The 111178-nt window shown below is 37.8% G+C and overlaps 8 protein-coding genes across 13 annotated transcripts; 4 read left to right on the plus strand and 4 right to left on the minus strand.

Moving 5' to 3' along the window:
- Positions 1-261: 261 nt before the first annotated feature.
- LOC139961466 (uncharacterized) lies at positions 262-5358 on the minus strand. The gene has a single exon (XM_071960652.1). The coding sequence runs from the start codon at positions 3478-3480 to the stop codon at positions 2083-2085; it is 1398 nt and encodes a 465-aa protein (XP_071816753.1). The 5' UTR covers positions 3481-5358; the 3' UTR covers positions 262-2082.
- Positions 5359-7903: 2545 nt separating this feature from the next.
- Positions 7904-44789, plus strand: LOC139961115 (formylglycine-generating enzyme-like). 3 transcript variants are annotated; one of them, XM_071960018.1, is made up of 9 exons: positions 7904-7939; positions 23317-23490; positions 24253-24327; positions 28399-28484; positions 31248-31370; positions 33345-33459; positions 34814-34927; positions 36630-36689; positions 42395-44789. In XM_071960018.1, exons 1-9 carry the CDS (start codon positions 7919-7921, stop codon positions 42518-42520), a joined length of 894 nt encoding a protein of 297 aa, XP_071816119.1. In that variant the 5' UTR covers positions 7904-7918; the 3' UTR covers positions 42521-44789. The 3 variants fall into 3 exon arrangements, with proteins under 3 accessions (XP_071816119.1, XP_071816117.1, XP_071816118.1); XM_071960016.1 differs by lacking the exon at positions 7904-7939 and adding an exon at positions 9317-10121; XM_071960017.1 differs by lacking the exon at positions 7904-7939 and adding an exon at positions 9317-10121 and having other exon boundaries at positions 42327-42411.
- On the minus strand, positions 43913-49417 carry LOC139961117 (histone-lysine N-methyltransferase SETMAR-like). Its single transcript, XM_071960022.1, has 2 exons — positions 49215-49417; positions 43913-47363 (listed from the first exon to the last, which is right to left on the minus strand). Exons 1-2 carry the CDS (start codon positions 49236-49238, stop codon positions 46608-46610), a joined length of 780 nt encoding a protein of 259 aa, XP_071816123.1. The 5' UTR covers positions 49239-49417; the 3' UTR covers positions 43913-46607.
- Positions 49418-55940: 6523 nt separating this feature from the next.
- On the plus strand, positions 55941-64679 carry LOC139961116 (uncharacterized). 3 transcript variants are annotated; one of them, XM_071960021.1, is made up of 3 exons: positions 55941-56097; positions 62599-62776; positions 63278-64679. In XM_071960021.1, the coding sequence occupies exons 2-3, from the start codon at positions 62607-62609 to the stop codon at positions 64056-64058; spliced, it is 951 nt and encodes a 316-aa protein (XP_071816122.1). In that variant the 5' UTR covers positions 55941-56097; positions 62599-62606; the 3' UTR covers positions 64059-64679. The 3 variants fall into 3 exon arrangements, with proteins under 3 accessions (XP_071816122.1, XP_071816121.1, XP_071816120.1); XM_071960020.1 differs by lacking the exon at positions 55941-56097 and adding an exon at positions 58079-58185; XM_071960019.1 differs by lacking the exon at positions 55941-56097 and adding an exon at positions 59919-61232.
- Positions 64680-66938: 2259 nt separating this feature from the next.
- On the minus strand, positions 66939-71628 carry LOC139961114 (uncharacterized). 2 transcript variants are annotated; one of them, XM_071960013.1, is made up of 2 exons: positions 71473-71628; positions 66939-70363 (listed from the first exon to the last, which is right to left on the minus strand). In XM_071960013.1, exon 2 carries the CDS (start codon positions 70333-70335, stop codon positions 68803-68805), a length of 1533 nt encoding a protein of 510 aa, XP_071816114.1. In that variant the 5' UTR covers positions 70336-70363; positions 71473-71628; the 3' UTR covers positions 66939-68802. The 2 variants fall into 2 exon arrangements, with proteins under 2 accessions (XP_071816114.1, XP_071816115.1); XM_071960014.1 differs by having other exon boundaries at positions 66939-70366; positions 71473-71604.
- Positions 71629-75183: 3555 nt separating this feature from the next.
- Positions 75184-83283, plus strand: LOC139961674 (galanin receptor 2a-like). Its single transcript, XM_071961063.1, has 3 exons — positions 75184-76846; positions 78479-78677; positions 80524-83283. Exons 1-3 carry the CDS (start codon positions 75953-75955, stop codon positions 80877-80879), a joined length of 1449 nt encoding a protein of 482 aa, XP_071817164.1. The 5' UTR covers positions 75184-75952; the 3' UTR covers positions 80880-83283.
- LOC139961673 (hyalin-like) lies at positions 82913-95936 on the minus strand. Its single transcript, XM_071961062.1, has 7 exons — positions 95365-95936; positions 92950-93198; positions 92535-92792; positions 91371-91625; positions 87518-87772; positions 86749-87000; positions 82913-84408 (listed from the first exon to the last, which is right to left on the minus strand). The coding sequence occupies exons 1-7, from the start codon at positions 95432-95434 to the stop codon at positions 84047-84049; spliced, it is 1701 nt and encodes a 566-aa protein (XP_071817163.1). The 5' UTR covers positions 95435-95936; the 3' UTR covers positions 82913-84046.
- Positions 95937-97780: 1844 nt separating this feature from the next.
- Positions 97781-109271, plus strand: LOC139960793 (uncharacterized). Its single transcript, XM_071959343.1, has 7 exons — positions 97781-97993; positions 100809-101373; positions 101835-102024; positions 103163-103320; positions 103870-103949; positions 104756-104883; positions 105692-109271. Exons 2-7 carry the CDS (start codon positions 100813-100815, stop codon positions 106273-106275), a joined length of 1701 nt encoding a protein of 566 aa, XP_071815444.1. The 5' UTR covers positions 97781-97993; positions 100809-100812; the 3' UTR covers positions 106276-109271.
- The last annotated feature ends 1907 nt before the right edge of the window (positions 109272-111178 follow it).

A 111178-nucleotide genomic window follows, 5' to 3' on the forward strand; every position in this document is an offset into this window, starting at 1 on the left:
TAGTATAGTGCTCAAATTTGAGTCTATAAGACCCTTATGTTATTGTGACAACATGTTGTATACGTATATATGTGTACTGTTGTCTACTCAATGGATCGCATTATTGTCAGACCATTATGTGCGCTGAATTTGATCAATTATGATAAGTTATTCATATATTCATATTAATTTCCATAACAATTAACCCCAATCGAGGTATGAAATAGTCATGCAGGTGAGACCAAAGTAGAAATAAAATAAAAAGACATAATTCGACAGATATATATATATAATCAGTGTAATCAGTCAAAAAATAAATCCCTCCGCGGGTAGAAATAATTTCGATTTTACAAAATTAAAAAATAGAAAACATAATAATTGTTCCATTTTGTGCATATATCTGCTCACCATTCGAATCCGATAGTTGATTTCGCATCATGTGCGAGTCAATTGAGATATCGTTATACAAATTGATAAGAAATAGCAAGTATAGGCCTAACAAAGTTCTGTCCTCCCTTCACTGTGTATCTTTCATTCATACCCTATACACCCCACCAATGTCCCAACACAGGCCATTCACCGTTCCATCAAAATAATGGCCGTCAGTTAACCTTTGACATAAAAAACATAGACATAAGAGAGGTTCAAAAAGGAACAAAATAATAAGAATAATAAGAATACTACTGTAGGCTATTAATATTATTATTATTATTGGTTTCAATGCAACTTTCAGAGTTTGGCAGCGTTTCAAAGATGCGGTATACGAAGGATTTTACAAAAAAAAATTCTGAGGTAGTCCTTAGAATGATGACAGCGCCATCATTTCGTATTGTATCTCTGTGTACGTATTACTATATATATACACGCACGTACTGAGTAACTGAAATGAACCCAATCATGTTTAATTAAGCGTTAATATTATGCAATAATAATGTTAACAACAAACCGACATGCCCTGATAAGAGCCCAACCCAATCTTGGGTCATGCCGCGATTACTCAGATCCCGTTATCTTTCCCACATTCTTCCAACGCCCACCTCCCCCCACCCTCCCCCTCCCCCCGTAGAAATCTTTGTTATGTCAAAATGAATAAGATAAATGTTGCAGCATACAGATTTACATAGGTTATATCAACTTCGTTAATGAGTAAAATAAGAACTGACGAGGGGAGGGTGGGGGGGGGGGTTGAAGAGGAATGGAATTGGGGATGTCTTATACATTATATTGTCATTTTTACTGGCTTTCGATGTCTGAGTGTTCATTTAAGTAACCGTTAATATGCAAATTTAGCTATGCATCGATATCAAGTAGACCCTATACGACACACTCGGCATCCTTATTCCATAGGAATAAACTTCACATTTGATAAGAAAATATACTTATCCATAGGCCTACTTTCCCACTGTTCACTCACTCAAACACGTACACACTGCGTACTATAGCTCGTTTAAGTAACTATTACTATTAAAGTGAATCCAAAAGGGGAATCGCCTACTGATAAGATGGTATACCGAACTTCAATGACGATTTCCTTCTATACCATTTGTTACACCACGAAAAAAAAATTGTCAACACATATTATGTCGAAAACGTATGAATATCATACAAATAAGACCGTTGTCAATGACAAGATGGTACAGTGAATTGTAAATTTTTTGAAATGTTGTGACCATTTTAGCATATCTAACCATTTGAGTGTCACTTTGTAGGAGCTACTAGTCCCTTCAAAATCATTGACTCCAAGTGGTTATTGTATTACATAACACTAAATGACGAATGCTTCGAGGCGGTTCTGCTTTTCAGAGCTCAATATTCAACCCCCTTTTTTTGCCTTTTAAGAAAACTCACATGTACTGGGCCTACGATATGCCGTGGATACGAAAACCCTATTGTTTATGTTTAACCGAACCCCTTACACTATCAGCCGTTGTTCCTGTATACTGTGGAGCTGTGACCTTGCACGTGAACATGACAACCTGTCTAAATGTAGTAATATCACGATTTATAGGTTTGTCCAACTTACTAACACCATTACACTATAGAGTCAGTGGTTGGAGAAGTGGGATTTGAGGGGGGGGGGGGGGCTGGAGGTAACACTTTCGGTCAACGTACTGTCACTTGGTGTGAGGCTCCCCTACAGCTACGTGGTACACCGTTGGCGTGAACTTTGAGATGTTTAGAAAGATGATCCGAGCGAGAGAATCGCTTGTCACATATTGTACATTTATAAGGTTTGATACCAGAATGAGAACGTTTGTGACGTGCCAACTCGTCCGACCTCGAGAACCGCCATTTACACCCTGCCCAATCACAGACGAACGGTTTCTCCCCAGTGTGGCGGCGCAAGTGCGCCTTAAGGTGTGAACTCTTTGAATACATTTTGCCACAATTTGGATACGTACATTTGTGGATTTTCAGTTCATCCGCCACTTTATGCTGCGTCCTAGCACGTGGTACAGTGATGGTAGCCGGTTGTCCTGGCAACTCACCCGCGATCCGGTGTTTTACGTTACCGGCGTTGTACGAACCCGCCGCCTCCAAATTAGCGACGAATTGGAAGTGCCCGTTGACTGATTGTATTAACGCTTGGCCATTTCCGGTGGGAAAAGCTATCGATTTCGTCATAGGTATATGCGTGATGCGCACACCTGACGGAGGTAAAACATTGCCACGTTGCGTACTGTGAGAGGATGCAGGAGTAGCCCCCGGGGAAGCGTCCGTCGTATTTTTCGATGATGCCTTTACCAACAAATGGTGATCATGGGTTACTAATTTTGGCTTTTTAATGACGTTAGAGTTTTGTTGTATGAACGACGCGGACGACGACGATGTTCTTGACTTGATTACGCTGGTATCTATTGGTAACACACTCACGCCTTTGTCAATCTCGCTCAACACTGACATTTTGATCGGAAGTTGTCCTTTGATGTGCAGACCTATCGTGCGAGGTTTCTCAGTCGTCACAGATAGGTTGTCTGATATCTCTAACGTATCGTACAACATTGTCACATCCTCCGATTTCCATTCGTTAACATTTAGGAAACTGTCCGTTGATGTTTCTATCGTTGAATGGCTTTGTAATACTAAGTCCTCGTCAGCGGGCATCTTAGCTGAACTCGGAAACGTAGATCCCACCAGCTCGTCTGCCTTACCAAGGAAAGGATCTGACATTAAATGGAACTCTAATCGCTCTTCTTTCTCACCGGGCATAGATTCTACAAGTTCGACCTGCTCGTCCGATGATGGGTAGCTCATCCAATCTACAATACCATCATTACTCTTCCCGTCGGTCGTGTCAACAAGACCCTGGGAAAATAGATAATCTAGATAAATTTCATCTCGACTCGATGAAATGGATAAACTCGGACTGGAACTGACACTCGATGCTACATCACTACATCCGTCAGACCCCAGAGAATCACAACTTGAAATGTCGTCCTCACTAATTGAATTAAAACGCTCACGTTCCAATTCAAAACTGGTATAAAATATGTCCTCCATGTCAAGTTCAATTTACCGTATAAAAAAATCCCACAAATTAGAGAGAGAGAAAAGCTCCAAAGAAGATAACAATATATGAAATAATCCGCTAATAAATCATACACACTCGTTCGTGTTGGTAAATATGGATGCAAAAGTTGTGCTATGCACTATAATTGTTGTCATTCCAATATAGCAGATCTGAATTAAAGGTCCAAAGACATCCAACTATATAGTCTCATATTTGAGGAACCTGACATACACAAAAACAACAACAACATATGATCTCGCAAACAGAAATAAGAGTTCATGAAACGTTTGTAAAGGTCAATCACACGTATGGATCCCCAGTGCACATTTTCAGTATCTCGATTCAATTCACAGCAGTGAACATCTCGCCAACATCACAAATCCACGCGTTTAACTTTGACAACCTGTTGTAGCAATTTCGGTTCCACCGAATGGGGCATTCTTTGCTCCGAATGAATGGAAATTTTCAACGTCATCGCGTTCGGGTACAGGATATCCACTTCCCAACTGATATCGTACGAACAACTTCCAAGACTTGGCAAAACCACTCTATATTTGTCATTGAACAAAAGCCAATAAACAGATAAACATGCATGTGTGGAGGTACTTCTCCTAGCTTGTAATTCCCTGCTTGCAAACAGCTCATACGGTAGCACCGAGCTTATATACTATACTATAATTATACTGTCTATACGGCGATTGTTAGTAACTATTACACATTGTGACTCCTATTTCTTCCCTTTCTGTCCCAATAGAGGAAGTGATGCGTGCAACATAGGACAACTCTACACAGTTAGCATGCTTTATATGATGCAGTAACTTAATATAATGTAGTTGGGGTAGCGTTACAGATTTCTACAGAAAACTGAAGAGTGCAGTTCCTTCAAAAGATAACTCTCGAAAATGTATACATATACATATATATAGTATGCCATACGGTGTGTAAAGCTACAGTCTGAATGAAAAAGAGAGGGGTACAAAAAAAATCGCTTCTCTGACATATTTTTAATAATAACAATAATAATAATCCCTAGGAAATACGTCCATTCGAAATATGTAAATAATATCTTGCTCACAAAAGGTAAGAAAACACTGAACGAGTAGCAACACAATGTTGTGAATGGGATTTTTGTTGTTCTTACTGTCAGAGGTACCTGGGCTGACTGGTATACCGGCGACGCTTCAGGGGTCGGGTCAGTTATATATAAGCCGAAGTTGCAGGCAACAGGGTGACTGAAAGGCCGCGAGAGTATATATATATATGTGATCGTATATTATCGAGAGGTTAAAAACTTTCCAATCTCATAGTCAATCTCAAATTGCTGCGTACCCCTGATGGTGATATCACAGGATGGCAGAAAATCCTCTCGTTTCCTGGAAAGGTAAAATTCACGGTGTCAAGAATTATAGCGTATATTGAAATATATAGGGACACATATAAACACTTCAAAATCTAGGGGTCACGTTGTGTATAGCCTACCGGGTGTAACAATGGAAGTTTATTTTCAGCCACCCTATATGTGTCAATGTCAAGGAATATACCTCCCGGCAGGTATATACTACGGCTTATACTTTATAGAAGCACGTTTCAGCGGCAATCCACGTCCAATATTTCCAAATCCTACTTTTAATTTGGCCCCCTTCTTCTCCTTCAGTGATGATGATGATGATGGTGCAAAAATTGCACTGTTTAGTCAGCTTTTCAAATTAAGATAAACGGCTCTTTTTTTCCCCCCTCTTTCTCCTCGGTCCCTTACGAATTAGAGTATATGGACTGAATTAGACTGCTACACAAGTTGAGACTTTCACAGTCAGCGTCGTTTTGTTGAGTAAATTAAGATCTGTATCCACATCATCATTACGAGATAAACTGAACGGTAAAATAGTTGATATATAGCTGGACCGGGGGGGAAGATATGATACCCGGCGCGATCGAGGTACGGCTTAGTAAACAAACAGTAACAAACTTACCGGTATTTTACAGTGGCACTAACGATTATTAAACTGTTTGAATTAAGAAGGGTCTACATTTGGTGTGCATCTCTACAGAGTTTGTTTTAGCCTATTTTCTTTTTGGTTCGACCTTTGATGCCATCCAAATCAGCGAGATAGGTATAATCAAAGAACTTATCCTGTGGTAATTAGTATGCGGCTTCAACGTACTCAAGATTAGGTAATAGCCTACATCTGGTCGTTACACGTAATTGCTCCTTCTCAAGACAGGATGTTTCATTGTCAATCTCAATAACACGGAGGCATGATGACTAAACGATATGATTCCGATGATTATAATATAAGCTAAAACCGTTATAAAACATGATATTTTCTTTTATTTAAGAGCTCAGTTGTAGGAACGTTATGCCGAAAAATAAACAACCTCTTTTATAGGTCTAACATTAGAAAAGAAGAAGATGAAAAGATGAATTCACAAGTTTCAAAAATAAGAAAAAGAGACTTAAGAACTTAAGACTGGATTGTGATATCACAAATGCACTTATATATATATATATATATTAGTCGGTCCCCATGTATATATTTGTACAGTTTATATATAGTCTGTGATCAGCGAGCCGTGCACACGTGGCTCAATTTTCGGGAAGCATACACGACGGGCTCTGTCAGTGGGGTACTATGGAGAATTTCACTGAGTCATTCCACGCAAGGAAACAATTCTAACAGCTATAGACATTCCACTACTCAAAAACCTTGAGGTTCGGCAGGAAGCTATAACAAGAACGTTAACAGGTCAAGTTTACACATCAACGAATCTACATAGAGTCATTGTGACGGTAGCTGCATTTGATTAGTGCATGCCTTGTATGATAATTATTATGCCTTGAATGCATCTCTAAGTTAGGGCCTACATCTCGTAGGCTATTCAATAGGACCATTGGCCGTGTCGGCACTACGATTGTGTTCTGCATCATATTCAGAGGCAAGGGCGGAAGATTGACGCCTACTTCTTATGTTTGGCGACCCCCCCCCCACCCCACCCCTCCGCGAGAATATTGCAGTACGCTGTATATACCGGCCCTTTAAAACAATAAAACAATTCGTCTATACCACATAGTGCCCTCCCTACCTCACTGAATCTGAACATGATCCTCTGACATAAATGAAACCTCTATCTTCACCACACTGTGACTTATTCCAAATTCACTACCATCCTCCCATCCGGCATTTCCCCCTCCCTCCCTTCCATCGACCTCTCCCATTCGTCACTATAGCCGACTGCTCTCATGCGTTTGGTAAGATACGACAACTGTATAGTAAATGGTACCACTGCAGCACCTGACACCCACGATAGTGTCCTATCCAGGCCAACGATTCCTGTGTCGAGTACTTCATGAATATTCAGATGGTAAGTTTTGCATCCGTCTGACAAAAGGAGATTGGTGTTTTCCTTCCTCCTCGGTAAAGGTTAATCAAACAACGGTTACTTCCGTGCAAAGGTGTGCAATGTTATTGTTCGATAGGACTTTTTGACATTCGCATAATATGAAAAGAATGCCAGCATTCGTCATGTGACATTTAAGAGGTCAAGTTTTGAGGCAACATCTGTGAAACTGCCATTCTATACAAGATGGCTGCTTCACATGCTGGCTAATATCTGTTCTATCTTTATTCGTCAAGATATATATGCCACATACAGAGAAACCGGTTGTAACGGAAACGAAAAAAAGCAAACCAGAATAAATATATTGATAAATATATAAATAATTATAAACAAACAAATATATAAATCAGTGGCGGAGCTAGGGGTATTGGTCAGGGGCGAGTATGGTCTGTAGGGCGCTTTCGACGTACAGGATTTTTTTGAGTAAAGATACTCCCTAGATCACCGGAAATTACCCTTTCCGGGCCTTGCTAATTTTCAGATAAACGAAGAATAAATAGGTGTCATCGCCATTTTGTCAGAAAATTACACCAACAAAATGTGACAAATGTCAAAAAGGATTTGAGAGCGCAATAAAAAAGACAATAATCGCGAATAAGTAAAAAGTGGTAAAAAGCTGAAAAGGGCGCCAGCAGTCCATTTGAGTCCGTCAGGGGGGCATCCTTTAATTTCTTCAATGAACTATTTTAAAGTGATTGTTATTTGATATACTGTCCAGTTAAGGTTATAACACTGCAAGGGGATTACCTTTTTGCGAATATTTTTACTATATGATCACTACACAATTATTTAGTTCTTCTTTGTAGGTCCCTAGTCTGAGATTGTGCCAAGCTTTTGCAATGGATTATTATAGAGCTCACGTGAGCTGCGGATTTGGCTCACGTATTGTTCTACATGTGAGGGATTAAAGGCAATGTAGTAATGTCTCCTTATTTAAACGTGGACAAAAAAAGTTGAAAAAAGTCTCCGGGGAACTTCTTTACCTTGGAGTTCTAATCCAAACTGGAGTTGTCAGATCGAAGGCTCAATTAAATGACAATTTGTATCCAAAAGGTGAGTAACAGAGTGGCAACATATAGCTGGCTATATATATGCTGTCTTTCTAGCACATTGTAGGGGAGGGGTTCGGGGATGGGGTGGTGGTGGGGGGGTATACAGATGACAAACCGATATCCTGTCCAATACAAACCATACATACATAAGTTGGCATCTTTCTCGGGCTTGCCAATCTGTGCTACCATCAAATACACCCGCCAAAGAAGGTTATTTACCTGCAAACTGGGCACAAAAGTAAAAGAGAAGAAGAAATTCAAGAGAGTATAGTTTGAATTTTGGGGTTATTTGTTTCATACTGTTTTGGGTAACTTGTAAACACGTGAGGTTTGGCAATCGTTTAAGAGCTTAAGACTAGGCTCCGTGTACGTGATAGATTGTTGTATTAATTATAATGGTTTAGCAACACCGTCACTACTACGCGTGTGATGACACCCCAAAAACATAGAATAAACAAACAACAATACATTGCAGGGAATATTGTTTACACAAAACTGCAGGCTTAATAAGGTCAGAAACTTTCAAAAACTTATAAGAAGTTATTTTTCAGATATTTGTTTTGGAGTACACAGGTGCATGATGATCATCATGCATTTCTAGCAATCTTTGCTTCTACAAGTTTTTCAAGTTGGAATAAATTCTTGGATAAAGCAGTCTTTCTGAATTTTATTACCATAAAGTATAATCCTTTTACGGATAGTAATGCCAAATTTTTCAATGTGAAAAGACAACAATTCCATCATTAAAGTGCATATATTTTGAGGTGATGGCATTGATATTGGGGGGGGGGGGTACTACTAAGACTCACTGATGGGGTGGAGTTATTTAAATGTTAATTGGTGCATGAATTTTGTTATTTCGGTCATCATCACGCCTCATGTTGCGTTAAAACGTTGCTCTAACACTTGACTGCCTGGCGAGAGGAGTGATTAAAAGAAATATATTAGTAGGGTGGAGGGGATGCCAAAGTACTTTGTAGATTCACTATATTTTAAATCGAATACACTTCTTGCTATTCCATGCATGTGGCCCGTCGCAATAAATGTGTCATTTTCTCATTTCGTATTGAGGACCAACCAACGAAAGGGTTAGTTAAGACAGTGTGTTTATCCGTACAATAAGACAACTGATTCCTTAGGCTCTGATATTATTATTATATATTTTTTTCTTGGGTCAGATCAATCACTTTATTTTAAAGTTTATTCAAGTAATTTGAAATATTTCGTAGACTCATTTACTACATTATATGTAGAACCCGCCAGGTAAAACATATCGGGTTATGTAAATACTGAGAGGGGAGCTCCCTTGAACATCGTCAGCTGTTTTTATGTATCACGTGACCGATAGGGCCGTCGAAGTCGCGCAACTAGTACACGTGTATTAAAGTGCCCTGTATTGCAAAGGTCTAGCGAGGCTTGAATGTAACTATTGTACCTGCAACAAAATGCAATCGATTATTTAGATGGTGCAACATTTCCACAGCTCAGGCTACGTGTTCATAAGTACCATCAGTGCCTGATACTTGTGAGGGTAATTTCAAGTTGAAGTAGGGTTCGTAAAAAAGAGGAAAATGGCTAACAGTCGTAACTACACCTCTCGTTTCCTACTTATATTCGTACTAACGACTTATGTGGTAGATAGTGGTTCAGCGACTACCGCAGAATCGTCTGAAGTGCATGACCATGTGCATAACCATGATGCCCCTCACGGTCACAGTCACTCTCACGGCCACCATGAGCATGATCATCACGTTAACCCAGCAGATAAATATTCACGGGCAAAGAACACGGTAATTGAGACTACTGCAGAATCGTCTGAAGTGCATGACCATGTGCATGACCATGATGCCCCTCACGGTCACAGTCACTCTCACAGCCACCATGAGCATGATCATCACGTTAACCCAGCAGATAAATATTCACGGGCAAAGAACACGGTAGTTGAGACTACCGCAGAATCGTCTGATGCAGTTACTCAAGAACAAAGCGATGATAAAACATCAGCTTCTGAAGAAGATTGTGGATGTGGCTCAAATTTGAATCGAGTGCATGACCATGACCATGATGCCCCTCACAGTCACACTCACAGCCACCATGAGCATGATCATCACGTTAACCCAGCTGATAAATATTCACGGGCAAAGAACACAGTAGTTGAGACTACTTTACCAAGAACAAACCAGGTAGAATGTTTTTATATTGTTTATGAGCAGCTTTTTATACTTGATAGATGTATAACAAGGGGAGGGGGCTGCCAGTCCTTCAATTCACAAAGGTCCACATTTTCTAGGCTATAGAGAATGGTCTTTAGTTCATGCTGCAAGGGACATAAGCATGCTACTGAAACTGTCAAACTCAATTGATTAGTTGCAGTATCTAGTACTATTTTGCATCCAACCAAGGCTTTATTATACAAAAAGAGACCCCTCCCCCAATAAAGTGTTCAATGAAAAGGTCCACATCTTCAGGAAAGGTTCCACCCATTGAAAATTGTGCACACAGGCCTGCTCAAGTACATAAGTGCTCCCAATGTTTTGATTAAATTATTAGTAGGTGGCTCAATTTTTGCTGAGCTAATTCAGTTCTGTAACGTACTGAGTAGGATCTGGAGGGTAAGTGTGAAGTATTATTGCCCAAAACATTTCTGCTGGAATGACATTAAGTTTTTCCTTTTTGTTTCAAAAATGCCATTGAAAGATTTAAAAAAGAATCATTTGGTTTGCAGCTGTTGAACATATGCTTTGAAAATGGTATCGTGGCATCCTTAATCTATATTAGTTATACCAATTACATCATCAGTTAATAGTAATGAAGTATGAAATGCCCAGACCATTTGCATTAATTAACGTATAAATTACTGTTCTCTGTACATATTTGCTCTGGTTGATTATTTTTTAAAGGCTATCAATAAGTTGGTAAATCTGGTGCCTACCAGTCAAAATGTCCCTTTACCAAAACGTCCCCGCTTTTGGTCAAAATGTCCCCGTTGGTCAAAACGTCCCCGTAATATTATCAAAACGTCCCCATCTAACTTGTTGTACAGTACATAAACAAAAAAAAATCTTTTTTATTCCCTTCCCTCAAGGGACGTTTTGACTAGATACCAATCTGGTCACCAAACATTGCTGATGCCATATATACTGTAGATGTTATTAAGGTTACTGTAAGCTGTATAAATATACATCCTAAGCCCTGCTGGGTTTTCATGCAGGGTACAGTATCTCAGCTTTTGCAATCAAAAGTTCTCGTAATCTAATCTGCCAAACCGTTACAGTACTTTGCATGTTCACTTAGAAGCAAACTGCTGTCATTTAACACAAGTTAAAAGGGCAGGACTATTATCCTGGCAGTTTAAGTATTCGAAGTAATTGCACCAATGATGGAAATTTCATGACAATGTAAGCAAATTACATTGTCCAGATGAAAACTGTAAAACAAAATTGTCCTACAATGTATAGCAGACCTGTAGAACTATTAACAAATGATTGTACACAATATTGCTCATAATTGGTGAATGTGGTATCTATTAATAACTCCCTCATAGAAAATAATGAATTGAATTTGTTGCTTTCAAAGCTTACTTACCAACAATTTGTGTGGTGTGATATGATATTAAGACAGGTCAGTCTGCTGAACCTGTACAGTTTTGTGCTTCACCACCGAAAGTGATATTTTAGGTACTCCAGGCAAATGTTCTGTAAACTATGGAGTGTGCCCAACAATGGGACGTGAAAATTTTTCAGTGGGTCGCAGAATTTTCCAGACATTGGAAAATTTATCAACAATATTCTGAGTTTTCTGACAGAAGTCAAAATTGATTCCCCCCCCCCCCCTTTATTATCAAGTCCTTAACTTAAAGTTAGCTTTATGCAATGTGAGTCCTGAGGTGTGGGGTCAGGTGAGACATCTAGCTCAGTCCTCACTGAAGATCCACTTAGTTGTTGGCGTAAAATTTTTGCGGAACACAGCACTAGGCCTACTGTACCCTGTTCTCTGAATGGTTGAGTAATTGCTCAACGAATAGTTACAGAATTGATCCATTGCTACTGGCCCATTTGTCAAAGTGTAGCTCCATTATAAAAAAAAAAATTTATATGTAGATAAATTCCATCTGACTAAATGGAAACATTTTCCAACGATACTACAAGAGTACAAAAGAGACATAATGAAAGTCAAGGTCTTTTGTATAATAGTAAGGGCATGCTTGATAGCTTGTGTCCGTGTTCCCATGTGATCAGGTGAGACCATTTACAACGTACATGTAGCCTGAGCTGTAACCTGCCGTGAAACTTCTACACAGTTTAAATTTCCTTTTGTACTGCCAACACAGTTACAGACCTTCAGACTTGTAACACGGACGGGCACTTACAGTACGACCAACGTAACAACGTTGTCCTTATCACTAATAAGCATTAGAAATCATGAAAACAGCTGCAACTCCCATTGAAATCCATCAAAGATTGACCATTTTACAAGTCATTTCTTAATTCTAAATACTATTTGATTAATAAACATTAGCTACTGTAATTGTGCACATTGATGATGTAAAGAGAGGGACTGACTAATTTCTGTTATGTTATTCCTTTGTTTACTACAACCTACATGTACATTTCAAGGATACTGACCCCAAGATTTTAGCCTAAGGTAATGTTTTGAAATATTTTATCGTTGAAAAAAAGAGAGTCACATGATTCATATGATATATGGGGGCATGTATAATTTGTAGTTTACATATTTTAGGCCTGAAATAACAAAATTAGACATTTTTGATGAGCGCAACACTCCACATCATAGTTTTGCACATATTTAATGAGTTTTCCCAGATTTATCAAAACTGCAAATGTGTACAATATCTTGGGAACGAAAGAGCTTTTTGAAAAAATTTCAACAGATTTTGAATTAGAATATCACACAACAAATGTACTGAATTTGGGACAAATTGTCTAGGAGTTGGTAGTACTTTAAAGTCTGGTCTTGTATTTTGGTAATCTGGTTCCAAACCTATAGTACTGTAAATGGTGGTCTGACAAGCTCTGTATCACCGACAGTAATATTCCCTTCTTTTAACAGTGCGTAAGAAACAAAGATCAGTCTATAATTTTTTTCACTCTGTTTCGCTGTCATTCAGCAAGTTTTTAATATTAGTTTAATTAATCCAAAAAGAAGTGCACAATGGAGGTAAATTTAGTAGTAGTGTTTATGCATTGTTGTTTCATCATTTTTGGTTATTTCAGAGTTTTAAAGGCATGCTATTAGAGTGTTGCAATCCTTTGCAAGGGGTTCTGTTTAAAAATAACAGTAGGTGCTACTGTATTATATATTTACATCTATCCCTTCTTACAGTACATGACACAGATTTTACAGTACAGGTTAAGTACATAGTGACTATTACACACTTTTATGAATGGCACAGGAGGTATCAAACAGGAGTTTTGTTTATTTTGTACATAAGGCTGTCTAACTAAGGTCGATATTCGGGATTGACTGATCATGTCTGGAAGTATCAGTAATTTCTTAGTTTAAAGGGTGTGAAGACTCGCGCAAAAATAAAAGTCTATGCCAGTAATCTGACCTAGTTTCGAATGAGGTGTAACAGAAGTGTTAGACACCACCATCGATCCCAGAAAATACGCACACAGCTTGCTACCGTGGGTAATTAAATACTAGTGTACAGTCAGTAAACACAGCTGCGGTCAATACCCACAGCACAGTGTACAAACGATACAGCGATGGACACCTCAGGTCTAGCTAAAGATAACAAGGTATCACGTTTCATTACTGTCTGCATTTTGTAGCGACACAAACAAAACATCACTTGCAAGCAATGGAAAGTTAAGTTTTTCAGATGGCCGCACACTGTTTGGGGCAAGTCTTCAATGCCTTTAAACGAGTAATGAGAAGACTACATGATCACTAGTATCAGGTCTTTATGTCATTGATTCATGTCCTTCAGCTGTGTAGGCCCTGTGCGCCAAGGGCGTAGGAACCGGGGGGCTGGGGGGGTGCCAGCCCCCCAGTGAAAAATATGGGGGGGCGGAAGTATCATTCCGCCCCCCGCTCAGCAAGTCAGAAAACCCCTTTTTCATTTCCAAATCAGAAAAAAATCTCATTTGGAGCACCAAATTGCATCTAAGGCCAGGTGAAAATGCAAAATTATTTACAAAATGGAGTGGGTGTTGAAGTGTGCTATATTGCACCAAATTGCATCTGAGGCCACCTGGAAATGCAAAAAAATCCAAAGGGGAGGGGGTGTCCCCCTCCCCTTACACCCCTCCCCCTGGCCGGCCATCAGTCTTCAGCCCCCCCACTCAAAAGTACCTTCCTACGCCACTGTTGTGTGCTGAACAGAGTGTTCACAATTAATTTATACCTGTACATAGTTGTGCTGGTGTTAGAAACGGGGTGTTTTGTGTTTGCTTGCAAGTGTAGAAAGTGTGTCAATATTCCTTGTTGTTTGCCACACTATAAGCATCAACTGAAAAGGAAATTGAAATATATATGTTTACCTTTCGAGTCAGCCTTTCAAAGAGAGTGAAGGAAACCAAGCGAACATGCAACACAGTGAAATTGTATGGAAGTTTTGTGCAGCGTTATTTTGACTTGAACAGTACAGTACTGTACAGGTAGTTAGTTGCTCTGAATCCTTAAAGAAATAGACTTTATCTTCTGGGTGCACCATATGCCACCCTCCATTCCCCTACCTCCTCTCTCCTTCCTATCCTCTTTCCCACCTCCTCCCCTATCCCTCACCTCCCCCACTTCATGTCCCCCCATCCATCCCCTAATCTTTATTTAGAGCTTCATATGTATGATCACAGTGAAAATGAGGCAATAGGGCAAGATTCTTTCTGAATAGTAGCACATTTTTTAAATTGTGTAAGGCAATAATTGGGATGTTTTTGAGGGGGGAGAGGGGGGGGCAGATATAGTACAGCCCTATGGGACTTGCGGTACCATGGACACAACTCAAAGTTATCTCTCATTTGATGTAACATCTATATTCTTTCTCTTTAGTTAAATTTGTTATGTGATACATGTGTAGCTCAGTGTGGGTGTTGTGTACACTTCATTTTGGCATAAAATTGGGTCCATATTAAGCTCCTTGTGGGCATATTTGGCTCTGTTTCTTTTGTTTGGCATTGGTTCATTATGACTGTGCATGTCTTTGCTTTTGTTTTGGCTGGTGATTATGGAGTATTTATGCCCTTTGCTCCAATAGCCCCACATAATATTGGAGTGCAGTCTCAACTTTTCTGTAGAAAATCATGAACAGGTGTGTTATACTGCACCTGTTGCAAAATACTGCATGGGTTGATGACCAATCACATAGTAATGCTTGGCATCCTAATAAGTTGATATTTCTCAGAGGTTGATCAAAACAAAATATTGGGAAGGCAGCTAGATATATGTGAACTCAGTATTTGTAAATTGGCAACTGATTATAAGTTTTTAGGTCCAGCATCATATTACGATAGAAAGTTGAATAATGATCCTTCATGTTCAGACTAAGTTCATCCACATTTGCTGTACTCTCACCCATTAAGGTGATAATTTCCACTGTCTCTAGACATGTTAAATTGCCTCAAAGTCAACAGATTTGTATGTTTGAGAAGAACTGGAAGGTAAAGGAAAACCCAAGAAAGAACTCTTGCTGCATATCAGAAGCAGTGCGCTCCTCTGAGCATTACAGAAGTCCATCATAATTTACAATTGCCGACTTACCGTATGCTGACTGTACTGTACGTTCTGCAAAGATTCTTGAAATTGTCAGGCAGTATGATAATTGAATACAAACTCTACCTGCACAAATGTGGTTGGATTTCAGGTTTTATTGATTGCCAAAATATTTTGTTCCTGAAATAATACAGGAATCAGATGAAGTTTTGTTGGATCCCCAGAGTAGTCTGAAATTTCAGTTAGAAAATCTCTCATGAATAATAAAAATCTTGATCTTTACTTTCAAGTAACACTGTATAAGCATGATAATATTTCCAATGTTAAATTGTACTGTAAAATAAGTTCTTTTGAGGGTTATCAGTTTTGAGCCTAATTTTGACAAAAAACAAATTGTTCAGAAGCTTATTGTAGCAATTTTATCGGAGTGTGGATAGCGGTAAAATGGTTCTCTAAATTTTGAACACGATTGACCAAAATATGTATGTTTTTGGTACATATTACCACAGCTAGGGACATTTTGAAGCCCTTTAAAGGGATTTCCTTGGCTGACAATGTGTCTCTTTGTGTATACAGTACACGGAAACCAAACAGATTCAAAACTGTTGGTTGAAAACCCCATCGCAATATCTTGTCCCTAACTCAAGATGTAGTTGATTGAATGTAAGCTACGGTATTTTAACTGGCTCAACGCTTGAGGTGGATCAAAGATGGTGGTCTGTGATATCATAACAGTGAATGTTATTCATAGGCTTAATTTTTTTTTTTTTGTATCCTTAAAAACCTGATACATTTGAAATGTTTGCATAACTGTCAAGGTTCTCTGTAAAAATGCAACGTTTCTTTGTAGAAATAATTTTTTCCCTCTGTGAAGCTGGTGAGTTGAATATTAGACGGAAAAGCAAACAAACACAGTTTCCGCTGAATTGCTGTGGTGGCATGATTCATTCAGGTGTTGCCAGTTGCAATATCACAGAAATACCACCAGATCAAAAAAATTCATATCTTCGCCATACAAGATGCTACAAGGATGTGATAATTTGACCTAACGATGCAGAAATTTCCGTCGGTTTTGTATCGAGCAATCATATTCAGCCACTGGAATATATGCCTGCAATGAATATTCATAGTCTTTATGGCACTGTGAGCTAAGAATCAGATTACAGAAGTACAGTAACTACGTCATTGCTAGGTTTCCTATTGTTTTTTTGTTTTTTTGAACTTCATAGAATTATTTGGAATTGCATGTCACACTTTTGCTACCCAGTATTTATTTGTTTGAATCTTTCCTATTTTGTCAACCCCAGAAACTACTTCATAGATCTGTAATTAATTAATCACATGCAAATTTCAAACTTGGAAAAATTTTCTTCATTCTTTATTGTAGATGAAATTTTTACTTTTAAGTATCAAGATGCTGAAATGCTGCACTGGGCTTATATAGGTACCAAATAATATTGAAAACTTATCAGAGCTACCCATAGTTGTACATATCACTGTGAAAACAAATATCGAATAAAACTTACTACATCCTCATTGATTTTCCTGGTGTACGTGAAATAAATCTTGAATCTCATTTTCAGAAATGACACAACTCAAAATCATGTTGCTTTTCCTTTATATATTGGGCTGCTCAAACTGAAAAGACCCTTCTCTTTTTTTGACTGCATTGTATTATGGAAGTGGAAACTTTTAACCTTGTACTCTGCGCCAGTCCAGCCTATAATTAGATCTTTTATATAACACGTACAGTTGTAAAACCAATTTCATGAATGCTAAATGTTATTTTACTTTGTTGCCTCCTTTGTATCATGTATTATTAACATGTCAAGCAAATTGCAAAATCTTTATCTACATTTTTTCTTGTATTTCCTAGGGTGATTCTCAAGAGATGGTTGTTTTTTTTATTGAACAAAATTTGAACTAATTTGCAGCAGCTCTGTCCTCTTTCCACTGTAATTGTACCAGTTTTATCTCTTTCCTAAATTTACACTTTTGACTGTACTTAGCTGCACCACGTACAGTACTACTGTGTACTATATGTTGATATCGTTTGGGCGTTTGATTGCCGTGGCTGCAAAATCCTTGCCGTGATCTCTCTGATTAAATTTGGAACCAATCAGGTATTAATCCCCTCTGGGTTTTGTTTGAGAATCAGCATTCTAATTAGGGGCAGTGCAAACTCTCTTAGAGGATTAGTCACTCTCTTGTGAGATTAATTACTGGGAGCAATTTACTGTTATATTCGTTTGAGAATGCTTGGTGATAAATGACTGAATAGTATGGCGTTCTCCGAAAGAAAAGATAAACCCTTGAATCGATGATATTACAATACATAACTTTATCGTAAAATTTTCTTTTCAAGAATCCTTTTCGTGAAGAACAGAATTAAAATGAAGAAAATAAAGAGAAAAATATGGCTAGGCTATATACAGTAGTTTTGGTTCATATCATATACAAGTTCAAACTTTCCAATTTTTCCCTAGCTCTGGATATTGAGACTGCATTACAATGTGATTGACTGTGTAAATTTGGTTTTGACTGATAAAAAGTGTTCAACACTATCTATTCTGATGAAATATGAATTCAATTTCTGCTGAACGTGAAATATTTTTGAGAAGACCACATTTAAAGAACATAATTCGTAGATGTACATTAACGATTTTTTTTTACCTTTTTCTTTGTTTCTCTTAAAAATCAGGTCTTCTACTTCCAACATTAATAGTATCATAATATGAACACATCACGTTATTTATAGTGATAATGTCCTAAACCTTGGCGTCACTATGACAACGTTTCGAAAAGACGGTGCAGTTAAAACTTGAATGCGAATATATTTCACCAGTAATCGCTGTAGATAGTGTTCCTCATTTATCATTCAAATTGCATGAGTTTTACCTGCCTTTTTGTACACCTGGAGGTTTAGTGAATTCTCAACATAGACACATTTCCTACAGTATATACTGTACCTGTGCAGAAGCTCAGATACCACAATCTATACATACAATGATACAGAATATTACTGCAGTCACATATACTGTTACTGCTGCAGAAAAACAGTCAGAAGTATAAAATTGTCTAACCTGCTGTTAAATCGTACAGAGTTGTAACCAAATGTAAAAAAAAAAAAAAAAAATTGAATGAAATCATATTGCGTATATGTAAATTAAAGGCTAAGTGTTTTTGGGTGGGTGGAGGGGGTGTGGAGATGTAACTCTCCCTCTCCTCCCCCTCCTTTGTCAACCTCACACAGGCATTCACAAAGCATTTAGACATGTTTTGAATATGCCTTAAGATGCATAATTTGATTTTAAGTTAACTTTTTTCCTTGGGGGAGGACCAAAGAACCCTACATGCGAGGGGGACAGTTTCACCAACCCGGCCAAACCCCTTCCTTCATAAAATCCTAGATCTGCAGCTGGAAATATGTGGTTATTTTTCAATTTTTATTGACTGAGTGCACGCCAAGAAGCATCACCAGTACCTTGGTAAAGTGCCATCCTTACACTACAGCTATCTGGCTCTGGACCAAAAATACTAGGAGTTGGATGATGGACCATTAAACTTCTTTCAAGTTTCAACCAAAATTAACTTGCAGAAACTTGGAATGAACACACTGAATTTTCTCAACCCATTTCTCTCGAGTAATACATACAGTAGCTACAAAAAACATGTCAAAATTTGAGCCTCGATCGGTGCACTGCTTGCTATACATATCGGTCTATTGATTCAGACCCTTTTCACTGGATAATAATTTATGATGCACATACAGGCATTCTAAACTACAGTACTTTATAGCTACCTGTTGTGTACCCAACACATTGTAGGAAACCTTGCATGTTCAACTATGAAGCCATACATTATACAGTTTACCTGTTCATATTGACTCTTCTGTATGAAGCATGTTTTATGAGCACTTCACATTTGTATTAGTGAGTAAACTTCTTCTTCTTCTTTTTATATTTTTTTTATGATAGATTTTTATCATCCACTGTGTGAGTAAATTTTGATTGATCATATGACATCTATTGTTAGAAAAGACCTCTTCCCCTAGAAGGTCTAACCAAAATGGTAAACCGTGCATACCGGAATGATTGGGTGGTATCAAACCACACACATCTCCACCCGGTTACAACCAGAGTAGGTACAGTTAGTACAGTTAGTAGAATGCTTTAAGTTAATTTATGGGGGTCAAAGGTCAACATGGTAATAATCCCATTGTGATTTCACAAGTCAAACACTTTGTTTTGTAAAATAAGTTAATGCTTTTACATCAGGTCCTGTGCTGTGGATACCATGCTGTACAGTATAAAATAGAGCTCTAGTACCCATAAAACTAATTGTTACCTTACAGTAATATATATTTTTGATTTTCCATAAAAGGTCATACATAATATCTACTTTTGTTCTGATTTCAGCATGTTTATTTTGAGTTGCAACTGGAGAAGGACTGGGGGGGGGGGAGGAAGTAAAAGTAGATAATGGGTACAATTATTGCACCTGTTTTATGTCACAACCTTTACTGACGAGGGTTGTATTGATTTCAGTTTCTGCAAACACCTTTAATGCCTGGAGTTGTACCTCTTTGCTTTGGGGAGCGTGACAAAGCTTCTCTCTCACCCCAACCTTTCCCTCAACACTTAGCCCAGACCACTCCTATCAAAACACTTTAGAACATGATATGAAAAACTATAGTAGTCCATGAGCAATATCTGTCTCAGCTTTCTATTACCCCCCTCCCCCCCCCCTAGAGAGAAATGTGTACTTGTACGAAACTTGTAAACCAAGGTGTACCAGGGTCTCCTTCAAATTATCTGCGAGCCATGAGAAGAGTTGTATAACACTAAATTCATGCATAAATTTGTAATCTCTTGATATTTTCTTGATTAAATTCAGTCGCAGTGATTCCTAATATCTTCGTCATTAAAGCAGCCTGGTTGATTGTCCACTGCTGTATATAGCTAGTAATTATCCAAACTGGTTAAAACCTCAGAACCCTTATTCCTTTTGTGGGGTTTTTAAGTTTAATTTCTAGCCTACTGTATGCAGCGTTATCATGCATACCAATGATAAATCTTCTCTGAATGCACATGATAGGGTTAACTTGCAATAAATGTCGAAGTGAGAACATCTTTTATGAGTCCATAATTAGAGGGTAACTGGTCTTGTTATTTTAACATCTTGTTTGAAGAACATGAACAGGATTGAATATTCATTCAATTGGTTGTCTGGCTGGATTCAGGACGTACAACACTGATCCTTTTTCGGCCGTTTTTTTGTTTCGTTTACAATCTGTTTGGCTGAGAAGTTGGTATGTCCCCCCTGATTGGACAATGGCTCATTTTATTTTTAACCAGGTTTCTTTGAGCAGCTATTTTTTGCACCAAGTTTAATTCCTATTGAAGGAAAATAAAATAAAAAATGACAGTATATGGCTAGACCAAACTATGTACAGTAGTTGATCCAGTCCCCCCCCCCATTAAAACCCTCTCCACCACACTCCCTCCTCACATTTATCAACAATTAATTAAGTCTCAACTATGCAGCTTATCTACTGTACGGTAGTTTAGTTTGATCAAGCTGAGATTGTGAATTTCAGAGCCCTACTCTTATTGGGAGATAAATATACAAATTTGTCAAAAACAAATGTTGGGACCTGGTTGTCAATGTTGACAGTGTGGAAGCTTCTGTTTGAGGGTTCAGTACAGACTCCAGGGGGTTCATTTACTATATTTATACCCCATGACTGACTCCTTCAGCTTTATAGAGTACAGTAGCCTCCCTCCATTCCCAGTGCACCACTTTATCTGCATAAAAAAAGTAGTTCTTGGGAGAATTGACCTCCGACCTCATCTGTTCATGACATCATTCAAAAAAATTGAAGAAGTTTTTCAGACAGGTATTTTGAGAATCACCTAAAGTAGTAAGGGTTCACGATGCAGTTACCTAAGCTAGCTGATAAATTTATGTATGGCAGCTGATTGTGAAAAAGAACCCATACAGGGTCATATATATATAGATAGGACCTTGAACAAAATCATTTTTGTGATATATGAATGTAACAAAACCCAATTCACACCCCCCCTACATTGTTTGTACTGTATGTAGATGTGTTAGCTCTTATCAGATGCATTTTAGTGTTTATAAATAGTTGAACATTCATGGGAGGGTTCCAACTTAAAAGATTAAAGTTGTTTATATTTTAAAATTTGTCAATTTTTTTGAAGAAGTTCTTCAGACACAAACTTAATTTGAATACAATTTCTATGGACCGGCCATTATATATATTGACTACCACCAAGTGCAAAGTGTATAACCTTTAGCTGAGCTGGCTTCATTTATGATATAGTTTGATACCAAGATGAAACTAAAAATCAACCACCTGCCGGAACAGTATAGAGAAATAACTGTAAATTCTCTCAGAAATTTGTTTTGATTCTAAAACAGAATAAGTTTTTAACAAAGTTAAAGTTTGGAACAAAAACATGATGTTTTTGACCTGGTGTAAATATTTGTCTGTGTTTGACAGTGTAAGTGGTATCAACCTGCATAAATACAAAGTCATTTGTAATTTCCATCGCAAATTATCAAGATGAATCTTAAATAATGGAAAGGTGAATTTGGACACCGAAATTTGAGTTTCATGAAATTTGAAATATTGACATGATTGTTGAATGCAAGTTTATGAATCCCCGGTAGTTTGGGTTTTTGCTGTCAGCTGAAAGTTTGTGTTGTTTCGTTTATTTGTTTGTCTACGACATTAAATAGTGCAAGTGCACAAAAATAACAAATGAACTGTAATATGAACAGTAATGGAGTAGTGGGAAGTAAAATTAAAAAACTCTGAGGGGCTTCTTGAAGAGTTTACTCCCCAAAAACTGGGGAAAGATTCAAAAATGTACAGAAAAACCTTTGAACAGAGGAATTACAGAGAAAGAACACAAAGTAGAAACAAAACTTATTTATTTAATAAATATTTAATAAAATTAATAAAATGTATCTCAACTTCAATATCCCACTTACCCTCACAAACCCGACCCCGACCAAACCCCTCCCTCCACTACAACCCACCCCCCTCCACTACCACCCACAACTTCCCACAGTGAAATTGTGCTGTGACATTAACCCATTTAGTGTATGCACTCAGACAAAACGAAAAGGAGATGAAATGGTGGTAGTGTAAATGTGGACTGCGTAGTGAAGAGTCATCCCCTCATATACGGAAGGTGAAATCAGGTTCAAACCCTGCAGGTTAATAACGGTGCAGTGAAAAGGAATTGACTCTCAATTCTCAGTCTTCTTTGATTTTGGTTTACTTTGGGTTTTTTCTTTTTTTTATAATTAATAAAAAAGACAGGATTCCTTGTATTCATTCCTTTTTGGCTCTTTGACATTTTTGTACTTTTACAAGCTTTCCTCATTAGCTTAACTAAATTGTCAAATGTTGGGATTTACTTCACTCCTCTCTTACCTGTCTCCCACTCCACACAAGTGCATTTTCCTATCTACACATTTGGAAACGTTTTAGCACTGCGCCCTCGCTCCCTGGGCCACGCCCACTAATTCCTCTTTCCTCTGTCAGTCATGGAGATGGAGCAGATGTAGTCACCAGGGGCAAATTCCTGCCATGAGCAGACCTTATATACTGTACTTATATAATGTGTAAGAGAGTTAACATTGTGCACGTAAATCTCCCTCCAACAGATGGTCCATCTCGAGGGCGGTACCTTCACCATGGGAACCGATGATCCTGGTATAATGGCCGATGGTGAAGCACCGGCCAGAAGTATCACCTTGGATCCATTTTACATCGACGTGTACGAAGTCAGCAACAGTGAATTTGAACTGTTTGTGAAGGCCACCAGTTACACTACTGAGGTAGGTACATGCAAGCATAATTGATGAAAAAATCTTCATTTTAATTTCTTTAGTTTGATTTCAAGTATTTCGAATGAGAAGTTACTCCACATTCTGTTCTCCTAAGAGACACGTCAACTGGTTGAAGCAGCAAGGTGAGGAGGGCATGTACCCATTAAATTGCCCTTTCAGTAAGGGACATAGAGTGCATTTTTATCCTTCCCTTCCCCTGCACCGGCAACCATCCAACCTCCAGCGTCCCCATGCCCGGGTCCCCGGTGTTGTTATCAATAGCTTCATGCAGTGTCACAAGTGTTTCATAATAGAGTTCTTATTCAATATACAAATGTTTAAAGTGGCAATTCCATAGACCAGTCCATTTTGGTGTGGGGATGTGGTTCATGCATGGGCTTGTTTTCATAACAATTCTGTTGTTGTGGATGTCAAATATATGCATGTAGGATGTTAAGGCTGACTGTGCTCCTAGCTTACCTGCCTCAGCGCCACTTTTGCACTTTCCCAGATCTACCTAGCCTTATAACTGGTAATATTTTAACACACTTCATCCCCATTGACCCTCCTCTGGGTCAACATAAATCACTGGGGAGCGCAGTGCTAAAATGTATTACCAGTTAATAGGCGAGATAGATGGGAAAGTGCGTTCAGAGACAGGTGTGAATTTACCCAAACCAGTGAGTTCTGGGGATTTGTTCTTCAATCTTCTCCCGTGATCACGTAACAATTGTAACCTTAACCATTTATTATACCCTCTTTTTTTGGTAGGCGGAGACATTTGGTGACTCTTTCGTTCTTGAAGGGAGAATCAGTGAAGAAATTAAGAAAGATATAACACAGGCTGTAAGTTCAACATCAGAAACTTTGTAGAAGATGGTTGTCTTTCTTTTAACCACCTTCCACATATGTTAAATTCAGATTACTTTTAATAGCTTGTATGTACTTGTATCAGAATTCTTCTATCACATGGTACTTTATATGATCCAAAAAGGGCTAGACTTGAGTTAAACTTCACTCATGTCTTGTCTAGGTTTATTTCAATTTTACAAATTAAAAGAAAAATGACCTTTTTGATCAAGAGTCACTTTCATGACAAAAATATTTGCATTCCTGATGATGACAGCAGCTGTGTCTGTATTACTGAAAAATTTGTCAATGTCAAATACTAAACATCTTGTTCCTGACCTCTCGGTAAAAGTTTGTATAAAGCATAGGTGTAAATCTAGATCAAGGAACCTGGAAATTCTTTTTAACCATTCTGTAAGGCACCGTGTCAAAACGAAATGGGGGTACGGTATATTATATGAAACTGAATGAAATATTGAATATACATATATGATTGCGGCTAAAAAGTAAAGAATCAAAACTGAAGTATGAAATGTTTCCCGCAAGGGAATGAGGGCGGTATTGAAGAACTTAGTATGCATAGACTCCGGATGTGTGACGCGATTAATTCACTTTGGCTTCGGCTTTGAGTACAAGGTTTCTGCATGCTACCATGAGGAGGAATCTAACTGCAATAGTAATTACCGCCTTTGCGATCAGTGTTATAGTCATTGCCGACTTTGCAGTCCGTGGTCCCCCTCACGAATTTTGAAATGTCGTTAAGAGTGTCTCCATAGTTTTCCCTTTCGGGAACAAAAATGGTCACCCGTGCTCCAAATTCCAAAAACATTTTCATATTATAACCGTCTTTAAAGGCCAATTTTCATTCCAGACAGGTTTTGTTTTTTCTCCTTTTATAACTCTCCTGAATGTCTGGAATTAATATTGATAGATCAAATTGTCTAGCGAAAGTAGAAAATTTACAAGGTCACTTTTTATTGCCCAAATTTTTGCCCTATCTGCAGAGTTTGTGTGAATGACAAATTTCAGACAAAGACATTGGTGTTCTATTTTGGTATACTAAGTAACGGTCAGACCGATTACGAATCGGATGCATGTAGCCATTTCCCCAACAGGAAGTCAGTGGTTTGCAGTTCATGACTACAACTGTCCAGTTTAAAACAAGTCCAACCAATCACAGGGAAAGGATTTTGCATGTGACCTTAAATGAGCATTGTTCGTTTAAACCCTTAAGCAGACATCCAAGAAAACAATCTCACTGTACGTTCAGCAATTGTTCACTGAGAGGGGGGAAGGGGGGTGGGGAGTAGTCTTGACAACTATTAAAATCTAGGTCACGAGGTATGAGTTGAGTCAGATTGCCTATACTCATGCAGATATGTGACCAGCTTCACACTTCTCTGAACGTGGGATTAACTATGAAACGTTTCTTAGAGATTTTGAGATTTCAATTTTCAAAACCTGTTCCTTTTAAATAATAATATCGAGAAATGAAAACAGAGAATAAAATTACAAAATAAAAAGATTTATGACACTTTTTATCACCGTTGGAAGTTGTGAAGGGCTTAAATGGTGTGTCTCACAGTTACTACATGTGATCCTGTTTAATTAATCATTAGAATAAAACATATTTGTATTTACTCTTTTTCTTTTACCAAGGTGTTCACTACACGTTGTTCCCCGATCCGTATGTTAATTCAGTACCTGTATTAAATTACTGTTTTGAAATACGCGTTAAAAATATTACCAAAAAGATCTGGCCAAGTCAAATACCAGCTAATATAAGACGTTTTCCTGTTGTACTTTGGACTAGGTTGTAGTGTATAATATCTGAAACCGTCCATATGGTACAGTAGTCAACTTCTGAAGCTTTTCGCTACAAAAGTTACTGTTTGTTTGAGTTTCTGTTATAACTTCCTCATTTTTTTGTGGGTCTGTGCACATAAAAACGGTCTGCACATTGATTCCAGGAAGGGTCACGTCAGATTCTCACGGAATAAATTTACTGTAGAAATAAACGACTTTGTTTTTAATGACCCCACGGTAGACTTTTATTATATCTTGCAAATTGCTTTTGAGGATGTGGTAGCTAGCTTCAACCAAACTGAAATTGACTGTTTGAAAAAATGGGTTTTTTTGCTCATGATTCCACACTAGAGTTTTATTGTGTCTTTGCAAATTATATTTAGGGATGTGGTAGCCAGCTTCAATCAAACTAAGACAAAGGATTTGTCTTTATGAATCACATTCTTGAATAATTTTAAGTGAACCTATGGCCGCCCAATTTGAAACGAAGATCGCTATATTCTGTATATTCATTCATGTTAAGCTTCGAAGCACATTAACGGACAGTATGAGTGTATATTATTCGTTGATAAAGTCGTTACACATTTCATTCTACTATACATTCTCTAAATCCCCATTGTGAACCCAGTTGTGAACCCTGTGGGGACCAGGGAAAGCATAAGTCAAGAACTTCAAGCTCTAATCTATACGTAGAGATTAACACTCGGTTCCTCTCTTACCTGTTTCCGATCTACGTATATATGCACCTTTTCCATCTATGTAAACACATGACTGGTGACAAAAGTTGAAACTCGCTTGATAGTGCAACCTGTTCAACTAAGGCTCACCACAGGAGTTTACCATGTAAAGTAAAGGCACTAAAACACCCAAGTTATGGAATTGTCTATTTACAAAGGATCGTTAAAGTTGTGTATCAGTCGAGGTACTTCAAACCAATAAACATATTTAACTGACCAATTGTCAAACAGGACAGATTTGGTTCTTGGCATCGTAAATATCATGGTGTTTCTGCAATAAATCCATAAATGGATAGCTGTGGACCATCACAGTGGCATCAACCATTCATTTTAGCCGTGAGATCATCCATTTTCTGTTTATTAATTTTTTAATAGTGCATATAGTTTGAAAACGTAGTTGTGCGTATAATAAAACTTTAGAGTATAAAACTGATAAAGAACTACTTAAAGCTTGGAAGAACCTTTTAACTTTTATTAACTAATTGACATACGCTTGTAGCCTTAATACATGTCGCGAAACACAATTGCGATCATGACTAGTATATGACGCTGCTGGCATAAACCTGTCAACATTTCTCTATGAACATTGCCCTCAAGTTTGGTATTCATGTAACCTTTGACTTGTATTCACATAGACAGATCAGCTGATTATAAATATGTGCCTACGTACATGCTGTGGTTGTTCCTCCAAAATTTCTGAACGGTCACACCCCATCAAAACAAAGAATTGGTTGAGTATATTAAAAATGTTTCTAATACCCAGGGTCATAGGTCGTGGTGTATTACTGGGTCATACAGCAGGGCATGGTGTGTCACAGGGTCGAAAGTAACGCAAGCTTAAAAGTGTAAAAGATGATTTGCTTACTGATCGCATCTGAAGAAGTAAATTCACAATATTGTTCAGGTAACAGTCAAAATGTAACAGCCTGACGTTCTAGTCCGTCTAACAAATTCTTAACAATTGCTTAAAAGTTAGATGGCCTAATGTTTCAATCCTGTCAGGATCTTCTGAAGCCATCTGATAACAGTTTTGTCTTTCTTAAAAAAAATTTAAGAAGATTTGGACAAGTAGGCAGCACCTTTCCCATTTTCTATTTCTCGTTAAGGTTTTGGTAAAGTGCTACATCTTTCTCTTACAAACTTCTTTTCTGTCGGCTACTCTATGTGTGGACAGATCAATATGATGTAATTGTTACAAAACAATAAAAAAAAAAGGAGAGCTGGTTTTATTACCAAGTTATCGGGTAAACTTGGTCTGTTTGGAATTTACTTTGCTTGCATATCGTTGGAAATTTTTGAAAAGCTTTTATTTTATTCATTTTCTGATTTTTTTGTTTTAGTCAAGTGTGATCATTCAGTACTTTTTATGTTTCTCAAGTATCATCATAATAATTATTATTTTTTTTTTAACAATTTTAATTGTTTTTAAATTAAAATTAATTAAAATTAAAATATAAAAAATTAAAATTAATTAAAATTAAAACAATTTTAACAAATTTAACAATATTATTTTGTCTCTCTGTAGGTTCAGCAAGCTCCTTGGTGGCTGCCGGTGAAAGGTGCGGACTGGCTACACCCAGAGGGACCAGACTCTTCTGTCAGACCAGACAGGTAAACATACATACATGTTTTTTTTTGTCTTGTTTCACAAATACCTTGGAAGGACTTGGGAATGAATTACAGTACATCTAACAGGTCTTGAATGTTAAAAGTTTAATCAAGAAAATGCTTCAATTTTTGTTCAGCCTTTACATTCTCTCGGTATGTTCCTGGAAGGAATATAAAATACAAATTCTTCCATGGTACAAATGTTAAATAGGGACTTAAGTCCCTTAAACAGTACAGTGTGAATCCTAGAAAAGTCCTTGAAATGTACTTTGAAAGGGCTTTGTGAAGAGATTGAGAATTACAAAAGGAGAATGTCCTTATACTCGGTGACCGTCAGCAGAAATACAAGAATGTGTAAGTGCTTTGCTTTTAAACAGTGAAGATTTGTTAGTCTGTGAGGGTAGACCAAAGGTATGTCAACCAACAATGCAGACAAAAATTTTTTTTCTTTTTAACCCTTTTTCAGTTTCGTCAAGAGTAATCACACAATATTTCGGATGGCCTCTTTTTTTTTTTTTTGGTATCTTGCTTTGTCTCAAATATCTTTGATGGACCATGTTTGTTTCAATTTGTTACCATTTCTGAGAAAGTAAATGGTACTTTATATAACAAATCCAGTTCAATCGTGGTAAAAAATGCAGGTAAATACATACATACTACCCTTTTTAACAGTAAATTGAACTATATACTCATGCCCCTAAAGATTCCTAATATGTGCATTCCATTTTCCCATTGAGGTAGTGGGTCCTGTATTTATGATGAGTCCTCATAAATCTGTTGATGTTGTTGATGGGTAAGTACTATAAAGGTGCCCTCGTTTTGCCATCGCCACTAGGTCTATAATATGTCATTAAATGCGCATGTACCTATACTTCTCTAAGTCCTCTGTTTGTATCTGTTTACACTTTGCTCCTTTCTTAAAGGGTATCCTTGTTTTTTTCTTGTCTGGTTATCCAGCAGCAGTGAGTGGCCTTTGGTTAAGCTCATTGAATTGTGTTTGTTCAGTGGAGAGAATTTATGCAGGCCTTTATTTATCTGAGCTGATTTGGCATTGGAAGGACCTGGTATGGTGGCTGCTGGTCGTTACCAGTGCAGCAAGAGAAGGCTAGACGTATATATATATATATATATATCTATATATATATATATATATATATCTATATATATATATATATATATATATATTGAATAAATTGAATGCCTACTGTATCCATTTACGAGGCATTTACGAGTAGGAACAGGATCTTGATCTACACTTATGGAGTCGTGGTACAGAAGCATACATACGCAGAGATAAACAGTTCCAAAGAGTAACGTTTTCTGAAACCCTGCTGACTAGTAGACGGAAGAAATATCTGAAAAATTTATGGGAAGATTTTAACTAATATTACAATTTCTGAGTGCGCTGTATGTTAAAATGTACTGCACTGTTAAGGTTTGGATGGGCCCACTGCAAATTCAGTGTGCAGGGTTTATTTCCTTATAGGTCTTATCGAAAGTGAAATATTTCTGAAAAGTAAATCACAGTTGATCAAGTGTTGGTTTATATCATCATTACATCGTAAAAGTTGATTCTGATCACCAACATTGTGCAGTAGAAGGAGTGAAACAGTTTGATTCTAATAACTGTAGCTAAATACTGCAAATTTAAAATTGCTTATGTTAGATCTTTCAATGACCCCCCCCCTGCCCTACCACACCCCACCCCACTTTGATATGCCTGCGCACACAAATTTTCATGCAAAATTAAGGGAGGACTTTGTCTTGTTGGTATCAATTTGGAGCCCTGTTGATAAATCTTAGCTGTACTTGTCAGTAAGCAAAAGGTTTATCTTAGCTGCTTTTAGATATAAACCACCCTCTGGTTTTGTTTATCTGGGTTTTTTATTTGTGGATTTGTAAGCGAGAAGAGTGTGGTCGCTATGGTATCTGATGGTTGAAAGATTTGTAAAAAGGAGCGTTATCCAGTATGAAAGATCAATATAGTCAGTGCTAAAGGGCTGAACAACTTTGGAAATTCCTTTGGAATTGCTAATTTCGTAATAAATACATTTTTTATAAAATATCAGAATTCGAATTAAAGTCCCATCAAAATTTTACTAAAACAACACAGGTTCTGATAAATTGAATGAGGCTTTACATTCAGAAGAATACACATACCAAGAAGTTGTGACAAATTTGTAACTAGAACCAGAAACAGATAAGATCAATAGAACAGTTTTTATATCCTGAATAATAAAAAAGCCTAGTGGCAGTATGAAACAATTTTGTACCATCATAGGCATTAGAGATCTTTGATGTTGGGAGGAGGTTTGGAAAGAGTTGGCAAGAGTAATTTGGACGAGAACTTTGTCTCTTGTTTCTTGCTTCACCCATCCCCTTGTACCCCTTATCCCACTTGTTCCCCTTTCCTCCATTCCTGTACCCTCTGAAATTACTGAAAGGAGACCGGTGCAGATTACACTCCAGTAGAATAAAGTCAGCGTGGAGTAATTAATTATTCCTCCGAACTGTCATTGCTTCAGCGCCACTTTCAATGTGTTAGAATTTCTAGCAGTTTCTCTGACTACATTGAGAACTTTGGGTTGTCTTTTCTCGGACGAAAAATTATATCGAACTTTAAAAAAAAGTAAGAATAAAAGAAAAATCAGTATCGTGGCCAATCGTGACATTGTGAGTTGCACATCGATTCATGTTTGTAGCACCACAGGTTTGGCATTTTGTGAATGATTTAAGTTTACATTTAATATTTTTCTTTTTCTTCAGAATGGATCACCCTGTCGTCCATGTTTCTTGGAATGACGCCGTCGCGTTCTGCGAATGGGCCGGGAAGAGGTTGCCGACGGAAGCCGAGTGGGAATACGCGGCCAGGGGAGGACTCGAGAACCGGTAAGCAAAGAGGAGATACCTAAAGAACTCCTCGGGAGGTCACCGAGGACAAAGGACAACAAAAATCACGGGAGACGACGTCTTATGATTCCTATGTCAACCGCCAATTAAATGCAATTAAAAACAAAACAAATACACACAAAATAACTGTGACTAACCCGAGCATACCTAACCGAAGGTTTACTACCGATGAAAGCTTAGACCAACCCATGATGGTAGAAAGGAGTTCTTTAGCTTGTTCCAAGAACCAAACTAAAATTCATGGTTTGTCTAAGATGTTAAGCCTATTATGTGATTGGTTAGTGAGGACCAAACTCTACAGATTAAACCAGGCATGCTAAGAAAGGTCTTATTCCTTTCAATTAGCCAGGAATGGTGACTTTCATATTGTATATCTTTCAAATTTCATAACAAAAAAAATGTTTGCAAGGTTCCACCACCTGTGGTAACATCAGATAATTACACTGCCCCCCCCCCGACTTCACTAATATTCTCAAGGTATAACCAATGAATCATTGACGAAAGTTTATGTAATATAATATGCTAATATAGATATTTGATCACGCTATGAAGTCTGGAACAATTTGTTTTCTATTCCGGGAAGAGGTTGTTATATATCTTGTGAGAAGTACACAGTAGTTAGATGGTAATTCTCGCCATAAAACAGGTTGTCTTTTAATTTATAAAATAATGTGAAAAAGCTGTTATCAAATAGCATGACAAAACTGTTCCACATTCTCTTGTCCAATATTAACTATAAGGTTCTTAGCTAAACTACACAGGTTTTCATAATTCCATATCCTCAGAAAAAGAGAGAGGGGGGAAAAAAGGGGGGGGAAAAAACAACAAAAGCAGTTAAATTAGTCAAACTGTAGTTTGTAAAAAATAGCTCTATTTTATTGCTTGCTATCTCTTTGATCTTACTCAGTGCCAATTACGATTTTGGTCGGTGAGGTTATTAAGATCATTATGTAAAACAATTTATTTACATCTGCACAATTAACAGGTCAGTGCTTTTCAATTGACTTTTATCACCTCCCAACAAAGCGTCAGCCCCACGTGGTAGAAATATTTGATGGTATCGAGTAAGAACTCCAAGGACACTGGTGCGTGAAAGTAGTAATAATATTATCTCTTAACCAAAGGCAGTATGTCACAGCAGCTGTTTGCATTAGATTACGAGTTTCCAGAAAGTTAAGCAAAATATGATACTAAACTGTAACGTGCATTGTTATACAGTTTAAAAGGGTTTTGGGCTTCTTTTAGGGAATTTCTTGTATATATAGTAAAAGGAACACACACTGCGTGATGAAAGTTAAGCATATATGATACTAAACTTGCTGAAATTATTGTAAAATACTGTAAAGTGCATTGTTATGCAGTTTAAAAGGGTTCTGGGCTTCTTTTAGGGAATTTCTTGTATATATAGTAAAAGGAACATACACTGTGTGTTGCACGCTTGCATATATCCATTTCCGAGGTGTCTCACTTAAGACCCAGCACTCAAATGCCATCCAATACTAACAACAATTACAGCTGAGCACTACTAAAACTAATTAACATACAAATAACAGAAATAACATTGATATACGCAGCCGTCAAAATATCTTCAATATGCAAATAAGCTTCGCTTGACAATATAGACAATTAAAATAACATAACATGCACACTTATAATACCCACCCAGCACCTTAGTATGTGGTGGACCGTATAGCCATTACTTTGCAAGGGTGCCAGCCATAACACACAGTACCTTTCATATATGGTGATCCGGGGTTCACACTGTAATTTCAAGTTTTCAATGAATTAAATTATCTCTTACAACCTGGAATTTTCCTATGGCATCCTCCTCACCTCATCCAAGTGAGGTGAAGTGGGGGGGGGTGGGTGGGAGGGAGTTGTTGTTGAAAGGGTGGCTCAATTTGCATTTCAAAAATTATCAATTTTCTTCTTTTTTTTGGTCTTGCTTTAAAGGCGGTTTCCATGGGGGAATAAGCTTGAACCGAAGGGAGAACATTTGATGAATGTTTGGCAAGGCAAATTCCCTACAGAAAACTCTGAAGAAGATGGATATGTGGGCAGCTGCCCTGTGAGTGAAATTCAATTTATTTGCTTCTTTTCAGTTCCTTTGGACTCTTTTAAACTTGGTTTCGAATAATTAGCTGAAATTCATTACAAAGGCATATTTTTTTTTAAAAGAAAAAATGTATTAGACAGGCCAACCTTTGGGCCTCATTTATTGTTCATTAACTTCATCCTCAACTTTCCACGTTTCGTTTCATTTGAATTTGTACTACAAAAGCTTGTTGACGCTTGACATAACTTTCATATCACTTTGCACTGAAAATGGTCAAAACAAGCAGTTATTTGTCAGTAGAGATGATTTCATCATTGTATTCACTATAAAGGGGATCTTTGTAACTTTTAAAAAATGCTGAAATGCTACTTCTGCTATAAGAGCAATCCGTTAGGGAGCTATATCCTGTGAAGTAAATATTAACGATTAGTGCCGATGATTCTAATTTAGAAATTCAAAATGAATGATGGTTATATTTCAGAGACTGGTAAGCTATCCAAGTGGGCCATTTGCGTACAATACCACATGATAAACATTTGCTAGGAACTTGAGGCACTGTTATGCTTGCCCCCTTCCTTCCCTAAAGTTTAAATTTGCAGGTACACGTAACCTCTGAAAATGGAAGGATGGCACGTCTTGCCCGGAAGTTTTCACAGTAAGCACATTGACCTTGGGGTCGCTAGGGCAGTAACCTTGTGTACCCATTGGATAATCTAGCATTGATTGTGTACAAGGGGGGGGGGCGGGCACGAAAGTAATCTTGACTTTGGGGTACCCAGGGCAGTTGCCTTGTGTACCCATTGGATTATTTGGCACTGATTGTGTACAACGAGGGCGTGCACTATGATGATCATGTGAGGCGCAGTGAAATTCTGTATCTCAAAGAATGTGGTTACTCCTATGACTAAAATAACAGGAGTATTATATTATATGGGAACTATACACATTGTTTCCCTGTTATGTTGAAATATCCCAATCACAACCAGGTCCTGTATACAAAACTCCCCAATATGTTTTATTATTCTCCCCTTTTTGGTCATTCATTGGAATTCATTGTGTGAGATAAAACATTGCTGTGATAGTAAAGGGCTCGCTCCAGGGGCCACATTAGTATGGTTCTGAAAACCTCGCTGGTTGCCAAAAATTTGCAGGAAACTTTAAACACATTATATCGTCTGAATACTTGTCTATGCTAAAATGCGCCACGATCGTATTTTTTTGTGTGTAGATGTCATATCCCTTCACTCCACTCTCCCCCCCCACCCCATCCTTACCTCTTCCCTCTGCTCTGCCTACCCCTTTTTAATAATTGAAATAATTTCGAGAGTGTCTTTAATATATTCATTCTCTCTCTCTCTCTCTGAAGGTCACTGCCTTTCCTCCGAATAAGTTTGGTCTTTACAACACTGTTGGCAATGCCTGGGAATGGGTACAAGACTGGTTTACCACACGACACAGTCCAGAACCAGCTAAAAATCCAGTAAGTCACCCGAAATTTCTATATCTTTAAAGAATGGTAGTTTGTTACAGTAGAGAGGGTAAAAACAGGGGAATTCTGATACATGCCAGTGTTTTGCCTGGTGAGTAGTGGAAGTGGGTAGACTGGTGAGTTATGACAGTGCATGTCATTCCAATAACATTAAAATGTATTTCACCCATCCACATCAATACTTTTCCATCTACGTTTAGTAATTGTTTGCGTTGCTCTTCGATGCCGGGCAAATTTTCGACAGTTGTCTGATCGTCCGAGACCAATATCAGAGAACTTACATTGGCTTTGGTGATCGTCGGGCGGTCAACTGGTTGCTTACATTAATTTCAGATTGCATTGTAACTATAATAAACCCCAGATAGGTAGAGTGATAAAATTGATATCCCTCTTTGTTACTGAAATAAAACAAAACTAGTTGTAGGCTTATGAGTCAACTGAAGTGGAGTTTTGAAATGGCCAAAGCTGGTGTTTTATACACCAAAATCTGCACATCTCTCCTTCAGTGTAAATATTGTTCAAGCTTATGTCGGCTCGCTACATTTTCTTTTGGACAACCGAATTTGCTGTTCGGACAAACGAAAGGTAGGCCCTGGTTGTCGTCCGTGGGACGACTAGAATGAAAACTCCTGTGAGATTTGCCCCCCCCCCTCCCTTATGTCCATTTCATGTTATTCGTGACCTTCGCTGTCTACATAAATCACAAATCTGCAATTCTGCTGAAAACACTGAATCTTGTTGATACTGTCATCAAGTGCTGCATAAACGTTGTTGTTGAATCCCTCGACATCAACACAACACCATTTAAGATAATTGTAATTCAATCGATTGACGTTTGGTTTCAGTTACAGTCATTCTTTTCTTCGTTTTAACAATTGCTACATCTTACGGAAGAACAACATTCAAAAACTTGTTCAACAAGCCAACAAATATGACTCATTATTATTATTACAAATATAAAAAAAAAAAAAAAAATAGTAACAAAAACCTAAATATTAAATATATAGAACCAATAAGGCATAAAATGTAAAAGCCAAAAGCAACAATATAAAAAACCCTGTACTAAACGATAATTAGAAAAGCCCTAAACGCATATAGTCCAAAACAAATTCAGAAGTATGTAAATAGTAAAATAGTTTTAAAAAAAGAATACACAAAGATTAAATCATAGTCAATGTTTAAATATATATTAGTATGAGAAACTATAGTACAGTACGACAATTATTGTAAAAGCGTAAAACAGATAGTAATAAACACCCAATACTAAACGATAATAAATAGAACCCTAAGCTTAGTAAAAATAAATAAACAAAATGCTGCTCCACGCTGTAATAAGACAGCATAAAGCATGCCGTCTGTGTTTGAGTTAACCTTTACAGGAAACAAACCACTATAGTATATTGCGTTAGGTCTCCGATCATGTCGTAAAAAGTACTCCAAAAAATATCGCATGGCTAACATGTTCAGCTTTAATGAATTGACTGGAATGTGAGTGAACACACCAATGAAAATGGCTTGGCCATATTTCAGGTAGTCTACAGCCTGGTCTTGCAGGCTACCAACACAGCACAGATCTATTTCTTTTATAATTAATATACGCAAAGTCAGTTTTCATGTTTGGGTTTTCTTGGCCACTTGTTGTATCTTTTTTCTTATTTTATTCTTGTTTTTTTTCTTTCTTCATTCTTTTCAGAAAGGACCAGAATTAGGGAATGATAAAGTGAAAAAAGGGGGATCATATATGTGTCATGTGGTGAGTAGAAAATTAAAACAGTTGCATTCTCTGGAGATGGTGATTAATTTTGTTATCATTTCAAACCAATACAAATTTCAACACGACCAAACCCGACTTTCTTAAGACTATGCTAAGACCTAGTCATATATCACTGTGTTAAAAAGTATCCAAACTTATTATAACGTCAAGCCCACTTACTTTTACACAAAAATTTAACATGAGAAACTTACTCCCATGCTTCAAACAAATAGTCTTGGTTGACCTTGTACACAGTGTATGTTGTAAACAAACTGTGTTCTTGTTGTTAAGAGGCTGTAGTGGCTATCAAATCCTACCATGTCCTGCCCCCCCCTCCCCCAAAATAAATCAGGCCACTTCAATACCAGATGTATCTTGGTACCTCTTCTTTATCTGGAGTAGAAACTTGATCATATTGAGGGAGAAGAAAACCACAAACATTTTCTAAATACAATGCCTTAAAACACATTGAACCATAAAAACAGTTTTCCCCCCTAAAATGTTGTTGCAGAGTTCTTTATCTCAGCATTCACGATTTAATTTAAAGACATTAAAATTTTTCTTTCAAATTATTTTCTCACCTCCCTTATCAAATTTGGGGTTACGTTGTTCAAGGAGATGACATCCGCTGGAATAAACGAGCGATTCTTCTAACTTTTCCGTAAGGTCTTCCAAGTGTCATTAAAATCGGAACCTCCCAGGGGGAAATTTTATTGTAATGTGTGGTTTTCTGATAATATTCAAGCTGTGTAATAAATCAAGAATGAATGTTAATCCTTCTTTTTTTTGTACGTAGGAACTGCTTAGTTTTTTTTTTACATAGCATTGCATTTTTGCTCTGATTGTGGTGTTACAGGAAAGCATTAAAATACAATCAAGTTTTTTTCTGTTAAAAAAATGTATGTAATAATGTGTTAACATGATCGCAAGTCAAGAAAGAATGTGTACTAATAAAGCATGCATGGTCTTGCAGACTCCATTGTCTAAGTTGAATGTAAACATTGACTGTAGTGGAACAATGGAATAATGACTGGGAAATAATAAATAGTAGTATAGTACTGTTTTCTGACTGCCACCACCTCACCTCACCAAAAAAAAAATTAGTTGAACTAAAATATTGCCTGTAGTGGAACAATTGAAAAATGACTGGGAAATTATGAATGGTAGTGTTTTCTGACTCCCCCCCCCCACCCCACCACCAAAACACAAAATTAGTTGCATACAAACATTGACTGTAGTGGAACAATGGAAAAATGACTGGGAAATTATAAATGGCACTGTGCTTTCTGACTGCCTCCCCCCATTGCCCAACCCACCAGAAAACAACATTAGTTGATTGTAAATAAGACTGTAGTTGAACAACTGCAAAATTACTTGTAAATTATAAATGGTACTGTGTTTTCTGACTGCCTCCCCCCACCTCCACCACCAAAACACAAAATTAGTTGAATGTAAACATTGACTGTAGTTGAACAATGAAAAAATGACTGGGAAATTATAAAAGGTACTGTGTTTACTGACTGCCTACCCACCCCCCTCCCCCACCCAAGAAATGACTATATAGGCATCGCCACAGCTAAAAGCTGGATAGAGGTTACTGGTTTGAATCCCAAATTTTCTCTGCTCTTTCCAAAATAGTCAATTGTCAAGGAAAGCTAAAACAGCTGTTTTTTAGTTGTGATTTTAGTATCACACATACTGTAGGTATATGTTTCTACTGTATACATACTGTTGTTAGTCAAGTGTTGTTTATCTGTAGATGCTTGATTTGTAGTAAACTTCATACCTTTTTTTTTATTATATATATTCACATAGCACATGGGTTATTATAAAGGCTAGCTTATGGGGTATTTCTTTACTCGAAATGCAAATATTGACTGCAGTGCTTCAACAGATTTGTATCACTTAGGATATCCAGTGAAGTGGTTGATGAATATCTTGTAAAATCTAGACCCTGTAATGACATCTATAGATATGGGTGTTTTGTTTGCATAACTGTAATATCTATCAGTAGATGGTAGTAAAGTTATAGATGGAACTGAACCCTAATACTGACTCTGTTACTGACTTTGTCCCCGGAAAAGAAATACATACCCCCCCCCCCTTCTAAAAAAAGATAGCTTAATTATCCTTGTAATCAATGTCTGTTAAAAGTCTTTGAGAAATGTCTTTGTAAACACACCAGCCACTGGGACCTAGTAGAAACAGTTCAGGTCACATTCGGAATATGTACGGATATTAGATGGAAGCCTGCACCTTGGAAGGTAAAAGGCAACAACAAATGAGGGAGTTCAAAAGCCATCAGGTTCAAAGGTTACCGAGCTTGTTCTTATTGTTTATTCAATGATAAGTTCATCCTTACTACTGTACTACTGTATTGGATGTTTGAATTTTGTCCTATTCTGAGTTAATATAATGGAATGGAAAATAAACCAGGTTATCAAGATTGGAAGAAGAACTCATTGTTTCAGAAATTTCTGACAGGGGGGGGGGGGATCAAGGATTATCTTAACTGGAAGAAAAAGAGCAACCAAGGTTTTAGCCTCCTGTTGATATCCCATGGCTAGTTGCAATGGCAGAGGAGTGGGTAGGGTAGGAAGGGGGGGGGAGAGTAATTTCCATTATTGCTGTAAAAATTTCAATCCCTGTCTGTAATTTCATAATTGTTTATGCTGTTTCTAAAAGTCTTCATCTGTGGCCTGCCATTCACAACTTTTGATATAAAGAAAGTAGGAGAGGATGGAGGGGGTTGATGTTAAGCGGTCAATGTTTTAGAAGTGGTCCTTTGCAGGACATTAAGTTATATCTCGTTATGGTCTGTTTAGTTGTCTCTAATTCATTTGCTTCATTTTTATGTACTTCCAGACACTTTACACTACAAGTTCCTATCTTGAATCTTCTCCCGAATAGCTCCTCCCATTTCTTTCTTTCCTGTGCCTCGATGTTTCCGTCCTTCTCCCCCCTTTCACTATCTCATATATTCGTTTCATTTTTGGTTCCTTGCTAAAAGCAAAGGAACCTATGTATTCAGGTTGGCGTGTGTGTGTGTGTATGTGTGTGTGTGTGTGTGTGTGTGTGTGTGACGCTTTAGCTTGTATGCACGATAACTCAACAAGGGATTGACTGATCATGATCAAACTTGGTGGGTAGGTGGCCCATAGTGAGTAGATGAACCCTATTGTTTTTGGTGCCCACAAAGGTCACCAAAGGTCAGTTATGGTCCAAAAACCCAAAATACTAAAACTGCAATAACTCCCAGTGCCAATGTGCGACATGGTTGATATTTTGGGACAAGTTGTGAACTGGTTAGGGGAACATTTTGAAACTTAACGGTCATGTGATCTGAGGTCACCAAAGGTCAATTAATGTTAAAAAACTAGTATTTTTGCGATAACTTGAGAACGAATTGTCCGTTAGGGTTGGGAGTTGCTTCAGTGTAATCCAAATGTCGACCCACATCTGGGTGACCCTTGACCTCAATTTGACCTCTGGTGACCTTTTCATGTTTTGGGGATTTTTACAGTTTCGATGCTATTTTCAGATGTCAAAGGTACCTTCCAATCATTAATATCGATAGGTTGACCCCCGTGTGACCTTTGTGTGCGAACTTATATGGGGTCAAAGTTTTCGGTCGGAGTTAGGATAGCTGTACAGACTTGTCGTGTTGATTTTTGGAATCAGCAGATCAAACTACATTTGAAACCAAGGTCACAAGGTCAAAGGTCACATTAGAAAAAATGTGCTTATTTTGGGAGAAAACGGGCGAAAAAGAAAATGTTTGGTTTTGATGCTAGATTTGGATATCAAAGGTACCTTCCGATCAAAAATGTCAATGGGTTGACACCCGGGTGACCTTTCTGTGTAAAGTTATACAAGGTCAAAGTTAATTTTCAGACATTTAATGCAATAACTCCCAGTGCCAAGGTGTAACAAGGTTGATATTTTGGGACAAGTTGCAAATGGTATAGAGGAATATTTTCAAACTTAACGGTCATGTGATCCGAGGTCATCAAAGGTCAATTAATGTTAAAAAACTAGTATTTTGGGTGAGAAAATGGGCAAAGAAAAAAATGTTTGAATTTTTACAGTTTTGATGCTATATTCACGTCTCACCAATCAAAAATGTCAATAGGTGACCCCAGGTGACCTTTGTGTGTGAAGTTATATGAGGTCAAAGTAAATTTTCAGACATTTAGTGCAATAATTCCCAGTTCCAAGGTGTGACACCGTTGATATTTTGGGACAAATTGCAAATGGTATAGGGGAATATTTTCAAACATAACGGTCATGTGATCCGAGGTCACCAAAGGTCAATTAATGATAAAAAACTAGTATTTTTGCGATAACTTGAGAACGAATTGTCCGTTAGGGTTGGGAGTTGCTTCAGTGTAATCCAATTGTCGACCCGCATCTGGGTGACCCTTGACCTCAATTTGACCTCTGGTGACCTTTTCATGTTTTGGGGATTTTTACAGTTTCGATGCTATTTTCAGATGTCAAAGGTACCTTCTGATCATAAATGTCAATGGGTTGACCCCCGTGTGACCTTCGTGTGCAGAGTTATACGAGGTCAAAGTTAATTTTCAGACATTTAATGCAATAACTCTCAGTTCCAAGATGTGACACGGTTGATATTTTGGGACAAGTTGCAAATGGTATAGGGGAATATTTTCAAACTTAACGGTCATGTGATCCGAGGTCACCAAAGGTCAATTAATGATAAAAAAACTAGTATTTTTGTGATAACTTGAGAACGAACTGTCCGTTAAGGTTGGGAGTTGTTTCAATGTAATCCATTTGTCGACCCGCATCTGGGTGACCCTTGACCTCAATTTGACCTCTGGTGACCTTTTCGTGTTTTGGGCATTTTTACAGTTTCGATGCTATTTTCAGATGTCAAAGGTACCTTCTGATCATAAATGTCTATAGGTTGACCCCCGTGTGACCTTCGTGTGCGAAGTTATACGAGGTCAAAGTATATAATAATAATATATATTAATTAATTTATTAATATAATAATATTAATAAGGTCACGGGTCAAACGTGAAAAACTCCCAAGTTGCAATAACTTGGCTACTATTTATTGGAATTTCGTCAAACTTGGTATGATGATATTGGTAGATAGTCTCCACACACTGATGTGTGTTGCAATTGATATCATGCATGTTTATAAGGGGGGGGGGGGCTAGCATTATTTCGTTATGAAAAGTTTGTATGCACAATAACTCAACAAGGGAATGACCAATCATTACCATACTTGGTGAGTGGGTGGCCCATAGTAAGTAGATTAACCCTGTTGATTTTGGTGCTCATATCATGAATATTAATGAGGTCATGGGGTCAAATGTGAAATACTCCAAATTGCAATTACTTGGCTATGGTAGATAGTCTTCGCACACTGATGTGTGTTGCAATTGATATCAGGGCTTAGCATTACTTTGGCAACCAAAGTCTGTGTGCATGAATTGCTGTTGTTGTCATAGGGCTTTCTTAGAAATTTCCCTATGAATGGAACTAATAAACAGCAGCAAGGAACCATGAAATGTTTTCATTCTGGTTCTTGCTGTATTCTGTCACAAAGATGCTCGTAGTAGACGCAATCTCAACGTTGCAATTTATTTATTTCCATTTCGGTAGAACGTGTAAAACTTTGTAAATATCCCTACCTTTCGATAACTTGTTTGCATCCGTGTGCCTATTTACAGAGTTACTGCTACAGATATCGTTGTGCCGCTAGAAGTCAAAACTCGCCTGATAGCTCCGCCTGTAACTTGGGTTTCCGATGCGCAAGCGATGAACTCCCGCCGAAGGTAGAGTGCAAGAACTGTTGAGCTACGAATTACGAATAAGTGACCACGGACGTACCATCAAAGCCCACCTACTTTCCTCGTGCCTTGAGACATTTCATGATTCAATTGTGTTTTCTATCTCATAGTTAATGTATCTTCTGTCCACGTGAGAGTCTATGTCTAACGAAACTGAAAGTAAATGACTTGAAAAGAAAATTTCTTCTACTCTGTTAGAACATTCTAAGTCGAGTGTTGGTTCTTGCGCAAATTTATCGTAGGTGTATGACTACGACATTCTATGAAAATTGCTCAAACCAACTGGAGGAGGTAATTCTACTCCTGCTTCTCTCTCTCTTATGACATGAATCAACGAGCATTGTTGACTCCTAGAGTACCGTTGGGGTTGGGGGGGGGGGGACATCATCAGAACATATTGATTAGTGAATACAACTGGAAATTGAGGGGGTGGGGTAGGGGAGTGGCAGAAGTAATTCTAAGTGAGCAAATACTTACCCCTAGAGTGAATGCACAAGATTGCACATACGTACAGTATTATACGTTGGTATGTATTTTACATAGTTTTCAATAGGGGTTTGGGGAGGGAGTGAGGGTAGGGGGGTGAGGGTGAAAGGATGAGGTTTATGTTACATAATTTCAAACGAGGCTGACAGAGCAGCAGATTCGGGGAGAACAACATTTTAGGGATACAATTAAAATAAATGCACATTTAGATTGTTTTTTCTTTTTTCTTTGTTGTCACAGACTGACAGTATACACACTTACTAGGTAAACATCTTTTTCCCAGGCAGGAGGCATGTCACCCCCAGTTTGGGTAATTTTTGAGTCTTGGTCACTTTGACTGAAGTTACATGTAAGACCAGAAACTTTATTTCAATGAGTGCAATCACTGTATTAAATATGGAAAATATGTGACAAAGTTTGTTATATTTTTCTTTTTACTTTTAGAATGTTTTTTTTTCTGGAGTATTCATATCCTGCATTATGTTTCTAAGAAAAGAAACCAACATTTATGAATCTTTATGATAATCTTACGATGATTTAACCTTTCAGTTTTCACAAGAAACATTTGTGGTAGTTGTAATATGGAAACATCAGTTATAAAGCAGTAGCAGCAAGGTAATGCCCCCCCCCCCCCCGCACCCTTGTACTTCTAAACACAAACATGAATGTACCTTCCTTTGAAATAGTTAGTTCAAGTTATAAATAAATCTAGAAATTGATTCATGATTAAAGAAAATTTAAAAATGGAAAGTTGAATTAAAACTGAAAAGTGAAACTTTGGGGAAGAAATGTCATAAAGTAGTATCATTAAAACTAAACATGTCATTTTTTTTTTCTATCATGCAAGTCTTTTAACCAAAAACATTCAGCTTTAAAACAGAGTAAATCAAAAACTAAAAGTACTTATCAACAAATATTGTAATGAGAAGATTTGATAAATCAATTTTGGGCATTAATTGTTCTTTCGTATACTAAAATATTTTACGATGGATGATTTATTCGTTCCTTCTGAGGTAGGAACAATTTGGTGACTGCTAACTTGCCCGTCTGCACTCCAAGCAAAAAATGAATAATTTTATCAGCTGAAATATTCTCACAGTAAACTGCTTGGCCCATTAACAAATTCAAAGCAGTGGCCAAAATGTGTAACTCTAAATCTGTCAAAGAAAGGATTACTTTTGTCTAGATTGTTACCTTAATGGACAATAGTGAATAACATTGATGTCTTTTGTGAGGTAAGTTGGGCAGAAAAAATGCCCCATATTTTCTTACAAAGTTTTGTTGGCTCCATTAAATTTATACATACAATTAAAATTTTAAATCCACTTAAAATCTCTTGAATGACCTTCTGTTTACTTTCTACACATTTTGCAGTCTTTTTTGTCATTTTTTACACCTTCATCTGTTCTTGCTGGATTCTGATATCCTGTAGTGTCTGCTTCATATCTTGAATCTTGAAAACCGAATCAAACTCACTCTAATTTCAAAGTAAGCTAGTGTTATTCTGTTCTTAAATACACACACTGAAATGCTTTTTTATAGGCAATGTCTGTGGCAATTAATCTTAAACTTTCCTTTAAAATAACCCAAAGGTTATGTTAACATACCGATACATTCCATATGCTCAGTGTTTGTGATATTAAATAAAAACAAAAACATGGTAAAATAAACTACAAATATGGTGAATGTATTACCAAGTGTAGGGATCATTTGTGCAATAGTGAAATTAGTGAAAGACTTGATATAAAAAGCCTTTCCAAAAGTCTTAGGTCATCAGGGTTGGAGTCACGTGACTAATATAAAAAAAAATACATGCCATATGAATACATACTGTTCTGTACTTTGGAAAATAGTATAGAAGACTTGTTTCTCTTGACAGGTGAGTTATTGGCTTGACTTCATATGTGACTTCACATGATCAAGGATAATTAATAAATAAGCAACTTTCAGATAATTAAGCTGCATAGACTAGACTAGATCAATCGACAAAGTGCTTTTGTTTTCACAAGCTTTGTATTACAGATCTTTTGAAACCCCAGACTTTTGCTATATGTTTAATTAAGTTAGTGACTTCATAATGGTGTCTTTTACTTTCAATAAACCCTCAAAGAAGGGATAGAGTTTTGCATCTAATAGCATAATTTGTGTCAACATTGGTAAAAGAGGAATATACTAAGAAAATAGATATCATAAGGTTTATACTACTTTTATGTTTTATTTCTTTGTATTTTACATACAACTGTGAAATCAGTAAGACTTGAAAGTTCAAGAGCTGTGTCTTTTGACAATATATCGACCTGAATTAATATCATCTCTGACAAATATATGGTCAACATTTTCAAATAAAAAATGAAATGACATTTCATATCACAGCTTGTTGCTTTAAAGGTCATCATTTTAGCATATTGCATTTGGCTGCAAAGGGTCTGGTCACATTTTTCATTTCCATACATTTTTGTACACAGGCTTTAAGAAAGTCATAATTATCCCCCTAATCACCAGGGGTATCCAGTCAGGCCACATGGACAGTTATGTCACTGGGCCTCTTTTGAGGTCTCCAATTACCTTCATAAGAATTATTTGAAAATGAGAATACATACATTTTCTATACAATATTTCCCCCACTTATTGCCCTAGACTAAGAGGCTTTGATTCCCACTGTCTACACCCCCCCCCCCTACTCCCCATCCTACCCACTTTGAAATTTACAATATTTTGTATCAAGAAGTATCTCACTTCCCTCTTTTTCAAATTAGATGTTATCTTTGGGGTGCAAGAAACCATGTTGTTTGTTGTTTATAACAGCAACCATGATAAGTGTTTTTTTTTTTTTGATGTGTGATTGGTTGAAAGTGGAATATTTACAATGAAGCCTCCATACATAAGATACATTTAGATAATAGACCACTGCACAGGAAGTAAATATATTATGAAATTAAACCTCAAAATTTCTATAATTGATCAAATTTAAGATAATTTCAATTGATATTTATTGCATTTGATTTCATAAACATTTATTTTTCTTCATGTGAGAATGAACTGTATAAAAGGAGCAAATAGTGGGGAAAAAATTCACCTCAATGGACAGTACCATTTTGTAGTGATCATGTTAACATCAATGTATTAATGGCTTCAAGGGCGTAGGAACCGGGGGGGGCTGGGGGGGCGCCAGCCCCCCCAGTGAAAAATGTGGAGGGGCGGAAGTATCATTCCGCCCCCCCGGTTCGCAAGTCAGAAAACCCCTTTTTCATTTCCAAATGAGGAAAAAAATCTCATTTGGAGCACCAAATTGCATCTAAGGCCAGGTGAAAATACAAAATTAAGTTTACAAAATGGAGTGGGTGTTGAAGTGTGCTATATTGCACCAAATTGCATCTGAGGCCACCTGGAAATGCAAAAAATTCCAAAGGGGAGGGGGACACCCCCTCCCCTTAGACCCTCCCCCAGGCCGGCCATCAGTCTTCAGCCCCCCCACTCAAAAGTACCTTCCTACGCCACTGAATGGCTTATTGATTCGATACACAGTTCTTTGAGTTTTTGGTCGGACGGATAATACTCTTTTGTTAAAGAACATAACTGAGGTCTAAGAAATTACAGGAAAGTCCAACTAAGACAGTAAAGATTGGTCAAATGGCAAGTATTGCCGACAAGATTTGCTCCCACAATGACATGGCTTCCTTTTCCTTCCATCCTCATTGTATACTGCAGTCTCTTCTCCGTAACTGTACGTCAACTCTTCCCCTTGGTGTATCTCTCTCAGAGCAAACAATGCCACCTTTGGTATATCGTTGTGCACCCTCACTGGTACTTTGGATAAGTTAGGTTCGCAGGAGTGGTTGATGAACCTTCCCTTGTTACCCCTGTAGGTTGGATCAATGATCGTCTCTACCAGTTTGCCACCTTCCATGAACTCCCTCACGACTAAAATGTAATTAGGGTCGTCATCCCCTAAAAGTTTTGTCCTTCTCTGAGCTTCGACTTTGGATAAAATTTCTCCCGCGTATTCACAAACGAAACTGCTCTTGGGTATATCTACACATGCCCTCAAACCGAATCCTTTCTCCATCGTCGTGAAGACCTCGAGCTCAAATTTGGGTCCGTTTTGAACGATTCTGTTTGAGCATCGTTCGCCACACTCGCACATGGCGTTGCACTCTACTATGGGTTTGGTATCACTTCTTTGTTTGTCAACGGATGCTTCCTCCACTTTCATGAGCCTTCCATTCTTGTCATAGTTTGGTCCGAACCTTATTATACATGGGCACTGATTGCCACAGGATGGCGCTCCACAACGACATCCTTCAAAACCCACTTCGTCCGGGTCTTTATCGTACCCAGGTCCAGCAACATTGGTAGATGTGAACTGAAGCAAACAAATAAAAGGTGTCCATTTGATTTTTTATGATATGATAAATATCACTCCTTTAAGTCAGCAATCAGTATTTCTATACAATTTGTATTGTTTGAGTAATCACCCTTTATTAGAGCCTATTCAATGTGAAAAGAGCTGAAGTACCTTTTCTAGCACACATGTAAATTCTTGAAAATCAGGATAAGCCGTAGAAACTTTACTGCACTTGAAATTGGTCTTTTGTTTCATTATGAATGTGAACACTAAAGTAAAACAGATAGATACCCAGTAGCACAGTACCGAGAAGTGACATAGTTGAATACCACTATGCCTCTACTAACCATCATTCCCTTACTTTCCAGGCAGTTAGCCCCATGGTGTGGGCAACACTTCTGATTTGTGAATAGCCCAGAGTATTGTGCTACCATTGTGAATAACACAACACCTTTTTCTTATTCCCCTTGTTTTCAGGAGAATAGGCATACCCACAGTGACCAGAATCAATAATGGCAATTTGCTGGTGACTAATAGAACACATCATAAAAATGTGACGATTAATCCAAAATGAAGTTGACAAATTAAACCAATATGGACAGTCTAAACCATGGCTTATACGATTTTTACAACATTAGACATTGAAAATGACTTTATCACATACATCATATGCATACATTCTTTTGTGTCAGTGTAACAGTGTAGGCCTATTGATCTTCATTAATCGAAGCCCTCAGTTTCGATTGTAGTACTTGCAGATTTTGTCACATGGTTTTGCGCCTTCTTATGTTGCTTGCGTATGAATTTAACAGTAAAGTTTGCATGCTCCATTTAAATTAACACATGTTCAGAATAAACGTATTCGCACAGGTCACAAACAAATCCAACAAGTTACCTTGACTACTTCGTTAAGTGGTAATTTTTTGATTGCCCTCCATTTTCCATACCTATCTTTGCTTCATTGTGCTATGATGATTACTTTTGTGTACAGTAGCTACTATGTTTCGTTCAAAGAATGATTAACTGTTACGCAGTACGGGTCAACCATGCTATTAAGTAGTTATTTTTTCATAGAACTCACTGTACTAATGTGCACTAGAAACAAAGGTACTAATTTAGAATCCGTACCATTCGACTATTTCTGTTAATCCATATCCCGCTTACTATCTCTCTCCCACATTCATGTAATCACTCCCTATCTCTACCTCCCGTTCTTCTATCTCCTAATCCTAACCGGATTCTACAGTTGTTATTCTGCCGATTCGAAGTAAGCTTTCCCATTCATATGGTACGGATTCTAAAGTTAGGCCGAAACAAATACATACTTCTAGAATTATGATTGAACTGTTATGGTGCAATAAGGTTTCGAAAATAGTGACTCGGGACAATCAGGCACAGATGAGCATCTAACTTTGCCCATGGAGACTGATGTTGACTGTATTTAGAATAAGTTACCATTTTAAAAACCATCTAACACATATGAACACGGAAATAGTATATCTGCTGCTACCTAGGCCTACTGTACTAACGAAAATATCAAATCGGATGAATTTGAAGGTGCGTTCAAAAAATGGATCATTATTACCCTGTATGACTGACATAAATTCCTGAACAATTTCGACATCCCCAAAACGATGTTACCGATATAACAGAATTACTGGATTCGATGTACTTGCCTGCGAGTTCAATTATGTCTAGTTCAATGTTACGTTAGTTCTTGTCCTAATCTACACGCTTTAGGCGTTAGGGTCTGGTTCCGCGAAAAGTAATTTGCATCTTAAATCTGATGATTGCAATATGACGAAATTTAACAAATTAACAAGCATTAGATCAGGATGAAATACCTATGTATTACATTAGGTTACTTACGATGTATGAAGGTTCTTTGTCCATCTCATCAAAACCAAATAGTCATCGGTGAACTTGCTCCAGCAAACATTGTTTTTCATGTAAAGCAGGGTGCATACCCATAAACGCTTAACTATTCGTCGTAAATTGTAGGCTCACGGAAGAAAGAAAAACGCGGATAAAGTTTATGCATTGCATTGTTTATTTATTACTAAATTTGTCGGCTAATTTGGTGAAAACTTGTTTAGTGCACAATAGTTATTACGAAATATCGAAAGGATTCAATGTACTGCCCAAGACATATATGCCAACTCTATAATACAAGATCTCCAAATATAGGCTATGTAAATAGATGATATAGAAATTAATTCAAGGAATGAGATGGTGAATTGACGGTCACAAGCTAGCTGGGGAGTCAAGCGGGTTGAAAGTGAAAATATTTCAGAAATTAAATAAAATCATCTGATCTTTAAGACAGTTTTTCCTCCATTTTCTTCAAAGTTTTAATAAAATATCACGATCACGGAAGGACAACTGCCAATAAGTATAACAACGTTACACGTTGAACAAAATTTAACTTATTTTGGGGGAAGGGGCCGGGGCGGTCGTGACCCAGATTTCTTTAATTATAATTTAAAATTATCGCTCTTTCTTTCTTGCGATCTTCGCAAGGGCAGATGAGTATCATTCGAGAGGTTGTGAATCGGAACATTGAATACTCGAGAAGTATTTTCAACTTTCACATCGATCGACGGTTTCCTGTCGTCTATTCCAAACCGGTGCTTGCCCTTGTGAGTGTCAGTCAGTGCCCGATGGAGATCAATAGACGGAAATGTTACCGATCGTGCCATTTTGGGTCTTGTTTGAGCCAACCTTTGAACGACCTTTGACCTGACAGTGCTAACCTCGCTTTTCTCCTTTTCTTGGATGTAGTCAGTAGATACTGAGTGTCGTCGTAAATGAGCGAGACCACGTGACAGGCTCTCTTTGCTGTTATGCTTCGCTGTGATATTGCTGTTTCGACATTGTTCTGCTTCGTTGAAATCATAGTTTACAATCCTAGCAGATTTTGAAGTCATAACATTTTCATGTTCAGAGGCTGTCTTCATGTTTCTATATTTAGTTTGATCCTGCACAAAATTCTCTCTTGGAGGAGTCCCTTCACATGGTCGTACCTGTACACTGGTCTTTGGACGAACCGCGGTGAATGTCCCAATTCTTACTCGCTTTGTCTCCATTGTCGTTGGCAATCTCTCATTTTTATCCGTTCTAGTATTTTCACCTCTTTTGGATTCTAAGTGACATTCGGTCCGCTTGACCAATAACAGCCAATCATCTTCACTATTGAACGAATCTTCAATGATTTCATCGTCTTTAGTTAATTCCATGACTCCATTATCAACTTCAACAACTTGTGTTCCTTTCGGCACTGTTCTTTCATTCCCCTCTCCACTGCCACACCCAGCTGCAGCCTCAGCATCTCCAGCGGTCTCGGTAGTTTCCTTCGATTCCCCCGTCGCGTCATCGCAAGCAAATGATGCTGAATCGATGAGTTTCGGCTTGTCTTTCATAGTCTTGTAGTCGGTACGATCATTGAAATTATTCATTTTAAATTTAGCTCGACTGAGAATATCTTTGGACGTTTCAATATTTCGTAAAGACATCGCCATGAAGTCTGTATGACCTACAACATCATTTTCGAGATCAAGTTGGAGATAATGGTTAACGTCTTCAGCCATCTTGGAATTATTTCCGTCATCCGTTTTTGTGATAATTTTTACCTCAGTGATTCCCTTGTAAACAACAACTTCTTCTTCTTCCGTTTCTGATAAGGATGATTCAGCTTCTAAAACAGACATCTTAAACCCTTTCCACGGTGTGATAAACAAAATCCCCTTATGAATATGCACAAAATTCTTCCTGAAAAGGAAAACCTATAATTAACATGTTTCGCTGCGTGTCGTGTTACTGGTTTTGCAGACTAATTGCAGAATATCGTTTAAGGATACAAAGTAAATCTCCCCTATAATGTTTTTCTTTGAGGGATCAAAACTCTATGAAGTTTTGTAATGTTAGCTCCAAATAAATCGTTACCAATTATGAGTGAAGCTGATCAGCTGTCGGCTCTTAATAAATTCCACAAAACGTCGAGCTCCACAATGGTCTAATGGATTGCAAAATGACTCTTTTAAATCACTGGATGTAATGGTAAGGGTTCACTGTCCTCGACATATAGATATAATTCTGTATATCGTGGTTGCGTGTGTGGTACGTTGGCTCTCTTAACATGACGGGATTCGTTGTCTCATTAAACATGTCGTTTTGTTTGAACCATTGCCCCCAATGACTGTTTTAAGTATTTCAAGCTGTTAGTATTGTTTGTTTTGGTGTTGTTTTGTGGGGGTGGGGGTATTTTCACTATGGCATATGGTATTAAACTATGACATATATGAAGTGGGTAAGATCATTTTGAAATGTCAGTGAAAATTGAACAAGTTTTTCCCAAACCTTCTTTAAATGTCATCAAGCTCTGGGGAATATACTGATGCATTGAGAGGATCTAAGATGATTAACATATTGTCGACATATACCGTCTATTTATCAAAGCTGGTGAACAACAATGAAGGTTTCCCTCTGAAATGACTCGTCCTTCCTTGTCAGTTTAGCTATTTCCTTTATCTGCTGTTGTTGTTGCTTTTATTTTGATAAACGCTTTATACTTATATAGCTTTAACTTACTAAAGCTTGTTTTGTATCTCTACGGCGACAAAATTCTTTCGAACGAAAAATCCTCGACAATTTTTCGTGCTGGGAGGAATCGATTATTCGATATTTCTGATAAGGACTATACACCTCTACCGCTACGTAATGTATATACGCATATCATAAGTAAAGCATTACAAAGCTATTTTATTGCTGGTTTCTAATATCTGCCCCCTTGATGACCACCAAAAAATAGTTCCTTTTAAGACATGTTAATTGGTAATAAAAATGTCATAACTTTTTTGGTGAAATCCTTTACAATAGCGGTAGGTTACTATTTGTCGGTCTTATATATATGTTTATATCTATTATACACCCTGAAACGTCCAGTTGCGCAGGTGTTCCACTTTGCACAATAACGTATCAAATATAAACGAATATGCATAAATAAGAGTGTGGCTGTGTAATTTCCAATATTACAAATTCACATTTTCCAGGTGAAAACATTCGATTTTGACACCAACTGGGTATCCATTTACAAACACTGTTTACCGTGGTCAAAATAATGTTGCCATCAGACCTCATCAGCAAAAACTGGCACCTCCAAACAACAACATTAACAGAGGGAAAAACATCAGTTCATGCCAGTGAAAGTTTTAGAAACATCTACAGAAAGTAATCCAAAAGATAGTTAATCGAGTTATAAAGGCTAAACGATGGAACTAAAAGACCGATTAGAAGTTTCTCAGTCTCACGGACTGGCTATGTTAAAGTGTAATATATCCTCTAGAAATATTCAACTGAAATCTTGTATATATTTCCTGTCTAAAATTTTCCGGTGTACTTTGAATCACTATATATCACACTCAAAATATTGGCAATTTTAGCCGCGAATTATATCACAAAACGAAATAGTGTGCTTTTATTTTGAAAAATAAGGTTCAACGGAATCACAACTAATGTAAGTATGGCAAATGAAGAAAGTTCATCAAAGATGCCTTTAGCGTCTCTTTTTCGGTTTCATCGATCGACAGATCAAATATTTGCTCCTATATACCTCTAAAGCTGTTTCTTGTTAGCTCTCATTCTCTGTCTCTCTCATTTTACGCTTTGCGTTTTCTATCGACCGAAAGAGAAATGTAAACATTTTGTTTGACCGACCCTTAGAGGCCAGACACTTTAAAAGTGACGGGAGAATAATCCCAGAACCACCTGACTATGGGAGCTGTGTAGTGAGGACTATAAACGCACAGACTAGGAAATTATTAAACACACAGTTGCTAATGTTAGACATTTAGATCCATGACCCTCCTTAGTTTTGTATATAGACACAGATAAACATGATTCCATTTACACCAAGGGTTAATTGACTGGTTGAACGAGGTCTTATACAGGTATATAGACCATCAGGGGTACTCAAGAAGGTCCTATGTCTTTTTGTACGAGGGCGAGAGAGAAATCCTTAGTTGATGCAAACGGACAGAGACTAAAACGAAGGATCTTTATGCCTATATGGACAGAGCAATCTGCACGGTAGGCTGGTATAGGGTGCACTAGTCTAAAGTCTTAAATGGTCAAATGACACCGAATATGCTAGAAAGTCAACTAATGGTCGTTAAAAAGTCTGTGAAGACTCGCGCAAAAAGAAACGTCTAATGCCGGTAAGCTGACCTAGTGTCGAATGAGGTGTTACATAAGTGTTAGACACCACCATCCATCCCAGAAAATACACACACAGCTTGCTACCGTCGGTAATTAGACAGTAGTGTACAGTCATTACATACAGCTACGGTCATTACCCACAACACAGTGTACATTGTAGCGATGGACATCTCAGGTCTAGATAAAAGATACGGTAACAATGTATCACGTTTTATTACTGTCTGCATTATGTAGCGGCAAGAGAAAAAATTTCACTTGCAAGGAACGGAAAGTTAACTTTGTACACTGGCGGATCCAAAGGTGAACCAAAAAGTGTTTCCGAACATCCGCTAAATTATGATTGGAAATTAAAAAAATCGAGAGGAATAGCAATGGTAGACTAGTCTAAACCTTTTCGTTTTCTGGTTTAAAATTAAATGCAGAGCTCCCAACTGACCCGCAATTCGCGGGAATTAGACCCGCATTATAACAACCAAACCCGCTGACCTGCACAAGCGTCCGAAAAAACCGCATTGTAATTGTCAAGTATACATAAAAAAAAATTGCATCAAATTTTGACTTAGCAACCATCATTTCTTTAGCATTTAGCATAATAGAGTATAAAACCTCCTTTACAGCATCATTTGAACCTCAAATTAGCCTATATTTCTTTTCATTGGGGCGAGCAGCGAACATTTTCATGCCACGGGAGAGAATGAATTATCACCTACTATTCAATTTATTGATGTTACACACAAAAAAATGCATAATTTTCAGAAAATTTTGGGTGACAAAAGCCTTTCTAAGTGCCACCATTTTACATGTAGGCATCACCAGGATTCCAAAATATTCAAAAGGGGAGGGGGACACCCCCTCCCCTTATACCCCTCCCCCAGGACTGCGATTCGTGGCATGGACCAGCATTTGCCTTCTTAAGAGCTGGGAGCTATGTAAATGTATGAGCATGAGGATTTACAGTTTAACACCATTTTGCAGTTACAGGCTGGTTGTAAGAAATTTATAACCTATGAGAAATAAAATTTCTTGAGAAAGATGATCCCAACTTTGTTTTATAAATATTTTAGAAAATTACACCTGGGAAACTTTTTTTTAGAAGTAAATTAACATCACCATTGTACACTTTTGTCGCACCAAATTGCATCTGAGGGCATAGAGCAATAGAAAATTTTCACAAAAAAATGCATAATTTTCAGAAAATTTTGGGTGACAAAAGCCTTTCTAAGTGCCACCATTTTACATGTAGGCATCACCAGGATTCCAAAAAAATTCAAAGGGGGAGGGGGGCACCCCCTCCCCTTAGACCCCTCCCCCATATCACTCTAATGCCACTTTGGCCCCTCCCAAACAAAGGCTCTGGATCCGCCAGTGACTTTGTATATATGGCGGCACGCTGTTTGGGGCGAGTCTTCAATGCTCCAAATTTAAGAATTTCACTGCCACACGCAAGGCTCTAGTATGAACACTTTCCGATGTTTGTAAGTAATCTGGGGGAGTTTGTACTCATACCAGGAATGTACTTTTAACTTTAAGCAAATTTAGCGTCACTATACCGATGATCTTTAAGCGCCTGTATATTCGATGAGTGCAAGGCCTGGTATAAACAACAACCATTAATTTATAAGGGTGGTTTAGGAGGGAGGGGTATTGATTTCGTCGATATCAATATATGCGCAAGCGTGGGAAAGGGGATGAGGTAAAGAGTGAACACTGGAGGTACATTTTAATTGGAATCTCCCTTCCTTTTCTGTCTCAATCCACTGTCATTTCCATAGTAACCCTCTTTGCTGTCATAATGCTCGTGGCCCCACGTCCACTGTTTTGTAACTTGCTGTGGCTTATAATGAAATAACACGAACTTAATCTGTATTACACTTCGCCAGTTTTGTCGTTAAATATGCTACAAAAAACTGGTCTATAGTAATCAAATATTGCTAAGTTTTGTTACATAGTACCAAGCACTGTCCATACATTTTCACTTTCTGTGACAGTACCTGATTTTATGCTTTGATCCTTCTTAATATCCGATAAAGCTACTGGGCTTAGAGCTGGGCGTAAAGAAATTTATGTCATTTTAAACAACTATAGTATGCTAAACGTTTTAGGTACTCCAGAAGACTTTTCACGGTGAGACTATACCATAATATTAGACACACTGACTTGCAGACAAGCATGCTCCTAAAGACCTATAGCGCCATCTATTTTCCAACCCCCATCCGCCCCTTGCATTCCATTACTTTGTCTCATAAGTCGTTATTCGAAAAGAGGATTATAATCAATATCAAAACAAAGTGCGGTCGATTTCGTCACAGTGGCAACTAAAACTGTTGTGTAGGAAAATATATATATACAAACGGTCCCATAGAGCTTAGGCCCCGTATCAGTTATACGTTAATCATATTGGTGTTAAGGCCTGGCAGACGACAGTCGTCTGTCTTATCTGGTTAATTCGAAGAAAGAAGTCATTAAAATCATCATGAAAACCTAACTTATCGACAGAGCTATGAGCATCAGGATCTTTAAACTGTAAAATAACTACGGAGTAAGTATTTTCGTAGATTAAAGTAAATTTTAAAATTAAAGATAAATTTGGTAACTACAGATTTAGCACATGGAAGGATGTCTGTATTGTATGGTCTTTTCATATAAATCTGAAGTTTGTACAGCTTCTATTGAGTACGATACTAACCTGATTCTCAATTCTTCTCGCTGCAACACACGTATCCATGCAACAACAGTATACATTGTATATCTGCGCACTTTGTTTTTCATCTATATGACTGTTGACAATTGGTTTCAAGAATTCAACCCAAATAAATAATTTATTAATAAAATTGAAAGCAAAGTTGTGTTAAAATGTATTTACTTTGCGGCAAGTGTAACGTATTTATATATATATATATATATATATATATATATATATATATATATATATATATATATATATATATATATATATATATATATATATATATATATATAAATTTATTTATTTATTAATTTATTACGATTTCAATTATATATATATGTGTGTGAAATCTATATATACGTATTTCTAACGTGATCGTGTATGGATTATATAGGATACCGTACAAAAATTACAGCAAGTGGCTGTAAATATACGGGAGTTGCGTGGACAAAATTCCAACGTTTAGGACCTATTGTTATGTGTTACTGTGTAAATAGAAAATTGACCTAACACGTTATATATATACAAATTAGAGCATTTAATTTCTCCTCATCTGATTGTCAACGAAATGTGACGTTGACAAAATATCATGTTGACATGTTTCTCTTGAGATGTCAATCAACATAATTGTCATAAATTTTGATTAAAAAGGTAAAAACATGTTTAATAAAATTGTATAGCTACGGATGCTTATTAGCTCCATGTTCAAACTATTCTTAAATGGGAAACCTCTTTTCCCGTTTCATGAGGGTCAATGGAGAACGGTTTTGCTTACGGACCTTTTCTGTCATGAAGAGATGATAAGATTAACTTGTTATTCATAGGATTCTGGGCACAAATCGTTTTCTTCATCAAATCAATATTAAACATAATAAATAATTTATGAATAAAATTTCAAACAAGTTGTGTTATAATGTATTTACATTGATACACGGCCATATATATATATACATATATATGTATATATATATATATATATATATATATATATATATATATATATATATATATATATATATATATATATATATTTATTTATTTATTTATTTATATAAAGAAACTATGTAAAGAAACTATAAGCTAAAATATATTGTATTCAGTATCCTTTAATTGTTTTGGATGGGTGAGGGGGGGGGGGGGGGGCTGCGGGAGAAGGGGAGTCGTTCATTCTTCTCTTCTAAGGTATCTTAAAAAATCGTCAATATTATTCCTCTTATTCAACATTCTAAAAATCGTTTATTGCTTTGCAATGTATAAATACTTCCCCGATTAGTTATCTCGCGAACTTAGTCACAAACATCTGAGGAGTGTTCAACTATATAGACAAATAAGAGCTAATTCATAGAGGGAAAATTTGAGAGTGCCTGGAAATTTTGAGGACAAATGTATTTGAAGCTCAGCGAAAGTGTGTGACCATTACTTGAATTTATAGCTTATTTCGGAGTTTTCATCAGAATTACAGCCTACTCCCATACCCCCCCCCCCCCACTGCGGAAGATCACCTTTCATGGATTGTGCTGTGTGATATTAATATTCAATTTATTTTTACCCTGCAACATTCCTTCAATCACGACCACTCACTATTTATAAAAAATCTAAAAAATGAAAAATTCTTTGAAAATTTGCCTCTAAGGCAAAAATCAGAGTTGATATAAAATTGGCACGTTTTGCATTGCAAGATTACAATCTCTTGGGTGTTGTGGTAGGAAATACCATGCATGGCCTGATCGGTGTTCGGATTTCTTGTTAGCTTCCATGCTACACATCCTCATACAATGTGTGAAATATCAACAGACAACTGCAATAGGGACGAAGGGAGAGATCGCCCAGGCGACACAGATAGTAAACTAAGACATTTTTGTCCATTTGCCTTGTAATGTATGACAGGAATTTTTGAGGTCTACATATCAGAATTTCGCAAACGTGGGCTGACATTTATCGGTATTTATACGTTTATTTCCACATTCTTCAATTGTTATGCGCGATTTGCTACGAATTCAATGTTGGGTTTTTATAGCTTCTTTTTCTTTCGCGACCAATCGATTCACAAATATAGAAATTACCATGGCTTGTTTGACAACGCGGCATTTTGTAGTTCATGGCTCATGCGTGGCTTCATTTTCGATGCGTGTTGATAATTTGAAATAATCAATGACATTTTGTGCACTCTTAATGTAGAAAATGAAATGTCATTTTGTATTGTCTTTACGATTAATGTTAACCAAAAAACTAAACTTTTTATCTTACCATGCATGTCATTTCGAATTTGTCCAAAAAAATCTATCATGTTATTTTTTTTTATCAGTCAGTCAAATTTCGAAATATACAAATTAACATAAGAAAATGTGTTGGGGCAGGTGTTGTAACGTCACAGACAGTCTTTTGTCAACATCTTAATATATTATATTTGTCTTATTTGACAAATGTCTATAACATGAAATATAACGATTTATGTCGAATCATCCAGAGCATGTGATGAGAGTGGTTATTTTGGGCCAATATTTCTTTACAGATAATTAGAATATTGATCAAAACTCAAGGAAACATGTCGTTACAAGTGACTAATCAATTTGTTACTATAGTACATTGCAACTGTAAACATACAGTTCTTTTGTATTCTGTTCAACATCACCTGTCAACACGGGATATACTGATGAGAAAGCATATTGTTCAGTAATTCAACCAACTTGTTTGATAAAAACATTGTGAAGTTTTGCTATGACTATATAACTTCCACCTATGCGGTACTTTGTACAGGTTTCTTGTAAAATGATGAACCTGGGATGTGATGCCTGGTAACATATATACAAGGTAATGTGGTTTCTGACTCCCCTGCCCTATAGCAGAGTGAAATTGGATAATTATTAATGGGATCGCCCACAACCTTAGGGCAGCAACGTAGCCAGAAATTTGCAAGGGGGGGGGGGAACACTTTGCGATTGATATGAGGAGTGGTCTAAGGGGAGGGGGTGTCGATTGTGACACTCCATCGAGTGCGGTTAGGTGGGCTATATGCATTTTATTATGCAGTGGCCAAATGTAGGCTTGTAATAGGCTATAGGCTAAATTTAGCTAATTGCATCTGCCAAACTAAGTAGCTGAATCAGTAGGCCTGAATGTTACTACGATTATAATCGAGTCAACGGAGCTGACGAGTATCCAAGATCAAAAGAGCACTGACAAAATACCATGCTAAAAAACAACAACAGTTTTTAACATCTTTTCGACACTGAAAGGGGGGAGCAGTTGCTACCACTGCACTCCCCTGGCTACGTCCCTGCCTTAGGGTTGGGTCAACTTGGGTGTAGCAGCTCGGTTGGTATAGCGCACAGGACTAGTATGACCCCTGTCGCCAGTGATTCGAGTTTCTAGAAAACAATTTCTGTCTCTTACTATTCTGGACAAAACACGAAACGCCAATTTACACTTGTAGCTCTTTGGCAACGACTATATTGTATTCCTTACATGTGGAAATTTAATGAGTTTAATCTGTAGTTATGTACAGTCTTGCGTGCATGGGTTTATAAAGGTCCACGGTGGAATGTTTAACCGCAGCACTTTCTTGTATAGGGCCTATACTCATTATCTGGATTATTCTATAGTCTTTTGTTGACACGGTCAAGATGGTAGGCTATATGGCCCTTAATTATACGATCTTTGTAGTACTAACACAGTATTATCGATCATTCTAAGCAGTTACTTGACTTTTAATCCCGTTGAGGTTGATTGAAATGTGTCGTTTACAGGGCCTTTCGGGTCTTTATATGTTTTTAGACTAGGCCTACACTCAGTTGATAGGGTATGGCTATGAAGGAGATGAAACCTTGGCCAGCTCAGCGCGGAAGTTATATTCTCAAAACAGTATATACGCGTTTATATTTATGCTGGAAGTCATGTGATTCTTTTTAATTATTCTGTGGTGAATTTATCCAAAGGAAAAATGTAAGATCTGTCAACAACAAAATTGCGTAAAAAGCCAATCAAAAGTGAGAGCTATCCACATATTGTTTGCCCATTGCTGTCATACTCAGGGGCGGCCTCTTTCGGACTATAGTGAATTAGGAAAGACTTCGTAGGACGAAAGAGAGACAGAGAACATGGGGTCTTTACCATTTGAGGAATATTTAGAATGTACACGGAACGATTTTAATCTAACAATTGGAGGTATATAAACGTATCTGATACTTAGTTATGAAGACAGCGGATACTATTTTTGACATCTGTATAGTATGAGGAGTTGGTAGGTGTTCTTTCTGTGTACACGAATTGGACAGACAGTTCGCGGAACCGATCTCGTGATTTCATGTTTTATTTTCCTTATATCTGGAAAAGTACCGTACTCGACTTCAACACCAAGTCATCAGGCAGCTGTTTTATGACATTACGAAGTACCAATTCTTAACGCTTACATCATATAATTATATACGAATATGTAATTTGTACGCGATAACATTGGCTTATATAGGAATAACAAGAAAAGTGAGAATTGTATACTTTTTGTTCTCTGAAGTAAGCAAATAATCGTATACAGAGACTTTATCAACTCCATATTCGTAAAAGAAGAATAACTTCTCTGCTTGATATAAAGGAAACCGGTCCACTGCAAGTGAACTATAAATGTATCTTACTTGATATTACAATTTCTTAAATAATTACAAAGATATGGTCATTTATTCCTGGTAATTCGAGAAACCCAGCATATAAACGATTTTTAAGGGAGTGCATATATATGTTGATAACAACTTGGAATAGTCGGCCCTGGAAAAGACATATAGAACATTGGTCGGATCACGTATAAACGATATTGAATACATGTGGTGACGTAACAGACTATATCATGGATAAAATAGAAGCTTTTACAGCCGATGTTTGTTGCTACGAATGTTACCATGCTTGGTTTTACCCTTGGAAACAGGAAGAAAACGACTTAGTGCAAGTCGACGATGCTTCCGGTATATCAATGGTGGAGCTTACTCATTCTTTACCCGGTAACCATACAACCTAAGCTTACCTTTCATCACTAAACCGCCTGCACCCCCTCCCACAACGCCCATCACAACTGTTTTTTTCCCCATTCTTACTGATCAATATGTTTAGCGAAGTCAGCATTAAGGAAATAAAAGTGTAGACCCCTACCCCCTAATTTAAATGAAAAATTGTCGATAAATCTATAAACCCGACCGGTAAAATAATTTTTGTTGTTGAATATTTTCACTCCAAAACATTCCTATTCCTTTTCTTCTATATATATATATATATATATATATATATATATATTGGCTGTTTTACTTCCAATCACTTACCTAATTCAATTATTGTATCTCACTCGAGATCCAGCCTTTCTCTAAATGCAGCATAGTTGTTTAACAGTTTTTCCGTTATTTCTATCTATATATATATATATATATATATATATATATATATATATATATATATATATATATATATATATATATATATATATATATATATATAGAAGAAAAAGAATATGAATGTTTTGGAGTGAAAATATTCAACATAAAAAAAATGACTTCCATATTATTACAATCTCAAAACAAATGATCTATAATTTCTTCATTCTCCTCACAAGGTGCACATGAATTATGTTTAAAATTCATTTGTTGAAGCAAACGATCTGTGCCCAGAATCCTATGAATAAAAAAATAAATCTTATTATCTCTCAATGACAGAAAAAGACCGTAGTGAAAACCGTTCTCCATAGACCCTCATTTTGAACCGAGAAAAAAAAGGTTTCCCATTTAGGAATATTTTTTAACATGGAACTTATAAGCATCCGTAGCTATACCATTTTAATAAACATGTTTTTACCTCTTTAATCAAATTTTATGACAAAAATGTTGATTGATATCTCAAGAAAAACATTTCAACATGATATAGCGTCAACGTCACGTTTCGTTGACAATCATATGAGGAGAAATTAAGTGCTCAAATTTGTATATATATAACGTGTTAGGTCAATTTTCTCTTTACACAGTAACACATAACAATAGGTCCCAAACGTTGGAATTTTGGTCCCCGCAACCCTGTAAAATTACAGCCACTTGCTGTAATTTTTGTAAGGTATCCAATATGGTCCATACACGATCACGATCACGATACGTATAAATATATATATATATTTTTATATATATATATCTGTTTACATATAAATATAAATATATATATTTTTTATATATTAATATATATATATAGGAGTAGGCTATATATCTATATATAGGCTATATATATAGGCTATATATAGGTTATATATAGGCTATATATATAGGATATATATATAAAGGCTTTATATATCATATATTATATTATGTAATTTGGTCATTTAAATTCTTACAGAAATTAACATGAACAGCGGAAGAGTTAATCGTTCAATGGAAGAGGGAAGTATGTCACATTATTCAAGGAAACCAGCCGAGATGCGATTTCCTAAACAATGGGAACATATGACGTTCCGACAGACGAGAGAAAATTTATTAGACAAAGGGTCCATTTATGGCCCCGTTTCCAAAAAGAGGTGAGTCACACGGTGTTCATATATACCTCAAACGATTTTGTAGGTGTGTCGAGCCCGGCGGGGGGGGGGGCATGCTGGGGAGGTTGCGGTTCTTTAGATGCGTTTACAGCATGGTTTCTCTGGCCTTCATACTCTTGAAGAGAACTTATTTTGGTCCTTTTAGTATTGATTTCGTAATAAAATCTTTCATAGATGGGAGATGCTCTTGCCCTCCTGAACAAAACATAGCCTATGCCTAGCCTAGGCCTAACACACTTTTATATAGCAAACGTTCCTAGCCTAGTCTAATTTGCATATAAGAATCAGTACTGAAGCTGTTATTGTAATTAACTGTTAAAACTAATTATCTGCTTACTACGATTTTAAGAGAAACTTCTCAGACGTCTTACAAGACATTATTCACGTGCATGTTAATATATTGTAGGCCTAAACTTAATATTTTGTGGAGTGGAATATGGTTATGAAATTCAGCCAGCTAAGTTGATCTTCTTCATTCGACAGTTTACCTCGTCCTGGTCATCGTGATGCATTGACAAAGGAAGCTGCAGATATTGGCTGTAAGAAGGAGAGACACTTTCTGCGAAAGGTCACAGGTTATCCAATGAGCGCACGCATCAGCGGAAGTGCCCGGGCCGCTCGGCGTAGTTTGCCCACTCTTAGACGTCCAACAGCCAACACTATCTGTCAAGAATACCAGTATGTTCACAACGGTTTACGCGGTAAAATGATTTTAAATAACAAACGATTTCGTCATGATTTGCCAGAGTATCATTGTGACCACAGCGATGAAGAAAAATCACACTACTGTGAAGTTCTTGGAAAGCGCACATGCGCAGGCTGCATTGAAGAAACCAATAAGAAAATGGCTGCCAAATATCAAAATGATGCTTTCCCTAGTATACAAACGACTGCAGCAAGTCTAGTAGCACCTCGGTTATCTAAAGCTTTGACAAAGAGGAATACAAATCAAAGTCGAGAACTAGTGTCCCGCCAATTATCAATCAGTAACCTTGACGACGCCGACAGTCCAATACCTTATCGAATGTCGTCTGCGCTTCGACAATCGAGACGAGTTACAATTTATAATGACACTATGATAGAATCTTTACACAGAACTTTAGTAAGAGACAGAAGGATGACCTTGGCTAATTTGAAAGATGTTTCACTGAATCGGAAACCGAGCAAACTTCGCTACAAAGCAGCACCGAAGAATGGAAGTCTGCTAAAGTTTCTGTTTAATGGCGCCGGTTTGACAGGTGATAATGTTACTACTGAACAGTAAACTGCCTTAAAATGTGTGTATGTGTGTGTGTGTTGTTGTGGATAATTATATTCTTGCCAATGGTATAAAGATTATCGGTGCTGGACCATACTTGCTAAGATTGCTGCTTTTTCCGGGAAACTCTGACTCGTCCATTTTTTTCCCAGGCAAGTATAAAGGTTTACATGTATATGTGGACAAACGCTGCATAGAATTAGACAGGTTGTTGACATTCTAGCCGGAATAACCATAATTCGAACTTCTTGCATATTATAATTGCCAAAATACTGATGCCATTTAAAGGTGATCAATTTCTTCTCAGAAATATGCTAGAAAGACACCAGAATTGCCAGAACACCTTTCTCAGGAGAATGTATCAATCTAAAGTTTCATCCCTTCTCAACCTCTGGTGATAATTTGAAGAGAGTAGGAATCCCCTGGGTAAAAGAGTGCAGCTCGCGGCAAGTTAGCTTTATGTTAAATTTCAGAATAATACTGAAGACCTTCAAAGTTTAAATATGCCTGTTCAATGTAAAGATGCAAGTACTTTGAAGCAAATTTTAAGAAATTAAACCATGTAAATCTTAGATAAAATCTTGCATACATAAAATGAATGAGTGTGTGTGTGTGTGTCGGGGGAGAGGTGGGGAGTGGGGGGGGGGCATTGAGGTAATGGGGGAAGGGGAGGATTCATTCCAATGAAGGATATTGTTGGGGATGCAATCAGCATAGTGAATATATTAAATCCAATTAATAATCATATCGTAATATGGAATATCGATTAATTTGAGAATCAATTGATGATGACCGATTAACTTGTAAACAAAGCAGTTGAGTAAAGTGCTACATGAATGCAAAACGAAAGAATAAAAAATAAACTGCTGCTTTTAATATAGCTTCCTTCGAACTCTTTCCAGATTTTGAAGGGACTCATTTACCTACTATCGTTTTTGCTAGGACGTTAAAAAAATACTGTAGGCAGAATTTCAGTCTTGATATGTTATAGTTCACAAGAAAGGGGGGTCGATGGGGGGGGGGGATATCGAGTACTGATATTGTTTCTCTAGCTGTTACGGTTACCAAGAAATTCTGCTTTAAAATATGTTGAACTTAGGAATGCTCCTTTAAGGTTATATTTATGATGACGCCTAAATGTTTTATATGTAAATCCGTTGTTTCATAAATTGTAACAACTTCACGAAAACATGTTCTTTCAGCTTTTTCATATTAACTATACAAACCACTCTTAGATGACATCATTTTTATGACATCAAGTCATCTTTGAAAACAACGAATTTTTCCAGTTAATCAAATTTAGCAACTTTTAAGCATCTGAGCTATGAAGTCTTGCTACCAAAATTTTTGCAAAATGCAACACCATCTGCAACTAAGCACCTTTAGTGATATACAAAAACTTCTCAAGAGCGGGGGGGGAGGGGTGGGGGAGGTGACTCCTCTCCGTATACCACCTCCTCGGGCTACAATATCCGCCACTAGCGGGTCACCAAAATGATGAAAGTAACAATTAGGATCACAAGACAAAAACAGGCTGAATACTGCAGGATCCAAATTTTCGTCCGCATTTTTAAGGATCAGCGATCGACGCTTGTATTGATATCTGGCACCAAATAGGCTCTATTACAAATTTGGATTATATAGAGTGGGGCACGACATTTTACTGACTCCATTCTGGGTAAGGAGACTAGGGGAGACCGACCCCTTCCCTTTAACGAGAGAAAAAAAGAAGAAGAAATAAACCAGATCTGGATCACGCAAAGTGCCTGACATATCCGGTATAGGCCAATATGGGGGTTATACAGTGAGGCGGCGTGTAATGATCTCACTGAACTATATTTGTCGTATCGACTGTAAGAAATTAGTTAAACATCATTTAAGGATGTTAACGCATTGATTATTGTGAAGTTCTTAAGTGTAGTCGCCGCACCACTGTACTGATTACGTGCGTTGCTATGCGACTCACTTCGTTTAAATCCCAGGGTCACCACGTGACCTTTAACAACTTCATTTGCCAACTTCATCGAACTGGTATATTCAAATTTCAATGAATGGGATCGCTGCTCATTTCTTCTCAACTATTGGGGCACTTTAAAATAATTTTCTATGTTCAAATAGTATCATATTGCATCGTATCATATTGCGAGAGCTTCAGTGGCTTTGCCACCCCTCCCCTGTGCCTCAAATAGGGCCCCGCCCCTGTACCCCGTTGTGAACTTGGTGCACCCCACCCCATACAGCATCGTTATAGCCTGTCATAGATGACGGATCATATATATTATGTTACAACTCGAGATGGTCTTTTTAACTTTCTTCACTAGGAAAACATCAACGCACCTCTATCATCTAGACATATGCGTCAATATCGTAGCAGATTCAGTCAGTTGAGACAATTTCCTAATGCTAATACCTCCCTAAACTGTCCTCCCGTATCATGCTTCAAAGCACTCGTATTGACAGTGTCAACAGTTTCTGACCTTTATCTGATAGACACATGATATTCATACTGCATATACTGACAATACAAGTGCTTTGAAGCGGGACATGCAAACACAGTATATGCAAACACAGAAAATAATTGTCCCAACTGGGTGGCAGATTTACCACAGAGAATGTCATTCATACAAACCCTAGCTGATCTTGGCTATGACGTCATCGCGATTATTATGTTAATTACGAAATTGCATTCTATAAGGTCTATCGTACGTGACACCGTCTATTCGTTACTCAGGTACAAAGAACGTGTGATTCTTGTTAGAGTTGCGCAAGAGTTTTTATGATACTAAATCTAACGACAGATATCAAATACAACCCAGCTAAGTAAGGTATTCAAATATGACGTCACAAACGGTATGTACAAAGTAAAAAAGAAAATCTAAAGAACAGTTATAATTATTGTTACTTTTATTTTATTACTTTTTTTTAGCTCGTCAATAATGTATTCTTTTTTATTTCACCGAAAGAATAGAAATAACTTCTATTTCAGATGAAAATTATAATCTCACACACACACCTCAATTAACATGAAAAATGTTTGGAATGCTTTAGGCTTACAGTGGAAACAATGTATTCCTGTCTTTGAAACTGTTGCTAGGCGAAAACAACAATTGTAGAATTAAACAGTACCAACATCGTACTGTGTTTAACAGAATAACACGTTTTCTGTCTAGGAAGACTTGTTGAGAGATTTATTTTACTACTAAATTATTACTTTGTACATGTGAAAAATACTTTGCCTGGTCTAAGAAAACATTAAATCATATAGATAATCCTGGCAGCATTTCAATGGAAATATTAACCGTTAAAAATAAAATGGATCTGTAAGAGTTCACCATAACTTGTTAAAAGTTTAGCTTCAACTCAGGCATTTATAGAAATGTGACAAAGTTTGACTCAAGTAAATTTGTGCTTTTGCTCTTTTACACAATACCTTTGAAACCAATAACAAATAGAGTTTAAGACTATGTATCTGGTTGTCAAGTGATAACCACAATACATATATGCAAGTATGTATGTATGCGTGTGTATGTATATATGTATGCATATATATATCTATGTATGTATGTGTATGTATACGTATATGTATTTATGAGTGTATGTATGTATGTGTGATTGTATGTATGTATGTACATACATACAGGGGAATGTATGTGCATGTACGTATGTGTTTGTTTGTATGCATGTATGTAATGCATGTATGTTAGTATGTGTAGCAGTTAATGATATGACAATTTTGTAGATTTCTGAATTTCATTACTTAAAAAGTTAAAATAATTTAAAGTAAAGTAAAAAAAAAATAGAGATAAATATCTTTAACTAATGATTACTTTTTAAATCACCTGGCATTGCATAAATTAAACTATATAGATACAGTCTGTGACATGTAAATTATATGTACACAAATAAATTGGCTGAGTACTGAAGTTTTGATAGGGCAGAAAAGGGACCATGAAAAATAAAAAATCACATATCAATGTAAATGTAGATTGCATGAAAGATGTAAGACTATAAGTTAAGTTCAAATTTAAAAGAAAAGAAAAATTGTAAAAAAATGGAAAAAAAGTCTTCTTAAGACACAATTTTTGAAGTTTTGGTTATAAACTGATATCATCCACCGAGCACTTGCTAGTGGTGTTTTTCACATCGGGAGCATTTCTCTGTCTCGAGAGAATATGCCACATTATAAATAAATTTTTCAATTTGTATCAAAGATATTACTTTACAAATATCAAATCTACAAATCAAGAATGCATTGTATTGTCCTTCAATAATATCTCAATCACATGTAACACTGCTATGTACCACTTTCTAGAACTTTGTACTCTACTAACCCATTATGTCCATTGGCAGATGTATGACATATTAATCAGGACTGATTTCAGGAGTTATTCCTGTTGGCCTGGAAAGGAAACCAAAACACGAGATAGATCCTTGAGATTGTAAGAGGAGGCAACCTAATGACTCACATTAACGTAATCATTCATTACCCAATGACTCACATTAACATTGTCATTCATACATTATATCATACAATAACCTCTATTGGACAACCAACTCTGCGAATCTATTGTTTCTTACAACACTTGAGAGGACGTTCAGGTTTTCCATGGTACGACCGGCCAGAGCCACCAAAATTCAAAATTGACTCCGCTAACAAAGTCCACCATGCTGAAAAATGAAATTCATACCATTTCACTATATTCACAAGGCAAGGCTGATGAGATCACTCTAATTAATGCTGATTGTCTTATCATGTAGCTCCTCCCTGATTAAGCATCTTGCCTTCTCCTTTGTTCTGATCCGAATCGGCCACGTTAACGCTCAAGCTACCTCTGAAAGTGATTGGAACGACGCAGGAGTCATCCTTGGCTTGAGCCCGACGGAGCAGGGAGCCGAGATCCAGTTCAATCTGGCCGGCGTCGACTTTCAACATCAGCTCCTTCTCCTTGATGCCGTTGTCTCTACTCTTCTCCGTATTCATCCCCTGATCCCTGACGCTAACTTTAAAATTGCAGTGGCATTTCTTCCTTGAAGGCGGTCCACACCCCTGGCTTCTACTGGAGGTTGCAGAGTCCACTTTATCCACCCGACAAGTGATATCATCATCATTATTATTATTATTATCGTTGTTATGATGACGATGATGATTGACTTCAACACGGCCGTCCTGTGATACACAATCTAGTATCGTCACCTCGTTCTGATCCGATCCAAACTGCTGAATGTTGAGTTGCTCTGGACGGCCCGATGCTGCTGTCGGTGAAAATATCCTCCTCTTATGATAATTAAAGGAGCTGCTGTCCCTGCCATTTGGAGGTATTGTACTACTTTGTATATTCTGTGCTTGCATGGTAAAGCCATGATCAATCTTTGATTCTGATGGTTGAGGGTGACTGACCTCCATGGATACCTCGCTCTCTTTCATCCAGTATCCCTGGAAGCTTGAATGTGGCCGAGAAGAATGAGTTGGCGGCGGGACGTCCGGTCGCAACTTTCTCTTCAGAAGCTCTACAAGACTAACATCGGTATCCCCACTCTGCCGACCTGACCCGGCATTTGGAGATTCCATTTCACGTTTCACCGATTGGTTCTTCCCATCTTCTTTCTGTATACCGGAGGGGCGCTCGGGTTGTTTGACTATCTCTGAAAGACTTCTCGCAAACGGTAAGTGTTTTATCTTGGCAGGTTCTGCCTTACCCGTCTCTTTCTCTAGTGGAGGAGTTCTCTCGCCCCCTCTGTCAGAATCTGGGTCACTGGATTGAGTGCAGCAAGCTCTTGCTGGGTTGGACGTCAGCTTGGGGTCCGTGAAGTAAGGCTTAAATTTGGACTTCTTCTCTGCGTCGACGGCCTTAGCTAGAACTTTGTACGAACGTCTGTGTTCGGCTCTGATGAAGATTGAGAAAGCGTCCACGAAAGATGAGATGGAATCGTACTCGTCTCGTTTGGACCGTATCCAAATTTCTGAAGAGTTCAAAAGACTCAGCTGTTGGTGGATGGCACAAAATATATCCTGGACACCTAGGCTTTCCAGGAAGGTGTTGACCATTTGCAAGTATACAACAGTCATATCCAAGATATCAGCTTTATCCAGCCTTTTCTGCGCTGGGAGATGGTCATAAATAGGCAACAAAGATTTGATAGTTTCGAGGTAGTTATTGATTCGGTCTCTTCTCCTCTTTTCAATGGTTTTGTGCGAATCGAGGTAATTGCGGGACCTCTTCTTGGCACTCAAGTCCATCGGGATCCAAGCATAACCTCTTGTTGTTTCGGGGTGCTCTGACATGACGCTGTGAATGATGGAGTACCTTAACCTGCTGACCAGAAACAACGATAGAGACAAAAAAGAAAGAAACTATGTTAAGACCAAAACTGAATAAGCACATTGCTAGTTTTTTGTATATGTTTAGTAACTAGTGTCAAAAATTTGCTTTATTTATTTCTTAAATTCAAAGAAATGCCATTTTTATCAGAAATATCTCAAAAGCTCAAGATTATTTCGATGCTTGACAACCACTCAAATGAGAATACACTTTAAGTCATACTATGCTTATGATGTTCATTTCATACAGCAAAAAATTGAAATGAACGTTGACATTCCTGTACATTCATGTAACCCTTTCCATGCATGTGCTCAAGTTCTATTGACTGCTGCTGGTGCAATTGCTACAACCATAATGGCATTCCAGTAGGTAATGTATGTACCAAATCACCTTCAACTAATTACATTTTTATGTATTTTGGAAATGAAAACTTAATTTCAACAAATTCATTCATCATTTCTGACATAGGCCAGGGATAATAATATCAGGGAAACAGTGGGCAGGCCAAGAAATCTTTTCATTATGACATCATCATAAACTAGTTTCTGGAATAAATCAAATCTACTATAACTTAGCTAGATCCATACACCCACTGCCATGAAACTCTAATGTAGGCTAAGCTTGAACCCACACTTGTTTCATTGTACTATTGTAGCCTAGCCTAAGTACTGACTGGTTGGAAACTAACAAATTAACAACTGACTGTTACTTACTGCTGTTGGTCAATTTTATAAGCAGTCTTGTTTGTATGCTAATATACCTAGTCTATAGAACGTAGATATAATTTTGTAGGCCTAATTATAGGTTTCAATTGCGTTTTCAATGCCTATACGATCGCAGGAGACTATTTTTAACATGCATTAGGCCTAATTAATACATACTAATTTACTAGACCTATGGCTATACATGGTGCCTGTACTACATGCATATCATAAGCCTAGGCTATAAATTATAACGCAGCGCCATAACAAACCACTGGTGATAGCCAGTCGTAGGATTTTTTCGACTGGGTTCAAAACTTACGAAATATGCCTGATCGTTTCTAAAAAAAATAATGAAAGAAACGTTAAAACATATTGAATTAAGAAACGTATTCTTACAGAAATTGAATGGTTTGTAATAAGATAGTTAAGGCAGGACATTTATTCCTTTTCGTCTACCGTAAGGGCCTAAGGCAGGTTACAGACTTGTTCAAAAGAGGTATCGCAGAACTAGTTCGATAGGTAGTACAAAAACATTATAAAACTACAGACCTCCTGAAGCTACTAACGTAAAAGTTTCCTGTGGTCATTCGATATAGTCGACTCTGTTGTGTGAAGGTGCCCTTTAAGAAATGGAGTACATAAAGTCATGAATGTGTGTGTATTAATGGACACGTGATACTTAATTTGACGTAATGCAATCTTGATCACGTGGTTACAGTCTCGATGTTTGGGGGACTGGGTTTCAGATTGAATGGTTTGGTTTTGTCGTGCCCTTGCTGTATACAGCAATAGTGATTTTCCATATCACATGCATGGCACAGTGTGCTCCGTCGTGTGATATAGCATATATCTAAACAGGAATGAGGAAGGGGTGGTGAGGGGGTTAGGTCAGAGTGGTCTACAACCCCGGGGCCCGGGGTCAATAAGTGCACCGGGTAAAATACGGGAGGGGGCTACAGGAACATAATCGGGGCATAATCTGGCTCTCAACTCCTCCGTGTTCCTAATCATAAGGCTATCACAGATCAATGGCCCCGTATCAGATTTACCATGCAGTAGGCCTATTATAAATAGAGACACATAATATTCAGAAGCAGTGCTACGGTGCCGCCGGGGTTGGTTTCAATATTTTGGCCATGGGATCACAACGTCCAGTCATATTTCTGCATGAATAACTGTTTTCATCCTCAGCAACAATTAATTGCCCACTGCATTATCTTTTTTAAGTTATGCATCTTAAAATCGTAATTATCCACTTCACATATACAATTCCGTGAACCGGTCTGAAATAATATTGACTGAAATAATTTAAGCCAAGCCATTTTTTAATGACAAGAATGCCTACACAATTGAACTAGGCCTATATAAAAGTTAATACACTATTCCAATTAAGGATGCATCCACCCCACGGCATGTTATAAACGTTTCCTCTCAATATATTTGTATTAGAGAAAAACAGAGTGCAAAGTCGACATTTCGACATACAGTGTATACGTAATCAGTCGAAATACTCATATTTCAAGTTAAAATTTCCAGCGAAAGTGGAAATTTCAGAATAAAATTTACATTATTAACAAGGGCGGCGGAACCGGGGGGGCACAGGGGGCACGTGCCCCCCCACTTTTCCTCAGGGTTAAAAATGTGCCCTTTTTCTACATAAAAATTGAGGTGTCTCAAGTTAGCAAGAGGCCAGGGAACCAGAATGAACACTCAGGAAGGGCCGTTTCCGGCCATCTGAGGGATTTGTAAAACCAAAAATTTTCTTGTACGCTCCGCGCCAACCGATGGTGGCGCTCCGCTCAGAATGTCGTGCATACAACTTTGGATATTGCAGGACTAGTTTGCATTTTTTCCATGAAAGGGGGGGGGGGGGGCGTTGATGGAGTGATGTGTATACGCGAAGAAGATAATACAATTAGAGTTATAAAGGTTACTAAATATAAGACTACATCAGTCCAATTGAATTTCTGCAAAGTGCCCTTTGATGTCGGTGCCCCCCCAGATTAAAAGTGCTTCCGCCGCCCTTGATTATTAAGTAAACTAGCTGAACTTTGGGGACCCGGTTGAGGATAAAGAAAGCAGTCCAAAGTTTGAAAAAATTCAAACTTTCGGCATAAAAAGTCCTAATTTCGAGCAAGTATTGTAGAAATTTTGAAATAAAATACTTTTGATTTTCAGGAAGTTTTCGATACCAAAAAAAGATTATTCCTCGAAAAAAATTTATGCAAAAAGTGAGGATTTTGAAAACGAAATAGCCTAGTCTTGTCCCTTGACCTTCTTTTTTATCTACAGTGTTGACACAAACTAGATCATAACTTGCACGTTAAAATATAGGCCTGCGAGCATGTTGTTCAGAACACAACATAAATTCCATTTCCAAGATCAATATTTTATGATTGTACTGAAATAGATTTGCAATTACGCCATCTTTAATCTCGATAATGCATGCATGCAGGGTATAAGTTAATTGGTTACGTCCGTCTGTGTTTCCTTCCGAGTGTGTACAAGTAAAAGCAATCTATATTCAGCTCTGGCTGTCGGTCTGTCTCTGAAGAATACCCTGTACTAAAAAAACGAAATATGTATCATATTATATGTTTGGATTACACGAATGTCACACTCTCATTTCGTTTTTATCATGTTCGGCTTTTTAATGTTTCAAGTCTAAATTGGGTAAATTTATAAGTTCACTGAAAACGCTCCTACTCTTCTCTACTGTTGATTTGTTCGAGATAAAATTGCCGACAATTTAGGATTCCAAAGAAGAGGTTTCAAATGTTCCAGCTTAGCTATAACGCATGATCTACAAACTGGGGCGTAGCGAGGAATTTGCCAAGGAAGGGGCGAAAATGTAGGCAAAGTATCAGAGCCGTAGAAACGGCATTGCAAACCAGAGCCGTATATTTAGAGAGTTTGCCCAACTCTCTAAATATACGGCTCTGCTAACTATCTAAGCGTAGCGCCACCATGTATTGGCGCGAAGCGTACAAGAAAATTTTGTCCGAAAATGCCTCCCAGATCGCTAGAAATTGCACTTCCCAGGCCTTGTAAGTTGCATCTAAGCTTTTTTTATTTTAAAATTACTAGCGATATCATAAAAAAAAATATGCTCAAGGGGGCTGTTTCCCCCTCCCCCCCCCCCCTCTTGGCTACGGGCCTGTCTACAGTGACAAATCCGGAACCACCGTTTTCCGGCCTACCCCACCATGACCGTACTGTTTGATATCTTCCCACGCCCATTGTTTTTCTCATATCATTCATGCATTGATATATGCAGTCTGTTGAAAATAAGCTAAAAATGAAACTTTATCTATATGGTTATATCAAAATATCAAGAATTAAATGTCTTCGATCCAATATACGCTTACGATATCTGAATGCGATGTATACGTATATATGTGTGTGTATGCATGTTAAATACCAAGTGTCGTGCATAGTAAGATTTCTGATTTAAATCATGTTCCGTTCGCTACATTTTTATGAATCCCCATTGCCTTATATATATATACTTATCATATTATCTGGAATTTCACTGCATTCATGCAGGAACTTTAAGCAACTGAATAAAAACTGACTCCACGTGGACAATTGCATCTAAACTCAATTGAAACGGATAGCAAAATGTGTGTGTACATTACTGTCATTAATGTTTCCCTGCAATGGAGGGTATTGTATTTCACCTAAAAGCTGTTAATTACGTCATCTGGACATTCTCCCGATGCGCTTCAAGCAAAATCGAATAAAACGACTGAATCCACATTTTTAATTGCTTATCTTGTTATTGATGTTGTTGCGCAAGAACAGACATCTTGACCCACTCTTAACAACATTCCCCTTATAACTGGGACTGTAATCGTGTGATCATGACGGTGTAACATCAAATGAGCTGGGTATCACGAGTTTCCTTGCCAAATGGAATAGATTTTACCGTACGCGGGTAAGTATAAGTGTGTGGAAGCTATGTAAAATGGAAGTGATACCTAAATGTTTCGTTAGATTCCTAATTTCCTATTACCACCTAAATTCATCATTTAAATTGCTTCCGTGATTCTTATAGACCAGATAAAACCTGTAGTTGAATTCCGCGTAAAACAGGAATTAATCGAGGTGTTTATACACCCTGTGAGAACAATGATATATTGTGCAGTAGGATATATAGGCCTATTTGAACCTATTTCCGGACGATAAATGTGAACCTCTTGATTGGTCATCGAGATAGTTCAACCTTGCGTCACTAAATCGATATTACTGAATAGCACAGTATAGAATACCAGAAATCTTTCTTTGCACCGGTGGTATTGTACTCTTTATACATCTGTATACGTACTTCAGGATCAAACGATGTACTTGTCTGACACTTATATACCTTACAAACAAACCATGTGCTGCAGGTGACAATGTGTATATGTGTACATAACCAATTGTGATATACGAGAACATTAAGGTTCGTTTTGTTTTTTTCTGTTGTCTGGTGAGCTTCGGTTCTGTTGCGCTCAGACCGTACTGTTCATTATACACATCTACAATATTGAGCTACTTTCGCATCCGCACCGAAGTTTGTTTCAGACGGTTAAGTTGGAATTATTGACAACAGGTTTCGTTCTTCAAAAGGCACGAGGAAAATTCTTGGGGAAACTTCAAACCGATGGGATAGGCTCATTGTTGACCGCATGTTGTATAATGTCGGAAAGACTCATGGCTCATCATGGTAACATTCAAGATGGTGTTTATTTACGACCATTTATAATTTTTTGTGACCGTGATTGATAAATGACTTTCTTGTTCGATTGGACGGATAAAACCGTTTTTTTTTGTTGCTCTGCATGTGTGTGTGTGTGGATAATTACTTGAATCGGATTACGCGATCCCCCAAAAAATGTCAGCAATATCATATGAAACAACCGTTTCCACTTTTGACGGTTCATTGCAACCAAACACTACTGTAAACCCCTTTGATATGACACTGACCAGGAGGGAGTACATTGGATCAATTCTTTACTATGCATTCCTGTTCACCGCTGGTGGATTGGGAAATGTGTTATCACTTTTAGTTGCCTTAAAAATCATTTCAAATCGTAGAAAAACTGCGGATTTATTGATCGTTTATTTAACTGTCACAGATCTTCTCTGTGTTGTATCTACGCATTCGTTGTCGCTTGTGTCTACGTTGAATAACAGATGGATAGGGTCAAGAGTCACGTGTACCCTGCAGTATTATTTCGCTTGGTCTTGCCTTAAAATGTCATTTTTTATTTTAATATTGATGACATTGGATCGATACGTAGCACTCGTGAAGCCGATCTACTACAGGACAGAATGGGGGCAGACGAAAATTACAGTATGTGTATTAGCTTGTTTAGTATTCAGTTTCGGGGGAACCCTGTTAACTCCAATCTTGCAGTGGGATGGAATATTCCCTTTACAGGGCTGGTTCGTTTGTCTAGACTCTTGGACCTCGCAAGATCCTTACGACGACGCCATTTTATTATTTTACGGAGTCTCCTACCTTTTGAGTTTGTTGTTTTTTAATTTTTGCTCGATTCGGATCGCTTGGGAATTGATTAAATTAACGAAGAGAAGAAAGAAAACCAGCGCAATTCATATGGTCTTAGCTTCGAATAAATCAAAACTTAAAGAAAAGAGAATTCATAAACACGAAGGGCCGCCGGGAAAGGCTAACTTGGATCCTAGGGTCGCGAAGGAATGCCGAATCGCTTATGTGGTCCTGATAATGGCTGTTATCTTTGTGATATCTTGGTCTCCATACCTGGTAAAGTATATATTCTTTGTACAGGGATATAGGGATCGGGGATGTGAGTAAGGGGCAATCATTACACTTTACCACGCCCCCGAATTATTTGCAAAAGCAAGGTTGAAAAAGCGTGTTATATAATTTAAGTTAAATAATGTATTTGTCTATATGTATATGAGAAATAATAATGATAATAATAATATAAAAAAATAATAATAATAAATAAATAAATAAATTTTTAAAAAAGAGGATAAGAAGGAGATTCATTCCACAACAGTTTCTCTTTCTTACATGTCTTTTTGTGATTGAATATCACGAAAATAAGAAACATCTGAAACCCCTGGATCCACCGTGCAGGACCCCCCCCCCTTGCACGTACCCTAACAATCATAAACACGTCCCCATCACTGAACTCACTCCTACGCATTTTCTGCTAAATTTTCATGATGATGTCACTCACTCCATTGTTGCCAGATGCATTATTGACGTTTCATTAACGAAATGAAACCTTCGTGATGATATACATGCTTTATCAAATATGTTATCAAAATGAAGCAAACATGTTTCAAGTCAAACACTTACTCCCAACAGATGTCACCTAAATTGAACTACTATAAACAAACGTTTTTATACTAAACTATATGTTTTATTTCTTGTCCTTAAGTATATAGGTGAGGGGACGGTTATATTAAGGACACATGATTCTTTATATCGTTGTATTACTGATTCATTACTGATTCATTAGAACTCATAAATGTATACAAACTTTCGGCTCAATGTATGGTCAAAGGTAAAAAAATATTTCCACAGCCAAACCATCCATCGTACACCACTATATGCATGGGTACCGTATAGTACAGTTATTTGCTTTCAATCCTATCCAGTGACAGTTTTTTGCGGATTAGAATTGAAATTCACTGAGTCGTTTAATGCTAAGACCTGTGATAGTAATTAATTCGAAGATGACATCCTAGCCAACTCCTACCCCTTTCAGAAGATCATATTATCGCCAGGTCCATATATGGTCACACATGCAGTTCTATATTGTTATCCGGTATCTGGATTGTATGCAGGGGCCCATTATTAGGAAGAATCCTTAAAGTATTTAGTCAGAATCCTGTACCGGAAGAAATGCGTAGTCATCACGGTGTGTGTAGAAAGAATGGCATGAGGAAATCGGAAGAAATCATTGTTAGTGCATGTACTAAGTAATAACCCATTCCACTTGTTATTATACTGCCTGTCCAATAACATGTTTATCCATGAAAAGCAAAAGGTTATTTTGGTACTTGACGCATATTGCTGCTCATGGTCTGACCCGGATGTATGACGTCATACGAATGAATATACAAAAATAGCCCCCAAAATAAATAAAATAAGGTTTTTGGAAAGTTGAGTCACAAATCATGAAAGGTCATTTGTATATTCTTGCGACCGAAGGATTATACTCACCATATAGACTAACGTATAGTGGAAGTGGAAGTGAGAACATTGTGTTACATAGAGTACAATTCAACGACAAAGAAATGCCCCTATCGACCACCCCTTCAAAAAAATAAAACAATAATAATTTAACCCTTTGAAGGAATTATTTTCAAAGTTTTCATTTCCTCTCTGTCTCTCCCTCTCTCTTATTCTTTACCTTTCAAGGCTTCAATCGTCTTGAAACAAACTAATGTATACTATAGCCAAACGGCAGAAACATGGGCTATTCGAATCGTCTTTGCCAACACCGCCCTCAATCCGCTTCTATATGGCCTCCTAAGTAAGACCTACCGCCGAGGGTACTGTTATTTTTTACGTGTAGCCATCCATTACCTGTCTTGCCGAACTGTTTCCAAACCTGAAGGTGGGTAGTTTACAGTATACTAGTATTGTAGCATGGTTACACTGTTTGAGCAGACAGTTATACAGCCATTTAGATTTGTAGCTCACTCCGGAGAGCCAAACGTTCCATAAATGTCGAAAAAGAAAGTGAAGTGTCAACATTTTTATATATATGTTCAATTCGATTTCAACATGTTACAATTCCACATGAACATTTCGACTCAAAATATAATATGTCATTTCTTGAACGTTTGGCTCTCCGTAGCTCACAATGTATGCATATTCAATAATTGTCCACGATGAGGGCGGATGGGGGGAGGGGGGCGGGTTAGGGAGGGGTGGAAGGGGCTGTCAGAAGAGTAAACTGTCACCAGATTCATATGGTGTCACAGTAGTTATATTGATATCCTATCTTGATTGTTAAGTATCCATTATTAGAAATAGGATTGCTTAATGTTTAGTTAAAAAGTAATTGAAAACATGCCAGAAGGAACCAACGGTATTGCATGCAACACACACACTGACACACACACACACACACACATATATATATATATATATATACATATATATATATATATATATATATATATATATATATATATATATATATATATATATATATATATAGGTAAGTGATTGGAAGTAAAACAGCCAATGTTTGGTTTTTGCAGAGCTTTCGAGCAAAACTAGCTCTTCTTCAGTGCATGATCACCGAAAGTGACAAGGAGTAGCAGGAATTGAAACTATTTTATAGAAGATGTCGGCATGGTTGTAAAGGCAAAGCGACATACAGATTTCTGCTGAATTGAGCCGAAGTTTTAGAAATTCGGATTATTTGTATCCGCGTCGGATTATTTTAATCCGGTTTAGTTCCCAGAAATTTTCTTTCGCTTTCCTAGATTTATCTGTCCAAGAATCGTTCTGGTCAATGGCAATAACACGCAAATTCTCAATTGAATGATTTTGGAGATTGAAGTGATTTGCAACAGGTTGGTAGATCATTTTTGTTTTGATCGCCGATCTATGTTGTGTCAAACCAAACGCACGTTCCAAATTCGTCAAAAAATGTCATTTACCTCATCTACTGCAATATTTGTAGCTTACAATACATTGGAGAGTCAAAAAACACTCTCAACCTAAAGACCACGGCACCATTCGGTTTAAACATCAGAAACGATTTGCCGTCCCAGATAAACCAAAACAATTCCTTTACAATTACGACGGAATCGGATTAAAATAATCCGACGCGGATACAATAATCCGAATTTCTAAAACTTCTGCTCAATTCAGCAGAAATCTGTATATCGCTTTGCCTTTACAACCATGCCGACATCTTCTATATAAAATAGTTTCAATTCCTGCTACTCCTTGTCACTTTCGGTGATCATGCACTGAAGAAGAGCTAGTTTTGCTCGAAAGCTCTGCAAAAACCAAACATTGGCTGTTTTACTTCCAATCACTTACCTAATTCAATTATTGTATCTCACTCGAGATCCAGCCTTTCTCTAAATGCAGCATAGTTGTTTAACAGTTTCTCCGTTATTCCTATATATATATATATATATACACGGTATATATACACATGTTAAACTTACCATATAAGACATATATACACATGAAATGTTACACAGTTTTAATAGGTTAAAATATGCCGGCAATAGTGTTAATCTTGAATCGACATTAAGCATGACGTCATATCGGAACTGGCACGTATAAATAGGCATATACTGTATGGAAGATTATTGCGAAACTATTTAAATTCATAATTTCAATATCGAAGAACATCTCAGCCGATTTCTTTAGTGAAATTGATGGATTCCATGCTATTTACTGAAGTAGATATTTTCTTATCTTGTTTTTCGTAGATAACAATATTTTTTATTTACGTCGGAGTTGGCTTCAAAGGCGACAACGTGAATTATACATCAGTAAATCAATGAAGTCTCCGGCCTCGTTTCCAAGTGAAATCAAACCATCTTATACTACAAATAACTGTGCATTAGCACTTTCCTCTATATTTATGCAAAACATGGACGCACAATATCACGTGTCTAACGTGGTTGAAGGAAGCACCGAGCTAACGCATGATGTCTCAGTTACCGATCAGGAAAGCGGACAACACAACAATGAAAATGATGCTTATTCCAACAATGAGCTTTCTAATGTGTATGTTAGCACTGAAAGTCAACCCAGCAATGATGAAGAGCACAGTGATGAATAACAGCACCCTTATAACCAAGAACAGATGTTAAAGTTATCGATCAGTTCGCTTAAGACGTATTTCAACTCACCAAATGGATTACACGCGTAAGCCTATTTTGGGGATTTTAATGGTAATTAATTGTGGAATATAACGTGTCAGGAAATATAGATTTACTGTTATAAATAATGAATAATATCTGAAAATGTTGCTTTCGCTTCTCCATATTTACTTCGCTCCCTCGCTTACCTGTCTCCTACCAACCTCAGCACTCTCATTCTACCGTGTCTAGAGTGAACTGGTAACCTTTTAACACTGCATGTGACCCTCTGTCACCGAACCACTCCAGTCAATGACCCCCTTCTCAATCCACCACCCGAAGAGTTTAGAACGTTCGTTTCGTCTCGGATTTTATCATCGGTTCGAATCTTACGAAACGGTTGTAATCAGGGCCTCTTTCGGTATTTGCGGAAGAGGCATATCTTTGGTCTAATTATCGTCTGCAGTCCGATATACTAAGTGATATTTCTTGTTAAATTTACTTATTTATTTTCTTCCTTTTCTCCTATATATCTATATTTTCTTCTTACCCAATAATAACAATGCCATCTTCTGTTGTTTTGTTTATTTTGTAAAGTTATGTTAATATTTTCAAACACTTCTATAATATGGGGGATATGAAAGGAGCATAAATTGTAACTGAAACAGATACCGCACAAGCTAGATATGACAACATTAATGCTCAACTGTCATGTATTATTGTAGTCCTATTGGAGGCGAGAACTGCATGACTAGTTTTGCATTGATTAACCTATGCAGAAATTTACAGCAATTATACTGATTGGTACAGCACTTATCTAGCAGACGATAGTCATATCTGTGGTGAATTGGACAAGACAGTGTAATATAACGCTGAGTTACGACATGATAAAACAAGGATTTAAATTTACCTGTTTGAATATGGTTTTGTAATTTTATAATATATATATATATTTCGTTTGAGAGTTATTCTCAACATTTTTACAAGATTATCATACACATTGTAGGTGGGGTGAAAGTAGAGTCAGGCCTGACAGGAGAGAGGAGGGTAGGGGGTCAAAGGAGGCTAGCTACAACCTTAGAAATTGGGCCTATAGTCGACGGGGCAGCTCTGTGTTCCAAAATGTATGTACTATAGGGTGCATACAAATAATGACGGGCTTATAGACCGAAAATACAGAATAATTTCTGGTAGAGCTATATATTAACCCATGACCGAGTAAATGTATACTATAGTTACATATACTGGGTGATTATTCCCCCAGGGTGGAATTTTAAACTAATTACAAGTGTAGAACAAATACAACCCCATGAAGTATATAAATAGATCTTATCTTGTGTGATTCTACCCTCTAATGATACTTCAAAATAAGTGTTGTTGGTGTTATACCATTTTTTATTGTAAAATAAACATACTAAGAAGGGTTATTTTACACCTTGCTACTAAGATATACATAATTCGTGCAAAGTACATGTTATGTCGGTAAAATTACCCTTTTGGTTAAAGAGGGTACTTTTTTTGAAAAGTAAGTGTAAATTAAGCACTGTAAATGTGTAAATGTACATAAATTATTATTGTGTCTTATTACACGCAGAGTATGTAAATTTACCCACAAAGATCAGAAATACAAAAACCGGCTTTACCTTGGGGTATATGTACACGTTTATCGGGTAATGGCCAAGGCAATGGTTATATTTACACTTTATGATGGTATAACTACATTGTGGATGTTTATTATACACTTTTCCAGTGTTTAATAACAATCCATGTGTTCAAATACCTGAAAACAGTGTAGAACTACCCGTTTATTTTTTAGAGGGTGGCCTTGCATGGGTCAATTGGGGAGCACTTGGTAATTTGGTTAAAGGTATTCTCAGTGTCATGATATGGAAAAATGAAGACTTCATAGTTGTACCTGTAATTGGTAATTGTGTAGAAGGGAGTGGGGTGGGTGGGTGGGGGCGTAAGTACGATGAATCTACACAGTAGAGATAACAATTTCAACACATCGCGGTATGATTAATCTTGAGTTTTATTGGTAACTGTACATAGTTTGTTACAATTGTTGTTGATTGTGAAATTGTAAGTGCCGATCGAAAGATAAAAAGATGGATGCAAAGCATACAAGAAAGAAATATTAAAACAAAGAAATATAGAAAACAACAACAAAAAAAGACAAAAGGATTTTATCTGAATCTTTTGACAATATTATACGCATATGAAAACTATGCATGATAGCCATGGAATATGGTGTATTTTAACGGTCCTCTTCAACGATATTTTATGAAGCATTTTAAATAATTGGAAAGTGATCCATTCGAGACATTTCATTTAATTTTATTCAAACAATAGTTTTATGTTTCTTTGCAATCATGGAAATTATTATTCTCCGATCGTCGGGTTATATAAACAAAGAGTGATTAATTTATATGAAGCATATTGTTAGCATGTATATCGAGTATTGATGAATTAAAACAAAACAATACAAAGAGAGAAGCCCAAATGATACCGATTTATCTTAATCAATTTTTGGGTCGCTATCGTTTTTTTCGTCCGAAATATTCGTAGAAGAAAGAGACAATTTTTGAAGGATTTCTGCGATGACATTTTATTTCATATATACGAGTATATTGCAAAGAAAACCATCAAGAAAGCGAGAGAGTCTGCGAGGTGGAGAGAGTAGTATAGAAATAAAAGGTAGAAAAAAGAAAGTGTATAACAATAGCTTCTTTGTTTTTCATTCAACACGGGTAACCTGCGATATTCTTCATTTTGAAACAAGCAATATGTACGAGATCTTTATACAACTTAACTAATATTCTACTCGTTTGTAATATACGGTAGCCATGTCTTCTCTTATCAATCCAAAAATTCGCTATTTATTTACTCCTATATTGAAAATTCTTTCGTGTTTTGCTGATGTCACTGAATCGAATCTCGTTCTTTCAAGTGTGTTTATAGTATTCCTATAGTCAGTTTTCGGTTGTTCATTGACTTGGATTTGCGATTGTTACATTGTTCAATTTGAGATTGTTAACTTGTTTTGAGAGTAATTATGAAGAATTCCCGTTGTTTCTTTCTAAAAACAAAACAAAACAAAAACCTCCCTATACATCCTCCCCAAAATGTTTGTTTGGTAAAAGTGTTGCTATGTTGGCGCCAAATAGTAAGGTCCTTCGTCTTGTCTTGTCTTGACATTGAGTTCCATGTACGATGTATCTTCCGGTACAGGTGGAAGTCCTTGACTCGGATCCAGTTTCTTGCGATTTGCAGATCTCTCGTCACTAGTATCAATATGGTAATGATGCGTTTCAGCTAGTTTCTTTTCGAGAGAGTTCAAATCCTCCGTCGGTGTCTTTATCTTACAAACGAAGATGAGAACGAGGACACTGATGAGGATGATAACCACCGAGAGGCAGGTGACGACGAGTGTCAGTATCAGTATGACGTCATTACTTCCGGTTTGACCGGCGCCCGTTGTTTCATCGGTGGTTGTTGGTAACGAAGCATCTGTTGGTGGAAGGATATCAAGATGTGTATATAACAGTTCTTTGGGGTGGTCATCAGTGTAGCCACCGAATATGCCAGACATAATATGTATGTATGTATATGTATGTATATTAGATCCTCCTGCAAGCAGGAACTCGCGAAGAAGCCTAATTGGCTTATCAAAGCCGCAAGCTGACCGAAGTCAGTCTCTCACATCCATATTTAACGTCCATGATTATGAATTGTTAATTGTCAACAACTCTGTAACTGGACGACATACATTAATCTGGGAGTGACTCGAACCGGGGACCTTATGATTGAAAGGCACCGGTGTTAACCACTGAGCTAACACTCCATAATATCAAAACTACTGTGTTATATCAGTTCTTTGGGGTGGTCATCAGTGTAGCCACCAAATATGCCAGACATAATATCAAAACTACTGCATTAACATTATTTAGGAGGGGTGAGGGATGTGTGATGAGGGATGACTGAATGAGGGGTGAGCATTTTTTTTAAGTCAGTCTATCAATGAAAGGACCCATCTCGTATTATCTGGTTGATATATGAGCTCCTACTCGCACCCCTCTCATTCCTCTCCCTCCTTTCTCTCTGGTTCTCATCCCCTTCCATTTTAACTTCTCCCGTTTTCCTTCCATGTACAGCATTCCTAGGATTATTTATCTAGTTAATATACACTTAGCATGATGCAGAACGTAAACCATATATAGCTCTTATATCAATTATATAGTATTGAACCATTTCCTGATCATTTCTAAGGAAAGTCACTGAAGATAGAACTTGTTCACAAACAGAAAAATCGAAAACAACTTGATCCAACTATTAATCCTAGCTTCCTTGTATTGAGATTGTAACCATGTGTTTATACCATGTTTTGACCATGTGACTATATAGTGCATTCATATCGGTTGAATTTTATTCCCCGTCTTTATTTACTCATATAGAGGTGTTTGGAATAAAAGTACAAAGTACCCCAAAAAAGAAGATCTTATGATTATGATCATATAGATATAATAACTTAATAAAAAGAAATGGAAAAAGATGATATAGAATGAAGGGAAGGGCAAATGAATTATACTGGGGAGCGGGGGGATGCTGACTGTAGTTAATTAAACAAAATTGTAAAAATCGTGCCATGAAACCAACGGTGGCTGGTCTTGAACTCGACCGAGTCGTCGGGGAACATGACTTCGGTATTAGCCCAGGATCTTTATGCGAACTGCACTAGACATATGTCTTTCGATGCAACACTGTCATGCAGAGTTAAAATGTTATACAACGCGAACTGAATGCTAATTGTTACCCCACCCCTAGTACCGTAACTCATACAATGAATCTAAAAATAAATTCCGCATGCGATTTGAGAATTGAGCACATTCCCTGTGAATATCATGTAGTGGATCCAAAGGCGTATCATTGCCGGCGAGGGGGGGGGGGGGAGAACGCACCCATCACTTCTTGAGATTGTTCCCATCTGCATGAAAACGCGCCCCACAACCCTACGCCCATCCCTCTAATCGCTTCCCGATGAGTTACAAAAGTCTACTTGGATTTTTTTTCTGCAGACGCCCATGCATTTCCCCAAACTAAATTTCTAAGCCACGAGATCTAAAACTTAAGGAGGTATGGGAATAGGCGTACGAGGCGGGGGGCAGGGGGCAGACAATGCAATAATTACTACAACATTTTGATGATGGGAGGGGTATCCCACCCCCATCTTCATTCGAAAATACTAGTTCAGTCGGGTCATTTTTTGGTTAAAGTCAGTCGAGGAAGAATAAGAACAAGCACCCGGACCCAAGGAACCCTTCCATAACGGTCTATGTCCCTACTTAAATCAGTTGAGCGAGCGGGGGGGGGGGGGTGGGGGAAGTTGGGGTGGGAGGAATTAAACCATGTGCATGCCATTAATAAGATTGTAAATGAACAAACAAAGACATCCTCTATATTTGTCACTAAATTAAAACTAATATAACAAGGAATGAAATGATTGCTTTCAAATCCGGAAATTTTCTTTACCCAAATAATTCTTTCCAATTATATTCATGACATACAGAAAACCAATTATAATTTTTCCACAATGTTTTTTTTTCTTTTTATTTGAAATTGATTAGTTATACTAGTGGCTTTCGTATGTAACGTAGAAAGTGAAACATTAACCAAATATTATTTTAATCACACTCACAACTTTTGTGTGTGTGTGTGGGGGGGGGACTGGTACCGGACATTTCCAAAAGTATGAATGGTAAAGTTATGACACGCAGGTGGGGGGGGGGGGGGAGAGAGATTGCACCCATATAACCAATCATATATGAATTCGATAGGTTTAATGCAACTTACCTATGTTAATTGTAACAATAAAGGTACAAGAATCTTGATTTCCCGCGGAATCTGCGAAAATATAAGTCACTTTCGTTTCACCCTTGTAGAATTTACTCTCTGCAGGGGTATGTGACTGAAAAAGTAGATCCACGTAATCTGAATTATCCAACGCCATTGGTCCATTCCATTCTATCGTAATACCGTTAACGTCGGTCGACACCGTTCGCTCAATGTTGCCAGGACAACCGATGATATCTGGCCGTTCGGTGTCTGTATATAGGGAAACCAAGAAAGAGAGGACATGTACATGTTTTTTTCTTTTTCTTTTTCATCTTCATTTTTGTTTTTGTTCCAAAATTCAATAAATAGTACACCGATATTTGACTTATATGGCGCCCCATATACTTACACAATGGCGTCAGCAGGGCGGTCAGTAAAAAACATCGTACGGAAACAATGGAAGCCCCCCACCCCCTTCTCCCGAATATATTATTTGGTGTAATTTGTTTTTGCTTGTTTACTTGGGACCACGAAAGTCTTCAGGTTTTTTTCCTACTAGTTCACCGGATTTGTCGAGACCCCCCCCCCCCACCCCGCCCCCGTATCTATGGGCATGTATAGAAACGCGGACCGGTATCAGATCAAGGGCAGGACTAACCCCATTTGCAGTTATGTTATGACATCACGTAATGATCTCGTCATAATTTAATTCCTGTTGTTGTTGTTGTTGGTGATGATGTTGTTGTTATTATTTTTGTTGTGGTGAACAGAAAGTATGTGTTCTTACCTTCTACTACTGCCACTTCGAAACGACAAACGACGTCATTGCCTGACGAATCCGTGAAAGTATATCTTACATTCGCCATGGAGCCAATGTTAAAAATATCCCCTGGCTGGTGTGATCGTAGGCGAAGGGTCGCCTGACCCGAGTCGTCCTCTGCCATAGGCTCCTCCCAGTACACCGCCGTCCTATCCTCACCAGTGGCCACGCCCACTGTGATATCTTCGGGACAATTAAGTAGGGAGGGTGGCAGAAGATCAACTGTTATCGTGGTATGAAGGAGATAGAGAGAGAATGAGAGAATTTGTGAGAGGTGGAGAGAGAGGGGAAATGTAAAAGTTTGTTACAAAAATGGAAAACTATTGAATAACATTGGCTCTATATGATTTATAAAGCAAATTATTGCAATAATAATACGATAATAATGCAAATCTGAAATGTTCTTTTGTATTTCAGATTTCAAGTATTGTATATATTGGTCTTATTATTCATTCTTCTGTTTTGTATATAAATACTTGAAACGGAAGGAAAACAAGAGTGTGTGTGTGTGGGGGGGGGGGCATAGAAGATAACAAAGAAAAAGATAGAGAAACTGACATGCCGACATAGATTTAGAGAGACAGACAGACAAACACAATTAACTTACAGTAAGCAAACAACTAGTAACGCAACGTTAAGGTCATCGCTGTATAGGAAAGGTAATCAAAATATTTGACATTGTATAGTTCACATTTAAAGGATGAAAGTTTGGCCAAATTTTACTATTTTCAATGCTTGTTAGATAATATTGGTAATTAAAAACCTCTGCTATATCAATACAGGTAGTATTTCTGTATACCACAATTATGATTTTTTTCTTTGTCTGGAGAAAATGACTCTTTTAAGCATAAAGGTTCATCAATGGTATATACATATCCATATAGCCTAACACAAAGGACCTTGCCTAACCAGGAACCACACACCTGTTTCATGGTGGATAGGCCTACAACCTGACCTGGTGAGTATGGTATCCTAAATGGGGGAAGGCTATCTAGAGGCAAATTCATATAGCCTATATGAATAAGCTGAAATCGATGAACAAAATGGAGGAAAAGTTTATCTGTAAAAGTTTGCTCAGAAAGGTTCTGCCCTGTCACTTTATTCATAAGAAAGTTCTAATATTTTGCTATTTTATTTTCTAAAATGACACCTTTTTCTTTACAATACCCTGTTGTCTTCGTTCGGCACGTCAAAGATATATGAGCAACCTGCAATATATTCATATGCTATCAATCATTCCGTTAATGTACACTATATTGTCTGTCTGTCTGTCTGTCTGTCTGTCTGCAGTGCTCAAAAGTCGCTTGTTTGATACAGAATCATGATATATAACAAAAATCGCATCGGATGAAAATTATATTCGATACGGTATAATGAGTATGAACAATTTAAGTGTCGTCTGGGATGAGATCACATAAATATGCTTACGAAAGTTTTATTTACATATGCGTTTATTATGTAAGCAAAACATCATTAAAGCACAAAATTAATAAATAAATGACAGCAAAAAAAGAAAGGGAATAAAAATGGAAGAGTATACTTAAATTTGAAAAGAAAGAGGAAGACGAAGGACTGGGAAAGCTGCTAGCATTTAATTATATAATCGGTCAGTGAATATTCTTACCAGTTAAAAAAAGACAAAATATTCCGAGTTCTAATCGTCCCAACTCTATAATGCAAAGTATATACTGTATTTACGATCTATTTAGGTAAATCTGCTATTTGATAGCTATATACAACCTTTGGCTGTGTTTTGTTTTGAAACAACAACAAAATACGCAATTCCTTAATGTTTATATATAGCCTTGGTCAAAATGATTCTTAATGATTTTGTTTTCAATTGTGAACCGGTATTTGTGAAACGAGAAGAACATATATCTTTAGATGAACCTAAACTGTTACTTTTAGCTCTGGGTGCGTGGAATAGTTTGCCCTTGCTCTAGAGAGAAAAACAATTATCCCGGGTCTGAATCTGAAGGTGAAAAATCAAGCCATGCGCCTATAGGAATTTAAGTCTTAATTAATACGATAACTAAAGTTACATCCGGGACTTATCTCTGCCACTGGAATTGAAATCAATAATTCATCACCGGTTGAGCAGTTAAGAACTAATTGGGTCGGACTTTTTTTCCCTCATAGCTAACGAAGGGGAAGTATAACTTGAAAATTATAAATGGCTTCAGTGTGCTCTTATCATTGCCGTGTGCAAATTTGGTGTAACAGCCGCAATAAACATATATATGTGGCATTCACCCAATATATAGCTCCGAGATTATAAAGACCAGTTCAAAAGACAAAAAAAAAATCTCAGTTGGTGACTCACTCAAATATTGATCTCATGAGTTATATATAGTTGCCAGTGCACCACTTATGCCATTAAGATGAATTAACGATCAATAGTATACAACTAAATGTGTGTGCTCTAATAGATGAATGACATCACTTACAATGTTAGGACTTAATTTAAGCTGTAACTTTAATGCGAAGGGAGTCATTAGTGGTAATTTTGTCTGTTCGCGTCTTTGGTCATTCTTATGATTTTGTCGAACAAATATCGATCACAATCTGCCCATGAATTTGCCGTTTAGTTTGCTTGTTGTTTGCTTATGTATATTAAATTAGAGATGTGTATCAATGTATAATGACGCGGACAGAGGCTGCACTGAAAAATATAACGTGTACATGATCAGTGGAGTACATATGGGTTGGGCCAATCTGCCCCTATTTACCCTACCCCCTGAAACAAAATAACCGTGGTAAATTACAGGCAGGATTTGCGTGTGAGTTTTAAATAGCCAGACGTTTGAAGCTCTTCTGACTGTAACATTTTCTAGCCTTCATTTGTGTTGGAATCAGTAAAATAATCAGAACGTTTTCTGGTTTTGATGTTTGTTTGTAAAAAGAAAAAGAACAAAAAACAGTAAGCGAATTTACAAAACACAACATGACTGATTTTTTTTTTACTATCGTTCTGGTGAAGATCACCTAGTGATATTACCAAGTCTAATTATACAACAACAAGGATAGCATAAGAAACGAAAAGAATCTTGAATGCAAAACACGCGCCAACAAACGTCATCAAATATTTTCAATGGAGTTTCTTTCAATGTGTGAAATGACGTCGGAAATTTTCTTGCGCAAACACGGAGGTGTGTTTGAGACATTCAGCTTCCATTTTGTAGGGTATGCGATCTATACGTATATATTCTACATGTATTGTAGAAGAATCAAGCTAGTTTGAGATTAAGAGGGGTAAAAATAGTAGTGTGCACGGCGTTGCAGTCTTAACGGAAGGGATACAGTCAATAATTAAAGAATGTGATTTGTAGAGAGAAAAAAGGGTGCACGGGGATGGGGTGTGGAGGTGTTCCGGAGGTGGAAGTGGTGCCCTATATTATCGGGGAAACAATTGCATCATAATTGAATGTTCCGAGGTTCAACAAAAAAAAGAAGGATCCTTTATAATTACTTTTTTTTACAACAGCGCACTTTTTACTGACGTTTATTCTTGAATATTTCCCCAAAAGTTACTTTTTAATGAACAACAGCGTACATTTTGGTTAAAAACTGGGAAAGGGTATACGGTACTTTTAATTAATATTCTAATCTACTTCACGAAAAGGAAGTTTTGAGGTTTTTCACAAACAGGGGGAGGTGGGTGGGGGGGTTTGCGGCGGGCTCGTCCCTGTATCTACCCTATGTTCTCGCCTCTAGTTAAGTAGACTACAAAGGAGTATAGAAATGGCATGTTGGGTCATGTGGAAGTGGAACTATAAAGAGGGGTATATATAAGCTTGCACCTGAATAGAGAGGGTCTTACCTTGGGTCACGACCACGTCCGTGGAGCATTCGGATTGTAATCCTGTCGGATCAGTAAAGGAGTAGACGACGTGTGTAAGACCGATCGGAAAATAGCTCCCTTTTTCGTATTTGCTTTCGGATTTGACGTCGAATCGGCCAGAGTCGTCTTCAACGATGGGTCCATCCCAAGATACGAAGCTACCGTTTTGGCTCAGGGCAACCTCTACTTGAATCAGCTCAGGGCAGTCATGTACCACTGGTGCTTGTGTGTCGACTAAATAGTGAGTGAACGATACATGAATATTATATAAATCATTGAACAGATACGTAGGCGTATATAGGCTTTGTTCTTTGAGGGAGGGAGGGAGGGAGGGAGGGAGGGAGGGAGGGAGGGAGGGAGGGAGGGAGGGAGGGAGGGAGGGAGGGAGGGAGGGAGGGAGGGAGGGAGGGAGGGAGGGAGGGAGGGAGGGAGGGAGGGAGGGAGGGAGGGAGGGAGGGAGGGAGGGAGGGAGGGAGGGAGGGAGGGAGGGAGGGAGGGAGGGAGGGAGGGAGGGAGGGAGGGAGGGAGGGAGGGAGGGAGGGAGGGAGGGAGGGAGGGAGGGAGGGAGGGAGGGAGGGAGGGAGGGAGGGAGGGAGGGAGGGAGGGAGGGAGGGAGGGAGGGAGGGAGGGAGGGAGGGAGGGAGGGAGGGAGGGAGGGAGGGAGGGAGGGAGGGAGGGAGGGAGGGAGGGAGGGAGGGAGGGAGGGAGGGAGGGAGGGAGGGAGGGAGGGAGGGAGGGAGGGAGGGAGGGAGGGAGGGAGGGAGGGAGGGAGGGAGGGAGGGAGGGAGGGAGGGAGGGAGGGAGGGAGGGAGGGAGGGAGGGAGGGAGGGGGAGTGGGAGGGGACTGAATAATATTGGAGAGACCCCGTTATACACTATAACTTGAAGCTATGAAATCTTCATGCTTTCTGAAAGTATGGACAGACATTTTCTGCAACAGGAAAGACGACCACAACAACAACAACATGTGATGAAAAGCAACAATAATTATTGACATACGGTAGTGCTACTATTTTGGAATCTGCACTTTGTTCGTTGACAAGGTCCGGAAGAAGTAGGGGAGTGGGTGGGGGGAGGGCTAGGGGTTTGGAGTGTGAATAGGGGTGAAGCATGGGTTGTTAAACCTAATTAAAAGACACACACCTGCTTCAAATGTTACGTAAAAAGTACAATAGGCAAGATTGCCAGCTGCATCGGAGAACGTATATTTGACCTCGTGGCGAGCTGTCCACAAATAAAAGGAATCACCAGGGTAGTTTGTCCTGCTATGGATGAAAGCAACCCCAGAGTCATCGGTGGCGGTCGGCTCTTCCCATGTAGCAGTCCCCATCTCCGTTCCGTACGGATACGTCGCCTTTATGTCGTTAGGACAGCTGGTCACGACCGGGGATCGATCGTCCACTGTAGGAGGGGGGAAACAAAATTGAAACTCTAATCGCCTGACTTTTTTTGTCGATTTCAATTCGTCGATAATCAGTTAAGTTTTTAATAAGTCATTAAAGAGGATCGTTTGTGTTATAACATTGTTTTCTTTTCTTACTTTAAATTTGTTGTATACCTTGTGTTACTTGTACGGTGAATTCACACGCACTCGTCGATTGGTCATCGTTAGGGTCACTGAATATATACGTAACAAACGATTCTCCGATTGGCAACAATCCAGGCGAATGGCTTCTGAAAACTAAAACGGCTACGTTGCCGTAATTGACCTCTGCTGTAGGCTCCGTCCATTCTACCTTAGCTGTTGTTTGTCCCTGCAGTTCCGCCAATGTAGTGATGTCATCGGGACAATTGTAGATGGTGGGATCTATCGTAAATAGATAAATACATAGACAAACTAATTCATAAATTAATAAAATAATAATTAATTAAATGTGTGTGTAATGTTGTTGTTGTCGTTTTAACTTATTTCAAAATTATTACCAACAACCACTTGCTGTGACTTGAATGCGAAAACGGTCATCTTATCAAAATATATCTTTGATGGAGCCATACCATTAATTGTGTCATAAATCACAGGACATGCAGAAAGTTAACACCCTGGTTCATATACAGTTCATCACGTTTGCTGAACGCGACGGTATGACGATATGACGGGTGACGGTCACAAGCCGTATGTCGTGTATGGGAAGCCACGTGGGACAAACACCGCATAATATATATAGTGTGCGGTGTTTGTCCCATATGGCTTGCCATATTCGTGTCGTAATGAGGATGGCGCTCTTATCAATATACGCATATAGTTCCTTTATAGAGATACGAGTCTCTATATATATAAAGGAACTCTATATACGCCAATATAGTTCATCTCTATAAAGGGACTCTACCTATACACCGAGAGCCATATATATATATATATATAGAGAGAGAGAGAGAGAGAGAGAGAGAGAGCCATATCTGTATATATGGCTCTGTGTACGCCAATACTCCCTTAATATACACCCCCCCCCCCAAAAAAAAATAAATAAATAAATAAAAGTGAGGCGGTATATGTTTTCATTTTTTAGCCATAAAATACAATACAAAATCATGTGCCAAGATTTCGGATAATTGAAACATTAGAAGACAAACCGTAAATAAATTATTCTCTTCTCGAGAGCGACTCGATCCTCAGTAGATATATGTAAATTATTATTATATTACTCTTCTTGGTGTTTTGTGTGAATCACTTTCATATTTTAATCATGATTTTGACAATGAGCACATTTTTATGAATATATGTATATAGGTAGATAGTATAGTTGTATCTATGAAATTAAGCAAGCCCCAAGGTACCGTATAACTGAATAATTAATTTAAGTAATATCCTTTATTTCAGTTTACAATGTATCACGTGGGTATTATACATAAGCAATTAAAATGAAAACTTTAATCAATCAATCATGATTGAACGAGTTTATCGTGGCCGATAAATTAGCCCACGTTTGTCAACTTTTGGCGTTTCCAAGAAATAGTTTGTCTGCATGTCTGTTTGTCAGTTTATGGTACATCACGTGGGTATTATTAATAAGCAATTAAAATGAAAACTTGAATCAATCAATTATCATTGAATGAGTTTGTCCTGGCCGATAATTTAACTTAATAAAGTCAACTTTCGGCGTTCCCAGGAAATAGTCTGTTTGTCTGATTATTTGGACATGCTCACAAAGTTATTTAATGTCGTTCAGCAAGTATATATATAGATAACCGAGAGTCAACTGTACTGAAGGATGTTTTCAGATACAAACAGGGTTGTATGAGAGTTTTAGAGTAATATTTAGTCCAGAATTTCAGATAACTGCATCGAAACTTAAACTGCATCGAAAATTATGATTTAAGATGAAAGAATCTGTGGTTTATTTACAGATATACACGTAACCCTCAATCTCTGACCATCTCAACTCACAATCTCAAATTAATATTGATGTACAATTTATAGGATATAAACATGGCTATATATATATGCTAAACGATATATTGAAGTTGACATCAAGTTCAAACATTAATCGATCAAATTCAGAATGATAATTAAACTTTGAAAATGAGAGAGCTGAATGTTGTCTATTTTTTAAAGCTAATTCCGTCTCTATAATACGTACTGTTATGATTGGGAGACAGGGTGGGTAGAGAGAGAGGTGTGTGAGTGTGTGTGTGTGTGTGGGGGGGGGGGGGGTAATAACATAATACATGGCGGGGAGGGAAGTGAGGTAGGACTGAATTTTCCATCTTCCTTCGTTTTAGAAAACTATACTTTCCGCATTTTGCAGTACTTACAATGACTTTCATCAAAGTTAAAATTGTGATAAGTCGTACATGGTTAAAGGGGAAGTCATCATAACGGGTCCCCCCCCCCCCCGTCACCCGTGTGGCCTTGCTGAGTTGCGAAAACGTTTACAATGCTACAAAGCATTAATCATCAATAGGCTAACCAGTCTATAAGGAAGCCATCTTAGACTTAATCTTGGAAGAAATTGAAAAGATAATTTTACGTTACCTACTGCCATGGAAGCGCAATTAAGAACGCTAAGTATCATAAAGCACGATAAATGACTGTTTATCCTCATTTTGACGAGTCGGTAGTTCAGCTTTGCTTTGGTATTTCCTCGGATACGTTTTTTAATTTCTCCAAAATATTCAAGCTCACCAATGGCTCACATGTGCATATACGGTTTGTCCGATAACAAACAAGCTGATACGAAAAGTCTTACAATGCTTCGTATACGGTATCCAATCCAATGTATATAGGAATCCAAATGGGGGTCTTGTGGAAAAAACACCAGTTTATTAAACATTAATAACGTTCAAAAAATAAATCAGAATCTTATAGTTCTTCAGGGCTAAAAGAATAAAACCGAATTCAACATTTTCTCTCTGATATAATTAGTTACTAAAGACCGAGGGTGTTTGCTTCCTTTTTGCCGTCTCCTGTCAAGTTCATCACCTTATACGGCCTATGGGTCATTATGAGACTTAGGCCTATAGGATTTATCCTTCAGAAATCTTCTTATCTTTAAACTTCCTGGTAGGACCTACAGGACTGCTTTTCAACAATACTTTCAAAATCCGTTAGCATGAATAAGAGAAGCACAGAAGCTATAGTTGCCAAGCATGTATACCTTGCCATCTCGATAAACCTTTATTACAGTCGTTAGTAATCTGGATAAATGACGTCATAATAGAGGACTGGGCTTTTCACCCTGCTTACACCCTTTGAACGGTTCTCTTTAAATCCTCCCATTCATCTCAACTAGTGATGCGTCTAGTGGCCATATGAAGGTCGGACAGAGTAACGTTTATTTAAATGTGACCATAAAAGGAAAAAGATGGGAGGAAAAAGGTAACAACCTCCAGTGGTCAGGTGATAGAAAAAACAAACTTACATAGGACCTATTAACAAACAGCTATGGTATCAAAAGAGAGAAGTTGACCTTTCCCTAACCTTTTGTATCACGTATAGTTCGCGGTTTCGCGAAATCCGATAACGTGGTATGCCTTCATAAGAATTATAGGCCTGCGCTCGAAAAAATATTAGAACCGATTTTGTGATGTATATAGGCTATATACGTCGTAGCCAGTGGCGGAGCGTCCATACAGTCAGAGGAGGCGGGTGCCCCCCCCCCCCCCCCCGACGGACTCAAATGGACTGCTGGCGCCCTTTTCAACTTCTTACCACTTTTTACTTATTCGCTATTATTGACTTTTTTATTACGCCCTTAAATACCTATTGACATTTGTCACATTTTGTTGGTGTAATTTTCTGACAAAATGGCGGTGATACCTATATATTTTTCGTTTATCTGCAAATTGGCAATGCAATGCCTTTGGCTAACACACTAAATTCGTCACAGTTCCACCCCTCTCTCTCTCCTCCTTCGTGGCCCATCGTGGCTACTGCGAATATACATACCCTATGATTGTTTAGAGTTTGAGCTAGAAGAGGAGCAAGAATTAGCATGATGCGCATACCAAACCTTCCGACTGCTCACTCGAAGTAATAGCCACATCTACCGTATCCAACGAATTGCTAAACTGCTAAAAATAACCTACAAATTCCTCATTATTTCACACCGTCTGTCGTTGATGCAAGCAGAAAATGATTATGATATCTGATAATATTATATAATTACCCCTTCCCCCAAGCGCATGTATATTGCTATACTTGTGGTATCATCACGGTACCATATGAACGAAATGTATCAGGTAGAATCACCATATAGTGAGATCTTTACCGTGACACTGATGAGCTCTTAATATCAAGTGAGCCATTTTTATGATAAACAAGGAGACGGCCGGTGGTGTTGGTTGGTGTCTGTGAAAAGGGCATTGTGTCAGTCAGGGGCGTATGCCTCCCCCCCCCCCTGACGGACTCAAATGGACTGATGGCGCCCTTTTCAGCTTTTTACCACTTTTTACTTTTTCGCGATTATTGACTTTTTTATTGCGCTCTCATCTACCTATTGACATTTGTCACATTTTGATGGTGTAATTTGCTGACACCTATTTATTCTTCGTTGATCTACAAATTAGCAAGGCCCGGAAAGGGTCATTTCCGGCGATCTAGGGAGTATCAAAAAAATATTTCTGTACGCTCCGCGACAACCTGCGGTGGCGCTCCGCTTAGATAGTGTCCGAAAGCGCCCCTATAGACCATTCTCGACCCCCCTGACCAATACCCCTAGCTCCGCCACTGCCTTAATTGTGTCATGATTTCTCGAAATACAGCTTACTACTCCATAATGTGACTGAGAACAACTACATTTGAAACATCTTCGAATATTCAAATTTGCATCACTTATAATTTGCATTTGATATGCAAAACTCCCTCCAGGTTGGCTTTATTCAACAGAAAGTAAACCTGACGAATTTTCGCAATGACATAGAGCAGACGGTTTTGTATTCAATTTAGTTAGTTACCACCTTTCGACTTGACCAAACCAGTTTTCGGGAATAGGAAATTATTTAAGATCTGCTTACTACAAAACTGTTACTTACTACAAATGTTGCTGATCTTCGTTAATTTGACGACTTCCGTTACATCGTGACAGCTGCGTTTCGTCTTCTGGATATTGCAGAGGCTATAATGCAAACGTGAATTTGAAGTGTTGCCTTCCAAAACGTGATAAGTGCGTAAAAGAGTTCATGCTTGTTCTTCAGTCATATGCCTAACGCTAGGCTACCGAAGCTAGTGATACAAAGCCTAGCCTAGCCAACCTTAGTTACAACTTACAGTAGGCACCGTTTAACATTAGACCTAGGCCGTACCTAGGCCTACAGTGGCTATTTTAATTCCAAAAGGTCCTATGCCTAAGTTAGTCGATGTGTTAATGGCCATTTTTGTAAATATCTCGGTAGGCTTACAGTATCCTGCACCCCATCCAAAACATCGAAATGGGATATGAATAGTATGGAGCACACGTTTTTTGTTATAACCAAATAGCCTATATTTAAGAAGGCCTGGGGGAAGATGAGGCCCAGCTAACCGAGTTAGGCTACCCTCTTAAAATAAAGTTGAAATAAATAAAACAAATTAAGAAATGAAGGCAGGAAATTTTTATATTTCATACGAACAATAATTAAAATAATGTATGACACTGGAAATGTTCGTTTGTGAACGTTTCGTAGGAAGAGATGAAAGTGATAAATATGGTGATTTTGTGCAAAAAATAATTAAAATACAAGTGAGAAGGTAAATGATTGCTTGTCCATGGAGCAGGCGTTGATTTAGAGAGGAAGGCAGATAATCAGTATTGTTACTAGGAATTTATAAATTGCATCCACCGGACACATTACATGTCTTAAAATGTTTCCATGTTTTCACAAAGACTTGCATCCTTGCAATCCTCCATGAAAACATACACTTTAAAGTACTCTACAGGAACACATAATACTAAGTTCTAATGACCTCTGACAACTCATTTGCTTGTGTGCAACGGAAGCGTATTTTGATACGCTATAGTGTACACACAAAAAATCAAATGATTAAAGCTTTTACTAATATTCAACAACAAACTGATTGTAAAATTCCAACCAGGAAATTTTGCCATAGACTAGTTACCACATATGCTGGTCTAGACATCATACAATGCACACTAATGCTGTATACAACTCCCTTATATAGCGTCTGTGAAAATGTTATAGGCTATGCCCTTTGCTGTGAGTAATGGAAATCAATGTAAAGTAAAACAAGTATCTAGACAGAAATTCCCAGCGTTAAAATACTGCACATTTCACCAGGTTTAATTGAGCCCCTAAATTGACGTAGAAAATATAACTTATAGATCACGTACACAATATCAAGCCCCTAAATGCCTAGGACTTGCTCACAACTTTTATTGACCCCTGTCATAATTAGTTACTACTAATAGTTACACAATGCAGCTTAATTCATAAGGTTCATTCAAAATTGAACGAACTTTCCCTTTTCCTCAACAACTATCTAGGCAAGCCAGCCAGTTCAGATACCGTTCCCATTTACAGTATGTAAATAACTGTTTATGCAATGTCAATTAATAAACTCAAGTTTCAATGCATTTAATGGTGTATATAGTAGCTTATACTGAACGTTGCACAACAAATTATATTTGAAGCATGTGGTCAAAGGGACTGCAAAAATATAAACAAGTTTGCAACAAAGAAATTACCCTGGTATGAATGCACATTGTACTTTAGCAATTCTCAAAGCTGAGAAAACAAACATAACTGTGAGCAGAAAAATCTTTTTCAGTATCAGAGATGTTAGCTTCCCATAAAATTCATAATTTTCTCACCTCACAACATTATGTGATCAAAAAAATGATTCAAATATTACATTACATGATAGTCTCAGAGACAGTTCAAATGCAACTTCGGACCATAAACTCTCATCAAAACTGGTGACAAAACGGCCTTATGATATTGGAGTACACACATACAGTATGATATCCTATATGTCTCAAATTTTTGCGATCTCCACACTGTAGGGGACAGTTAAGTTACAAGTAGTTGCAGTTAATCAACATACTTTGTGTCCATTGAGCACTGCAGATGCAAGAAATGTTTGCAGACAGTCAAATCACGGGAAATCTAGGAAAGCATCGCTGAATACTTTTGGCAACATTTCTCTGTAATAGATATGTTGTTAGCTCTCTATTGGAGCATCACAAACTTGCGGTTGGTGGTTATGATTTTATTTACAGTTTTTCAAACAATCGTTTGTAGGATTGGGAGAAACTTTGGTTCTTTTGCGAAGAAGTTGTGTTGTTTTGAAAAGAAAGCAACATGTTCATTCAATAATGTCTTTTGTTATGGTTTGCGTAGGCCTGTATAGTTGTGAAAACTTGTGAGTGTGTGTGTACTTGGGTTTGTTTCTCTCTCTCAACAAGTTGCGTCCGTCGGATACAAATAGTTTGAAGATTTTGCATCCCAAACACAGAATCCTGCGTTCTTAACAATATTGATGACGTATTTATTTCTACGGGCGAATAAATAAAATACATACATCAAATATTGTTGTACCTTTTCCCTCTAAATGTTGTTGAAACTCCGTTTAGGTAATATATAATCGGTTGGAGTTTTTTCAGTTTGATCGGACTCCCTGTTCCACTTTTTGGATGAAGTGTAGGAGACAGTAAGTTAACCAAAATCTCAACATTCAGCAGAAAATGGACATATCAGGTCGCAAAACAGCAAAAGGTGACATTTTGATTCAAATTTTTGACCGGAGGAAAGAGGATGCAAACTGGAATGTCCAACCTCCACACTGCCAAAACAACTCACAAAATTCCATTTTTGTATGATTTGATGTATTTGCAGTCCCAGTTCAACCACCAGTGGTCAATTTCGTCTCATAACAGTATAGGCCTTGGCTAATTAAACATGAATTAGCTTAAGATTTGATTGTCCAGATATGGTTGTCTATGCAAACGGTATCATTCACCCATTTTATGTTTTTTTTTACAGTATCATGGATTCTGAGACTGACCCTCCTCCAGCTAAAAAACCTTGTACAGATGCTACCGCGGTAGCTGCAACCGCTGAACCAGATGCTAACACTTTAACCGAAACTGCCAAACCGGATGCTAAAGATGGTCCAGCCAAAGAAATCCCAGCAAGCGGTTCTGTGAGTGAGGAACAAGGCGGTACAAATGATAGCACTCACGCCGCCAGCAAGGCGGAGCCTCCGTCGGTCACACCAGACATCGGTAGTCCTCCAACCGAAAACAAGGCAAACACCAATGAACTTGAAACAAAGACACTAACAGACAGAAAGAACCCCCAGTCTGCGGGGGCCGCTAAGTTGAACGGTTACGAAGCCAGCGAAAGAGCTTTTGCAGCCGTAGATCATGTAGACTTGAGTAGAGTGATCGAAGGCATCCAAGAGTGTGACTTTGAAATCGAGGAAATGACCATTTCGGCCAACCAGAAGGTGATGGAGATTGAAAAATCGTTGAGAGAATCGAAGAAACCCGTTTATTACAAGAGGTCCGAGTTGATCCAACACATTCCAGAGTTTTGGCTGACCACTGTATCCTTTGACAAAGCATCAGAACAGTCTCTTGAAATTTTTCCTCTGTAATCATTCCCTTAAGCCAACGTGTAGATTCTTGGAAAAAAATGTTGGAAAAATGTTCGGTAGTTTTGCTTGGATTTAAACGTGTGCATTCCAGTGCAAGGCTTTCACCTCCAGCAGTTTACTGCCACCATCCAACATACATACATTTATACACACAAATAAACTCTGCTTGCTGTACCATAACCCCCAACTACCCTTCCCTTCCCCCACCCCCATCTCCTGCCCTTTTTAGAACACATTGAACACAGGAATGTTATATAAAGCACACATTCTATGGTGTTACATCACCAAACAACGTTGGAATGTATATATATATATATATTATCGACTGATTTTATATTTTCGGCAATTATTTATTTGCCTAACAGTTTTGCATTGTTACATCCCTTAACCTATGGTTTTTTTCACCTCAGCTTATTAACCACCATCATATCAGTCACTTCATCAATGAAGCCGATGAAGACTGCCTTCAGTACCTTAAAAAACTCCATGTCGAAGAATTTGATGACTCTGTATCTGGCTTCAAGATTTCTTTTCTTTTTGAGCCAAATCCATATTTTGAAAATGAGGTTATTTGTAAGGAAATTTCATTTGGACAATCAGGTAAGACAAGATAAGATATTGAAGCAGCTGTACTCAAAGAGCTGCTGGTTGACTTGACTTTGAGTAAATTAACCTAGTCCGGTCATTGGACATGACCAAATTTCTGTTCGGACAACCAAATAAGCTTTGGTGGTCACCCCTTCGGAAGGGTAGTTGTTTGTATCAAATTCAAACTTTGTTGCAACTAAGTTACCCCCAATTTGGTCAAATGATGAATTGGTATCTAAACCCCTGCCACTTTTGGAGAACTTTGCTGTCACAGACAAGAAATAGTTGTGTAGGCTTATGATCTAACCAAAAGGGAGTTTTGATGGCCCAAAAGTGGTGTATTAGTCACCAGATTTGCACATCCTTCCTACAGTGTACATATTTGTTCAATCTTTGTTATTTTGCAACATTTTTTGGTCAACCACAATTAACTGTTCGGACAACCAGTGGGGGAAAAAAACGCTTAAACATGTAGGTCATTATCTTAACCAGTTAAATTTCATTGCAAAAGATTTAGTCAAGTAAAATATATATTGTTTTAATTCATCCATTTATCTGGTTAAAGCTTCTTACAATGTTGTTCTTAGAAGCAAATTGATATATGGAGGTGCGTTGGACAGGTTGTCTTAACAATCCTACCTTTCTTACTTTTTCCCCCTGCATTATTAGTCCCCATCCTTGTTATAGTACAGTTTCATCAAAATATCTCCCTTTCCCTTGGTTTTGGGTTTTGTATGAGTTTAAAAATGCAGTGCAGTTAAAGAGTATATATCAACTATGTGATTATGATAGTCAACAGTTAAGGGGGGAAAAGTATGTTGCTTGTGTCATCTCAGGTGTCAACTGATCATCAACACATCAAAACGATGTGTTCTCAATAATATGTACTCTTTCTTTGTTGTAATAATTACCCGTCCGTTTATCAATCCAAACATAATTCATTGATAATGACGCATACTCGTCTGCTTCAGTCCTACTTTTATTTCCACATTTTTGTCCGATTCCTTCTGCCTCTCGTTTCCCATTTCTCTTGTTCTATTTTTGTACATTTACATTGCGACATTCGTCAAACTCTGTCACAAGGGTTTGTTTGTACTTCAATCTAGAGCCGTGAACTACCCCTGTAATATCCTCATTACGTTCCTCATAGGTGTTCTGAGGAGCAAAGCTACACCGATACGATGGAGACCCGGCCACGATCTCACACGGGTCACCGAGGCATCAGCTAGTTCCAGCAAGAGTCAACCTCAGAGTTTCTTCCACTGGTTTCTACAAAATGCAAATCCAGTCCAGGACAAGATCGCCGTGGTAAGTTGAAATAGAAAGCGATTGCCTGAGATGGGGAAGGAAGGGGTGGGGGGAAGTTGGTAATAATATTTTAAAATATTTGACATTCAATTGTGTTTATCAGTAGATGATTGTCAGTCACTGTGTAACTATCTATAAAGGTCTCACATGTTAGTCATCCTCTATTAAATGAAGTATATAATACGTGTACCAGGAATTTTAGTATCGACTTTATTTTTCTTTGTTGTGGGGGGGAGGGGGGTTGTAGTTTTCTTCCTTCTGTCACCATTCGATGATGTTGAGCTCTTTTTTGATGGAATGGACTAATTGATAATACTACTAGATATATATATATATATATATATATATATATATATTCTGTTGAAAAAGAGCTTGTTTTTGAGAATATTAAAAACTTATACTGTTGTGCAATGTTCAAAAAAACAATCGCATTGTACCAGATCCCAAAAGTATCCACATGAAATATTTTGCACGATGCAGAAACAAAATGAAACATTTCTATGGGGATTCAATAGGTATTTTTATTGTTGTTTCTTTTTATACCTATAGTTTATAAGGGATGACATCTGGCCCAACCCTCTAAAGTACTTCCAGGTTCACACTGAAGATTCCACAATTGATGTATCAAGGTACTGTAATATCATCCAAGATCTTTGGAATCGTCAACGTTGTGTTGAAATATTCAGAAAATCAAATGTTTAATGTGCGCAGTGGTTAGTGATTGACTCACGAGGAGCTGTGTAAGGATTGGCAGTGTAAAGTGATGTTTTGGTGGCAGGCAGCGTACCATAACTCATGGATATATTGTATATATATTTACGAGACAAACCTCCCTCACAACAGAAAGCGGCAAATGTTTTCTACAAAAATTGGTTCCTTTATAACATTTGGCCTTCAGATGTGATACATTTCAAAAGATTGTTCAGTCCTCAATGTTCTCTTCATGTAGAATTTCATCAATAGAGAACCATTCTTTAAATTTTTTTTAAGATTATTTTTTTCCTCATTGGAAAAAAATAATCGATACCTTAGAAAGGAAAACAAACACGTATTTGGCTCAATTGCCATAATGGCATCACTAACTCTGCGCTATTGCCACACAAATTTATAACTTAATATCATTAAGGATACAATTAGATATTGGTCTTTGATTCAAAGGTGCATAAAATTTGCAATTTTTCACTGATCTTGTATCCACTTTGTCCTTGAAGTATGTCATTTGCCTCAGTGATTATGGTGACTTTATCATGTCGCTAGTGTCATTTGCCTCAGTGAGAATGGTGTTACCCTAGATTTTGGTCAAGTCTACCTCCAGGGTGAGATGGCCTCATATACTCAATATGTTTTTTTCTTCTACGTATCATTCCTTCTTCAGGTGGTGTCAGATGGAATGTTCTTGATCTCATAAACTCTTTTGTTTTTAATTTTCCTTCAGCGATGGCATCATGGTGGACAGCTCAGGGGAGGAGGACGAAGATGAATCAATTCTCGTTTTAGAGGAAGAAAAAGACGAAGACTTTGACATGGACGAAGATGAAGATCTCGAGTTACTCGAAAACGAAGGTAAACCATCGAAAATATGTAAAAGTTGAGCCAGAGGCTCGCTTAACTATGTTATGAATATTTAGTATAAGTATTTTTTAGTATTTTGCTATGTCATGTTCCAGTACTCTTATTTGAATCACCATTCGAGAAAAATAGTATTTTGCAAATTAAGCAATTTTTTTTTTGTTCATGTGAAAATTATGTTTCCATGACATCTTTCCAATACAGAGTAACGTTGAAAGTGTTCCAAACTTCATTTAAAATATTGACACAAGTTTCTTTTTCAACTCAGTTCATTGTTTGCTGTTTTCAGACGTTTTTATTTGACGTTATTTGACGTGTTATTAATTCAACGCAGTAGAGATAGGAGACGAGGTAGTAAGAATGGACTCAATCTTACCCTACACACCAGTAAGCTATCATGTAGTGAAATGAACTATGAGTGTAGCGTGCTGTCTCAGTTTGATCAATAGCAGTCTTTTTATTGAATCAACCTTTTGGTTGGATGTGGTAAAGGCTACTGGGGACCTCTTTAACCAATTCGAAACAAATTACTTTTAAGCTCCAACACACCAAATAAATACTCGCATGAGAATACGTACTGATTCTGCTGACATTATCCTGCACTTGCAGCACACATTCCTGCGTTTCTCTGGAACAGTGTCGAATGCTAACCATCATCTTTACTTAATCCAGTTTCTTCAGTGGATGTTTCTGTCCTTCTTCTTCTTTTTTGTTTCATCATATCACGAGTGATTTACAGCAGTTATCTAACACGGACGAGAAAATTCGAGTTTTGAAATTGATCTTTTTTTATATTTCGTAGGCGAACTGCTGGACGAAGACTTTGAAGACGAGAGTGAAGAGGACCTTCTACTGGACGAGGACGACGACGAGTTTGACGACGAAGACGACGATGACGGCATAGAGTTGATCGAGTCGCGCGGTTTCCCCAAGCAGAGAACGGTCCCAAAGAAGGCAGCCCCACCGGTAACCACTCAGGGGAGACCGCCGACCGACAAAAACCTAGTACCACCGTCGAACGAAGCCAGCAAGCGAGGGGACGGAGGTGCCGAAGTCACAGACCTGTCATCTCATCCGAGGACGACAGACGGAGTGCAAGACCACAGGAGAGAGTCTCCGGCTGTGAGGAGCGGAGAAGAAAAAACTGTCATTTGGACCTCCACCAAATCGGGGACGGAGGAAGCTAACTCGACGTCTCAGAAAGATTCGGCCAAGGAGCAGTCCACAGCTGCCTCTCAGAAGACAGGATCACCCGCGGATAGAGGGGAGGACGCTGCTCCCTCTGAAAAAATGCAGCCGACGGGGATTGCCACGGAAACCAAACCAGACGAGAAAGTTCCTCCCCCTACTCCTCCTCCTCCCACAAGCACCGGCGGTGGTAGTTAGCAAGAGAGGTTCGTTCAGTCCACGGGAAGGAGACAAGAGTCTCTTGCGTAGAAACATGACGTGTGCTAGGTTTTACTTAAAAAGGGATTTCTTAGCTAGATGTAATCTTGAGGATTCCTGTTCTTGATATTACTTTGACACCACGGTGGTAGCATTACACTAGCAAGAAGGCAAATCAGTCTACGACCCGAGGCCTCCCCAACCCCCCACCCTTCCCCTCTCCTGGATGTCCCCTCTCGGACAGATAGGAAGTGATGATGACGTAACAGATGAGAGATGAGGTAATAAAGATTGTGACTGTACTGGTAATAGCAGGAGAGAGTTTTCTTTTGTGAATGGTACTAGGAAAACATGTAAGGTTCTGCCCTGATTTGTACTTGGTAGGGTGAATACGTACAAAAATGCTCTGGGGTTTGGATGAAAATTTGTTAATGTACTTTTCACCTTTAACCGAACAAAAGATGGGGGAATCCTGTTCATTTCATAGATTTGCATGCTTTAGGATAAGAGTGCTTATTACCAATTGGTGCAATATTTGTTAGTTTATTTCTCATTTACTGGTGGTAATGAACCTGTTTAGGCACAGGTCGACTCGGCTTGCCTCTGAAGGTCATTATTTCTCTGCCTTGGGAGGGCAGTCAAAATTTGCCTCGTCTGTTTGGAAAGTCCATGAGTTGCATCATACCTGAACAGATATCTAGGGGTGTATGTTTGTGTTTGACGACTAGTTCACGGCAGTTTTAGTGTTAACAAGGAATATCCACACGTTCAAGACTGAGACCCTTTCGAAGCACATTTCCACTGATAGATAGCTCATTATAAATTCCAACAATTTGTCCATACGGATCAGAAGACCACACATTGTGGTTTCATTAATCTCATCTGCATGCGTGCCGAATGTCACACATGGACTTGAGACATTGTCGTTTAACCAAGAGGGTTTTACTGTGATGTTGGTACTGGTCTTCACAGTGAGCCATCACCTAGTACTTGAGAAGAGTAATTTGTAAACAATTGTAACTGAGTCAGTAGTGATAATGTAGATGGAGCATGGATTAATGGTAACAGCTGTCTTTGTTTCTGGTCGCGCTGAGAGCTCGATAGATCTCGGCATCAGCAACCAACCTGCAGACCTGATAATAGACCTTTTTGTAGACCTAATGATAGACTTTAATTATAGACCTAATTTATAGTCTCAGTATGCTTCAGATTGCACCATTTGGCATCTAATTTTTATCACTTTTTTACTGGAGGAGATCCCCATTCACCCCCACCCCCCCCCCCCCACACATGTCAAGTCAGATTTGAACAACCCCTGGGCCACTTCACCTCCTTTATCAAAATTATAATCTTCATCTGTCCTTACCATAAAAGTTCCTTCTACCTACCTAAAATGGTCAGAGGGGTGGATTTTAGAATCTGACCCCCGTGAACATCACTGTTAAAACAGACTGTAGTTCGGGCTATGCAACAACCAGAACATGATCTCTTTGGGTCTCTGACAACACAAGTTGCTATCCTTTACAGATACAGAGACATACAATGCAAGTGAATAGTCAATTTCTCTCAAACCATGTGAAAAGTTTTTGTATCTACGGTGTGTGTGGTAGATTAGTAAAGGTACGTCATGTCGTATGTACTGTAACAGGTTACAGAACACTATGTGACTACAACTCGTTACAGAATATTCTCTAATACTTGCTAAGTACTGCGTCAAGGTACGGAACGCTGTTTATATACAACCAGTTACATATGAAGTATTACGGTCAGTTACTCGGTGACAAGTATTGACTCGAGACGTGGTATCAAATCTGTATGCTATTGTAACTGTTTTGTAACTCGTTACTGTATCGAGTTGCCTAGACACTCTATATCAACAACTGATTGTCAACATAGAGAAGAAACATATTAAACTGTTTTCAGAGATCATCGAACCAGTTTACTTGATTGAATACAGTTAGGAAGTGAACTATAGTCATGTAATTTTAGTATTATCCAAGCATAACCATCTGTATTAGACCAACTTGATTTCTGTGAATTATCCTCTGTACATAGTTTAAAGGGTAAAACAGTCGGTTAGTTTTTGCAGTAGTCTATATTTAGTACCGGTAGATTTTGATGGCCGTTAATCAATAAAATGTACGGTTTAATGTTTGATAACGATTGGTAATCTGATGATGGGATGGGGGACTTGAGGGAAGGGGGTGGGGGAGGAGGGTGGGTCTAGAGGAGGGTGAGAGGGATATTATAACAGATTTCCAAATATTTAACTTGTCTTTCACTTCCACCCTACCCCTGTTTATTCTGGCTGTAATGGTATCCATGTTCCAGGCCTTTAGCCAGGAATTGAGTTGGAGGGGCACCAACAATTTTGGGACAATTTAATCCTTTTTTAACGTGGGAATATGTTTGCTGCGTGGCTCTGGCATAGATGGGGGAAAGGGTGGGGGTACATTAGTCTGCATGGGGGGGGGGCATGAAAATTGGTAGACTTTTCACAAGGGACCTATTCTCCACATTTATTTTATAACCTTTTTGTTTCTTGTGCTTAAAAAGAGTTTGTAGTGTTTCCATGTTACAATCAAACAGGTTGAAGAAGAAACTGTTTACAAATTATCTTTTGATGAGATGAGTCATTAGCTATAGCGACCGGTTGCCAATTTGTTACAGCTTTTGGTGGTAGATGCATACATAGGAAATTACTTGAAAGTCCAAACATGTTCATTTTTGTACCGTAAACATTCTAGGGTAAAACAGAGTCTCTGAATGGGTTTTCAGACCTCAATTTAATAGCTGAAATTATTACAAATAAATAAGTACAGCTCTGTGCTGCTGCTAATGAAAGGTCTATGGCGGTTTTTCGATATGTACATGTAACAGCAAGATATCCAAATTGTATCGAAATCACAACCATTTTATTAAACATGATTTTATTTTATTCAAGTCAGACTTCTCCCTCGTACTTAACAATAAATAGTTTGTGAGTACTCCCAAAATGTTTCAACTTGTTTTCCTATGTGTAAATGTCATGGACTAAGGGAGTTTGACTAAGTTGGAAAGTTTGCAGGATGGGTTTTAATTCTTTTGGTAATCATTTTTACCCTGTGTAATGTCGAAAAAGCCTTGGGGAAGGGTTGGGGGAGGAGAAGGCATGGGAGGGGGGGATAATGAAGAGGAGGTGATGTGAGGTAAACCATCTCTACTGAATGTGATGTGGTCAGTCGCACCTAGTTCAGCAGGTTTATCTCATGCTTTTTTTTTTACATCTGTTGTTAGAGGGTTGATGGGAGGTGGGGGGAGGGAAAGGTAGGGGTGCTGGTAGGTGGAAGGGTGCTGGAGTGTAGGTAGAGGGGTGCTGGAGTGGCTATAAGGTAACAGTGGATGGCTATTAAGTAATCAAACTTTACAACTGAGGTTAAAGCACAACAAAGTTTATGAGAATGCAAGCGAACCCTCCCCCTCCCCAAGAAATCAGTAAGTTTGAAATTTGGGGAAAATCTCTCCTTGTATTTGGTTTTATATCATATGTCATAGTTTCCCATTGGCATTGTTATGACACTGAAAATGATGGTTACTTATGCATGGGTTCTGTCCTAGTATATATTAATACTGAAACACTCATGTTTTGAGGTCATAATGACTGAACGGATTCATGCTTCAGGTTATAAAGTATCAGAAACAATTATTTTGTTCTTTTAGGATGGTTCTCCCTTTACACCTCTTGTGAGACCCTAGGGTTTATTCTCTACAGTACATTTAAGGGAACCTTTGGTTTATTGTTTCAAGTTAGTTGTCTTGCGTTATTTTATACGTTTCTCTTGTTTTAGAAGACCCGCTATAACTTCTACAGGGTTTTGCACTGGAAATCAGCAGTTTTGGTTCGTTTTTTCGCCCCTTATCTGTTACAGTGTAAAGTATTCATGTACAGTCCTTTTTGTTAGTTTTTATTAGTTACCATTTTTTTTTTAAATGAAAAGGGGACCATTTGGTTCTGATCGTCCATGTGAAGGATCGAGATAGAAGTCACCGTCTTCACTTGAACTCATACTGTTCCATTTCCCTCCATTTGAAAGTGTCAGCATCCTCGTCATGGGTGTTAGTGGGACATGCGGGAGGTGGGATTGGAGTGGGGGAGGGCGAGGGGATGGAGAGATAGGTTAACAATTCGATAGTCACAGTCAGCTCTGGAAGTACTCTCAATAGTAGAGTGTTAATAAAGAACATTTGAAAAAAAAATTGGAAATTGTCATTTGTCTGTTCTTCTGTAACGGTTTTAGCTTGTTTAGGTTCTGGAGAACCTTGGTAGTTTAAACATAGAGTATAAACCTCTTCAGGTGACAAAAATGTTGAAGGTATTCAAATTTCTTTCTTATCAGAGTGTGGCATGATTTACTTCGTTTCACGGTTGTGTCATAGCCAGTGATTTTTAACTCGAGTGAGTCATTCACTGGAGGCGGGGGGGGGGGGGGGGGGGGGGCTTGGGGAGCGTTATCCACTGTACTGTCACTTTGGGGAAATGGATGTTAACGTCACATCACATAATGTCACAACTGGTTTGAAATCCAGAAACTCAGTGATTCATTTGTCCTCACAACACTGAATGTTATTAAATAGTTGGGTCTTATGTATTACTATGACCACCCACAACTATTCACCTTTCTCCTACTCCTCCACCATATGTAAGAAAATACATATATACATGGGACCTTCAAACAATCGGCTTATTTGAAGTCTCGAGAAAAACAAGTGTTTTTGGTTTCGATGATTATCGTAACCTATGCATTCATGATGGCGTATGTGTGTGAGTGCGTTTGGGACGCCCAGCTTGTAAACACGATATCTCAAGAAGGGAATGTCAGACCAATTTCATATTTAGTGTGTAGAAGTACCACATTGAGTAAAA

This window comes from Apostichopus japonicus, chromosome 20 (assembly GCF_037975245.1).
Source record: "Apostichopus japonicus isolate 1M-3 chromosome 20, ASM3797524v1, whole genome shotgun sequence".
Taxonomy (NCBI): domain Eukaryota; kingdom Metazoa; phylum Echinodermata; class Holothuroidea; order Aspidochirotida; family Stichopodidae; genus Apostichopus; species Apostichopus japonicus.

Coding starts and splice junctions, on each gene's coding strand:
- LOC139961115 (XM_071960016.1), top strand. CDS start 9,510: ATGGCTAACAGTCGTAACTACACCTCTCGTTTCCTACTTATATTCGTA. Junction 33,460..34,813: donor GATATGTGGGCAGCTGCCCT/GTGAGTGAAATT, acceptor CTCTCTCTGAAG/GTCACTGCCTTTCCTCCGAA. Junction 34,928..36,629: donor CAGAACCAGCTAAAAATCCA/GTAAGTCACCCG, acceptor CATTCTTTTCAG/AAAGGACCAGAATTAGGGAA.
- LOC139961674 (XM_071961063.1), top strand. CDS start 75,953: ATGTCAGCAATATCATATGAAACAACCGTTTCCACTTTTGACGGTTCA. Junction 76,847..78,478: donor TATCTTGGTCTCCATACCTG/GTAAAGTATATA, acceptor TTACCTTTCAAG/GCTTCAATCGTCTTGAAACA. Junction 78,678..80,523: donor AACTGTTTCCAAACCTGAAG/GTGGGTAGTTTA, acceptor TGTTTTTCGTAG/ATAACAATATTTTTTATTTA.
- LOC139960793 (XM_071959343.1), top strand. CDS start 100,813: ATGGATTCTGAGACTGACCCTCCTCCAGCTAAAAAACCTTGTACAGAT. Junction 103,321..103,869: donor TCCAGGACAAGATCGCCGTG/GTAAGTTGAAAT, acceptor TTATACCTATAG/TTTATAAGGGATGACATCTG. Junction 104,884..105,691: donor CGAGTTACTCGAAAACGAAG/GTAAACCATCGA, acceptor TATATTTCGTAG/GCGAACTGCTGGACGAAGAC.
- LOC139961466 (XM_071960652.1), bottom strand. CDS start 3,480: ATGGAGGACATATTTTATACCAGTTTTGAATTGGAACGTGAGCGTTTT.
- LOC139961114 (XM_071960013.1), bottom strand. CDS start 70,335: ATGTCAGAGCACCCCGAAACAACAAGAGGTTATGCTTGGATCCCGATG.
- LOC139961673 (XM_071961062.1), bottom strand. CDS start 95,434: ATGAGGATAAACAGTCATTTATCGTGCTTTATGATACTTAGCGTTCTT. Junction 91,626..92,534: donor TTACGTAACATTTGAAGCAG/GTGTGTGTCTTT, acceptor CTCACTATTTAG/TCGACACACAAGCACCAGTG. Junction 87,773..91,370: donor GGACGTGGTCGTGACCCAAG/GTAAGACCCTCT, acceptor CCACGATAACAG/TTGATCTTCTGCCACCCTCC.
- LOC139961116 (XM_071960019.1), top strand. CDS start 61,082: ATGGATAAAATAGAAGCTTTTACAGCCGATGTTTGTTGCTACGAATGT. Junction 61,233..62,598: donor GCTTACTCATTCTTTACCCG/GTAACCATACAA, acceptor AAATTCTTACAG/AAATTAACATGAACAGCGGA. Junction 62,777..63,277: donor GGCCCCGTTTCCAAAAAGAG/GTGAGTCACACG, acceptor TTCATTCGACAG/TTTACCTCGTCCTGGTCATC.
- LOC139961117 (XM_071960022.1), bottom strand. CDS start 49,238: ATGGACAAAGAACCTTCATACATC. Junction 47,364..49,214: donor ACAAAGAACCTTCATACATC/GTAAGTAACCTA, acceptor TGTTTGCTTCAG/TTCACATCTACCAATGTTGC.